The sequence below is a fragment of the Choloepus didactylus genome, chromosome 2 (genome assembly GCF_015220235.1).
Source record: "Choloepus didactylus isolate mChoDid1 chromosome 2, mChoDid1.pri, whole genome shotgun sequence".
Taxonomy (NCBI): Eukaryota; Metazoa; Chordata; class Mammalia; order Pilosa; family Megalonychidae; genus Choloepus; species Choloepus didactylus.
In genome coordinates this window covers 116,648,492-116,792,670 of record NC_051308.1, presented here as the reverse complement: position 1 = coordinate 116,792,670, position 144,179 = coordinate 116,648,492, and the positions used below count along the sequence as shown (strand labels likewise).

General features: G+C 41.3%; 8 protein-coding genes across 16 annotated transcripts; 2 read left to right on the top strand and 6 right to left on the bottom strand.

The window, feature by feature from the left end:
• Positions 1-9,688: 9,688 nt before the first annotated feature.
• On the bottom strand, positions 9,689-11,901 carry LOC119526746 (histone H2B type 2-E). Its single transcript, XM_037826137.1, has one exon. It carries the CDS (start codon positions 11,885-11,887, stop codon positions 11,507-11,509), a length of 381 nt encoding a protein of 126 aa, XP_037682065.1. The 5' UTR covers positions 11,888-11,901; the 3' UTR covers positions 9,689-11,506.
• A 271-nt stretch (positions 11,902-12,172) lies between these two features.
• On the top strand, positions 12,173-15,566 carry LOC119526745 (histone H2A type 2-C). The gene has a single exon (XM_037826136.1). It carries the CDS (start codon positions 12,212-12,214, stop codon positions 12,599-12,601), a length of 390 nt encoding a protein of 129 aa, XP_037682064.1. The 5' UTR covers positions 12,173-12,211; the 3' UTR covers positions 12,602-15,566.
• LOC119526744 (histone H2A type 2-B) lies at positions 12,225-13,176 on the bottom strand. The gene has a single exon (XM_037826135.1). The coding sequence runs from the start codon at positions 13,149-13,151 to the stop codon at positions 12,759-12,761; it is 393 nt and encodes a 130-aa protein (XP_037682063.1). The 5' UTR covers positions 13,152-13,176; the 3' UTR covers positions 12,225-12,758.
• Positions 15,567-20,136: 4,570 nt separating the features above from the next.
• Positions 20,137-21,638, top strand: BOLA1 (bolA family member 1). Of its 2 annotated transcripts, none has more exons than XM_037814797.1 (2): positions 20,137-20,217; positions 20,550-21,638. In XM_037814797.1, exon 2 carries the CDS (start codon positions 20,553-20,555, stop codon positions 20,964-20,966), a length of 414 nt encoding a protein of 137 aa, XP_037670725.1. In that variant the 5' UTR covers positions 20,137-20,217; positions 20,550-20,552; the 3' UTR covers positions 20,967-21,638. The 2 variants fall into 2 exon arrangements, with proteins under 2 accessions (XP_037670725.1, XP_037670735.1); XM_037814807.1 differs by lacking the exon at positions 20,137-20,217 and adding an exon at positions 20,224-20,415.
• Positions 21,639-22,558: 920 nt separating this feature from the next.
• SV2A (synaptic vesicle glycoprotein 2A) lies at positions 22,559-36,543 on the bottom strand. 3 transcript variants are annotated; one of them, XM_037826132.1, is made up of 13 exons: positions 36,411-36,543; positions 31,850-32,819; positions 30,433-30,613; positions 29,470-29,621; positions 29,215-29,348; positions 28,535-28,624; positions 28,182-28,292; positions 27,903-27,991; positions 27,053-27,217; positions 26,716-26,849; positions 25,680-25,886; positions 24,885-25,044; positions 22,559-24,445 (listed from the first exon to the last, which is right to left on the bottom strand). In XM_037826132.1, exons 2-13 carry the CDS (start codon positions 32,469-32,471, stop codon positions 24,262-24,264), a joined length of 2,229 nt encoding a protein of 742 aa, XP_037682060.1. In that variant the 5' UTR covers positions 32,472-32,819; positions 36,411-36,543; the 3' UTR covers positions 22,559-24,261. The 3 variants fall into 3 exon arrangements, with proteins under 3 accessions (XP_037682060.1, XP_037682061.1, XP_037682062.1); XM_037826133.1 differs by having other exon boundaries at positions 31,850-32,599; positions 36,411-36,541; XM_037826134.1 differs by lacking the exon at positions 24,885-25,044 and having other exon boundaries at positions 24,279-24,445.
• A 9,611-nt stretch (positions 36,544-46,154) lies between these two features.
• On the bottom strand, positions 46,155-50,526 carry SF3B4 (splicing factor 3b subunit 4). Its single transcript, XM_037826131.1, has 6 exons — positions 50,438-50,526; positions 49,844-49,972; positions 49,062-49,604; positions 48,338-48,544; positions 46,741-46,914; positions 46,155-46,547 (listed from the first exon to the last, which is right to left on the bottom strand). The coding sequence occupies exons 1-6, from the start codon at positions 50,469-50,471 to the stop codon at positions 46,360-46,362; spliced, it is 1,275 nt and encodes a 424-aa protein (XP_037682059.1). The 5' UTR covers positions 50,472-50,526; the 3' UTR covers positions 46,155-46,359.
• A 1,058-nt stretch (positions 50,527-51,584) lies between these two features.
• On the bottom strand, positions 51,585-58,962 carry MTMR11 (myotubularin related protein 11). The gene is given in 19 exon segments (XM_037826130.1): positions 51,585-51,875; positions 51,877-52,008; positions 52,317-52,414; positions 52,417-52,621; positions 53,075-53,257; positions 53,536-53,709; positions 54,010-54,176; positions 54,738-54,808; positions 55,041-55,107; positions 55,538-55,662; positions 55,748-55,836; positions 55,996-56,083; positions 56,335-56,470; positions 56,602-56,680; positions 57,156-57,298; positions 57,465-57,525; positions 57,718-57,841; positions 58,264-58,403; positions 58,686-58,962. Coding segments are annotated over 17 exon segments (1,896 nt in total). The 5' UTR covers positions 57,736-57,841; positions 58,264-58,403; positions 58,686-58,962; the 3' UTR covers positions 51,585-51,815.
• A 976-nt stretch (positions 58,963-59,938) lies between these two features.
• On the bottom strand, positions 59,939-119,316 carry OTUD7B (OTU deubiquitinase 7B). Of its 6 annotated transcripts, none has more exons than XM_037826124.1 (12): positions 118,994-119,316; positions 84,458-84,608; positions 80,083-80,271; positions 78,011-78,238; positions 76,457-76,558; positions 75,536-75,663; positions 71,200-71,312; positions 69,634-69,761; positions 69,178-69,327; positions 68,489-68,603; positions 67,433-67,517; positions 59,939-66,432 (listed from the first exon to the last, which is right to left on the bottom strand). In XM_037826124.1, the coding sequence occupies exons 2-12, from the start codon at positions 84,540-84,542 to the stop codon at positions 65,239-65,241; spliced, it is 2,517 nt and encodes an 838-aa protein (XP_037682052.1). In that variant the 5' UTR covers positions 84,543-84,608; positions 118,994-119,316; the 3' UTR covers positions 59,939-65,238. The 6 variants fall into 6 exon arrangements, with proteins under 6 accessions (XP_037682052.1, XP_037682055.1, XP_037682053.1 ...); XM_037826127.1 differs by having other exon boundaries at positions 80,083-80,266; XM_037826125.1 differs by lacking the exon at positions 118,994-119,316 and adding an exon at positions 118,499-118,843.
• Positions 119,317-144,179: the final 24,863 nt, after the last annotated feature.

Sequence of the window (144,179 nt, the reverse complement as noted above, 5' to 3'; positions counted from 1 at the left end):
AGGGAGGGCCAGGGACTCGGACCAAAGTGCCGGGACTCCGAGGTTCACACTGCAGCAAAAACCACAAAGTGAAGAGCCTGACTTGCAAGCTCAGAGAGGGGAAGTGATGGAGGTACAGGGTCGAGGGCCCCACTGCTTCAACAGAGTCTTCTCTACCTCCTTACCCACTCCCCTCCTGTCCCCACCTTCATCAAGAGGGGAAAAACCTCCACCCTGTGCCAGCGCCGAGCTTGTCACGCGTTTGATGTGAAAATCTCTCCGTGCCCTCCACCCCATCACCTTCAGACTGAGATCCACGCCCACACACAGCAGTCAGAACAGAGGAGCGGAGGCTGAGTGCTCGGCCACAGACTTGAGGCAAAGTCCCGGCTCTGCCTCTCACGACCCGCGTGACTTTGGCAAGATGCTTAATCTCACCAGGCCTCAGTTCCTCATCTGTAAAACGGGGGTGATGCTACCTACCCGGTGGTGGTGGCCTTGGAAGACATTTGAAGAAGTAATTCCCCCAGAATGATGAGCGCACTGGCTGACCCAACATAAACACAACAGAAACATGTTAATACTTGTTATTAGCCAGTCAGAAACATTAAAACGAAACTGAGAAGGTCACCTTCCTGGCCTTTGACCGGATGTTCGCCAGCTGCTCCCCTACCTGCACGGGTGTTATTCTGGCCGTGCCCAATATCTGCAATCCCCAACCACACTCATGACTTGGCCAAATCCTTTCTTCTGTCCAGACCCCTTCCCCTCCTCCGCAGGCCTACTGTCTAGTCTTCGGGAGTCAACCCTCTGAAGCTCTCCCTGGGGGTCCCCCAGCACCACCGCCCGCCACCACGGTCAAAATACTTGGGTTCCCGAGTGCCGTGATTATAACTCACAAAGGCCTTTCCCTTACGTCCTCTCACTTGACTGCACGACAACTCGGGGAAGCAGGAAGAGCTTTCTTTCCCGTCTCACAGATAAGGAAATTTGGGGTGTAGATGAGACACCTGGGAAGGTGGGCCACCTGGCTGTAGAGCGTCCACAGCGGAATTTGAGCCTAGGTTTTGCGTTTCGCTTTTCTTTTGTATTAGACTCATTGTTGCAGGGGGAGGCGATACGTGCGGTAGATACAAAAATGGCATCGAGAAGATATGTACAGTAGAGCAAACTTCTGACCTCAGGCCACAGTAAGAAATACATTTTATATTGCCTCTCGGCCACACTCACACAAACACAGAAATGGCAACAAGTGTCACACAATGATATGTACCGTTTGTGATATATTCTGATACTGTTTCCTCTCCTCTGCTGCTTAAATAAGGGGCTACTGAAAAAGAAAAGGAGAGCTCTACCCAGTAAATTGAATTCAGAATCCACTAATGGGTTGCAGCCCACAGTTTGAAATACACTGGCTAGGGAAAACTACAAAGAAAGAAAAAAATCATCTCAGCGGTGGTAAGTCTTAGTGTTCCGTTGAGTGTGCCTCTGTCATTGCTCTGTGCTTGCACACACAACCTGAGGCCTGTTTTTGTGGGGTGGTGACCCTGACATCACAGCTACGGCGGAAAGTGTCCTGTGATAGACGGCAAGAGGGATGCAAGCAGAGTTCTGTGAACGTTGGGCGGGAAGTTGCGTGTTGGCCTAGATGTGGGCTCGGGGCAGTCCTGCTGCCTCGGTGGTAGAAGCCTGTCCCTCCTTAGTGCAACTGAGGAGACATGGACCCTAGAAAACAGCAATTCTGTTCCTGGGTTTTCATCCAAAAGAAATTCTTACATGGGACCATAAGGGAATACGTGCAACAATGTTGGTTGCAGCATTTTTGGTGACGATGGGTGTTTTAGTTTCCTAGGTGGCTCCGAGCAGCTGCAATGAAATGGTTCGGCTTATGACAATGGGAATTTATTAGTTTACAAGCTTACGGCTTTGAGGCCGTGAACATGTCCAAACCGAGGCATCATCCAGGCCATGCTTTCTTCCCGAACTCCGGCTGCTGGTGATCCTTGGTGCCTTTGCCTGTAGGGACGTCTCTTGGTCTCTCCGTTTTCTTCCGGGTTTCGTTGCTTTCAGCTTCCTGCTTCCGTGGCTTTATTCTCTCTCTGTGTTCGTTCTGTGTATCGAGGACTCCAGGAGTGGGCTTAAGACCCATCCTGAATGAGGTGGGTCACACGGTAACTGAAGTAGCCTCATCAAAAGGTTCTACTTAAGATGGGTTCACACCAATCTTAAAGCCAAAAATATACATATATATTACCAGCTGTATTACATAGTTTGCAATAGGTACATTTTTCCCTATATACCCCTTGTTCTAATTTGCTAATGCTGCCAGAATGCAAAACACCAGAAATGGACTGGCTTTTATAAAAGGGGGTTTATTTGATTACACAGTTACAGTCTTAAGGCCATAAAGTGTCCATCAGCAAAGGGTACCTTCACTGGAGAAAGGCCATTGGCATCCGGAAAACCTCCGTTAGCTTGCTCCCAGTTGGCGTTTCAAAATGGCATTCTCCAAAATGTCTGCATCAGTTTCCCACGGCTGTCTTCAAAATGTCTGTCTCAGCTCCAGCTAGTTATGAGCTCCTTCTCTTTGAGCTTATATAGTGCTCCAGTAAACTAAACAAGGCCCACAGTGAATGGGTGTGGCCATGCCTCCATGGAAATTATCCAATCAGAGTTATCACCTACAGTTGGATGGGTCATATCTCCATGTACCCTGAACCAATAGGTTCCAACCCAATCCACACTAATACGTCTGCCCCCACAAGAATGCATTAATGAATATGGCTTTTTCTGGGGCACACAATACATACAAACCAGCACACCCCTCTATTATTAACTTCTAGTTATAGTGTCACACATTTGTTCTAGTTCATGAAAGAAATTTCTAATATTTGTACAGTTAATCACGGACATTGTCCACCACAAGATTCACTGTTTTATACATTCCTATCTTTTAATCTCTAACTTTCCTTCTGGTGACATACGAGACTCAGCTTTCCCTTTCTACCACATTCACACACCATTTGGGGCTGTTAGTTATTCTCACAATAACATGCTACTGTCACCTCTGTCCATTTCCAAATGCATAAGTTCACCCTAGTTGAACTTTATGCTCATAATAAGCAACAGCTCCCCATTCTTTAGCCTCATTCTATATCTTGGTAACCTATATTTCATGTCTATGGGTTTACATATTATAATTAATTCCTATCAGTGAGATCATACAATGTTTGTCTTTTTGTGTCTGACTTATTTCACTCAATATAATGTCCTCAAGATTCCTCCATCAACTCGTTTTTTTTTCAAAGACAGTTTTGTTCACACACCATATATTCCATCCTATGTAAACAATCAATGGTTCCCTGTTTAATCATGTAGTTATGCATTCACCACCACCACCACTATTCTATATAAGGTCATTTCCATTTCTTCCACAAAGAAAGAGGAAGAGTCAAAAAAGGTAGAGAGACAAAAAGAAAAAGAAAAAGGAAGAAAAAAAAAATGACAGCTAAAGTGCAACAAAAGAAAAGATAAAATTAAAATAAAGTACAATAAAAGACTCAGACAACATCATCAATGCCAAGAATCCCATACCCCTCCCTTATATCCCCCTCTCTTATAGGCATTTAGCTTTTGTATATTGCCTTTGTTATATTAAAGGAAGCATAATACAATGTTTCTGTTAATTATAGACTCTAGTTTGCATTGATTGCATTTTTTCCCCAATGCCACCCCATTTTTAACACCTTGCAAGGTTGTTATTCATTTGTGGGACTTATTTTTAATGGCCAATAATTCCACTATCCAAAAAAAAAAAAATTGCTGACAATCTTTTTAAGTGCACAGGACTTAAACAGTACCGAAAGGTATAAAGGAAAAAGTAAAAGCCTCACTTTGGCCCAACCAAATTCTTCTCCTTAAGGGTAGCCACAGCTATTAGTTTTGTTATGTGAAATTCCAGAAAAGATGTTTTATTTATATACAACACATACACATCAACAGACAACATGCTTTTTTTTATTTTCACTAAAAGGGATCCCATCACTTTACTGCCACCTGCTAATAGATATTTAAGTAGTTTCTAAGTATTTTCTACTAGAAATAATACTCCTTTCTCTATTGAAGTATTCCAACTAATAATGGAGGAGATATGTTGGAATATAATAATTTTGCAATGCCTAATAAATTAATGGACCTATGCATTGAGAATCAATAGCCGCGATTATCACAAAAAGAGAAGCAACTGGACAGTGCATATCTCCTGATAGAAGAAAAATAGCACCACCTATGAAACAGACCTGCGAAGCGGGGAAAAGTGGACCTAAATCTAATCAAGCTTATGATCTAACTACCAATTTATAGGAAATGCAGAGGGCAGAAGGTCATGATAAACTACATCACAGGGAGGCAATCAGCAAAATTTGGATTGGGAAACTACAGGAAAAACCAACCCAGTTTCTTCAACAAATTCACATAAGAAAAAGAGATTGTCAGGGAACACATTAAAGGAGAGTTAAAGATATATCAACCAATCACAAAGTGTGGAACTTCTTTGGATTCATATTCAAACAAACAAGTTTTTCAAAAGATGACATGTAGATTAAACTGGAAATTTGAACATTAACTGGATACTTGATAAATTAAGAAATTATTGTTAATTGTCTTATACATGTTTGATATTGTGATCCTTTTACAAATAAATAGGAAATATTTATGGATAAAATAATATGGTGTCTAGGATTTGCTTCAAAATGTTATAGTCTGTCCTTCAGTTGAAAATTGGACTTGGGTTGATAATTGGTGAAGCTGAATAATGAGTACATTTGCATCTGTTTGTGTATGTTCTAATTTCCCAATTATCAAGGATTAAAAATACACTTTTTGAAAAGCTGCTATTTAACATCGTACAAATATCTTGGAGTTTTTTTGTTTAGGAGTTTTTGTTTTATATTTGTACATGAAAAGAGAATTTTGGTAGTTATTGCTAAATTTACCCACCAAAAGATTGCACCAAATTCTTCTCCCACTAACAGTATATCAAAGTGCCTATCTATTTCCCCAATGCTAACCAGCACTGGCTATTAGCAAACCTTTAAATTTGGCCAATTTATATTTGATTATGAATCTCACAGTCCCCCTTAGAACTGCACAGTCCCATTCAGAATATCATAGACCACTCAAAGCAAAAAGTTAGGTGTCTCCTGCTATTTCAGCATACTTCCCCATACCAGACATTGGCAATCCTTCAGCCCCTCAGAATCCCTGCCTTACTTTGGCACCGGCAAGCTCAAGGCTAAGCTTTGAGCCCATGACCAAACTTCCTGCAGCCAAACTTTGATTTTTGTTCCTGTTTCTTTAACAGATATGTTCCCCTCCTCTCTTCCTTTACCACTAGGATTTTGTCTCAAATATTGGGGAGGTGTCTGTACTTGTATTTATTCCCTGTGAAGAGGTAGGAAAAGAGACTGAAGGCCAGTGGCCACTCAGCCAGGTCCTCAGGATGACCATCCAGCTTGTAGTCACCCCATTCCAGCCTCTGGTCCTTGGCTCATAGGCTCAGAAATTCTATTTTGTTTGTACACCAGTGACAAAAGGCTCTGAGGGGCTGGAACTGACTGACCAGACTCTAAAGGGACAGATGCATAAACCCTGGTAATAATCATTATTATCCATAGTATTTAGATTTATTGCATACTTACTACATGCCAGGCCCAGTACTAAGTGCTTGGCCACACTTATCCTCATAAGAAACTGGTACATTAGGTATTCTTATTATCCCCAAGGTACAGATAAGGAAACTGAGGCACAAAAATGTTACAGAAATTGTCCAAGATCACAAAGCTAGCAAGTGAAAAAGTTAAAAAGTTGAGATTCAATCCCAGGGAGTCTGAATTCCAGAGCCCTTGCTCTTAATTCCTAATTAGAAATTATAACTATCCAACGAGCACATATTCAGGTTCACTGATCTGTCCACTAGCTCAGTGGAAGCAGCTGTGCATGGGAAGCCAAACTATAATGAGAAGGCTACTCCTAGTACTTGGAGGCAGATGATGGCCTGATGCAGCCCTTTCCACTTTAAAGGCAGCCCCATTGCAGTGACTGACACTCATTCGAGGGTCGGGGTGCCATCTGCCCCCAGTGGGTGCTTGGGCACAGGCCGTGTGACCTCAGAGTCGGAGTTTTCTAAGTTTTCAGTACCATTTATCTTCCTTCTGTTTAAACAGACAGGTCAGCCTAGGATCTAATCAGGTTCTTTAAAGTCAGTCTACATATGTCTGATCTAATCCTGCAAGATCTGGCTCAGCCTACTTGTGTCACCTCAAGTTGCTACACTCTCCTCCTTGCCCTCCATTGGACTACTTTCCATTCCTCCCATCTCCCTTTAGTCCTACTCTGTTCTGCTTTGCTAATGCTGCCAGAATGCAAAACACCAGAAATGGACTGGCTTTTATAACGGGGATTTATTTCGTTACAAAGTTACAGTCTCAAGGTCATAAAGTGTCCAAGGTAAGGCATCAACAACAGGTACCTTCACTGGAGAAAGACCACTGGCATTAGAAAAGCTCTGCTAGCTGGGAAGGCACGTGGCTGGCATCTGCTTGCTCCCAGGTTGCGTTTCAAAATGGCATTCTCCAAATTTTGCTCTTGGGGTGTTTTGTCCTCTCTTAGCTGCAGCTCTTCCAAAATGTCACTCTCAGTTGCTCTGAGGTCCTTCTGTTGGTGAATTCCTTTATATCACTCCAGTGATCCAATTAACAGCCACCCTGAATGGGCGAGGTAACACCTCCATGGAAATTATCCAATCAGACATTTCACTCACAGTTGATTGAGTCACATTGCTATGGAAACACTCAATCAAAGAATTCCAATCTAAACTACACTAATACATTTGCCCCCACAAGATTGCATCAAAGAACATGGCGTTTTGGGAGACATAATACATCCAAACTGGCACACCCCATCTTAACACTTGTCACACTTTATTATTGTTACTGGTTTAAAATCGCTAAAAATCCAAGAAGGCAGAAACCACTCTGTTCTATTTAACCTTGTATCCTTACTACACAACAGATTGCCTGACATCCAATAGACACAATAAATTATGGAATGACAGAGTGAATTAATGATACATACCTAACAATGCTGAGGAATTAAAGAAGAGGAAACGCTCCCAGAGTGCCTTTCGCACAGAACTTAACATTAGTAGGTACTTAATAAATATTTATAAAAGTAGTTGATACAGATTTCCAATCACCCATATAAATGAATTAGTAAACCTAAGCTCAGAGAGGCAACTTAGAGACAGTATCACAGTAAGGGTCAGCTTCTGAAACCCCAACAGGGCTGCCCCTCAGACCTATTCCCTGTGCCAGATATTCTTATCAGCCATGTCCTCCCTCTTAAAGGCGCAGGATGCCCCAGATACGCTGTAAATCTAAATATGGAATAAGAATAACTCATAAAGTTTTACACTTTTTACTTTTAATTTTTCTTTTGATGGCCAAGCTGAGGTAGTAAGGCAACCCACTAGTGGTTTGTGAACAGTAAGTGATGAAGTCGGATCTGTCCTTTAGAAAGATTACTGTGGTAGCAGGTCACAGTATGGATTAGAGAGGTATTGAGCCTAGAATTGGAGTGAAACCCTGGCATCTTCTCCCATTTAAGTAGAATACATATTTGTGTACATGTCTCATTGAGTTCCTTCCCACTTGAGAAAAGAAAGTTTATCTTGTTCATCTCTGAAGCCACCATGACATAACATCAAAATTAAAACATGGAGGAAGAGGAACAACCCAATTGTCCATCAACCAGATGAATGGATTAACAATTGTAGCATAGCCACGCAATGGGATGCTACACAACAATAAAAAGGAATGAACTACTGATACATGCAACAATATGAATTAATCTCAAAATAATTATGCTGAGCAAAAGAAGCCAAACACAAAGATACACAGTGTATGACTGATTCCACTTAAGCAAAATTCTAGAATATGCAAACTATCTATAATGACATAAAGCTAATCAGTGGTTGCCTCCAGACAAGGATGAGGGAAAGAAGCCATTGGTGGAGAGGGAGGGAGGAAGGACTACGAAGGGGCACTAGAAAACTCTAGGGGGTGATGGATGTGTTTATATTTTAATTGTGGTAATATTCTCACAAGTGTATATATATATGTCAAAACTTAGCAACTTTTACTTTAAATATATGTTTATTGTATGCCAATTATACCTCAGTAAAGTCATTTTTAAAAATTGGGCTGGGGGATGGCAGAGAAATGAGCTAAGGGGTGGTATTTGAGTGGGACTCTGGAAGACATAGCCTTGACTTGAAAGAAAGGTCTGGCCAAGACAGAAAAAAGAAGCAGTCCAATCCAGACTCAGAAAAGAGCAAGCAGGAGTAGGAAAAGGTGAATAGACCACTTTGACTAGAGCAGAAAACCTGGATAGGGATGGAAAAAAAGATGCAAATTATGGAAAGCCTTAAATATCAGGGTTTTAACAAGTGTGCACTGGACTGCTGAACAATCCTTTACAAGTTACTTAACCTCTCAGAAACTCAATTTCCTTTATCTGTAAAATAAGGATAATAATGGTACCTATCAAGTGAGAATTAGAGATAATTCAAATAAGTCTCTTAGCAGAGGACCAGGTAGATATTAAGTGCTCAATAAGTGATAACAATTATTGTTTTAATAATAATAATTATTATTAACCCCAAAATAAGCAAAGAGAGGGGAGAGGGCAGTTAAAGATATTTGAGTGGGAGAAAGAAATACTTAAAGAAGTTCTTTAGGATTAATCTTACCATCACTGATTACCTCCCTTTCCAGTTAAAACACCAAACCCTATCTATCTCCTCTTTCCCTCTTCCTTACTCTGTAGCTTCGTTCCTAATGAGCAACATGCCCAGGAAGGGCCTGCAACCAGCAACTAGGGTTCTCTTATGTTAATGAAAAGACTCCAGCTGGTGAGCCCCACCATGGTGGGAACAAGCTAACTGAGTTGGGCTATGGCCTCTAAAACCTCCCAGTCCCACCCTCAAAGTTTCAGAGCAGCAAATAAGACCTTAGCCACCTCCTCCTTCCCTCCGTCCACCTGGATTTACATCCAGGGTGCATTTTGAATAGAATAAAGCAGGTGGTGTTTCATTTCAGTTTTAAATCATAGATATTTCCCACCAAAATCCAGCAGGGGTGGGTCCAGGTTTTCAGAGAGTGAGCCTACTTTCTCAAGTCTCTTAAGCACTCAACCAGGAGCTTATTCTCTGAAGAGAGTTTCTAAGGAGAGGCATCTCTATGCCTCATCTGTAAAATGGGGGACAACAATAGTATTGACTTCATAAGATTCTTGTGAGGATTTAATTAGTAAGTGTAAAGGGTTCAGAACACTACCTAGCACATAGTAAGTGCTCTGTAAGTGTTAGCTGTTGAAGCTATCTATTGAGCCTAAACGTTCTTGAGGCCTTCAACTTATAATTTTTCTTCTCTGTAGTCATATATTTTCCAATTACTAGGCATTAAAAGTGGTCTCTTAGCAGGCTATTTCAGCCCCAGTGAACCTCTGGAGGAGAAGTGAGTTTGGGCTAAAGGCTTATATTCTTCCTTAAGTTCAGAAGTACCCAGCTTTCTCACAACCACGGTGGTGGTCCTCTCTCTTAATTTCGTTTGAGGGAGTATATTGCAGATAAAAAAAAAATCCGGCAAGCTTTGTTAATTGGTAACTTTATTAATAACAATCGCATCTACACACATTTGAAAACACACATGAATGAAATTCAAGATTTATTGTTTGTGATAATGTCTGGGCCCATTTGGATTCATGCAGCCTATGCTATCAACTCAAGAACCCTTAGCCCAAAGCAGAATTAAGTAACTGTTCAGACCATTAGTGTCTTCAACAGTAAAATCATGACTTCAACAGAAAAATTCAACATTCTGCAATTCCACAAAGTAAAACTAAAATGCAATTGTCCTCACATCTGAGGATACAAAAGCAGACAAAACAGTAGCTTCATGGCCATGGACCAATCACTTAATTTCTCTCAACGTCATTAACAAAAGGGATATTTATTTGTGGTACTGCCTGTCAGAAATAAGTCTTCTGAGAAACAAATGAGATAGTGTAAATTAACAGCTATCTCAGTGAGGAACAGAAAATCAGGATGAAGGCAGAAAAGAAGGTGGGAAAGGCTATTTTCACTTTCCAGTGACCAACGCTCTGAATTTAATAAAAATTCGTTAAGAGGTTACTCTCAACTGGGAAGGGTAAAGAGAGGTCCTACCATTGCGCCACATCCCCTCTGGCACAAAGAATCGTACCACGGCCCCCTCCCGGCTGCCGCAGAGTAGAGGCAGAGTCTTGGGGAAGGAGCTCCAAAAACACGTCCATTCTCTCCTTGGTTTCAGATACAGCTAATGGAAAAAAATACATCCATTCATCCAAAAAGACGATTAAGAAGGTGGGATGGGGAAATTAATTCAACAAATATTCACTCCCCAAGTCTTCACCATGTGCCTGGCCCTGACTGACGTTGAAGATTCCGCTGAGAAACAGACCAGCAAGGTCTCTGGTCCTCAAGAGCCTGCAAACTAGAGGATAAAGACCATAAAGACAACAAACGAACTACACAATTTTCGACAACTGCTACGAGAAAGTTTAATCACGAGTGAAAGGAAACCCGGGCAAGAGAGGCGAGGATTCCTGAGTAGCTAATCTGTGGAGGTCTCTGCGACGTGACTTTTAAGCCCAGAACTGAATGAACAGTGCCAGGTTTGCAGTGACCTAAGGACCTAGCGTTGCAAGCAGAACACTAAATGCAAAATGATCCACAGAAGCCGGTGGAAAAAAAAAAAAAAAACAGTTTTATAATCCTTAAGTGAGCAGAGAAAATAGAATTCTACAAATTAGGGGATGGCGCGGGATTTTGAATAGTCATGAGGTCCAATCAGGGTAATGCTGGGACGCGGCCGCACGGGCTCTATGGGAGGTGTACAGACCCGCTGGTATTCCACGGCGGCCACTGGTGACCCCACGTGTAAGCCGCTCTCAAAGTGGCTGGAAAATTCTTGTGTAGAGCTGGTGCGCAGTGTTCCCGGGGCCCGGAATCTTAATGTGTCCTGGATCTTTTTTATGGGATCAGCACAAATCACTCCGTTTTGCAACGTGGATAAAGCACATCCCCAACAAAGCGTCGCCTACGCTCTATAGATCAGGGTAAGGGTGGCGAACAGAGAACAAATCCCCAGCATCCTAACAGGTCTTTCTTTTGGAAAGAACAAGCACAGTAATAAAGGCGAGTCCTAGATCCAAAAGCAGTCAGCTACGGGCCGAAAACCTCAACTCATAAAGATCTTGTAGATTACGGATGCTAATTTTCTTAAACTTATTTTAACAAATCGATCTTTAAAGGGAAAGTTAAGTGAACAAAGCCCTTTACTTGTGATTAAGTGGGTGGCTCTGAAAAGAGCCTTTGGAGTAAAAAGACCGGTGAACTCGTGTGAGCGCCGCCGCGACCCGGCAAGACTCACTTGGAGCTGGTGTACTTGGTAACTGCCTTGGTGCCCTCGGACACGGCGTGCTTGGCCAGCTCGCCCGGCAGCAACAAGCGCACGGCGGTCTGAATCTCCCGAGATGTAATGGTCGAGCGCTTGTTGTAATGAGCCAGGCGAGATGCTTCCCCAGCGATGCGTTCGAAAATGTCGTTGACAAACGAGTTCATGATGCCCATAGCCTTCGAAGAAATACCGGTGTCAGGGTGAACCTGTTTCAATACCTTGTACACGTAGATGGAATAGCTCTCCTTCCGGCTGCGCTTACGCTTCTTGCCATCCTTTTTCTGAGCCTTGGTAACGGCTTTCTTCGAGCCCTTCTTGGGAGCAGGAGCAGACTTCGCTGGCTCAGGCATTGTAACACAATACTCAGCTCAGCAAAAAAAAAAAATGAGAATGGGCGGACCAGATCCTTTTATAACCATCTTATGCAAATTAGGGCTCCAAAAGTCTTTCCTTTCCATTGGGCCATGTAGGGACCTTGCCTTTCAGTAACAGCTACGTAACAGCACCGACTCTTGACCTTATTGGTCATTTCTGGAGCCAATTTAGGACCAATGAAAGACTCGTTCCTTACCCCACCCCTAGGAAAGCTTATAAAGGCTTTCCTCTTGCGATTCTGAATTCTATTTTGCAGCTGCATCTTTTCTATTTTTGTGTGTTTAGTTTTAGCAGTTGTGATGTCGGGCCGTGGAAAACAGGGAGGCAAGGCTCGCGCCAAGGCTAAGTCGCGGTCTTCCCGAGCTGGTCTTCAGTTCCCGGTAGGCCGAGTGCACCGCTTGCTCCGCAAAGGCAACTACGCCGAGCGGGTGGGGGCCGGCGCGCCCGTCTACATGGCGGCCGTCCTCGAGTATCTGACCGCGGAAATCTTGGAATTGGCGGGTAATGCGGCCCGAGACAACAAGAAGACGCGCATCATTCCTCGTCATCTTCAGCTAGCCATCCGTAACGACGAGGAGCTGAACAAATTGCTGGGCAAGGTCACCATCGCCCAGGGCGGTGTCTTGCCTAACATCCAGGCCGTTCTATTACCAAAGAAAACCGAAAGCCACAAAGCCAAAAGTAAATAAGTCTTGATGCAACGTAAGATCAAAGGCTCTTTTTAGAGCCACCCACATTATCAAAAAAGGAGCTAATACGCTATGTCGTGGTCAGCCCTTTATTTGCGACTTTTGTTGGCTCTTAAAAGAGCCTTTGGGTAGGCGGGGATCGTGTCACGCCTCTGAATCACTTGTTCTTGCCGGGCTTGTGACTCTCCGTTTTCTTGGGCAACAAGACGGCCTGGATATTGGGCAAGACGCCGCCCTGGGCAATGGTGACACCACCAAGTAATTTGTTGAGCTCTTCGTCATTTCTAACGGCTAGCTGCAAATGGCGAGGAATAATGCGCGTCTTCTTATTGTCGCGGGCCGCGTTACCCGCCAATTCCAGGATTTCCGCGGTCAAGTACTCCAGCACTGCAGCCAGATAAACCGGCGCGCCGGCCCCCACCCGCTCGGCGTAGTTGCCTTTGCGGAGCAAGCGGTGCACTCGGCCCACCGGGAATTGAAGGCCGGCGCGGGATGAGCGGGACTTGGCCTTGGCGCGGGACTTGCCTCCCTGCTTTCCGCGTCCAGACATTACAGCTAAAAATACAGTTACTGCTCCTATTTCAAGGGAAAGGATGCAGAAAGGATAAGCAATTTGATGTATTTATAAGAGCTACCGGGAGGGGTGAAGGGAAGTAGTTTGATTGGCTAAAAGGGTACTGCGCAAGCAGCCAATGGGAAAGCAGAAAGCAGACTCGTTCGCGTTTTGCGCTACGAGGAAATGACGGATTTCACTAGCACCTACCAATCGCTGGAAGACATATTAAAGCCCCTTATTTGCATGCCCGCATTTTTAAGAAAAGGAGGCTTTCAAACAAAACGTTTCTTTTTTAGTGAGTGCCAGTTTGGAGTTTCTATCCTAGCTTAAACGGGGAAATCCCAAGTAGGATCCAAGCAGAGCGGCACGCAAGCAGAGCAGAAAAGTCACACCCACCATTAGGTGCGGAATCATGAAGCCGGTTATCCCCTTGAGCAGTTACCTCCTCAGGCCTGCTCCTTCTGTTTTGTCACAACTAGGGTCCATTAAAGAACTATGAAGATCGCTTCTTTCTCTTTCATTTTAGTCGCTAATTACGATGTGGCTTTGCCCCACCCACACCCGCCAGTTTCTTGGAATCCGTTTTGACCATGGCTGGAATACATGTGTCATCCTCCTTTTGACCTCTAGGAGGCATCAGATACCGTTTGAAACGCTCCAGTAGCTTTCAAAATGTCACCCTTCTGATTTTTCTTTTCAACCTTCAACCTTCTTATCCTGCTTCTAATTCTTTGTGCCTCTCAGTGCGTTGTCCAGCTGGACTCTGCGGATGCGGCCCCTTCCCCATTTTTTTCAGTCTTCGTAAGGAATTTTCCCGTTTCCGTGCTTTTAACTGACATCCATATTTGTTTCAGAAGCGCAGACCCTTATACCTAACTACTTACTGAATACTTCAACCCGTTTGACCCAACAGGAACCTCAAACTTGGCCTATCCAAATGAAAACTGAACCAATCCACACCCTCCTCCCTTTGCCGTCTCTCCATGAATTGGGCCAACAACCTTCCAGGTAGCTAAACCAGAGTCTTAGTCTACTCTTCCCATCATCTCAACAGCATATCCAGTCAGTTACTTCCTTAACATCTCTTAAAACCTTCCCCCCACCCCCATCATTTCTCCCCTAGAGTTCAGCAACAGCCCCTGACAGTTTTACCGCCGTCTTCCACCTTCCATAGCAGTGTTTCCTGAAAGCTCTTCTTTTTCTTCCTTCCCTGCTTCCTGTCTCTGGGAGTTCTGCATCTGCCACTCCATTTTCACCCTTTCCTGAGTATCCCACTGGGACAGGAGGCAGAATGCTATCAGGAAAACATAGACTTAAGTTCTTGTTCCTGAGTCCTTTTCTGATGTTCTCTTTTTTATCCTCACCTTTATTCAGCTGACATTTATTGAGGACATGCCTTCTGTCAGCACTGGGTATACAGATAATTGAGACCAGTACAAAGAGATGAGATGCCTCCAGAAAATGGAGGAAATCTGGTGAACTTGAGGAGTTAAATTAGTTAATATCAGCTATCTGTAGAGGCAAATTACTGTAAAAATGCTGCTGTAGATGTGGGAAACACCCAAAGCCAAGTTGATGGGCATGTTTCCTCACTAGCAGAATGTAACTGAAGGTACTTTTAACCCAATCAATTGCATTATATCGTTTCAGAAGAAGAATGTGTTACTGAAAGGTATGGTCTACTTAGTTTTAAAAGGAGAAATTACAGTAAGAATTTGTCTGGGTCTCTCCAACACTAAGTGTATATTTCTGGTAGACACAAAGATTTGGGCTACTATAGGGGGTCCTTGGTTGGGAAAGCATCAGTCTTCTCTCATAGCCTAGATTAAACATTTCCGAAGACCGTCCAACTCTCTTAGCTCAGATTCTGCTTGGGCCCCTCCCCAATAAGTCTGCCAATCCTGGATGTTCTGAAAGAATCAGCTTTTCAGACCTCCAGGGCTGAGAACCAAACCCAGATCCTTCTACCTGGCTCTTAAGAGAGTAATTAAATGTTTGTGCCATGAACAAATGAAACCATACTCTTAGAGAAATAATGACTTTCAAAAATGCTTTCTTTAGTCAAAAACCACTCTTCAAGTGTTGACTATAAACAGTAGACTGTGGTAGACAGTGATGAAACATAATAGAAGCTCATCAATCAAATAAACGTAATATATCTTACCACGATGGAATTATTGTTAGAGTAAATGAAAAGAGCCCAGTTCAGTGCCTGGAAACTGAGAGGGCCCAGGGCTGGATTAGGAAATAGACTAGCTTAATGGTTAAGAGTCCAAACTCTGCAGCCTGACTTTTTGGGTTTGCTTACCAGTTCTGTGAGCATAGGCAAGTTACTAACCTCTGAGGGTCTCTGCTTCTTCATTGGTAAAGCGAGAGTAATAATTCTAACTACCTGTGTCCGTTTGAATATATTGTGTCCCCCAAACGCCATTATCTTTGATGTAATCTTGTGTGGGCAGACGTTATCAGTGTTGATTAGATTGTAATTCTTTGAGTGTTTCTTTGGATTGCACTCCACCCAGCTCTGGGTGATGACTCTGATTGGATAATTTCGGTGTTGCTCCGCCCATTCAAGGTGGGTCTAAATCGATCAGTGGAGCCATATAAATGAGCTGATATAAAAGAAGGAACTCAGTGCAGTGCAGCTGTGAATGATGTTTTGAAGAGGAGCCACAGCCAAGAGGGACACTTTGAAGAAAGCACAGGAGCTGCAGATAAGAGATAGTTTGAAGACAGCCATTGAAAGCAGACTCTTGCTCCAGAGAAGCTGAGAGGACAAATATCCGAAGTGCAGCTAAGAGTGACATATTTGAGGAACTGCAGCCTAAAGAGGAACGTCCTGGGAGAAAGTTTGAAACCAGAACTTTGGAGCAGACACCAGCCACATGCCTTCCCAGCTAACAGAGGTTTTCCAGACACCATTGGCCATCCTGCAGTGAAGGTACCTGACTGCTGATGTGTTACCTTGGACACTTTATGGTGTTAAGACTGTAACTCTGTAACCAAATAAACCCGCTTTTATAAAAGCCAATCCATCTCTGGTGTTTTGCATTCTAGCAGTATTAGCAAACTAGAACACTACCTCAAAGGATTGTTTTAAGTATTAAAAGGGTTCATAAATGTAAAACATTTAGAAGAGTACCTGATACCAACAAAGCTAGGGTATCCCAAAAATTCTGTGAATGAATTTATTTCAAAAATAAGTGCTGGGTTTATCCTGTGACCCAATAATTTTACCCCCAGATATAATTCCCACCAAAATAAATGTTTATGTCCAACCAAAAACCCATGTCCCAGAATGTAATATATTCATACAATGCAATGCCACATAGCAATGAAAATGAACAAATTGCTACATACATGGATGAATCTCACACATGTAATGCTGAGCAAAAGAAAACACAAATGAATTCATACTGTCTGATTCCATTTATATGAAGTTCAAAAACAGGCAAAATTGATATATGGTAATAAAGTGGTTACCTTGGTAGGGTGATACTGACTTCACTGGGCACAAGGGAGCCTTCTGGGATTGCTGGAAATTTTCTGGATGTATTCATATGTAAAATTAAGCTGTATGCTTAAAATTTATTCAGTTTTCTATAGGTGAATTATACAACAATTTAATTCACCTCAAATTAATTTAAAATTCATTTTTAAAAATGAATAAATATTGAAGGAACATCATGGGTTAAAAAAAAAGATCAATACCTCATTGGATGTCTCAACCTCATGTTATAGATTAGTTTTTATTGTTGTTTGTTTTCTTTTGTTTAATTACACATGAGATAATCACCATAATCTCTCAGTGCTGAAGCCTCTAAAAGTCAATCTGACCATGACAGACCTTTCCTAAACAGCAGTGCCCGGAGATAGTCAAACTGCAAACTTCAGAGCCAACTAACAAGTTTAGAGGGTACATAGTCCTCCGCAAGACACACTAGCCAGAGGGATCTTTCTAATAAAGCTGATCCTCTTCTCTTCATATATTCTCTCCCCAGGTGATTTCACACACACCCACCCCACCCCCACACACATACCTCACTGATCTTATCTTCTATAACTCTGAACCAAGAGATGCCTCAAAAATACACCTCTCAGATGTTAAAGTTAGTGAACAATAGTTTGATGAGAAACAAGATATTACATTGACTCTGACTTTATCGCTGACGATATACTCATTACAAGAAAAGAATGAAATGAAAACAATTTTATAGTGGAGAAACCTGACAGACACTACCTTAATGAAGTGATCAGAATCAACATTACTAGTAACAGGACATCTTGTGATCTTTGGTATGAGAAGGACTCAACATCACTTCCGTAGTATTCCTGCCAAAAATGCATATCCAAAATCTAATCATAGAGAAACATTAGACAAACTGAATTTGAGGGACATTCCTCTAAATAAGTGGTTCTACTGTCCAAAAATGTCAAAGTCGTGAAAGACAAAGAAAACCTGAGGAACTATCCCAGATGAATAGAGACCAAAAAAAAACAAGACAACTAAATGCAACATGTGATCCTGGATTGGATCCTGGATCAGAACATTTTTTTTTTCTTTTTATATAAAGGACATTAGTGAGGCAAGTGGCAATATTTGAATAAAGTCTGTAGATTAGATAATAATACTGTATCAGTGTTAATTTCCCAAATTTGATAATTATACTGTGGTCATATGAGAAAATGTTTTTATTTAGGGATAAATGAGCTTTAACTCTGAAATTTACTCTCAAACTGTTCAGAAAAAAATTATATATACATGATAGAGAAATTAAGAAACTTGGTAAAATGTTAACAGTTGGGTGATCTGGGTATCTGAGTGAGGGATATACGGGAATTCTTTGTATTGATTTTATAACTTATGTAAGTCTGAAATTATTTTAGAAAAAAAAGTTAAAAATAAAACACACACATACATATTTTCTCCTGACTTCCCACCACCCACCCCATCTCACCAGGCCCAGAACTCTCCTCTAGGATCTAGAGCCATATATCCAACTTGACATCTCTTATTGAATATCAAAGACACTTCAGCTTCAAGTCCAAAACTGAACTGGACACCTGATCTTACCCTTCCCCACCTCTCAAAGCCTGGTATTTCTAGTATTTTATATCTTAGGGAAAGAACATCCATCCAGATGCACAAACCTGGTACTCAGCCTTGACATGCCCCCTCCCATAACTAACCAATTTTACTCTCCTGATATATATATATCTTGTAACCACAATTTCTCTCCATTTCCACTGCTACCACCATTACCACTTTGGGCTAAATCATCATCATCTCTCACCTAGACTACTGCAATAAACTCCTAACTGGTCTCCCTGCTTCCACTGTTACCTCCCCTTCAATCCATTCTCCACACTGCAGCCAGTGAGCTTTGCAAAATATCACAGATTTAAGGACAGCTAAATGCAATGCATGGTCTTTGATTCAATTTTTAAAAATAAAAAGTTATAAAGGACATTAATGGGACATTTTGGGAAATCTGAATATCAACTGCATATTAAATAATATGAATTTTAAATATCTTGGGTGTAATGCTATTGAGGTTATGTAGGAAAATGTCCTTGTTCTTGGGATATACATGCTAAAGCATATAGCAATGAAGTGTAAAGATTTTTGCACATAAATGATTCAGCAAAAATGATGATTATTATTATAGATACATGTTCTAAGAGATATATAAAGCAAATCTGACAAAATGTTAGTGAATTTAGGTAAAGGGTAAATGGGATGCTCATTGTATTAATCTTGCACTTTTCTGAAAGTTTAAATTTTTTAAAAAAGGCTGGGGATAATGTTATATATCATTATACGTTAAAATTCTTGAGTGTGATAAGAGTATTGTGGTTATGTAGAAGATATTCTTGCTCTTAGGAGATATGTGTTATAGTACTTATGGGTGAAATATCATGCTATTTAACTCATTTTCATGCTACAAACTCATTTTCAAATGGTTCAGCAAAAAAAGTATATAAATATTTATAAGCATATATAAAGAACATAAATATATAAATGTAAAAAATGGTAAATCGAGTGAAGGATAGAAGGTGTTGCTTTGTAGGCTAGAAATTTTTCAAAATTAGAAGTTGGGGAAAATACTTACGAATATATGAAGAAATCTATAAAATAGTATTTAACAACATAAATAAATCTGAATAAATTAAAAAGCTATATATCATTTTAGAAAAATCTAATCCTGTTACATTCCTGCTTGAAACCAGCTTCCCACTGCTCCCAGGATAAAGACAAAACTCCCTAACAAGGACTACAAGGCCAGTGTGGTCTGAACCCTGCCTCTTCTCGAGCACTTCTGACCACTGACTCAGCTTCTCAACACCTCTGGGTCTGTTCTCCCGGCTCTAACCTTACATTAAACACACACTACACGGTAACTACACCTGAGGAAACCACTCCATCAAGTTTTGCCGTCCTCCTGATCTTTGCACATGGCAGCTGTCTCAGCCTGGAGAACAGGTAATGAGAAAAGGATTTTCATGCTATCCCTTTTGAGATGTTTCTCTAAACTTAGAACTTTTCTCTATCCCCCCAAGTGTGCGTGACACTCCTCCTTAGCATCCTGTGCTTATGTCCATCATAGTATTAGCATACGGTATTGCAACTGGGCGCTAACTTGTCCGTCCTCTCCGGTGTCCCAGAGACAGTGCTCGAGGCACTGGACTGACACACAATAATTATATTTTCAATAAATGGAATAGACTTCTATTTTCTTATATGTAAAATAAAGGAGTTGGGTTAGATGATCTACAGAATCCATTAGTAGTAAAATGGATCGAATAATCCCAACTCCAGTTACCCAGAAAGTCCCCTTTTCTTTGCATTCCTTTGGTTCTGAACCTCAGATGACCTAGAGCCGGGAGAAGTAGAGACTGCAGGTGGGTGAAGCCGCCAGGCATCACGTGGTGCCTGACGGGTCTCCCTCAGGAGGACTCCATTTCCCAGCGTGCTTCAGAACGCAAGGCCTGCATTTCCCCAGAACATCCGGAGTCCTGACCCTGAACCGGAACTGCGGTAGCCAAGGCCGAGCAGCAGGTAGAAAGGGTCCAACTTGGGTTTGAGGGGACAAAGAGGTTCCGACTCAACCAAAGCCCAGAGATGCACACACCCTACTTTTCCAATTTCCAGCCCATTCCTTGCAAGTCCTCTTAGTTACGGACGCGCCTTGCGCGCTAGCCACGCCACTGACGGCGGCTGGAGGCCAAATTCTTCCACGTCACACAGAGGAAGGAGGTGGGGTCTCAGGCGAGCACCCTGCAGGAGTGGACATCAGCTCTTCCGGCCTGCGACAAGAATGGGGGAGGGCGAGGGGAATAGGTAAGCAGGCGGGAGACCCCAACCCTAGTGCTCGTGTCTTTCTGCCGTAGCCGATGCTGAGTGGGCGATTGGTGCGGTGCCTGGTCTCCATGGCCGGTCGCGTCTATCTGTCCCAGGGCAGCGCGGGATCTGGGACCGTTGGTCCGGTGGAGGCTGCCATTCGCGCGAAGCTGGAGCAAGCGTTGAACCCAGAGTTACTGGAGCTGCGCAACGAGAGCGGCGGCCACGCTGTCCCACCGGGCAGCGAGACGCATTTCCGCGTGGCGGTGGTGAGCTCGCGCTTCGAGGGACTGAGCCCCCTGCAACGGCACCGATTGGTCCACGCCGCTCTGTCGGAGGAGCTAGCCGGTCCGGTCCACGCGCTGGCTATCCAGGCGCGGACCCCTGCCCAGTGGAGGGAAAACCCTCAACTGGACACGAGCCCCCCTTGCCTGGGTGGGAGCAAGAAAACTAGAGGAACCTCCTGAACCCCAGCGGAGGGGGAAGACCAGGATTTGAATGGGTTGGGTGAGAATAAATTACTGGAGCCTTCTTCCCTTTAGTATAGTCCCGGACTTCTTAAGAGGTGACTTCTAGGTTCCATTCTACTGGCACATATTCTCCGGAGGTAGCAGCTCATTTCAGGCCAAAGCTAACCTAAGGAAAGGGCAGAATCACTTACTACTGCTGTTGACCTGGACTTTTAAGGAAAGGCTGCCCAGTTGTTCCGTGTTTGTGACTAAGGGACCTGATGAGTTGGAAACAATCCTGTACATTAAAATAGCATCTATTATATAAGGTGCATTTGCTGTGTCCTTAATGGCCTGTTGAATCAGTGCCAGACATGTTCTTGGGAGAAAAGGATGTAGGTAGACTAGGCACTCAGGAAGGGTTTCATGAGGCCAGTGACCTTTCTTAACTCTTGACAAGAAAGCTCAGAACTAAACCAGAAAGGAGGGGAAATGGTGTTGCAGGCAAGGGGAAGAGCCCAAGCTGAGCAAAGGCATAGAAGCTGGACTGGGCATTGAGTCATTTGGACAAGGCAGGGGTTATAGATACTTTTAGACTCTATACTGGGGGGATTTTTGACTTTTTAACAGCCTGTCCATTTCCAAAAAGGATTTGCATTTGTTTACAATAAACACCTTAAAAAAACAACACTAAAGCAGTGAGAAGAGGATAAGAACTTAGAAATAGTTAAAGAAGATGGAAAAACCTTTTTGTAGCGCTTTTCTTATCAGCCTTCCAAATGTTAAATCATATTTCTAAGGGGTGCTCAAGTAATGTCTAGATAGGCAACTTTCTGTTAATCTCATGTGGAAATAGAATTTAAGATACCAGAGAAAAACATTAACATGTATCTTCACCATTTGTTGCTAAAGAGTTTAGACTTCATCTGGCCTGGGGAGCAAGGAGTCTGACAATTTTTGAGGATGCCAAATTGCTTTTGGGGACAAATTAATCTGGGAGGGATGTGTAAAGTGGGTTGGTGTGGGAAGGATTGGAGGCACAGAGATCAACCAAGAGTGAAAGTGTGGAGTCCTGACTCAAGGATCAGCTTTGTGAATGGAAAGGAAGTTGATCTGCAGCTACCATAAAGAAATGGAAAGGAAGTTGATTAGAACAGAAATGGAGTAGAGCAAGAGGAGAGTGGCTTTCACATTTCCTCACAGGGATTGTTTAAAATGTTGATTCTAGGTCCCCCACCCTTAAAAAAAAAAAAAAAAGTAGGATTCTGATTCCACAAGTCTAGCATGGGGTCTGGAATCCATTTTTAAAAGGTACACCAGAGGATTTGGAAGAAAGTGGTTCTATTCTTAAGAAACATTACCACAAGTTTTCAAGACTTAAGAGGACCTTCCTCTGTAGAAGTTGAAAAGTTAGGGTAAAAAGGATAATTTAGGAAGTAAATATGATGTATCATGCTATTATGCACTACAGTTTGGAGAGAGAGGGGACTTGTTTTTCCATCTCGCCATCTTACCCTTGCAGGTAAGGAGGCTGCTTAGCAGGTTCAGGATGCTGAACTGAGTTAGATGTGGGTGGAGAGGCAAAGAAGCAGACGTAGCCATTTTGGATTTTAAGGATTTGTTTCCTTTTATGTTTCATCATTTTTCATTTCATTTTTCACAACAACAGAGTTGGGTTTAGGGCTCCCCAGGAGAGTAAGGAAGATGGATGAGTCCCTCCCAGGGATGCAGGGGAGAGGGCTGCATCCAGCAAGTGAAGGGTGAGGGAAGAGGGCACACACTCGTACGCTGGGCACTGGAGGCGAAGGCAGTCCTTTGAGCACAGACACCAAAGAGTTAAACAGTCACCACCTGGTTCAGTGTTACCAAATGGGGGCCTGACCGTAGGGTGGGGGCACTAGACGCAGCAAAAGGAGGGTGGATTTGGATTTTCCTTTTTTGTTGTTTTCACTTTTTTCCTTTTTCAAACATTTTACAAACAGCTGAAAACTACAACACGTCACAGCTACGGTGGGGGCGGGGGGTACCAGAGAAAGCAGCCACACAGAGTAGGGTGGAATGGGGGCAGCTTAACCTACAGGGGCTGTTGTGTGGAAGGGTAAGAGAAACTGAGGCTTCTGGTCCCTGCGTTGGGGGTCCCTCACTGCCCCCACTTTTAGAGGAATTGCTGAGGTCCCCTGCTTCCTGCCCCTGCCCCCAGCTCCTTGTGCTTTTTGATCTGCTGGTTTGACCATATGCCTGGTTTCTTTGCCTCCCTGGTTCCCCTGACTGACGGAACAGGTTAGGGGAGTGAAAGGGCAGCTGTGCTGTGCCTCTCTGTGCTATAGTGAGTGGAGACTCTCACTCGAGAGGCCTGTGCTTCTTGAGAGGAAGGGAAAAAATGGACCTAGTCTGGTGCCCTCAGATCTCCCTAGACTGTGGGACTCTTACCCCAGCCTGGCCTAGGACTCATCCCTCCCAGGCCCGAAAAAGAAACGAGTAAGGGAGAGACTATGGGAGGCAGGGTTGTGTGTGTGTCCATTAAATTATCCTTGGCTTATATTTTAGGACAGTATAAGTGACACCCCCCCCCCATGGCACATACATCCACACACATAAGTGTACATACGCATTCACACACACACACACACACACAGTCCTGCTGAGCTGCCTTAGAACTTAATATATAAATAAGCATCAGAATGCTAACTTCATAAAATTCAAGCTTTAAAAACAAACAAACAAACAAAAAAAGCCTCAGGCTACAAAGCCCAGAATGAGGGGAAAATGGAGGCCAGAGGCTGAGGTTTATTGCTACTCCCCCAGCATCAAATGGGAGGTGTGAGAAGGCACCCGAGGCCCTTCTGACTCTAAGCAGTTCTTTTGGTCCAAGGTCTGCACCCAAGCCCCAGCCCCCAGCATAACCTCATACCCTGTAGTTTCACCAGGGCCTAGGCAGAGGGAATGAGGGAGAAGGCAGGAAAGCCTTTTCTGGAGACCCTGGAACAGGAAAGAGCAAGGTCCCCTCACTAACACTGGGAGACAAGGGTGGGATGAGTCTTCTGTTGTGCAACATCAAGGTCGTTAGGAGGTGGAGAATAGATTTTCATCCCAAACGTGGGATGATGGAGCCTTCCCTGCAGTCCCTGCCCACGGGGGTCACACACATGCACACACGCACGCACACACAGCTAAGACACCAAACACGGGACTAGGAAGTGGGTGGGTAAAGGTGGGTGGGTGAAGGCTCTGGGGGCTAAGAGGGCAGGGCAGGGGAAGAAGGAGCTGTTGGTCTCACAGTGTACCTGCCACCTCCGAAGCCCCAGAGACCCCCTCATTGCAGCACCTGCCCCCGGGTCTCAGGCAGCTTCAAAGCCAGAGAACTGCCAAGGGCAAGAGCAGCTGAGGCAAAGAGGATGGGGGCAGCCTTGGTGATTCCAACAAAGGATGTGAAGATGCTGATCCCCAGCACAGCTGCCAGCTTGCACAGGGCGTTCAGGAAGCCGAAGGCCGTGGTCCTGCTCAGAAATCCCCCAGTGCAGTACAGAGAGGTCCAGCCCAGGATAGAGGTCAGAGCCAAAGGGACACAGGAAGAGGCATGGGAGAGTTTGTGGTGGGAAGGGTAAGTGGGCGGCAGGGAAGTGAAGGGGAGGTGGCAGGTAATGACCAAGAGGGGAGAGGGAAGGATGGAGAGATCAGAGAGGTGAGGGATGTACACCAGGGAATATAGATAAATTGGGGGACAGGGAGACAGGAGAACAAAAATGAAGGATAATAGTTAAGACTTCAAGGAGTGAATACAAAAACTACTAGCTTTTAGAGAGGGAATTCAATGGAAATAGGTATCCTCTTGCCCTCCAAAGATGCATTTCCCATTAGGCCTCCCTTCCTCACCCCTCTTCTCCCCAATCTCTAGGCCCTAAAACTTGCTGCCCTGCCCTGCCACACTCCAGCTACCTCTTGTCCGAGGGGTAGAGTTCGACAGTCAACACATCCAGTGCGTTCCAGGATGCAATGCTGACCCCCCCAAAAAGGCAGAGCAGAGCGATCATGGCTGACTCGCTGTTCCCAAAAGACAGGAAGAAGCAGGAGACGCAGGACATCACACTAGAGCCAGCTGGAGCCAGAGGGGAAAGAGCAGCATGAGCCTGGCCACATTGAGGCCCATCCACAACCTGCCCTGTCCTATTAGCTAGCTTTGAGAGCAGCACAGCATTAGACTCTGTTCCCCAAGGCACCCAAAAGGAAAGCTTTCCACTCATCCCCACCTCCCTTATAATTGTACTTTTATTAATAACATCAGTAACAGCCATTTATTCAATGCCAACTAAGGGCCAAGCAACTTGATGCTTTCCATGCACTGATTTAATATAGCAACCCTATGAAGCAGGTAGTGTTATCCCCATTTTGCAAATAAAACAACTGAGGCTTATAGAGGTTAAGTAACCTGCCCGTGGTCAACTGGTAAGTGGTGGAGCTGAGATTCAAAACCCAGGACATCAAAGCCTGTGCCCTTAACCACTTGCTATTCTGCCTACCTCCTTTACCCCCACCCCGAGGACCCCGAGGAGCTTCTGAGCCAGGCCCCTCCCTACCCTGCAGCCGCTTGCCAAAGACAAGACATGAGAGAGAGAACCATCTCCAGCCAAGCTTCTCCACAGCCCAAGGTGAGAAGCCTGCTGAGAGCCTTCCCCCATCTTCCAGCCCCCCCAATCAGTTTTGTCCCACCATTACCCGACCTCTTGCACTTACCGAGCATGCGGAGCCTGCCAATCTTGTCCATGAGCAGGGCAGACACGATATTCCCAGGAAGTACAGCCAGTGTCCCCAAGAAGCTGACGAAATACACCATGTAGGCACCTTCACCCGTCCCTGTCACATCCAGTGGGCAGCCCTCCTTGTTGTGCAGGAATGTGCTGTTCACAAGACGGCTGTTCACAAACTTGTACTCAAACAGATCTGGGGGTGGAGGCCAAGCCAGGCAGGTAGTTATAGCAAAAGGAGAGAAGGAGGCTGCTTCTCCCTATGGCTTGGGGCTCTGCCTTAGGAGGCTCTCGGAATCTTTTAGGATATTCATTGCAATACGTTGAATAATATCACTAAGGAAGCTAGGAATCTTTACAGCAGAAAATGACCATAGTCTATCAAATGAAGCAGTGTGACTGGTTGTTTCCAAGTTTTCCTATTTGCTTCTTATTCATTCCTTTTGTCCACCCTAGCAGACTATAAGCAGTAGCAGGTGCCATGAGTTTAGGAAAAAAAATTGTGAGAAAACATTAAAAATAAAAAGTCCTATCCTCAATTTTTTTTTCCTGCAATGTAGGAAAAACTCACCCAGAACTCCATTTAGAGGTGGGAAACCTCGATCTAGCTCACAAAACCAACATTTTATGTACATATATAGATTGAGAATCACTGTTTGAAAGATGAATTAATGCAGTGATTCTCAACCATTTTCCACCAACTATCCCTTAGTTTTTCTTTTCTCCCAAGGACCCTGTTTTGAGTGATATTGTCCTCCTCAAAAGTTAATTTTAGCATACTGAGTTGTTATAATTCTAGCCAAAAGGCAAAGAAACTTGATGTTTTTGTCAGACGTTCTATCACAGGAAAATGTTCAATTACCTTAGGTTTTCAGAATTATTGGTGGTAGCTAATAGGCCCCCATACACCTTCACCCAGAGGTCTCAAGTTGAGAGCTCTGAGCCAATGAATGAGGAAGATTGCTTTTCCTCCTCAAGATCCACCCAGCCCTTTCACCTGACACCCACCAGCCACCCCACCTTACCAGTGTTATAGAACACAGTGTTGATGAACGTGCAGTTCCGGAAAAACGTGTTGCTTGATGTGACATCCTCAAAATAACACTCCTCAAATAGGGAATCCTCAAAGGACACTGACTTCAGGCGCAACCCAATGAACCTATAAAGCCAGGATGAGAGACACTTCTCCCTCATCCTCATACCCTCCTTCACCACCCACTCTCTTAGTGAAGTAATGAAGCTGCAGCATTGAGGAGAAACCCCAAGTATGCCCAAAAAAGCCTTATCTCAGACCCCCAGACTCAAAAGCAACAAGGGGTCGAAGAGACAGGGGAGGGGTGGAGTTTAAAGGTCCCCACATACTTGTCATTGAAGTACTGCCCTCCTCGGTGGATCTGATTCTCCAGTGTAAAGTTAAAAGTCACATGCTCTACATGCTCCCCAGGGAACACTTTGGTGCGGGCTGCATAGTCCACCGCCTGGAGATGGCGGATCATGTCAGGAAACCAGACGGTCAGGCCATAGTAGCTGAGGAGTCAAGGGCAGTGGAATCAGACAGGGTTCAGGGCAGTCCAGAATGAGGGGGAAATGGAGGAGTCAGCTCATATCAGGGTCTTGCTCAGTTCTCCAGCCTCATCTCTCACCATTCCTCCCTTCACCAATTGCTGTGGTTCTAGTGAACTTTAGAGTCTTCTAACCCATCCACCATACTCTTCCTTATCTCCCAGATATTTGTTTTTTCCTCTCTTCCTGAAACACTCTTTCCACCCACCACTGGGTCTAACTCCCATCTGTCCTTTTGGACTTCAATTCTCACTCCCCAAAGTTTGGGCTGGGAATCCCTCCTGAGTGCTCCCATAGCACTTAATACTTTCCCCATCATGGCACTCATCTCACTGCTTTATAGCTAGTTTTGTCTAGCTCCTTGGCCAGAATATAAGCTCCATAGGGATTGGGGCCATGTTTATGTCATCCAAGCACAGTACCTGGCGCAGAATAGAAACTTAATACAGATTTCAGGCCTTAATACAAGTTTGTTGAATGGATGAAGGAATGAATTAGAGGAGCAGGATGGAGGATCAGAGGAGATATGAATAGCACCTCCCCTCATTTCATGGACAGCCTGTCCTTTTCATTTCCTTTGTCTCCATCTCTCTCCCAGCCCACACATCACCACAATCACCACATATCACCCACCCCACCTACCCCTCACCTGAATGACATGGTGAACCACACACCCATCATCATCAGGGTGATGCGTCGATATTCTGGACCAAAACAGGAGAGGAAATTCCCCCAAACCTTGGTGGGACAGAACAAAGTTAGATGGTGGCTGTATTTCCTTCTAGCACCCACAGATCTCCATTTTTCTGCCCTATCACCTTTTTTCAATTCAACCATAACCCCCTCCCACCGCACCCTGCCAGCTCAAACCTTGCCCTTTTCTCTATTTCTCCCACTCCATTCTGTCCACCATCCCATCATCCATTACCTGCCCCCCCAGGCTCAAGGCCCGGACCCCCCAGCGCTGGTACCAGGTCCCTGTGTCTGACTGGATCTCAATCAACTCATCCTCCTGATGAATCGTCTTTATGTGGGTTACCTGAGGTCAAGTGAAAAGGGCTATCAGTCACACAGTCTGTGTTTCCCAGCCCTTCCAGGTGCCTCAGTTTCCCCTGAAGTTTCAAAAGGGGAAGCAGTAGCTGGGTATGCTGCCCTGAGAGTGTGGTCTGAAATGTGAAATGTCTATTGAGATGAGGGGCGGGGGGGCAGATATCAAAGAGGGGCAGGGTGGGGGCTGGAGCTGTGGGCTTGGAGATTTGAGTGGGGAGGGCTATGACTTACGGAGAACACTCGCTCAGGATGCCCCTTGGCTCGCATGTTGGTGTCATGAACCTGCTTCAGCACCATCCAGGCTTCATCATGCTTCCCATTCTAGAGCCACAGACACAACCCCACATTCAGGTTAGTCCCTTTCCAACCCAGCATTATAGACATGCCTGACCTCTTGAGTCACCCACATAAAGGCCTCCACCCCCAACCCTACCCAACCCTTGACCTATGGTCACATGCATCACACACTCTGAAGGAGCCCCAAGCTAGGGTACAGCAAAATATCAGACTTGAACAAGAGATGGGTGAATCCAGGGAACAAATACAAGCACAGGTCCTAGGGTCCCCTTGTGCATTGTAGAAATAAAACAATGGTCAAATATGAAGTCAGAAGGGAAGGGCAGCATCCTAACCCTGCTGGACTAAGATATAGTTAGATGGGAAAGGAGGAGGTGGTGGGACCTTCTCTTGAACTATAAAGTCAGGGCCAAGACCTCTACCTACAAAATCTTAAGCCACCTATGGTTGAGCAGGTCTCCTAGTTTCTCCACTCCCAGAAAAGTCCCTGGAATAAGGAGCCCATGAGAAAGGAGGACAGCCACATAGAATCAAACCAAACCCATAGTAGGTGTTTGAAAATAGGAGACCCTGCTACCCACCCCCCGGCCTATCCCTAGTTCCGTGTAATTCACCTCCAGGAAGAAGCGAGGGCTCTCAGGCTGCGTGGTCAGAGCTCCAATGGCAAACACAGAAGGAAAGGCGCAGACGAGGACAAAGACCCTCCAGCTGTGGAACTGGTAAGCGGAACCCATCTGAAAACTCCATCCTGGTAGAGACAGAGTCACAATGTTGGCAGAGACCACAGACTAGGGGCTCACACCACACCTAACGCAGGAGAGGAGGGAGGAGGGAGAGAGACTGAGGTGGAGTCCCCAGGGGCTGCTCACCATAGTGGGGGATGATGGCCCAGGCCATAGCAGCTGCGTACACTCCACCAATCATCCAAAACATGCAGAGCCAGCTCAAATGCTCCCCACGTTTCTCCTGGGCCAGAAACTCCGAGAAATAGGAGAAGACAATGGGGATGGACCCTCCAATCCTGGAGGGCAATGCAAGAACTCAGGATTAGAGAGTGGCCATATTCCTGATCCCCAGCCCCAGTGCTCTGGATCTCCAAGCCCCTTCCATCTTCCAGACCTTTTTAAAATGTCCTTCTCACATATTGTGCCTTGCAAGCTCCCCTCTGTCCTCACCACCACCTATCAAGCACCCATCCTTGGGACCATGAGAAACAGGCAACAGGTCTCAGGGAAAAGGAAGGAACAAACATTAATCTTGAAGATGACTCAGAGTTGGAAGGGAGGAAAGAAAATTATAGAAAAGAGAGGGAAAACCCAGAGGAAAAAGAGGGCCAAGAGGTAAGTTATGTGGGAGCAGGCCCAGAAAAGAGCCTGGAGACAAGGCAAAATGGGAGTACATGCAGGTTGAGGAGATGTAGGGGTGAGGGTGGGGGTTAAAGCTTCAGAGTTCTGGCAGGTGGGGTATTAGGAAGATTTGTTGTCGAATGTAAACAATATGTAGACTATGGCAAGGGGACAACTCTAGGATCCACTGTAGGCCAGGGATGTGGCTGAGTCGCAGTAGGCCTTTGCATGGTCATAGGCTCAGAAATGGGACCAGAGGGTGGAGTGGTGGACTCGGGAAGGGACCAGAGATGGAATGACATTCAAGAGAGGTCCTGGACAGGGGGAAGCTGACCCAAAGATGATGGGTAGGGATGGAATTCATTCATTCAATTCACACATATTTAAAGTGCCTCTGGTGTGCCTGGCCCTGTGCTGGGTCCTGGAGATACAGCAGTGACCAAGACACGGTCCTGCCCTTGAGAGGCTTAGGAGGTGGACACTTACCCAACCCCGGAAAGAAGGCGGCAGAAGAGGAAAGTGCCATAACCCTGGACGAAAGATGAGAAAAAGGCGAAGACACTGTTGACTGAGAGCGAGATGAGCAGACACTGTCTCCGACCCAGCCGGTCAGCCAGACCCCCCCAGAGGAAGGCTCCCACCATCATGCCCAGGTACACAATGAGACCTGAAAGGAGGAAGAGTCAAAAGGGCTATGAGCAGACACACTTCAGTTCTCCCACCTGCTGAGCATTGAGCTGAAACTGCAGCAGAGTGGATCAGAAATCTGAAGGACCATCCAGAAGCTAAATCTATCCAGAGATGAGAGCAAGTGACAGTGGTTGGAGTTGTGTAATCAAAGATGGAAGGCCATCTCTGTGAGTCAAGGGTTCAAAGGCAGGAATGCAGAAATAACAGAACCCCAAAACCCAAACACCTCCTCTTTCTGTGGGCCTCTCTATCTCTGTCACGTGTGTGTACGTACAAACATACAACACCTCCATCCCTCATTCACCTGGAATGATTGGCTCTACCTAAAGTCTCAGACCTTCCTAGGGTCCTCTGCTGATGCCCCAAAGGAGCAGGGGTTCTCTTATATTCTTTGGGGAAAGGGCTTCAATCCCCTCAATCCTCACATAGCCTGTCAATAAATGCCCCACAAATCCATCCTTTATTCCTTCTAGTCCCAATACTTCTGATCTTCAAATTCCATTTATTACTTCCGTCATAAAATCAGAGTTGGAATTGATCTTAGAGATCATCTACTCCAAACTCTGTATTTTACCGAAGCTCAAGCCAAGTCCCAGGAAGAAGGGAACTGTCCAAGATTCCATGGCAACATGGTGGCAGAACAAGGCCTAGATCCTTTCTCAATGAGTCTAGGGGGTTCCCTCCTTCAGAGTCCTCAGCAGAAAGAGCTATCAGAAACCATTCATTGGCCCTTGAGCCCTTCCAGGGGTAGTGTGAGAGCAAGTATCTCCAGCTTCCCTGGCTGAAAGCCCAGGATTCATCCCCTAGTCCCACCACCCCATAATGACCCTCCCCATTTAAGCAGGGCATTGAGATATTGCCTTCTTATTTGCCCAACTAAGGAAAGGGAACAGAATAACAAGAGGGAAGACTAGGAAGAAACAATAAATGGTGGCCCATCCACTGCCTGCAGAACTAAACAGACCACCTCCCAACAACTAGCCTAAGCCCCAGCCCAGCTGCCCTCCCCATTCTTTCACAACATCACTACGCCCCAACCCCAATAGGAGAGAGTGTGTGAGGGGAGAATGTTGAGGGAAACCCTGAGCCTTCTGAAGACATCTTAGGAGAAGAGTTCTAAGGCATCCTTTAGTGAGGACAGAGGCACTTCTCAGGAAGGGGTATTTCCAGAGTTTGGGCCAGAACAGGGCTTGAGCTCCCTGATGTGTCTCACCCAGCATGCCCTTGTTGGAGTCAGACAGGCACATGTCCTTCTCAGCACTGGGCAGCACGAAGCCTACCACGAAGATCTCAACACCATCGGCCATCAGCGCCAAACCAAGCACAAAATAGAGTGTCCACTGGAAGCGGCCATGGCCACACTCCCGAAGGATGGCCTCATACTGCTGGGCCAGTTCTTCTCTCTCTTTCCGCCGCTCTGCCTCCCCCCTGCCTCCAGGAGGACCCTCCACATCGCCCAAGCCCCCTCTCACTCCAGCCAGGGGGGCCCCATCTGCCATCCGCTCGCCTTTGCCCCCAGACTCTGCCCGGGGGATGCCCTGATATTCCCCCTCGTAGATCTCATCATCCTCATCATGACCCTCGGTGGCATCACTGGATGCACCACCTTCCTCTTCATCCTGGGCCCCTTCCCCACGGTAATAGCCATCAGCGGGGGCAGGGAAATCATCGTCATCATCATCCTCTTCAAAACGAGAGTAGGATCTGCGGGAATACTCGTCCTGGACTCTGTCCAGGCCCTTCACCACCTTCTTGGCTGCATGCTTCTTGACTTCCTTGGCAATATCTTTGGCCCCACGGATGAAAGCTGCCCGGTCTCGGAAGCCTTCTTCCATGATGGCGCTTTAGGGACACGTCACCAGATCTCCCCTGCTTCTTATTTGGTGTTTTGCTCAAGGACTCAAGGACTCGTGGGGTCAGGACCCTGCTCCCTGGCTACGTAGATCAAGCGTGCTGATGTATCCTTGGGCACAGAAAAGAGGAAATAGGACCTGGTCAGTGAGTGTCTACAAGAAGAAAGGAGGAACTTTGGCCTAAACCCAGTTCACCTGGGTGGACAGGGAAAGGAGAGGGGTTATGGGGGAATGGGAAAGGGAGGAGGAGCCAGGTTGGTGAGGCTAAGCTGGAGAGCCAGGATAACTCAGGAAGGGCTGTCCACGTCTCTTCCAGGAGCCTCTGGAGACCTAGAAAAGAATAAGAGGGAGAAAAAAAGTTGTGAAGCCTAAGATGATGATGATAGCTAGTCTAGAGCCCCTCTCAACCTAGAGCCCCATCTGGATCATGTGGTGTGGATATGGCCTCCTTACTTAAGGTCTGCCCTCAGTGAAAAGGGATAACTATCTGGGCTAGCTGTATTACTCAAGGTTTAAGTCCCCTTACTTTGACCTTGGACCCCAGGACCATGGGATTGGCTCAGAAGTGGTGGTCCATTTACCCAAAGCCCTTGTCCTGATCTCCCACCCCACATCAAGTTCAGACCCCTTGCTTTATCCCAACTTGCAAAGAACAAAACAGGAAATGTAAGACATCAGAATTCTCTACTCTATTCTAGTAGGGTTCCTTATTTGGGGTAGAACTTGGGGAGAATGTATATAAGGGGGAGCAAATCCTCTAACCTGTTGCCTTCAGCCCACTGATGGGCCTCCCATCTTTCATCAGGTTCCATGTTGATGGGCCCCACAAGAAGGGTTTTTTTTTTCCTAGCATACCCCAGTGGATAAAAGCTCAGCTTCCAGGGTCAGATATAGTACTTACTAACTGAGTGACTAAGGGCATGTTTCTGAACCTCCAAATTTCAATTTCCCCTTATTTAAAAAGGAGAAAGTAAAGATTAAATGAGACAGTGTGTATCATAGTGTCTGGCACATAAAACATGATCAATAAATATTAGCACTTACTCTTTGTAGTGATAGTAATATAATTAGATGCCCTATATTCCATCACAAGGCCCAAAACCAAAAGCCATCTCTGAATGCTCTTTGGAAGTAGCAGCACAAATGTGTACTACCAAGGAGAAAGCTAAGTTGAAATCCCAGCTCTGCCACTTACTAACTGATCTTGGAAAAGTTACTTAACCTCCTTAAGCCTTATGTCCTTATATTTAAATTAGGGATAATAATCCCTATTTCTCCAAATCAATTTAAGAATTTAATATCACAGTAGATAAGTCTGTAAATGCTAGTTTCCTCCCTATTAGACTGAAAGATGTAAAAGAAGCAGGAAGCAGCAAGACACAAGCAAGGGGTCATACTTGAATGCTGTTGCCCAGTATCCTCCCAAAACAGATTCTCAAGACCCCTCTGTTCAAACTAATTCCAGCAGCTGGGCCTGCATTATCTCCCTCCAGACAAACAAGGGAAGGCCTGAGAAAAGGAGACCTGGCACCTGATTAGAATGGAGAAGAGAGCAAATCAAAAACTAAAAACAAAGTGATACTGACTGCTGCCACCTTCCTTCAGTACACCACACATGGGCTCCCTTTCCCTGGAACGGTGGGAATGAAAACGACTAATGAAACCCATATGTTTCCAATATAAGTATAAGGTCTGGAGTGGCACCTCATTCCTCCAAGGCTTCCTTCTTAATCCCCCTTAATCCTTTCTACTCCTCCTCTAAAAGCCAAGGAAAAAGGAGTCCACAAATAGCGCACTGCGTAGGAAGCTGATGTAGAATGAAGGGGACCTTGGGCCTCCCCACAAAGAAAGACATCCTCGGGGAGGGGGGGCATAAGAGAAGCCCCCTCTTCCTTCATAGAGGCAGAGGGAGCAGGACTAGATTCTAAACAGAGATCATCCCCATAAAAATATCCTTCCTCCTTCTGCTCCCACCCATGCAGGGCCTACATTTAATGTGTCACGCACGTACACACACATAGCCCTGGTAGAGGGGGGTAAGTAATGAATGCTGTATGGTTCAGAGAGGCACTGGCAAGCAGGGGAGATATGGGCAGTGGACCACGGTAACCAGAAGCAATGGCCCCTATGTTACCATCTTTTCTTCATGGTTCAGGGTTCAAACCAACACCCCCACCCCCCTCCGTGAAACAGAGGAAACTGTGGAATCCCCTCAGCACATGGTGATTTGCTTTCCTCGCCTTTCTTCTTCCCTTCTTTCCCAACCAGATCTCCCCCCAAATCTTGAAGGAGGTAGATGAACCCCACCAGGAGCCATACCCTATGAACGTTTAACACTGTTTACACCTGAGAGATACATCCAGGGGAGAGACAGCAGGATATAATGGCTCAACAGCCAGCTTCCCCAGGGCCAACAGGCCCAGGAGGTCAGGAGGGAGAGAAAGAAGACAAATGCCTTGAGCTGGTGAGGAAGTGGTGCTATTTTTAGCCCCAAAAGCAGCACAGGGTGGCTAAGCCTGTGGGAAAGAGACAAGACTTGGAGAGGTGGAGGTTAAAGGAGACAAGATTCAGGGTTACACGGCCCTTTAAGCCTGGCTGGCTTCACCTGAGCGGAAAAATGTGCCCAGGAGGGATTCTGCAGAGGTTGAAGAGGGGCGGGGAACTCCTGAGCAAACGCTTCCTTTCAGTCCTTAATGAATCCAGGAGACACCCCCCACCCCCCAAATCAAAACCCCTGATTTTGGTGGCTGCCCAGATCCCCACCCCACCCTAGCCCAGGTGACAAGGTCATTAGGAAGCTATCACTTAAAGCCTCTGGGGGGGGGGGCAGAATTGGGGAAGAGGTGCTAGAGCACCCTTCCTTATTTTAGCTGGGTGGTGGAGCCTCAGCCCTCAGCCCAGGACCACCAAGGCTGCACCTCTGTCCCTCCCCACATCCTGCCCCAGGGTTAGGGAGATGGGAACATCCATAGTTCTGAGGGGAAAAAATGAAGGTGTCAGCTGAGAATGCACATAGAGGAATACGGAGAGACAAGATAGGCAGGGACACGCAGAGAGAGACACCTCCTCACGCACAGCATAGGGGCAGCGCCTGCCAGCATTCGCAGAGACCCCCTCCCCATCTCACCACTGCTCTGGCATAAGAGAAGAGCCCTTAGAATTGACTAAATAGCTTCTCTGAGCATTTCCCCCTGACCTGTGGTCCTGCTGCTGGACAAGTGCCCATCATCACTCAATACCCCCTACCCCCACCTCAGAGCAACTGCCTCCAGCCCCTGTCATCATGCCCCCAATCCATATCTTTGACCATTGCTACCCACCCAGTATAGCCATTCTTCATTCCCCTTCCCTCCCTTCTTCACCTACCCCTCCTCCCTGCCCTTCCCTACCCCCACCCCCCAATCCAAGCTAGCCAACTGGGGCAGCATCCATTCCTGGCCCCAGTCAAGGTCATTTATCATTCATCTTGGCGGGGGTAGGGGTTGGGGAGGGGGGAGGGGATGTCAAGGTGAAGGGGGACTGGAGTTTGAGGGAACCCTATTCCACCTAACACCCCCCACCCAGTTAATCAGAAAACGGTAGTGGGGGCTTGGCTGTGGTCGAGAAAAACATCTCTCCTTCCCCCTTCACCAAAAAAAAAAAAAATGTGTATACATATATATGTATATATATATATATAAAATTATATATATATATAATTTTGTCATAATTTTGTGTTTATATATATATATATATCCATCCTAAATACCACAGCAACGGAAAAATATGTCCATACCCAAACCACTACCAACCCCCCTCACCCCTAGAACGGATACGGTCACCCTCCCCACAAGCAAAGCATCGGAGGATAAAAAAATGGCTGCAAGGCAAGGATGCTTCTGCCAGGGGTGGGGAGGTGAGAGATTGAGCAAAAGTTCTCACCTGGGCTGGGGCCCCCGTGTAAGGGAGTCCCGGGTGAGGGCGGGGGTCCCGGCCGCCGGGCTCAGGCGGCGGCGGCGACTGCTCCGGGTACCAGGGGAAGCGGCAATGCAGACCTGCCCCCACCAACTCACACTCCGGCCCCGCCTCCCCCCTCCCCCGCGACTGAGCATCGGGAGAGACCATTGTTCCGGGGTGGGGGGAAGTACTCTGGATACAGGGAGAAATGATGAAGGGGCTTGGAGGGGTTTGTCACAGGTATGGTAGGACCCACGAATTTCAGCGGGGCTTTGGTGGCCTTCAAAACACCTGTCTTCCCCTTCTCCAGTGCTCCCCAGCCAAACTCTTTTCCTACAACCCTCTCCCAAATTCAGAGAGCTGAGACTCCAAGTTCACCTGGCTATTTTAAAGACAGCAGAGATAACAAGGTGTGGTTTTTATCCGGAGCTGCAAGAGGCAGACTTCTGGGTCCCTGCCATCTCTTTCCTCAAGAAACACACCACATTATTTATTTAGACTGCAGACCTCCCCTTCCTGTTCCAGTCAGTTGGTGGCAGCAGAGGTGAGTACTGAAGCTGAGGGGGTTTCACTGGCCTAACCAACCGGACATCTCCCCTTTCGTGAATTTGCTCCAACACACAAAAAGAGGTTCCCTCAAAACCCATTCCCCCTTTTCTTTTTCTACAACCCTCCCCCCTCCCCCATATACACACACGTATGCACACACGGTTGCATTTCCAGGGCAAAAAGAAATTGTGTCAGTTCTTTCCTTACATCTTTGCTTTGCTTTGCATGGGCTCAGAGATTCAAGACATAACACTTGTGACACTTGGTGACCATCCCCACCTGAAGGATGAGGGATATGTGGTGATTTGGGAATGGACGTATTGAATGTGTCCACCAATTCCAGGCAAGGACTTAGGATATTCTAGACGGAGCACTGACCTGGGGTTCTGCCTTGGGTCCTCATTCCTGCCAAACCTAGTCTTGGTCAGGTTCTCTGTGGGCTCTTGGTCGAGTTCTCTGTCTTTCTGAACCTCAGTTTCCTCATCACAAAATGAGGCACTTGACTAGATGCTGCGTGAGGACCCTTTCAGATCTAATAGAGTATGTGGAAATTTCAGAATGCTGGGATATGTTACCTGGAGAAGGCTGGCAGGCTCTGGCCCAAGAGACTTCACAGGTGGCATTTTCAGTGTTGAATTTACCGTGGATAGGTATGGGCTTGGGCTTTGTAGGCTCCAAAGCTGGACCTTGAGAATACTCATTTATGCTAGCAAAGTTCACAAATTTTTGAAATATAAAGTCAGTATATACTTAATGCATAAGTATTAATTTACCATGAGAAATCTATCCTTCAGACTGAAAATTCATGTCTGCAGGTCCAGCGCATTCTCTCCCTGAAGCCAAATCAGAATCATAATATCAATGTATAAATGCACAATGATATAATCAAACAGGAGAATTTGTATCTTTAATGGCATCTGGCCATCCCCAATAAGGAGTCATGCCAATGGGTCCAAAAAACTCTTCTTGGCTACAATTATCTACTCCCATCTCTATGCAATGAGCCTCCTTGCCAATGCTCCTCAATTACTCTAGATCTGTTGGCTAAAAGCACTCTTTCCAGGATGGCACTTGGAATGGTTCTGCCCATATGGACCTCAGGGACTCTCCCTTTATTAGACTTTCATTGCTGACCCCTCTTTAGGTTGACACATCCTTTATTAAATATATTAATATTTTCAATTAGGTTATAGCCAAGTCCTGCTGGCAGCGAGCCATTTCTTCTCTTGAGGGTGACTGCAAACTCTACACCGATCCATTACTTGCTAAAATAGAAATCTTGTACTTTGAGAAGGCAAGCTTATATATTTATTCTTTATAAGTTATGAGGGAAGATTTCATTGTTTTTGCCAGGTGCCACTGCTCCATCTACCTCACCAATCACTCTTGCATAGTCTCCTTTACTGGGTCCATTAATTAACATTAGAGTTCCTAGGGGCTCATTCCTGGGCCCTTCTCCCCATCTGTCTTCCACTCTCCTTGGTCACCTGAGACAGTTCCACAGATTTTTATCTGTGGATTCCCACTTTATATCTCCAGTCCAAACCTTTACTCTGAGCCCCAAACCCAAAATCTCCCTCTGTCCATTCAACATCACCGACTGGATATGTAATAAGCATCTCAAACTTAACAGGTCCCAAAGAAAATTTCTGCCCCAGCTTTTCCTCATTTCTTCACCAAAGTGTTCAGGCCCCAAACCATGGAGTAATCCTTGATTTTCTCATCCCAATATCATCAAGACTTGTCAGTCCTATCTTCAAAATATATTCTGAATATACCACTTCTCACCATCTCCATCACTGCCACCTGGGCCAAACCACCATCATCTCCCTACTTAGCTACTGCAACAGCCTCTTAACTGATTTTCCCACTTCCCATCTTGCTCACCTACTACCTTTTATTCTCAGCAGTCAAGGTGATATTCTAAAAACAAATCAGTTCTGATACAGCAAATCCTCTCCCAGCCATATACTCAATAGAAGTGAGTGCAAATGTCTTACAGAAAAGGAAAAAAAAAGTATGTTTAAAGCAACTTTATTCATAATAGTAAAAAACTTCAAATGTACATCAGCCAGATATTGGTTAAACATATCGCAATTTTTAAGAAAATAGCAATTTTTAAGAAAATGGACTATCACTCATGCAACTACATAAAAAAGATCTGACAAAATATTGAACAAAAGAAGCCAGACCAAAAAGAGTACATGCTGTTTAATTCCATTTATATGAAGTTGAAGAAAAAGCAAAGTAATCTATGATGCTAGAGAAAATAGTGGTTACCTCTGGGAGATGGACACTGACTGTGAAGGGGAACAAGGGAGCCTTCTGGATGCTGGAAATGTGCTATGTCTTGCTCTGGTTGATGGTTGCAGAGCTGTTTACATACGTAAAAATCCTCTTAAGAGCTGTGTATTTTTATTTATTTTTTTTTTTATGTTTTATCTGATCTTATCACTCACCTTACCTCAAATCCTCCAGTGGCTACCCATTATATTAAGAATTAAATCCAAACTTCTTGCCAAGGCCTAAAAGGCCCCAAGTAATCTCCCCTGCCTACTTCTTCAACTCTTCCCGGCAATTCTCAGTGCCTTCAACTCTGCTTCAGCCTCACTGGTCTCCCTGCTGAGCCTCCTACATGCCAAGCACAGACCCTTCAGAGGACCTTGACACTGCGGGCCTGCTGCCAGGAACTCCTTTCTCCTGAATCTTTGCTTTATCATTCAGGTTTCTACTCAAAAGTCACCTCCTTAGACCTCCCTGTCTAAAAAGGCCTCATCACACGCATATACCATGTACTATCCTAATACTCTGCCTTCCTTTTTTCCTTTCAACATATCCCCATCTAAAGTATTTTTAAATTTTATTTGTTTATTTTTTTGCCTTCTCCTACTAGATTGTTAGTTCTAAGGGAGCATCTGTCATAGTTACTACTGTGTCCCCAGTGCCCATGCTCTTAAATGCTAATGAAGGATTATTCCAAATAAATTAAAATATTACCTTCAGTGCATATAATAAATTTCTCCTTCCCTAACTAAATATGTGTTGAACTAATAGTTAAGGAAACCTGCTTGAAAGAATATAAATTAATTGCTGGCTGAGGGTTGCCCTTTTTTGGTCTAGCTTTATTCCTATCCCGCAGACTCAGCTCCTCTCCACAAATGGTTTGTAATGGGTTAGGGTGGGGGTAAGACCATATAGCTAAGGAGCTGACAAATGAGTATATGGGAATGATGGCTTCTGTCTTTAGAGTTTTACCATATCCTAGGCACTTTGACCACTTTAACTCATATAATCTCCTTGTTAACCCTGTAAAATGTAAAACCCATTTTACAGATGATGAAACTGAAGCACAGAATGGTTAAGTAACTATATATAATCATACAGCTTGGAAGTGGCAAAACTATGATTTGAACCCAGACAGTATAGATCCAGAGCCCTGAGTTCTGACAAAATTATATATCCATGTACCCACCCTCTCTAAAGAACATTTCCATGACTCCAAAAGTTTCCTTGTACTCTCTGCAGTCAATCCCCCACATCCCTGGCAATCACTGATCCTCTTTCTGTCATCATAGATTAGGTTTGTGTTTTCTGTGTTTGTCTATATACTGTATATTTGTCTTTTCATGTAAGTAGAATGATACATATAAGTAGAATCTGGCTTCTTTCCAGAGCTTTGCAAGGTTCTTAACCACTCTTACACTGCTTCCTAGTTTAGCTTCTTTCTCCACTTATCCATCAAACTGGCCATTCCTCAACATCAGCCACTCCCCTATTATCCATCACTGCCTCTACCCACCCCCACTCCAAGCATATGAGATTCTCAGGATGGAGGGAGGGGAGAGTAAAGAGGGACAAATCAGGGTCAATGACAGCACCTCTAAGAGATCACTAAGTTCTAGTGAGAGATGCTAACAGGGGAAGCACTAAAATTCCTATCCTTTGGAGGTTATAATCCATTTAAGGAGAGGAGACATCTTATACAGAAAGACAGTAAGTAGCAAAACAAGACATCAATTCATTCAACAAGAATTTATTCAGTAAATACAATATAGTGTAATGTGACTATGTAATACACTCTGTTCAGACAGGTCTTGTTCAATTACTGCATCTACCACTTATTAGCATATAAACTTGGCCAAGTAACTTAACATCAGTTTCTTGTTCATAAAATGGGGGTAATAATAGAACCTACTTCAGAGGGTTGTTACGAGGATTAACTGAGATAATGCATATAAAACATTTAGGACAGTACCTAAGTACTAAATAGTCAATGAATATTATCTGTTTCAATTATTGTATATGCCAGGCACCTTTCAACACTCTCAAGAGATACAGATTAATAGAATGAGATCCTTTAAGCATTCTTAAGGGATTCAGTCTAGTGCAGGTATACTTAGATTGTGATTCATGAATCTTCTGGAATTTTTGCTTATAGGATATTGGATATATGTGCCTGTATGTATATTTCTTGGTTAGGAGCCATAGTGTTTATCATATTCTCAAAGGACTCTCTATGGCCCACAAAGTCTTGAGAACCCATGGTCTAATACATGCATTCTCAGCTGGGCGTGATACCCCCAAGGGAGGCAAAACTTGGTTCTTGGGGAAGGGTAAAAAAAACTCTTAGACATTACAATGGTTTGTGGCCCTCCAAAGGACCACAGTACATAGACAGATATACGGCATATCTGTGGTATTAAAATTTCATGGGTTGAGGGAAGGCAATTAGGAAAAAATGTCTACTTAGGGGGGTGATAATGAAAAATGGTTGAGAAAAATTCAGGTTTAGTCAATAACAAACAGAAATGTAAACTGAAGTACCTAAGTGTACAAGCAATACTATCTCTGTTCAGAGAACTGCTGAGCACCGGAGTCTGAGCAAGCTAGAGGGTGATGAGGAAAGGGAGAGTTTGGAGGAATCAAACTTAATAACTAGAGGAGGGCTTCAAAATATACTGTTGAGGGAATGAAGACTCAGAGATTCTCAGAGTGCATGCCTGAGAAAGTAGTGGTTTCAGTGAGAGAAGTAGGGAATTCATAAAAGGCGTCAGTTTATTTTGTAATAATGTGAATTCATCAACGTATCAGATAACAGCTGAAGATACCAAACAGAAACTTATGTGAGCAAACAAGCTAGAGATTTGAGAATCATCAGCATAAAGGTAAGAACCACTGAAGTCTCGATCAAGGATCAGTTTGAAGATTCAGTTCGATTGCTAACATGGCAGCAAACAGGACACAAAAGACAAGACAGCCAGTCTCCCACCAGCTGGGGTTGCTCCTGTACTGGCTTCCAGCATCTGGGGCCAGGAGCTAGCTATGCCCAGCCTTTCAACTGTTCAGCTTATGACCGCATGAAAGTAATTTCATAGCAGGGTTTTGTTTGAAATTAAGAGGCAGTTAATCTCATGACATAGAAACTCGCATCCTTAGTCACTCCTAATGTAAATTATCATGTCTAATCTTCCGCAAACTTCAGATGTATACAATCAGCGACCCATTAGGTACCCCAACCTGTGTGTTTAACAGCTCAAATAAACTTCAACATATCCAGAACTGTATTTCCATTCCACCCCAGAAATTCTTCCTGCTGCATACTCTTATACTTGATTTCACTCTACCCTTACAATGTCCAACCTAAATCCAACTAACTTGCCCTTTAATACTTCCCAACTGCATCTCTTCCTTTCATCCCTCCTCCTACCATGGCCCTCATTTAGGACTTCCTCTCTCACCTGAATTATGGCTAGATACATAGCTTGTACCCTGCTCCCAGTCGTCATCTCCCTGAGATCTACTCTACACTGTTACCATGTGCTAAAATGCAAATCTCGACTCCGTTGCCTCCCTGGCTCCCCGTCATGGCTGACAGAGCTTCCCAAACAGTGTCCCTTGACAATATGCTCAGGTATTAATTCCCTCAGCACTTTGGGCTGCTGGGCAGAGCCTGAAGCAGCCACCCCTCTTTACCTCAGTGTGCACTTACAAATGCTTCCCTGCCATGATGTGAAATAGGGCTTCCTAACTGGCTCTGGCCTCATCCTACCTCCAACACCAAACAGATTTAGCACATTACACACCATGCTATTTATCCACTCTCTGCTTCTGCTCTGAAGTATCCCATCCAACTGGAATGAGTTTCCCCTTCATCTTTGTCTGGGCAACGTCTACACTTCCTTTAAGATTGAATTATCACTTTTTTTCCCCAAGATATTTTCGTGGACTTCTCATGGTAGATACCCTTCCTCATGCTGTCAAAATATTTTGTTTCTTAACAGTTTCTTATGTATCAGTCAGCCCCTTTAGTAATGACTTCCTTGACATAACTGCCTTGCTTTGTATCCTCAGCCACCACCAGCACAGAGCCTATGTAGGTACCAGGAAAATGTCATATGAATAAGAATGATGCACAAGAACCACAGGAGGCTAAGGCTCACTTATAACTAGTTTAGGGAAGTTCATGGTTACATACTTCAAGAGTAAATTAACAGGCATATAATAATGCAGCAAAGAAAAGAATAAAGGCCACTGGATTTGGTCAAGTTACTCAATCACTGACCATAGATTTAAATGTGATAGGAATCAGGTTTGGAAGGACTGAGAATGAGAACAAAATAGGAATATGATACAAACCCCTTATCCAAGATGACAGTTAACAAACAGAAGAAAATTAACATTTGAGTTCCTATAAGGTCCCAATTAATTCATTTTAACATTGTTTTGCCATTACATAAAACATTACAAAAGAAAAGATAAAATTAAAATAAAGTACAATAAAGGAGTCAGACAACATCATCAATGCTGGTTCCAAATGAAAACCACATAAAACAGTATAGAGAATTCTAACTTCCATCCATATCCCCTCTCTCCCCACAGTAGTATCAAGTTTCATTAGTTTTTTAATTCAAATTTTTATTGAGATTATTCACATACCATGCAATCATCCAAATTATACAGTCAGTTGTTCATGGTATCATCATATAGTTGTACATCCATCACCACAATTTTTTTTTTCAATTTTAGAACATTTTCCTCACTCCAGAAAAGAAATAAAAAGAAAAAAGAAAAAAGAAAACTCAAATCTTCCCATAACCCTAACCACCCCCTCCATTACTGACTCATAGTATTGGTATAGTACATTTGTTACTGTTGATGAAAGAATGTTATTACTAACTGTAGTACATAGTTTGCAACAGGTATATTCTATCCCTATACATCCCTCTATTATTGACTTGTAGTTATAGTGTCTTACATTTGTTCTAGTTCATGAAAGAAATTTCTAATATGTGTACAGTTAATCACAGACATTGTCCACAAAATTCACTGTGTTATACATTCCCAGGTTTTAACCCCCAACTTTCCTTCTGGTGGCACATGTGACTCTAAGCTTCCCCTTTCCACCACATACACCATTCAACACTGCTAGTTATTCTCACAATAACGCACCACCGTCACCTCCATCCATTTCCAAATGTTTAAAGTTCAACCTAGTTTAACATTCTGCTCATAACAAGCAACCGCTCCCCATTCTTTAGCCTCAGTCTATATCCTGGTAACCTTTATTTCATGTCTATGAGTTTACATATTATATAATTAGTTCCTATCAGTGAGATCATACATTTGTCCTCCTGTCTGACTTACTTCACTCAGTATAATGGTTCACTCAATATAAGGTTCATCCATCAACCCGTTTTTTTGTTTGTTTGTTTTTTTTTGAGACAGTTTTGTTCACGCACCATACATTCCATCCTAAGTGAACAATTGATGGTTCCCTGTATAATCCTGTAGTTATGCATGTACCACCACCACCACCACTATCTGTATAAGGACCTTTCCATTTCTTCCACAAAGAAAGAGGAAGTCAAAAAAGGTAGAGAGACAAAAGAAAGAAAATAAAGTGACAGCTTAAAAGCTACAAAAGATAAAATTAAAATAAAGTACAATAAAAGAGTCAGACATCATCATCAATGCTGAGAATCCCATACCCCTCCCTTCTATCCCCCTCTTATAGGCATTTAGCTTTGGTATATTGCCTGTTACATTAACAGAAGCATAACACGATGTTTTTGTTAATTAGGCTGTAATTTGCATTGGTTTTATTTTTCCCCAATACCACCCCTCCCCCCATTTTTAACACCTTGCAAGGTTGACATTCATTTATTCTCCCTCATGTAAAAACATATTTCTACATTTCATCACAATCGTTGCCCACTCTAGGTTTCACTGTTTATAGTCCCAGTTTTTATCTTCCCCCTTTCCTTCTGGTGTCCCACATGCCCCTAACTTTCCTCTTTCAACCATACTCATACTCTTTGTTCAGTGTACTTACATTATTGTGCTACCATCACCCAAAATTGTGCTCCAAATCTCTCACTCCTGTCTTTTCCTATCTGTCTGTAGTGCCCCTTTAGTATTTCCTGTAGAGCAGGTATCTTGTTTACCAACTCTGTCATTGTCTGTTTGTCAGAGAATATTTTAAACTCTCCCTCATATTTGAAGGACAGTTTTGCCAGATGTAAGATTCTTGGTTGGCAGTTTTTCAGTATCTTAAATATATCACACCACTGCCCAAGTTTCATTAGTTTTTGGTATGCCCTTCCATTTTTTTAATATAAGCATATACATATATATGTGCCACCCCTTATGTAACACACTGTATATTCTGTTCTGCACATTGATCTCCAACTTAACAATATATCTTGATTTCTCCACAACGGTATACAGAGATCTTCCTCATTCCTTTTTATAGCGGCACAATATTGTGTAGATTTACCAGTTTATTCAACCAATCTTTTACTGATGGAAGTGAGTTGTTTTCCAATCTACTATTGCACAGTGCTGCAATGAATAGCTTTGTGCATATGTCACTTCATATTTTACCAGCATATATCCAGACATTTACTTCTGCTTTCATTTAGTTCTCACAATAATCCTATACCTATGGATATTGGATCTTCATCTTACAAACCAGAAATACAAGCTCAATGTAAGGAAACAATTGCTCTAGTACACAATGGAATCTAGCAATTGCAACAGCACATCATACAGTAAGCCTTTAAAACGTGGAGTAAATATCCTCACCCCTACCTTACAATTCCTCTCCCAACACTCTGACATTTCTTCTTAGAACAAAAAGAGAGATAAGTCTCTTTGCCAAGGAAAACACCACAAAGAATAAACAAGGAATTTAGTTTTATTTTCTCTTTGCATTTTGCAAAACAGTTGGGACCAATATAGAAAAAAAAAAAAGCACCTCCTATGGAAAAAATTACACTTTAAAAAAAAGGCCTGAGGGGCATTAGTGCCTTAGCCCCAGGGAGCAATGGCAACTCTGGTCCAAGGAACTGAAAACATATCAGGAGGACGTAACAGGAAGGAGAATTTACTGAGGGAGAGGGCCCCGAAGTGGGCCACGAGGGGGAACTGGAGGCCGGGGAGTGGGTCTGGGTGGAGGGAGGGGACCCCGCTGGTAACCATAGGGTGGAGGCCGTGGAGGGCCAGTGTATCCATGAGGGGGCATCAGTGGAGGAGGTCCACGCATACCATGTGGGGGCATGGGACCTGGGTGACCTGCAGGGAAACAAAGAAAAGTTAGTAAAATAAGAAATAGGAGACAAGTGATGTTGGGAGACATGTTAGGAGAAGACAGAGAAGGAGACAGTATGGAGAAAAGTGAGAAGAAATAAAGAAAGAGCAGGGAACCAAGGGGTGCAACAAAGGAAGCTCCAAGAATATGTGAGGAAGATGGCTAGAACCTACTCACCCATGGGAGATCCGAATGGAGGCCCTCGGGGGGGCATGCCCATTGGAGGGGGTCCAGGATGAGGCATTCCAGGTGGTGGTCGGGGTGGTGGTTGCCCCCCAGAGCCTGGAGGCCCAGCATGGGGGTGTCCTAAGCCATGAGGGCCATGGTGGGCGAGCTGCATCTGAGACATCCCTATGAGAATAAAACAGACATAAGGAGAAAGGAAACAAGAGAAAGACAGAGAAAAGGGCAAAGAAAAATGAGAAAGGAAGAGAGCAAAATGGAGGAAGAAAGTGGCAATAGGAAGAGAAGTGTATGGAAATAGAACCCTTATCTTTCACCCCATTCCAAAGATACAAACAAACCAACTGGGAACCCAATCAACTCCTCACCCACTTCATTTACGCCTTCCATGACTTAGTCATTGCAATGGTGATGCAAAGATATATAACAAATGGAAACTCTGTTGATGGGGTTTGGGGAAGTGACAGAGATACTGTCTGAATAAAGTTTTAATTCTACAAGAGGAATAATAATTTTTCAGTTGGATAGGAGAGTGGAAAAATACTATTCCAGGTAGAAAGATTAGCATGTGTAAAGCACAGATGTGTTGAACAGCAAAGCATGTTCCAGGAAAGACCAGTAATTCAGTAATCAGGAGCAATGTGCAGTTATGAGAACAACAGACAGGGCCAGATCATGAAAAGCCTTGAATGCTGTGCTATGGTAACAAGTCTAGGCTTTACTTTGTAGGTTAAAGGGAGCAACAGACAAGTTTTGAACAAGGGCGTGTGAACATCTAAGATGAACTGATGGCTGAGAAAACTGGAGTCAAAATGACGTTAGGAGATTTACTCTGGTAAACTGGTATGAAATAGAGAATGAGGGCCTGAACTACAGTACTGGCAGTGGGGGTAGATGCCAGAGATATTAACAAGACTTAATATTAAGAGTGGGGTGATAGGGAATAGTCAAACATGGCTCCCAGTTTTCTGAATTAAATATCTGAAAACAAATACCAGAGGAAGAGTAGGTTTGAAGGGGAGGAGGAGAAAATAAGTTCAGTTTTTATCATGTTTCGTTGGAAGAGACTAGGGAATAGCAAAATAGAGCTGTTCAGTAAGCAGCAGGAGGATTATGAGGCTGGAATGTTAACAACCTAGATACAGATCAAGGAGGCATCAGTGAATAAGTAATTAAAACTATGGAAATACACAGAAAAGAAAACCAAGCACAAAAATCTAGGCACATGCAGAGAAGAAAGAGCTTATTAAGGTGGCTGAGATTGAGGAGTCAGAGAGACACGTAGAAAATCCAGAAAAAGAGAAGGCAAAAGAAACAAGAATTTCAAACAGGAAGACATGGCCAGTTTCAAATACAGCAGAGGTCAAGCAGATAAGGAGCATAAGAGTCCCTGAGATTTGGCAATTAGGTCACTCTTTTAGGGTAGTAGTTGTTAAGGCAAGCAGAGTGAAGAGTTTTATTTTTGTTGTAATAAAAGAATGTCTGAAGAACAGGAGCGCTTTGAGGGACAAAAGGCAACTGCAGGATGGTGACAGAGCAATAAGCACCACTACCAAGCTCATCCCTCCTTTTCCCAGCAAAGAACACATACCTGGATGAGGCATCCCACCTGGTGGGAATGGATGGGGATGTGAGTGTCCATGTCCAGGATGTCCAGCCCCTGGGGTTCCTGCTGATGGGGGGCCATGTCCTCCAGCTCCAGGAGGCATAGGTGGTGGGGGCATGGCTGGGGGTATCCCAGGTGGAAGGGCTCCAGGAGGCGGTACTGGGGGTGGGAAGGAGCCAGGGGGAGGCATGCCTACAAAGGAAAATAAAGGAAAAAAAAAAAAAGAGTTAATGGCAGTAGGGAGACAGTGTCCCAATCTGGCCTCTCCAGGTAAAATGACTGCTTTTCCTCTCTTCCCAGCTCTCTAAGAAGCAGCATTGGACAACTCCTAAACAACTTCAACCTCCTGGAGAAGCCCAGCAACTTTCTTCCTCACCACACCTATCACTCTCAATTCCCCTCTATTCGCCCACTGACTCACTGTCTCCCCTTTTTCAATTCTTTTTCCTTCCTCCTGCCCTCCACCTCACCAAACATATTTTGAATCAAGAACTTAACCTGGTGAACTACACAACGCAGTGAACCCTAAATTAAACTATGAGCTACAGTAAATAGTACAATATAAAAATGTGTATTCATCAACTGTAACAAATGTACCATACCTATGCAAGATATTAATAATAGAATGGAATATGGAAATCCTGTATTTAATACATGATTGCTTTGTAAATCTGTAACTTTCCTAATTAAACAAGAGCCAAAACTTTACCTGGTGGAGGAAGCCCAGACCCCAGTGATGATACCACAGGATTGGGGGCAGAGGGTGGAGGGGGTGCATCTGCAAACAGCTGGTGAGGGCGGTCAGCCTGGGAAAGTGGGTTCTGCGCTGCCAGAAGTCGTTCAGCTGCTGAGCCATGGCGCTCACCCTTAGAGTCCTTCTTGAAGGCATAGGACACAGTGATAGGGCGGTTACAGAGGTACTGCCCATTCATGGCCTCAATCGCTGCATCCGATGCATCAAACGAAGCAAAATTAATAAAGGCATAACCCTTGGAGTTGCCTGTGTCAGGGTCCCTCATAATCTTGGGGGTTTGTAAGATAACCCCAAAGGCGCTGAACGTATCATAAAGCAGCTTCTCATCAATCTCTGGGTCCAAGTTCCCAATGAAAATGTTGGCCCCTACATCCAGATTTTTGTTGTGAGCTGATGCCTTATTCACCCGTATTGGCTTCCCATAGAGTTTGATCATGTTCATGATCTTAATGGCATAGTCAGCATCTTCCTCACTCAAGAATTCCACAAAACCATAGCCTGGGGAGGTGAAAGAGGGAAGGTTAACAACTGAAGAGAAGATTCAAAATGAGATATAACTCACCCACCCCAAGGCACAAAGAACAAGAAATAAAAACCTCACTTCAATGAGAATGGTTCTAGAAATGAACTCAGAATGAGGCTTAAGAGAAAAGAATCTTTAGGCTGCTCATTCCAAAACAGTGTGAATAGTGTTGCCAGGAACAGTTTGTTCCCAGCACCTCTTGACTTGTACTCACCTTGATGCTGGCCAGTGACTCTATCCTTTGGCATATGGGTATTGACCACTGGCCCCGCCTGGAGAAACAGCTCCCACAGCAGTGGTTCACTAACCTTCTCATCCAGGCCCCCCACGTACACGGTAGCATCTGAAGGGAGAGTATAGAAGGTCAGGGTAGGGGTAAGAGCACGACAAAAAAGAAGGTAACAGGAACATTAGTTGGGATCCAGGCATAGGGACTGGTAATGGGGTTAAAGGGCAGGAGCTAAAGGGAAAAGAAAGAAAAAGAAAAATTGTTAGATTAAGCCCTTAAATGTCCCTCTTCCCAGGACCTAGAGAATCTTCTGAAGTCTAACTTTGTGTTCTGCTGCAAATTCTACTTTTGTGTAATTTTTGTCTGTGTGTGTGGGCAGTCAGCGTGGGATTGGATGGACACACAAGGCTTCATCTATCGGCCTCAGACTGTACCCGGCCACCCCGCCCCAGCAGGCACGGCGGCCAGCCCCGCATCCTCCGGGGATACCCAATCATCCGCCCGGCGGAACCCCTGTTGGCCCTAGTCGGCACTATCCAGTCCCTCTGGGTCCATTCCGAAATCGTCCCCTTCAGTCACCCTGGTTCCGCTCAGATATCGGCCCGGCAGCCATGGCGAAGGAGATCCCGCCGTCTCCAAGCAGCAGCTCCGCCCACTGACCTCAGTCACTACATCCACTTCCGGGGCGGAGGCAGACGCGGGGAAGAGGACGTGTAGTAGCGGGCGGGGCCGCGGCTGAGGCGGGGCCGGAAGCGGCCGCGGCCATCTTAGGAATCGCTGAGACTTGTAGCTTTGTTGCCTAAATTCTCGGGTCCTCGGTTGTGTACCGAGGTGCTACTGCAAGCGGCCATGTTGGGACGGGTGTTGAAACGGAGACGCTTAGACCCACTGAAGGCAGTGCCAGGTGTTAAAGGGTTAAACTGCTCCCGGAACATGTAAATTCGAAGGCTAAAAGAACAAATCTTTTCATATTTTCGGAGACTGATGATCTTTTCTTTGTTCCCCAGAGAAGGGTGTGCCGAGGACCACCCCCATCTCCCACCCCCCACCCAAGGACTGAAGGCTGCCTTCCTTCTCGGCCCGCAGTCTTCGCGCAGATTCGGCCTCGTAGCCCCGACCTGGGCTTGGGGTATTTCGTCTTCCCTCAGAGGAGGGCATTGCGAAATGTCTTAGCTGGGAGTGATGTTGGACTTCGCCAACCCGAGGCTCAGAGATGGGGTCCCAGTAACAACGTCTTTGTGTGCTCCAAGCTCTTGTCCCATCTGCCCCGAAAATGGGAGGCATTGAGAAGAAAACCCTTTTCCCCAATTGCCTGTGAATTCTGCAGAGCCTCGCCTGATCCCATTCTCCTATTTCCTAAGCAATAATATGGTGGGTGCTTTCTCTGAGTCACACCCACCCTCCACCCACCCCCTCTTTGCTACCTACGATCCCCTATTCCAACAAAAACAGTGCCAGCAACGTGTATAAATATTGTGCTTTAATGAATTCCCCAAATAGAAATGTCACTACAAATAGACACAGTTGGAGGAGGCAGGGTGTCTCTCATATCCACCCCATTCCCATGGAAAACTATAAGAGAAGAAATAGATAGAATTAAAGAGCAGCAAGAGGGGTTAGGAATGAGATCTCTAGGCCATCTTGTTGGGACTGATGAATAGCATCTCTGATCTCTCAGTTTAATAGATGGCTATCCCAAAGGGGTTGAATGGCCCTGAAAGAAGAAGAAATCACATTCTGTATTGTTTTGATTGTTTTTGCTTTTTAATTCCTCAAATCACAAGAAATAAAAAAATAAGTCTTTAGGAATCAAACAGAGCAGGATAAGAGTCAAGAAGGTTAGCACCACCCATCTGCAATAACAACTTGATACTATTGGCTTGTTTAAGGGCCAGAGTGTGGAAGCTGAAGCCCAAAACCAGATAAGAAAAATTGAAGGATTAGGCAGAACCCTCCCTCACCCTAGACCATTTTCTGTCCTACCTGTGAGAATACCAGCAATTTCAATGGGATTGGGAGAGAATGGAATTTGGTTCTTTTTTCTTGGAATGGTCCTCAGGAGATATTCTTGGTGTCCACTTCTTTAATAGCTCCTGAAGATGGGCTAGCTCATCCTGGAGGCCACAGATTGTGGAAGCTGAGAGGCCCATCTGGGGAGAGGATGAAGAGGAACGGAGAGGAATATTGTTGCAACTCTACGCACTCTATTTCTAAAATCTGTCCACTTCTGGTGTCTTTAATTCTCTTTTCTCTGCCAACTGTGTTCTAGGCTCCACTTGATCTAAGCCAAAAGCGGTTTTCCCATCCTCTACACTCCCAAACCTACCCAGTTTGATACTAGCAGGAATGGTACTTTGCTTTCCACTCCACCCCAGCTCTTTGCCGTTCCAGTTCCGATTAATCTATTTCAGCGGTCAGGCCCCATCTTCCACTCTTAATCTCTGTCCTCTTTTCTCACCTGGATCTCAGGCCTTCCCCTCAGGTAGCAGCGTCTCCAGAGCCTGATCTGGGGTCCCAGATATCCAGGGAGCAGCAGCCCAGGGGGCAAAGGACAAGCCCCCAATGTGAGGGGAGCCCCCACTCTTGGCGGCCAGCGGTCATCAGCAGGATTTCAGAGGAGATAGCAGGTCGAGGGAACCAACGAGAAGAGACTGCCAGCAAGGAAGGACTGTCCCGCCAAGGACACAGCTGATTCAGGGGGGTCAGGGCCCCTCTGGAGAAGAGCCATACAGAACTGGGAGGTCCAGGAACCATGAACCTTGACTACAGGGAAAAGGGAAATCAATTGGTAACCTAGAAACCAAATGGTCCAGTTTCTAAGGCCCTTCTTGACCCAGTTTCTCCAAGCTGGGTCAGGAAGGGGTGTTCAGCTGCCACTCACTCTCACTGTACTAGTGATTGAAACTGCAAGTCTTCCCCTGAGAACTTTATCTACTCTCCTCATTAAGCTTCAAACTAGGCCTCAGAGCTCACTGAAGTTGATTTTTAGGGAGACTTGCAAAATTTGTGTATAAGACAGGAAGATTAAACCAAAGATGATGCTGTTTTAGCGTTTATATCTTCCTGGGGACAGTCAAGGGCCATAAATGACAGCTGCAGAAGAGGAGTGGGGTAAACCCTTGGGGAACTCAGACATTGCATCTTCTCACTTCTCCCCAGTTATTAAGATGAAGCTGTGAGAAAGTCAAGGGAATTCAGGAAGTTTAGACAACTCACCTGCTGCCTAGGGAGCCAGGAATCTGGGCAGTGCTCTGGGTCATAACAAGGATTATGGAACTGCAGTATCTGTTTATTGCTGTAGCGTAAATCCCAGTCCCAGACAGACAGCTGTGAGTTAACAGAATTCCCAGCTGGGGGCTGGGAGTACTCTGGAGTGTAAACTTGTGAATAGGAGTTGAACTGGAAAGAAGTTTTTTTTAAAGGGGAGGAAAAAAAAAAAAAGGATGATTAAGCAAACAAAAAATATAATCCTCCCAAATCTAGAGAGAAATCATGAAACTCCTCTTACTCCAGAAATCAGATGTATGGCATAACTCCAGTTTGGTGAGTGAGCACCACCCTCCCCCTCCCCCACTCACACACTTCACTTCCCCACTTCTTATAAAACAAATCAAGGCTCAACTTCAGAGAGTACTTCTCAGTGGGGAAAGAAAAGAAAAGTCAAATGTATAAGTCACCTGTCCACTCTGCTTTCCACGCTCCCAGGGAGTATCTCTCAGGAAAGTCAAGGTGTCAGGAACCCTGACGCTGTCATGAAGAGCAAGAAGGAAAAATTCAGAGAATTCAAACTCAGCTGGAAACTGGAGGAGGAGCTGCCAGACACAATCAAGGAAGAGGAGAAATACTGGGGCCTGAGAAGAGAGAAATTAAGAAGTTGGAAGGAATAATGGGGACTGAAAGGGCAGGATCACAAAATGATGGCGAATGAGGGGCACAGGGAACAAGGGGCACTAAGGAGGTCAGGGAATGGAAATCGGAACTGAGGGTAATAGGGGATTGTGAGGCCTCACTCATCTTGGTCTCCCTCCCATCTCAGCCCAACCTCAGAACCTTTGTGATCTGATTCTCTTCCAGTGGATTATACCGTATAGTTTTCTTATCCCCTTACTTCTTTAGAAGTACCCCCTGATACCCTCCCAAATCCTTCTCACCTCCTCACTGGCCCCAGTTCCCCCAAGCCGAGTCAGGAAGGGGTGTCCAGCTGCCACCCATTCTTGCTGCACTAGTGACTGGAAGCCAAGCAGTGTTCGAGCTTCAGGGGCTGAAAGCAGCTGGACGAGTGAAGAGAGGAGGCCATTGAGATCACGATCACCGCTCTCTGGGTGATAAATGGGGAGAAAGGGCAAAGAAGCAGGGCCAAGAAACTAGGGCAGGAGAGAATGGGAAGAGGAAACATGGCAAGGAGAAGTGAGAGGCACAGAAGTTAAAAGTTGTGAGTAGGTAGGATTGAGACGGCACATAGAAGAAGTGAAAAGAAAACAAAGACCTTGAATAACTCACTTCATAGACTCCACCCAGATTGAAAAATCCAGCTTCACACATGGGACGCAGAATCACAATTCTTAAACCAGCTTCCATATTGCCCTTCCCACCCCAACCCCAGCCCCCATCCACCACCAGCCCCCATCCACCAATGGAAGGAGGAAGCAGAGGGGTCAAAAATCCTAGTGTTAGAGACCACAGCTATAGTGGGGAGGTAGAGGTAGCACTGAAGGGTGATAGTCGGAGCTAATGGGTACTTCCCAGTAACTGAAGAGGGGGAAGCTTGCACTAGAAGGAGACAAGTGAGCCTTATGGGTCTCCTTCCCTGGGTAGAATCCTATTAGATGGACATGGGAAAAAAGGGAAGGAGAAGAATGGGATGACCCAAGGAACTCACCTTGAAGTACTACAGAGCGAACCCTGGAGGTCACTAAGACTGAGATGTCACTGGCCTTTCGGAGACAAGTTCTGGAGGGTTAGGGGATGAAAGGGAGGAAGAATGAAAATCCTGAGGGAAGGGAGTGATAGATCATGGGATGGGATAGAGGCAGACTCCAAAATCCTGCCCCTTCTTCTAAGGAGCAGCAAATAGTCTGAGGAAACTGAGGAGGGGAGTTAATGGAAGACTATTTAGGAGTCCAAGTTAGCAGAAGGTTGGGAGGGTTAAATTATAAATTATGGCTCAAAGAAAGCAGAATACCTGACATAGTCCAACCATCGTGTTCCTTCCAGAGCTGAGAGCCATTTATCCTCAGCTACAGATGCATCTGCAGAGCACAGAGAGGTTAAAAGGGGACAGAGATCAGGATTTAGTCCATAGCCTGATGGGTTAAGAATAAGTTGGATAGTGATTGCCTAGGGCTGGGGTAGGAATGAGGAGTGAATGTAAATGGCCATGACGTTTTGAAAATTAGATTGTGGTAAGGGTTGTACAATACTGTACATATAATAAAATTCATTGAATTGTATACTTAAATGGTTGGAGGATGAATTTTATGGCATGTAAATTATATCTCAATAAAGCTGTTAAAAAAATAAGGTCAGGAAGATAGAAAATCAGTGAATCTGTGGGAGATGGGACTTAAATTAGAAAACTAAAGATCATTGGGCTGAAGGGTTACTCATGTATAGCAAGCAAAAGGGTAAACCAGGTTAGGATGAGACCTAAGGAAGCGGGTGAGAGGATCATAGTCTCACCAGGCATGCAGAGGGTCCTCAGCCTCAAGTGGGCAAGCTGGACATCTGCAAGACTGGGCAGCTCATCCATAGCGTCTACCAGAACAACATCTGAATGCCCAGCCTGAAGCATCAGTTCCACTGCTCTGGAGGGGAAGGAGTCAGAACGTAAGGAAAGAAGTCTGCCCTGAACCTCTAACCCTTGGGTCCTCTCATCAAACCTCCTCTCACCTGATATCCTCCTTATTAGGGTCACTGGCTGTATAGAAGCCACCACACCGGAGAAGATCACTGCCCCCAGGGTGATGCCAGGACAGCCGCTTCAAAACAGGGATGAAAGGAGGATCATTGTGGGAGAAACTCCTAGCCCTATTCTACCCTTGCCCCCACACTGGGCTCACAGGGACCCCTCCCTCCACATTGACCCCTGATCTCTCATGACCCTCATCCCCAGCTATGACTCTGACCCTTATACTGACCGGTCCACGGCCCTGATGGAAGTGGCCAAATGCTCTCCGGACCTCACTGTCCAAAGTTCGGTTAGGGACCCAGAAGTAACGGGGGAGGCTGTGAGAGTGAGAGTTATGTCACTGCTCGGCTCAGTGACTTCATTATAATGTAAAACTCTTATTACAAAGGAGGTGCTTTGGAGGGGACCATTCCAAGGGATCTTGGATTTATAGGTCTAGGAAGTAAGGGAGATAGCTTTGTGACTGTCCTAGAAGGCTGGAGTTTCTGGGAGGTTCTAGCTTTACTGGATCAGGGAACTGTGGGGAGATTGGGAGGGTAGCAGGGATTGGAGTAAACTAGGGGATCACCTGGTGGCTACGTCGAATCTCTCATTGACAGTGCTGACCCTCCAACCCCTTGCCCCTTGCTTCTTCCTCTCAGCCTCCCAGTCTTCTGATGTCTCCAAGAGGGGAACAGGTGGTTTTCTGGGGCCAGAACCCTGGTCTGGGGCAGGAGTGAGACACAAAGGAGGAAGAAGATGAACCAGAGACAGCATCTCAGCAATTCTGTCTTCAACCAGCTTCTGCTTTTTCAGACTTCTTACCCTTTTCTTAGCCTAATTCACCCTTACTCACCAGCCTTGCTCAGGGTTATCCCCAAATACTGTTGGGTTTGACTGCTCTGAGTTCTGGCTTGGACAATGGCCATGGTCACCTGTGGAGGAAAGGACAGCCCATCCTTTTGGCTTATACTGAAGAAGTGAAAATAAGGAAATGAGGCTCTTGTGTTGCTTCATTGTCTTTGCTATTAATAAGGAAGAACAGTGAAGGCAGTCCCTAGAGACCAGGATTTCCACAGATCATGGGGACTGGAGTTAGAACAAATCCAGAACCACAGAATGTTAATCCTGGAAGCAATCTTCAGAATAATATCCAACCCTCCCATTTTTTCCAGGAGGAAACTTGCCCACCATCACATTGTTGGTCACTGGCAGAGCCAGGCTAGAGTTCAGGCTCGTTGCTCACATTATGCTGTCATATTTCCCAGCCTTTTAGCCTCTCCTTGAGAAGACAAGCAGGGGAAATGGTAAGAGGAATCCAGGGGAGTGGAGGAGTATTATTGGAAATTGTCAGGAAGAGGTGCTCAAGGGCATAAGGGAAGGGGGGCCCTTAGGTTGGGGGCCTCTTACCTGAAAGGCCTGGGGCTCTAGTCCTCCAGCCTCAAAATCAACTTTGAGCAGCCGAAAGTCTCGGCCATGAATCAGAATCTCCTCAGGGATAAATTTAAGCAAGGACCCTGGACGGAGGAGCTGGACTCGGGACAGGCCACTCACTGAAGTCAAGAGTTAGAGAGCAGTGTAACCATGGATCAGGGTCCTTCTAGGAGAAACTCTTCCAGCCCATTCTACCCCATCCCTGCTGTCTTTTGAAAATAGAGGAAGAATGAGGAAGGGTTCCAACACCTCCCATGAGCCCTTTTACCAAACCCCTACACTTACCAGCCTCTAATCGCTCAATGTTGACCAGGGAAAAATCATACTCGCTGCTCAGGGGAGTGTCCTAGAGAAAGCAAAGACTTTTGCTAAAGACATATGTCCCAGTCTCCCTGGAGATAGTTCTCATTGACTATCCCTGATACATTCAAAAGACAGTTCTTAACCCATAACTCTGTCTCACTAGTCTAAGTCCTTTAGACACACGCTCCCCACCACTCCATTTCCCACTTCCTTTCCATTGCCCTGGCCAGCTCACCTGACTTCCGTTTGCCATCCACAGGGTTGGAAGATGACCCTCAAGTTAGTGCAAATCAGGGTTCCAGGCAATTCAGGTTCCAGCCCCTTCCTTACCCCTGGGGCCCATGCTAGGATCTGCTCCCCTAATGAGGAAGAAGGGAAGCCACATTATGAGTATTGTCAGTGTTGCCCACTCCTCTGAGGCAGGAGGATCTAAAGAGAGAAGATTAAAATCCTCCCCTAATCCCACTAAAATGTAAGCTTATGAAAAAAGAGAATTCGTATACTTTTTTACCTCTATAATTCTAACCTAGAATAGTGCCTGGAACATAGTAGGCACTCAAATATTTAGTGACTAAGTGAATGAGAAAAGCAGTAACAGGGTCCAGAACACGGAGGAAATATCAGAGTCCAAGCTCCTAGCCAAATCTGACAAAAGCAGAGAGCAAGCCTCATGCAAAAGCAGTTTGAATGAGGAGAGGAATACAGAGGTATCTTTGGTGAGGACATGACAAAAGGTTTAGGAGGATGAAATTTGGAGAAGTCTCCAGAGGCCAGGACTTACCTGGGAGGCATCCAGAAGCCAGACAACGGCCAAGCTGACGACTCCTGGGCTCTGGCATCCTGCTCCTCTGGACAGACTTTGGTCGGGATTGCTGAGAAGGGCATAGGATTAATCCTCCGCACAGTTACCTCAGCAGCTGCCTGTGGAGGCCTATACTCAGACTCTCAGGGGAAACTGAGATCTGTGGCTGTGGGGAGCTCAGGACCAGGGTTGGCAGACAGTAAAGGGAGGGGCTGGTTAATGGATAATGAGACAATGAACTTGAGACTATGAAAAAGGCAGACCAAGCTCCATCAACCAAAGTCAGTATGAAGGACACACCCTCCTTCCCCACTAAATCCTTCTCTTCTCCCCTCCTCTATCTCCATCTTATCCCTGTTCACAGTCCTGCCGACACCCCCACCCAAGTTCCCTCTCCTTACCCCCATCTCTGGCTCCTCCTTCTGGGGGGCGATGTTGAAACTCTGGCCCCGGCCCCCCCACCACATTTCTCTGGCTCCATCCAGGGACGGAGCAGTTAAGAGTGGGAAACCTCAAGGATGCTTAACCCCCTTAGGGAGAGGCTGGATATTGGAGTTGAGAATTGGGAAGTCAGGGCAGTGGGCAGAAGGGAGGTCACAAGAGAAAGGAGCATTTGAGATAGACCGAGCACAATTTAGGGGTCTTTCGAAAGGTGTATCCAGCCGGAGTAGGTTCCACGGAAACTTTAGTCGACTCTGGAGAGGGCGGGAGAGCTGCCCAGCCCCTTAAAGGGGAATACACACAATTTTGGAAAAGTGGGGAGGAGGTAGAGGAGCTTGAGAAAGATGGGGGAAAAATGGAGGAACTGGCAGAAAAATACTCAGACTCCCTTCTTTATCCCAATCCCTGATTCCATTTTCTTCCTGTTCAAGACTCTTTGAGGGGAGCAGTAATACCATTATTAAACTGAATAATTAAGGCCACCTCTCTGGACTATAGCTGTGACGGTTTCTCCAGGCAGCTCAGTTCTTTATTGTGTATTTTTAAAGGAGGGAAGGAATGCAGAAATGATTCAGACCCCTGTAATGCATCTCCCCACAAACACAACAAAGGTGGTTGAGAAGGGGAAATAAACGGAAATTGAACCTCAGAGATATCTGTCAAGAGAGGCCCAAGAATTGGGGAGGGGGTAGAAATTAAAGTGATTATATACATCCTTCTCTAGAGAGCATGAAACATACCTCACTCATGTGAAGGGTGCTATTGAAAAGTAGGCAGAAAGCTGAAATATCTCCAGAATGCAGACACAAGTACGGGTGAGTATGTGTGCAAGTGTTGGGGTGGGGGTGGGAGGCCTGAAAAGATCTTACCACATAACCCTGCCCCTCATCCACATACACATACACACATACCATCCAACCAATTGGAAATGAGGGACACTTGCAGGTACATGAGCCTTACCCCACCCCCCATCCCAGACACCAGATCTCCTAATTCATGATTCATGTTCAGGACTTTGAAAGCAGTGGGCTAGAAACCTCTGTTGAGCTGAACACTCCCATCCCTCCTCCCTTCCCCTGCAACCCAAGAAGCAAAGATGAGTACAGAGGGGCCCTAGGAGGGAAGTAAAGGAACTGCAGCTGAGGGTGATAGGGTAGCAATACAAAACTTCTATATTTAGACATAAAAAGGCCAGGAAATAAAATACAAAATAAGAGTTAAATCAGCTACTGTTTTATTGTTTTTTTTTTAGTTCATACAGAGACAGCAATCCTTAGGTGGGGGCCTCAGTTTTCCAAAGTGACATTCAATTCTCTCTTCCCCCAAGAACACACACCCTTCCGGCCTCAGCTTTTAAAAGTTCCCCGTCTTGGCTGCAATTGTGGAAATAGTGAAGATATTGTGAGGCAGGGAGTCAGTCGGGGACAGAGGCATTCACCTGCTAGGAAGAGTCCTGATTCTAGAGGTCCTAAAACCTCCCCAGCACCACCACCCCATCTCACCTCTTTGCTTTCTGTGGCCTCAACTTCTGAGGGAAGGGAATAGTTCGCAAGGTTTGTTGCAATGAGTACAAATAAGAGCATAGGAAGAGGGTGTACCACTATTTTAAAATCCCATTATCCACTTTCTTTCTCCCACCACCTTTCATTCTATACTTTAACACTTGGAAGTGTGGGAGCAGTAGAGGAAGAGAGAGGAAAAACAACAGAAGAAAGGAGGAAAGTCAAAGAGAGAGAAATAAATTGGGTGACATGGATTAGTACCCAACCAGGAATGAAAAGGGGGGCAGCAGCTGAGGGTTAAGTGATAGGAGGATTGCCTCTCACCCCCCAAGTAGAGGCTTAGTGGCTGAAAGCAAGGGTGGAGAGAGGCAAGGGACTCTATCAGATTTTTCCATTTTCAGAATCCTAGTCTGGTTGCAGGTTTGTGCCAGGAGTGAAGGCTGCTGGGAGGGACAGCTGGAGGAGGGAGGTGGAGCTCGGTGACTCACAGGATGAATCATAGATGCAGTTATAAGCAAAGAAAGACGCCCATGTCCACCCCACCCCCACTCCTCTCAGCCAGTCTCAGCTAGCTCCTATTCCTCTTTGCTGCTACCTCCTACCCATGTGGCCAATGAAAGGAGGTAGCACAGAGACTGTCTACATATGGACAGCAAAATAAATACTTTATTAATCAACTTAAGTGTGTGTGGGGGGCAAAAATACCGTGATTTGCAGACTGGGTATCTGCAAAGTAAAAGAGACCAAGTGTCTGTATGACTCACTGAATCTGCAGTTGAAATGCCTAAGCGGAAAGTAGAAAATTAGAAAATTTGGGTTACAGGTGATTCCAGGCCAGGCAGCGGCATCTAATACTGTCTTCTCACGTGTGGCCATATGTCTGGAGCATCGACTCCTTGGAAAAGGAAAGGACATAGCCTAGAGGTGTCTGAATAACTCAGGGACAATCATCTCTGAAGTGCTTCTCTTCTGGGAAAGAAAAAAATGTGACTGGAACATTGGATATGTGGCTATTTAGAAAGGAGTGAGAAGAATGCCAAAAGCTAGGTTATAAGTCATTCAAAATCAGTTCCATTCTTTTGGACTCAAGAAACTTCCCAAATATATAGTAAGTCATTGCTAATTTTTGTTTGATTAGTCTGTGAGCTTTAATTTCACTTGAAGAAGAAATTGAGCCAATAGGAGGGAGGGTACTTCCCTTCCAGACCCTGCATAGCACTGAGTTTAACACCCTTCCCACTCCATTAAGAGACTGAATCTTTAAAAATATTTTTTATGTAATCTTTTTATTTTGTTGATAAAAACCAGTATGAGGGGAAAACTTCCGGTTAAATCTTGTTACTCTCAATAAAATCAGCATGGAAAGCCCATCCTATGGTATCCTTAGTCCACTGAGGATGGGGTAGATGATGTTGTAGGGTAGATGGGGTAGCACTATCTTAAGTCAAAAGAACACTGAAAATCTTCTTCTCCAATAAAAACCTCACTAGATACCCCAAATGCCCTGGATTAAAGAAACTAAGTGCACTTACTTAAGCCTGAGAGATGGTCTAAACCCTCATCTACGGTTACAGGGTCTACCTTCCCCCTTCACCCACACACCCCGCCCCAACTAAGGAAATCTTGCTATGTTGAGTGCATGCCATGTACCCCTGCCTCCCTTATCCCCAAAACGGTAATTTCATGGGCTGGCCTCTTCCACCCCCTCATTCTCCCAAAATAGCTCAAACCAACCAGAGTCCACCTTAATTTCCCAGGCAATATTCTTTCACCTTTCCCACCCCAATCCACCTTCTCAAAAAATAAAGCAAAACAAACTTCATTCATCCCCTATAGAAAAATATCCATTGTCCCAGCATCCCTCATCCTTAGAAAAGAGAGGTTTTTCAATGCCTCAATAGTTACCTTCCCAAATTTAACAACAACAAATAATAGTAATTTATTTCTTAACAAAAAGCTACAGGGTCTAAAGCCCTATCTTATACTCACCCCTAGGCCACCCCCTAGAATTTCTAACATTTTACTTTAAAGAGAGGGCAAAAGGAATTGGGATTGGTTAATTTATAAATAAAAACAAAACAAAAAAAAGCATCATACAAGGTTTCTATTTTGTTCATTTGTCCTCAGTTTTTAAAAACAAAAGTATAAACTAGAATCTAATAACAGATCAATCCAAACACAGCAGTCCAGAGGAAAATCAAAACCTTTGCGGTTTTATTTGCCAGGAAAACCCCTGATCTGTTTCCATTCCTATTGGTCCAGGCTGGAATCCTATGCTATAGGTAAGAGGCCAAAGGGAAAGCCAGGTAAGCTGTGCAAATTCAAAGTGTGAGCTAGAACAACCTATTGTTTGGGTTTGAGTAGGGTGTGAGCCTTGTCACAGGTGGTGGTCTTACCAGTATTGTTCTAACTCCAGTAACTGAGCTGGGAGTAGGGTAATATGAGCAAGGCACTCACCCTGGGCACAAAATTTAAGGAGTGCCAAAAAATTTAGTAACCAAAATAAATAGTTTTTTAATGCAATATTTCTTAAAAATAAAAATTAATGCAAAAAATCCATGATGAACAAAATATCACAATTTTAAATTTTGACAGGATTCAATTCCATACCTACTTGATTCGGCCTCACTTCCCTCAAACCTAATCCCGGTCCAGTCAATTTTGCCTTTGTTTAAAATTTTGGTATTTTATTCATCATGGATACTTTTGCATTAATTTTTTAACATACTGCATTAAAATAGCATTCCTCCAGGAGGAAGAATTTAGCCAAGTTCCACTAAGTTTTTTGTACCCCCTTAAATTTTGCACTTGAGTCTGGTGCTTGTCTTACCCTAGACCCAGTCCTGCTCAGAAATATATTACTTCCCCTCCTTTGTTACCTTCTTCGTTGATCTCGCTGCTTCCTTAAAACCAATCTATTTCCAAATAAAAGCCTAAGATTTAATAGCCATAGGAAACGATTAATCTATAGATTATCAGATCTGGAAAATAAGTGACTTTCAAATATGTTGAGGAGAAAGAACCTTTCCAACTGATGATCAGTCCCAATGAAGACAACAGTCTTGGCTGGTTTTGTCACTAAGGGGGAAAGAGGATGAAAACTCTCCGGATTGGGCAAAAGGAATATATGCAAATAAGACACCCCATCCCACCTGCACCCTCAGCCCCATGTCTGCTTTAGATCAAATGTGGAGATTACATTTATGGGATGGTTTATAAGCATATACCTCAAAAGAAAAATCCAAATACAGAAAAATTATCCCAAGAAAAATCACCCCAATTAACACTTCAGACACTTAAGTACACTTATTTCCCTTCTCTGCACTCAGGAGTGTATACAATTGCATAGTTGATTTTTTTTTTTTCCAGAAAATATAAAGAAAAAGGAAACTTGTCCCAGGATAGGTCACCCAGTTTAAAGCTCTTAAAAAGGCTCTGGCCAGAGCATAGGCTGTCCAGACTTGTGCTTTGTGCAAAATGCAAAGGAGCTCCCCCTACTGTGTCATATCCCCCTCCCACCCCTGGAAAAAAGGGTTGGGTCAAGGAAAGGGAGAAATCCAAAAACAGATTAGCTCATTGGGTGTAATCTGTGATCTGTGGTTATAGTTCACTCAAATACATAGTTCTACCTACCTTTTTATAAATTTCCCCTAGCCCCTACCCCAAGTTTCACCATCAGTCCTAATATCAAAAATATCTCTTCTTACAAAGTATTTATTATTATTATTATTTTAATAAACTAACCACAGATTAAGGTCAGCTATGGCTTAACAAAAGAAGCCGGGATGTTAAATTCACTCTCTGAAAGTAGAGAAGAAAGAGAAACAATCACTTAAATAGGAAAAAAAAAAAAAAAAAGATTTTTTTTTAAACGTCTTTGCTTGTTGGGGTCTTTTTGGGTTTTTTTTCCCCCTTAAAAATAAAGTCCATAAAATAAATTGCTTTCTACAGAAAAACAGCAGCAGAGGATGGTAGTGCTCTATTTAGATTTTTGGTTTTGTTTGAAACAGTCTGGCCAAATGTCTGTCATTCCTTTACCCTCCCAAGGAGCAATTAAACCCCAATATATGGTTATTGCTAAGTAGTTTTAGAAAGATCACCTCTGCACCAATTCTCCTGGAGAAAATTCACCACACACAGCTGCTCTTTTCCTCACTCTCTTCCCTTCCCCAGAAGGAACTTTTTTTAAAAATAAAATTAAAATCTTTTTAAAAAATCATAACCTTCCTGAGCTTGGACCTCAAAAAAGATGAGGAAAAGATAGGGGACAATCAGCAATCTCTTCTCAAACCAGAACAGATGACAGATTGCTTTTTAGAAGGAAATAAAACTTAAAAGGAAAAGGATTCTCCTTTTAAGTTCCTCCCCCTACCATCTTAATAAACTGATTTAAACTACTCCCCTTTCCTTATAAGCACCAATGAGCAGACATTACTGAACTTCCTAGATCCTCCAGGAGGAAGAATTTAGGCAACCCTAATTTCTACCTTAATTCAAATTAATAGCAAATTTGTCTAATTTCCCAGTTTCCCTTTATAGTCCCAATTCCACCACCATGCACTTTTTTCCAACCTAAAAGAACTTTGGTCTATTTTTTTCCTTTATTGACTGAGAAGCTCCTTTGCTTGATCCTCCCCCCAGACTTCTGCCCACTTCCCACCCCTACACACCAAAGTTTCCCCTATTTCTTTCTCTTAGATCCTGAAATGGGACCCAAGGGCTTATGAGACAGAGCCACAGTCTTTCCCATTGTGCCTCCTGGGTCCCTTCAAGTCAAGCTTTGTGAAGGAATAGCACTGTTTTTGAGGCACTGTCCAGCCCTGACCTGCTCTCGCCAGCCTGGCAGCACTCCAGCGCACGCACACTTTAAGTTTTCAGCCAGGCTCCCAAAAACATTACTGCATTTGCCCCATCAACATGGGGTCTGGGTCCTGATGAGCCAATTAGTTGAGCTTAACTTTCTTTGTTTAGCCCCCTTGCCCGCCAAGGTTCCACCCATTTAGAACCTCTGCTACAGGAGCTCCCCACCCAGTTCGCGTTCCCTCCTCCTCAGTTCTTCCCTGTAACAGCAGGAGCAGAAGTTGTTTGTCTCAGGGTGTCCATAGAAGCTGCAGTTCGGTTGTTTGCATTTGGTCTGGGTTGGGGGAAGTCCCTGGGGACCTCCAGCCCATCCATCTGGCTCAGGGGGCTCTCTGTAGCCATTGCTATAGGAATCAGCCACGCAGAAGGAAGATGGTAACAATGCACCCCTGTGAATATCCTTGGAGTGACCGCTTGGCTCCAGAGGAGGGATTTTGTCCTGATGGAGGTTGAGTCGCCCAGGAGGACATTGTCTGGGGAAAGTGGCATATGGTGGTAGGCCCCCCCAACATGGACCCCCTGCCAACTGCCTCCGGGGTTCCTGGCAGTGGACTCCACCCCCAGAAGGCCGAGGAATAGTAAAGCCCCCGGGATAGCCAGTAGAGAACACCACTGCCTTGGATTCTGCTGGAGGGGCAGTTGGCAGCTCCTCTCCACCATCTGGCTCTGGTTTTTTGGCTGGAGGAGGCCCACTCCCTACTCCTCCATTCATGATCTTCCTCTCTGCCTCCTTCTGCTTCTGCTCCGCCAGAAATCTCTCCTCAGCATCGGAAAGGTAGCGTTGGATCATCTCCTCCTGATACTGGTGGCGGTGACCCATCTTCAAAGTTCCAACAAAAATAAACTTCCCCTCTCCTTGCATTGCAATCCTCATAATGCTCAGGCTTTGCATCACCTCCTGGCTATACTTGCTCCCTCCATTACCAACAGACTCAGCTGTGGGCTTCTCAGATACAGGCCCATCCCCAGCTGCCTCCTCCTTGCCACCCTTCCAACTCTTCATTGAGTTTTTCTTCTTCTTCTCCAGTGTCTCAGTGCCACTGCTCACCCCTGACCCCATTCCCATCCCTCCAGGCTTAGAACCCTTGCTGTGCATCAAGCCTCCCATGTTCTTCTTGAGCTTGCTGCCCAAGGTTTTGCCAAAGCTGCCCAGTTTGTTAGCCACAGAATCTGCTCTCTTCTTGTCCTTCTCCCGATCTCGCTTTGACTTCTCCTTCCGCCTGCTGCCCTCATTACTGGTAGAACTGCTGCCAACTGACTCCTTGTCTGATTCCCCAGATTCAGGAGTGGACCGGGGCTCATCTCCAGCTGAGGCTGTGGGGGACTCAGGTTGGGCCAGGGGAGCCTGGAAAGACAAGAACAGTGGTGACCATTATCCCATTGGTCTAGGTTGGGGGAAGCCCCCAGGGACCGCTAGTCCATCCATCTGGCTCTGGGAGTTCTCTGCAGCTGATGCTATAGGAATTTGCCATGTGAAAGAAGGGTGGTTAACACCCCTGTGAACTCCATCCTTCAAGTGACTGCCTAGCTCCAGAGAAGGCCTGCTGTCATAATGGAATGAGGATCACCCAGAAGGGCACTGCCCTTTCCCATCTCCAGTCAGCTCTCTGTCCATGGGCCAAGTTTCCAACCAGGATAGTATCTAATCTTTATCTCACCTATTGCAATTTGACTCTCTTCTCTATTAGGGTTATATAAAGATAAAGCCTGACTATTCTTCTAGAACAATGAGCAATTACACAGTATATACGGCTTCTAGGTGAGGAGGGAAAACATTTCACAAACACTAGAATTCCATTTATTATAAATTTCTCTAGGCAAAACTCTCAAAATTAATCTTAAGGAAGTCTTAATTAACGACAACCAACTAAATCTGGTCATTCTTTACCCTCTAAGCTCTTACTCATTCTAGCTCTGGAATCCATCAATTTCTTTTTGCTCCTGTGTTCTTGCACTACGTAAAAAATGGTGTCCTGAGAACCCCCTGGATCAGGATCCAAGCTGTTTTTTTTCCCTCTGGTGCCCAATACAGAGGTCTATCTATAAAGGACCTAAGACAAAGTAATGACAACCTCAAATTCACCAGATAATTATTCTTAAAGAATGTGTTTTAGTATTAGAAGGCAGAGCCTGGCTTGAGAGATATGGAAAATGGAGAAGTCTAAAGGGTAGAAACGCAGAAAAACATGTCCTTTGGAACTTAGTTGATATCTTCCAGCCTTCCTAACCTTGAATCACAAACCACTACTCAGAACAGATTCAGAAAAACACCACCAGATCTCCTTGTTCTCCTTTGTCCTTGAAAATCAGGACATACAAGGGGCGGGGGTAGATGAAGTTTTTACCTGTGCATCAGATGACAGTGGGATCCATTTCACATTCATGTAGCTATGCAGCAGATGCAGTTTGACCTCTAGGGACAGAATTACGCTGTGAAAAGGAGAAAAAATAATAATTAAAAACTCACCATAACATTAAAAAAAACAAAGCTATGTGATGCTTTACAGAAGTAGGTGGGAAAGGGCTTACATGGCTTGGGACTCAGATGGGGCTGGGTTTGAATTATAGCTCCACCAATTGTATAGTTTTATGACCTTGAACACATCCCTGAAACTTCCCTAAAACTCAACTGGGTTGGTTATGCGGATAGATAATACTACTATCGATCCTTCAGGGTTGTTGTGAAGATTAAAATGATGTTTGGAAAGCACCCAGTACAATGTCTGGGAAATAGGAAATACTAAACAGAAGCCATTATTATTATTGTTGTTGTTTATAAGTATTATTTAGAAGGGGATTTTGATAATCAGGTGATAAGTTAAAAAGCAACAAGCTCTGGATTTCAAATTAAACCCTCTCAGCTGGGTCTCAGTTGCAGGAGCCCAAAGAAGAAAGCACTGGGTAAGAGGCAAAGGAGGAGCTTTGATATCCATTCACTCTCCATGGGGAAGGTGGGAGGAAGGCAGGAGGAAAGCTCAACAAGCTCAGCGGGGGAGGGGAATATTTTTCTTGAAATTCCAGAAAGGCAAAAACCCAGAGTGAACTATTTCAGTCAACGATTTAAAACCCCTCTCACTTGGGCTATGAAAAGAAGTATGTTTTAATGATCTTTTTTAGTTTTCTGATCACTGTTTTGGGGAATCTGAGATGTATCAGGGCAGAACACTTAAAAACAAGTTGAGAATCCAGGATTCCCATCTTTCACAGGGGCAAAAGCAGCTGCACAACCCAAGAGTCCTGGTGCCCAATCTCTGTCTCCCACCTCTCCATCTTCCCAAAGAAACTGGAGCTAGAATGTGACTCTCACGCCTTTGAGCTGGGGAAAGTTCCCTGAAAGATAGATGCTGTATGTGGAAGAGATCCCAGCTATTAAGGAGATGGAAAGGCTAGGCCTGCCTTACCTGGCCAATCGGACATTGTCACTGTCATCTTTGCCCCACTCCCAGCCCTTTCCAGGGTCCACAGCAAAGTGCAAGGGAAGCAGCTTATGCTCTGAATCTGTAAGTGGGATCACAGCTGAGGAGGAAAAAACATGTCATCAGGAATCTCCTCAAGGAGAGAAGAAGACAACTGAACAAAGACTTCACTAAAAAAGAGGCAAAATCATACCATGGGTCTCAACTGAAGTCACTTCTTAATTTTACATTTGGATTACCACTGGCATTAGAAACCAGATTGGGTTTCTTCTAATGCCCAGAATACAATTTAGACCACTAATCTCCATGACACCCCACCAATCAGTCAGTTAACACTCATGATATCCTTGCCAGTTAATGTCTGTTCAGAGAATTCAAGGTCATTCTTAAGACAAAACATCATTTGGAAGGGCCTATGACCTTAATACACAAGCCCTTTGCTCTAAAACAGGGAGCAAGAAAGAAAGGCTACCATGTTTTTCCTTAAACTTTTTTTTTTTTTATTTTGAAACCATGGTATATCTTATAGCTTAATAAGACATTTACAACATACACTGTCTGGGCTTGCATGTTCCTTAGTTCTTTCCTCCTATATTATCTCTCATTTCAATTTTTCCAAGTAAAAATAAAGCAGACCAACAGATTCCAGAGACAAAAGACACTGCACTCAGTACCTTGTTCCTTGGCATTCTCCTTTGGCTCCATGGACACAAGTGCAGAAAAGTGAGCCTGATCATAGGCAAGCACCAGAGGGGAGCGGTGACACTGGCTGGCTGGGACCTCCAAGGGTAGGTAGATTCCTCCAAATGGAATAGGAGCAAATGCTGCAGGAAACCAAAAGAAAATTACTATTAACGCTATGTTCCCTGCCTAGTGGAAATATTCCCCTAAACCACTCTGCCAATTGAGTCCTCTCTTTCACTCTAATGCCTGTTCAATAATTCCTTCCTAAGAAGCCTTGTCAATTAACCTCACTTGCTGGTACTCTAAATCACTTGGAAATTTTGCATTCTTTTAATTTATGCCTTGTCTTCCCCCAAGGGTCTATATATCCCCTTTCCTGTGCTTAGCCCAAAGACATGCAAATAGGTGGTGCTGAGGGAGGAGTGAGAACTGACCAACTGACTCACCTTCCCCTCCGGAGTCCCTCAGCATGGTGTCCGCCACGACGACGATAGGCCGCCTAAGCACATGAGCAAGGACAAAGACATGGAACTCCTCTAGGCTCTCATATACAGGCTCCTCTGAACTTTCCACCCTAGAGTTGCAGGAGTGGACAGAGTAAAAGGGGTGCAATGGAAGGGAAAGAGAAGAAAATAAAACAAGAGACCCCTGAAGACCAGTGCTGCAGAGAGGGAAAAGAGGACTGTCTTTTCCTGGTTTTCCAGGCTTAAAACTGCCACTAATATAGCTGATATATTGTAACCATGGCCATTTCAACTTCCCTTTCACAGATGGGGAAATCCAAGAAAAGAGATTTGAAGCCTCTGGGGGTTATACTAGTGTTAGGAATCTGGAGGTAATCGTTATCTTTTAATACTCCTCCTGCTCAACAGCCTCCCCCAGTTCTCTTTTTTCATAGTTCAATACACAATTGCAGACCTTCATCCTGCTTACTTTACCCACCACAAACACATTACACTCATCATGTCTTAAAATAAAACAAAAAAAATTCCTCCTCTGATGTTTCCTTACTTGAAGAACAGCTTCACCACCTACCCAGTAGCCTAATCAGAAATTTGTGAAATATTTACTCTTTTCCCTCACCTTCAATTAATTGCCTAGCTTGACCAATTCCATCTCCTAAGTGTCTCCTGCATCTCTCTCCTCCAGCCTATCTTCAATCCACCACCCCTTTTCATGCCCATGGCCCTTCCTCCTGGATTACTATAACTGCCTCCAATCTTATTCCCCTTCAATTATACTTTCTTGGAGTAGAAGTCCAGAAATCTGCATTTTAAAACATCTTCCCTCTTATGTACAATAAAGTTTGGATAGGTTATAATTTTTAACTTTTTATTAGAAAGAATATTATATTAACTCTCATGTAACCATCACCCAGCTTCAAAACTTACAAACTTATGGTCAGTCTTGTTTCATCTGTACATCCATCTACTTCCCACAACTCCCATCTACCCCTCCAGATTATTTTGAAACAAATCCTAGACATCATATCATTTCACCCATAAATATGTCAGTTTCTATCTTTTTAAAAAGTAAGTCCCTTTTTAAATAATACTGTTAATATCTTACTTAAAAGTTTAACAATAATCAAACATATAGAAATTGTTCAGATTTCCCCAATAGTCTTATAAATGTCCAAACATTACAATTGGTTGTATATCTCTTGAGTGTCTTTAAACCTATAGGTTCCCTCTTCCTTTTCATTTTCCTTGCAAGTTATTTGTTGAAGAAATTGGGTCATTTGTCCTGCACAGCTTCTTTAATTCCTTAGCATAGTACAAGAGAAACCGTAGCATAGGACATGAAAATCTGGATTGCCCTGCCTCATCTATCACTTTTCACCATGTACAGCAATATTGAACTACACCTCTGTGCCTTTGCCATGTCTCCTCTTTTTCCTTGTAACATCTTCTTAGCACAGAGCTCACTGGACACTGGGTTGTGGGAGCCCTCACACCTCAGTGAGGACTCAGTGAAGATTATTTCCTGCTCCCCCATTTAGCCACACTTACCCACCATAGTTGGCTCCATTAGTACCTAGATGCATGCGGGGTTCACTTGAGGCAAGCTTGATCAGCTCATTCCATTCCTTTTGCCATTCATCCTCTGTGTATACCAACCCTGACTGTGTGAAGATAGGTAGGAGACATTCAGAAATTAGAGGCTAGGTTCTAACAGGAAACACCCCATTCCAACTCACTCAGGTTACCCCCACTCCCTATTCTATTAGCACTTGGTTTACAATTTGCAATCCAAAGTCAAATCTCTTTTCCTTTTTTACAGTTAAAGTCCAAAAAAGAATAGTCTGTATTCCCTGGGAGGAATCTAGACCTGGCATCATGGGATAGAGAACATCTTCTTGACGAAAAGGGAGATGGAAATGAAGTAAGTTTCAGTGGCTGAGAGATTCCAAAAGGAGCCGAGGGGTCACTCTGGTGGGCACTCTTACGCACAACATAGACAACCTTTTTCAGGTTCTAATGAATTGGAATAGCTAGCAGTAAATACCTGAAACTATCAAACAACAACCCAGAACCCATGAATCTTGAAGACGATTGTATAAAAATGTAGCTTATGAGAGGTGACAATGTGACTGGGAAGCCATATGGACCATACTCCCCTTTGCCCAGTGTATGGATGAATGAATAGGAAACTGGGGGCAAAAAAATAAAAAGGCACCCAGCGTTCTTTTTTACTTTAATTGTTCTTTTTCACTTTAATTTTTATTCTTGTTATTTGTGTGTGTGTGGTAATGAAAATATTCAAAAATTAATTTTGGTGATGAACAAACAATTATATAATGGTACTATGAACAATTGAATGTATGCTTTGTAATGACTGCATGGTATGTGAATATATCTCAATAAAAATGAATTAAAAAGAACAGTCTATGATTCCTCTCACATTTCTTCTGTTTCTACCCTCCACCTCCCAGCATCACTTTACCTGACTGACTCTGGCAGAGGACACCAAAGACGTTCTAATTGCCAAATTCAGCAGACTCTCAGGTCTCATCTTTCTTCGCCTTCGTGGGGCATTTTAAACTCTCTTCTCCTTTAGCTTCCACAATACTACTTTCTCCTACCTCTCTAACTCTGTCTACTTCATAAATATTGGTTCTGTGTCAGTGATTTTTAGCCTTGGGTCCCTCTTGGTGGTGTTCTTTCCTACTGCCACGATCTTGTCCACTACTACTATACGCTTTGTGACTCTAAAATCTTTCTCTTCAGCCTTGACTTCCTCTTAATTTCTATATTCACATATCCAGCTGCCGACAAAAGACTGCCACCTGCCATAGCTACCTTGAGCTCTGTTACAGAGTCAAAATATAACTCTTATCTCTTCTAAAATCTAGTTTTCTTCCTGTCTTAGTGAATAGCACCAACTGTCTACCCACACACCCAAGCTAGAAAACAGGGAGTGGTCTAAGACTCTGCTCGTTCTTTCATCCACCCACACGTATATTCCTTCAGTCAACAAATATTAAACATGAACAACTGCAATGGACTCTTAACTGGTTTTACTACCTTCAGGCATGCACTCTTCTGATCCATTGTCTATATGGCTACGAGAAATATTTTTTTAAAATTAAAACCTGATTTTTCTTCCTTGCTAAAAATTCTTCTAAAACTCCTCAATGCCTAGTAGTTATAGTTCAAATTCCTTAAGAATAGCATACAAAGGCTACTTCCTGGCACGTACTCACCTTTCTAGTCTGATATCTTAGTGATTTAGCTATAGTTCCTTGAATGCACCATGCTGCTTTATACCTCTGAGCATCTGTCTAGGTTCTACTTCTGCCTGGAGCAGCCCACTCCCTATCCACCTGATGAATAATTTCTCATCTTTCATGACAGAACACAAGTATCACCTCTCCTAAGAAGCATTTCCTAAATCTCCCAAGTAGATCAACCACTCCTTCCTTTGTGCCCTCCTTTCCTGTTAGACTTCTATCAGAGAAGTCATACCTATTATCCTTGTAGCAATTATGTATTTACATATTCATCTCCTACCACTAAATTGAAAACTCATTAAGAGCTGAAATCATGTTTTATGCAATATTCCCAGTGCCTACTGTGTTATCAGTAATTAATAAATATATACTGAATGAAACTATAATTTTTATCAAAGGAGAGAAAGCAGCGGCACAAACAATTTAAAAATACCATATTAGCTTTAGGATGTATATGAAGATTTGGAAGACAACTTTACCTTACTAATTATAGTTGGCTTACATTAGTATTAAAATGAGTTTACAATGCTTAAACACACACTGATAGAGTAGAAGGAATCATACTGGAAACACAAGGGGCATCCAGCACAAATTTGACTGGGATTGAAGCGCTATTGTGAGCACATCTTATTTTAATAATAAAAAATGACAAGGCTATTTATCATTGCTATCATAAGTTTTACTATGTTTTTTTGTTGTTGTTGTGGTTGTTTTTTCAATTAAAAATAAGAACAACAACATACAGGTTTTACACAGGGTGCTGGCCACTCTGATACACACATTCAAGAGGATCTTTCTCCCTCTTCCTCTTATCAGTCTCTGTTTCCTGTTTTTATACGCACAGCCACTAGGTGGTGCACCCTTTTAGCCTGAAAATGTTTCTTACTGGGCTTTACTACCAATTTCCACACAAAGTAAAGAAGGAAGTCTGGGAAATCAGAACTAATTTAGTTTGGTATTTGGTACTGGCTAAAAGAAGCTCCCAGTCTATCACCCTGCCCTGCCCCCATGTCCACTCCCAAGGTGAAGTATAATGCTATGGAGTATAATTGGTCTGAACTGGGACAATTATCTAGGCCACATTTCCAGTATGGAACTTTCATCGTACTGAGCAAAAGGGTCAAAAGGATTAAAAAGACTAACTGCTCCTTTACTAGCCAATATTTATTTTCTGAGCATATATTTCTCCGGGGACTTTGAGAGGGAAAAAGGGTGGCTAAACAAGCAGAGAACTTGGGTATTTTACCATCATAATCTAAACCCAGCCTTAAAATAATAACTACTAGAAGTTTAAAGCTGTAATCGAGCACATCTATTCTCCTACTGTTACTATCACTTCTACTTAATAGTTCATATGCTATGGTTTGATCCTTTTTGCTTCTACAGTGGTCAAATCTAAGATTCTGGTGTAGTGTGAGCTCAACAGTGAAGAAGGCAAAGCTGACTACTGATTTGCTTTGGGTTCTAAACTCTGGGCTGGCTTGCTCAGGCAAAAGAAGCTCTCCACAAGATCCAGCCACACTCACCAGGCAGCCACACTAGGATTTGGTGGTAAGAAAGAATGCAATGTACTTGGCCTTGCCTCTGTGGATTTATGTCCCTCAGGAATCTTCTAGGGTAGACTGGCTGATCAAGGACAATATTCACTTAATATCATCCCACTTTTAAAAGCTGGGTTCTTTGTTTATAGAGAAAGAACCATAACACCTTCTACTTACTAAATTTAAATCTTCAGGACATTAAATTCTAATAACTAAAACAAAAAAATCACTTAGTTCTCTATAACGGCCAGTTATGATAGAACAATAAAAGGATAAAAGAAAAAACAAGATGGAGAGAAAAAGGAAAACTTCTGAAGAGATATTCCAAGATTCGATGACAGAAGCACCCAGACATATACATGGGATATACACACACACACGCACACACACACGCACACACACACAAAGAACAATAGAAATAAACAGAAGAGATAGCAAGAACCAGGGGAAAAGAAAATAGGGAGGCCCATTATCTTTATGTAAATGTATTAATATCATTATCAAAGGAGTCTGCAAACTCTTCCTGTAAAGGGCAAGATAGTAAATATTTCAGTATTTGCAGGTCATATGCAACAATTCTACTCTGCAGTTGAAGCAGGAAAACAGTTACATACATAAAAACATATGTATGTGAATGGGTGGAGCTGTGTTCCAATAAAACTTTTTTTTCCAAAAAATGGCAGGCCAAATTTGGTCCACAGGTCATAGTATGCCCATCCTCTGTTATAGAGGATGGAAAGTGCACACAATCCATTGTTACTTTCTTTTACAAAAGCAGTCTCAACACTTGCTAAACACCTGAGGAGTACCATTCAAACTCAATTAACCTATCAGGTGAAAAGCACAATGTTAAAACAATGTTAGATAACTCTACAGGTCTCATCAGCTTTCCCACACCAGTTCTCATAACTGTATCAGAAGACATTTTTACCCTATGGCATTATATACATTTTCTACAATTTCCAGGATTACAAGGGAACTACACTGGCTTGGAGACATTTCCTGCTAGTCTGTCCTGGGCATTTCTCCTAGGCTACTTTGGGAAACCAAGTGCTCCCGCCCAAGCTCCCCCACCTCTTTATTCTGCTGTGTCTGCTGCCACCTCCAGCGCCGTTTCAATGCTTCCTTCTCGGCTCCCTTCTCCATCAGTGCATACAAAGCTTTCCGCAGCATCAAGTCTCGATCATGGAAACCCCACATTCCTGTGGCAAAAAAGCATGATGGTTACCCAGAAAGCAAAGACACCTTGCCTTGACTCAACTTTATCTGTAAATTATTATACACAGATCCTGGCATGAATGAAAACAGGCTGAAAACCAGGTTCAAAGAAACCCTTGTTGTGATTTAGAGTAGTTAATCACAAGAGAAAAGATATTCCTACTCTGTAAGTTCAGAGACCTTAAAAACTTGAAAGTGGAGAATATACTACATCCCACAAACACCTGACTAGAAAACCTTACTCCTGAAGTAAAACTAATACACTAAAATTGAGTGTAGCAGCAGATAAGACCAGTCTATCACACAGCAACTGGTGTCAGAGCTGATTGGAAAATGGGGGCTCTTTTTTTATTTTAGCTATGGCAAATAACACACTGAGCTGTAAACAGGGTTATAATTTAAAGTATATAAGGCCTACAAAGGACTACTGAAAATATCTTTTTTATGCATCAAAGGAATAAATACTACATAAATTATAGATACAGATACAGATAGCAGTATACTATTGCATAGTATACTGCTTCTGAGGGTCAGCCACCTGAGTAGAGCCCATGCTAAAGCCTGTGTTCTCCTCATTGTCTCTAAACAAGACTGAAACATCAGGGAAGGGTGTGTTCCCTCTCCCCTCGTGTTAATACACACACACACGCACCCTGACCTTGCTCTGTACCATCATCACTTCTGCCTAAGATCAAGGTTGGATCGAGCCCTGCACATGAGGTTTGACTTTATGGCTTCCTTTCCACAGGGGAATGGAGGACAGCTTTCAAGACTCACCAAGAGAGGCAGCGTGCAAAAGGCAATTCCCATCTCCAGTAGTTGCCAAAGGAAGCAGCCTCTGACAGGTGGGGTCCACACTCACCCACCAGTTCAAACGCCCTGCAGAAACATAATGGTGGAGGAAAAGGAGAAGAAATTATTCATGAAGTCCTTCCCACTTCCTTATTTCTAAAACAAACTCCAAATTTGCCTCCTCCAGGAAGACTTCCTGGAATAAACTCATCTAGTTCTGATCACTCAATTATTCTTTATACCTTTTATCTGATGGGTCAGAATCTAGTAAGCATGACTGTTTCAATCAATGGTTCTTAAGCAGGATGATTTTGTTCCCCAGAGGACATTTGGCAATGTCTGAAAATATTTTTGTTGCCACAAATGGGGAGGATTGCTACTGGCATCTCATGGGTAGAGGCCAAGGATGCTGTTAAACACAACATAATGCACAAGACAGCCTCCACAATGAAGAATTATCCAATCCAAAATGTCAATAGTGCTGAAGTTGAGAAATCCTGGGTTAGATGATGAGGCCAAGGTCATAGGTTCAAATCCTGTGTTGGCTACTTGGTCTGGTTCCGCATCCTTCACTCCAATTAGGAGACCAGTAACTACTGCAGTTACCGGGTTTGTGTGTCAGAACAAATCCATTGTCAGTAACAGAATAACTCAAAGCATGTATTCAAAATATCATCTGCATATATGACAGTCAGCATACACATGGTATGACTTTAAAGACATGAGCAATAAAAAGACAAAGTACATAAAACACCCAAAAAAATTTGCCTCAAAATTCGGTATGGCTTTCCCACAACTGCCAACCCATTATGTACCCAAAGAAAATATTTTATGAAAGACACTTAAAAATAACCTCAGTTTTCTTTAACTACCAAAAAGTCTACAAAAAGAAAATCTGGCTTACAATCTTACTAGCTACATAATTTGCTAATTTTTTTAAAAATTAGAAATATATGTACATAGTTTAAAAAACTGCTAAAGTATAGAGGGGTACAAAATAAAAAACCAAAGCGTCCCTTCTATGCCCCCACCTTCTCCCATGGAAGTTTAATCTGACTAGCTTTCCCAGAACTCCCAGCTGCCTCATCCCATTATATTAACTAATTTTAACAATAATTTAAGATAAACACAATTGTAAAGGTAAATAAATCTTTTGGGAAAGGTTTCTATAAATAAATGTGACTTCTAGATAATCACTACTATGCATCATCTACAGCACTGGTCCTTTGTGTTCACAAGAGTGTTCCAGAGCCAATTATAATTAGTTTGTAATTTTTTGTGTTTACTGATTTTTAAGTATTCCTAGGCTTTTCACATGTATATCTGGTTTCCCCTTCATTAAACAGAAAACTTCCAGAGGAAAGTGTTTAATCTGTATCCTTTTTCTAGCTCTGTACACAATTAATCAGATTGACTGCTGACACCGACAATAATCAGACCACTACAATCAGAAGCTACTGATCAAGCCCAGCCCCTCCAAAACTCCTCGGCATGACTGCCTATAGGAGAGTAGAGGGAAGAACATGGGATAACACTGACCTGCCTGTTCCAAGGCAACGAGCATGGACTGTTCAATGAGGTCTCTCTCTATGAAGCTGCGGAAGTCTTCATTGTACACAGTGAGATCTGGGAGCTGGAAGGCACAGATGGGCATTTCCAGGGGGTGCTCGCTGCTCCCCCCACCCCCACCATTGGAGGAGACATGGGATCGGGCCAGGGAAACAATGCTGGAGCTGGCGTGGGAGATGCCTCTAGACAGGCGTTTTTCTGCAACAAGAAATGGAGTCACCTTAGAATATAAACTCAGTGAATTCTCCACTGATGTAGTGATGGTTATCTCTCTATATGGTTTCCAGTCAGGTAAAAACTGTACGTCTAACTGGCTAGTAAATTTCATAATCCTTTTTCTCAAGCCAAATACAACTGGAAAAATATATAAAGTGGTATTTTTGTAGCTACTCACATTAATAGCAAATATTCATTCCTCTTTCTAACCTTGTTTGGAATTTATCTGACCTCCCCTCTTCCTATGACTATGGCTTCCACTTCCATTTCCCAACATGACAGCAACCCACACATTTAGCAACTTGGTAATTGTTTGGTAGGAGGAAAGAGAGTAAGGGATTTGGGATTTCTTCTGGTTAGATTTAATTAAAGAATCTCTCTGTTAATTTTCAGGGTATTAGAGAATGTAGAAAAGGATTTCCATTATAGAAAAGAAAACAAATGACAAATCTTCCACATTCAGGAACTTTCTTACTTACTATCAATAATATCTATTTATATTATTTACTACAACTTTTCTTGATACCTATCATTATCAGAAATTTATAAGGTATACTTGATTCTTGTTTAACATGCTAACAGAGGAATACAGTAAATAGATAGTACCCAAATCATTTCATTTGCCTTTTGAATATACAGCACTTACAATTCCCCAGGAGATATTCCATTCTGATCATAAATTGCTCAGTGTTATATTACAATGCATTTGATGGCTTGAGTTATGTAATGATTATCAGAAGGGGGCAGGAGCTAAAAACCATTTTGGGGAGCAGTTCTCAATCAAATGTATGCCAGAGATGATGCACAAATTTAATCAAGAGTTGCCTAAAGTTATTTCTAGTGATGTTATATTTTAAACTATTTTTTTAGGTATTTAACAAGTACCACATATCCATGATAAAAACTCAAAATACTATCAAAAGGTATAAAATGCTTTTTAAAAAGAAGCCTCTCTCTCATTCAAGACTCCTGATCCCTTCCCCAGAGGCAAACCTTTGTCTCCTTCTAGAAATTTTTATACAGAGAAGCATATATATCCTTTAAAATCATTTTTTAAAACACAAATGGGAGCATATTGCATACACTATACTGCATCTTACCTTTCTGAATAGATTTTAGAGACTTTTTCAATCAGTACATAAAGCTCTATCTAATTCTTTCCAATGGCTGCAACGTACTCCACAATATGGATTACACTTTATTTAACCACTTCTCTACTGATGGACATTAAAAAGTTGTTTCTGGCCTTTTATTACTATAAAAGAATGCTGCAGTGAATATCCCTACACACCGTACAAGTTTACTTTCTTATTATTTTTTTTTTACTTATTCTTTTACCTTATTCTTTACTAATTTTTAAAGGATCTATCTCTATATACACACACACACACACACACACACATATATACACACATATATACGATAAATTGTTAGAAATGAAATTGCTGAATCCGAGTTTATGTGCATTTTTCAATTTTGATAGATACTGGTAAATATTAACAAACTGTCCTCAAAAGAGATGACAGATGGTAGTGATCCTCTCAATTCTACCCTTACCGTATCTCAACAATTAGATTGTTATTCTTTCTCTATTTCTTTCATAGTATTTGAAGAAGGCCTTCATAAAGGATAACACTCAAGATGAAGACAGACAGTGAGGGGATCTAGCACTTGAATGGACTGAGGCTACCTTTGATCACTTCAGCTGGGGAAGAAGAGAGGAGGTGGAATGAAATATCCAAAGGGTGACAAGACTTTCTGACTGTATTAGCAGTCCCCTCCCTTCTTATTTTATAAACAGAAACATCCCTCAGTTACCCCAGTACCTTGAACGATGTCATCCTGCCGCTGTAGGGTGGGTCGGGGAGGGCGAGTGGATTCTCTATCAGAAACCCCTTTCTCAGGGGTCCTGGGGCTACCACTCCCTTCACTAAAGGGTGGAGGCAGATTCCCTGCATGAACTTGACGTAACTGTTCAAAATCACTGAGGGCAGCACTCACGTCCCAATTCTTTCCTGGTCAGGATATAAAGCAAAAAGTGAGTCAAGCAAAAAGTGAGTCAAGCACTGCAGAGTATAAGGAAACTGGGGAAAGACAGAAAGATTCCAACCACTTTAAAATAACAAGCACATACTCGTGCACACTTCATTCATTCCCCTTTCCCAGCTTTGATTTTCTTCATAACACTTCAATCTAAAATATTGCTAACTTCTTTATTTACTTATTTGTTGTCTATCTCCTAAATAAGCTCCATGAAGTTCAAAACTGTCTCTCGTGGGTCTGCCTCCACAAGACTGGATTGAAAAAACATGATCTTTTATGGGGTACAAAACAGATTCAATCTGGCACAGTGATCAACTCTAGGGAATACACCCAGTACTAAGGAAATCATTGCTTGTCACCCCCCCTCCACTTTTGAGGTGTGTTCCATCCCTGATACTAAGTTTCCATGCCCAGCTGGGAGGTGAGAGGGAGGGCTGACAATGGCAGGTAGCCTCACATTCACTGAGCCAAGAGGCCCAGGAGGTACGTTTACTTCTGGTTTTTCATTGGAAAGAGACTTTTCCTGCTACCACTGGCTATAGCAGTTGCAGACTGGGTATAAAGTAATCTCGAGTTCTAATCTGAATGAAAAGCCAGATTAAATGGCTGCTATGCCTGGCAAATCTTCAGTGCTTGGAATATAGTGAGAGCTCTGTGCATTCCAGAAGATAATAACAGCAATGAAAATAATAAGCAAGCCTGTGTAAATGGCTGAATTTGCCCAAAGCAGTGCCTACAGGCCAACAGCTCCAAGGAGAAAAAGGATAGGCATGGGTCCAATGGGGGTTTCAAGGTCAAAACCACTTTAAGACAGTCAGATACAAAGTCATGTACAATCTTAAAACTACACAGTATTGTATACATGCATGCGTCAAAAAAGATGGGGAAGTAAATACGGTAAAATTGTGTTATCCTAGAATGTGACTTTCTGTATAACTTTCATTTTCTTTTGCTTATACTCTGTGAATATTAAATAACGTGCATTAAATTTTTATTCAGGAAAGAAAAAGTCAATAAACATTTGAAAAACAAAAACATTTGTATATCCCTGGTACCTAGAACACTGCCTAGTAAATAAAAGGCACTCAATAAATATTTGGTGGTTTTAATGAATAAAGGAAACACCACAGAAAGGAATAATAAAACATTTTTTGTATTATAGGTTCATTTGGCACTTCAAATGCCCTGGTGGTACTATTTTAAATTTGCAATCTACTGAGAAAAGGCTTTTTTCAAAGATCCGGAAAATATTCCCTATCTAATATGTGCATATGTTCTGAGGACAGATATGTGATTCCCCATGCTCAATTCCCCAAGAGTGTGACCCTCCCACAGAGGCTAAACAGAGCTAGTTGTCATTAAAACAATTCAAAGGTTACAACTAAATGCAATCAATTGCTTTACCGTGTGGAATGAAATGTAGTTTGCTTTTACCACCATAATGTATCTTTCCCTAATCCCTCAGGGCCCAAAGTGGCAAAAATCTGGGCAATAAACCAGTCACAGTTTAGGGAAAGAACATGAGAAAACTGGTTTGAGGAAAATAATCTACAAACCAAATAACAAACCAAGTAACAGTAAATTCAGATGGCTTAACACAACAGACAGCACTGGAAACACTCCAGATATATGGTAAGTACTGAATAAAACCCTAAATAAAGCAAGAAAGAATTACTATGAAATTCTTAAAACAAGGTCCTCTTTACTTCCAAAGAAAAATACATTTGAACCAAAATTTAAACATTTTAATACTTTAATCATTGTCTTAATTTCATCTGTCATTATTTAAAAATATCAATTCACTAACAAATACTTGTGAAATTCAGGTACACTGCTCACTGGAAAACAATACTGAAGCCAATACTTAAATTAAAACAAATTGATCACATAATATCAGAACTGAAAGGGCCCTTAGAGAGCTACTAACCTAAAACCTCATCTTACAGATAAAGGAAATGAAACCTAGAAAAGTAAGCGACCTGCCCAAAGTCATAGCAAATTTGCATTAGGGCCCAGCAGGACTCAAGTCCAGATCTCCTAATTCTGAGATCTAGAGAGTTCCTTAGCCTACAGGGGCTTCAGGGTATCCTAAACCACCTGCAATTGCATACAAAGTTATCTGGCATGTGCATTTTTCCAATGAAAGGGTTGATAACGGCTGATAGCGGGCAACCAAATTATCAAAGGGAATTGTGATACCCTTCCCCCACCCCATGTAAGAATCACTACCTAATGAAGAAAAGATCTAAATGATGGATTTGTCATAATGGATTTTCCCTTTGCTTTCTTCAATTAAATTATTCAATAAATGCATATTGTATAATTGTTTACACTTCTGTTTTATCTGCCATCAGCATAATTCAATCCTTATCACCTAATGTTCCACTTCCAATCCTCTCTCAAGAATCCCATGAAATTAATCTTTCTAAAGCACATTTCTGATCATTTCAGATCCATGATCAAAATCTTTAAGGGCTAGGTGCCTTTGCCTGGCATTCAAGGCTTGCCATGATCTGACCCCAACCTACTTTTCCAGACTTTTGTCTGTGCCTCAATGTTCTTGTCTGTGAAAATGGAGATAATAATAATACCTACCTTTTTTGAGGTACCTCATTATTGCTATTGCAGTTTTTTCCTTATTATAATTTTCCAGTTAAGCTGTACTATCATCCATGCCTGATGAATTTGCTTCTGAACTGTCACCTTCACCATTTGTTCTAACTCCCTTTGCTCATTCTACTCTGGACACACTGGCCTCCTTGCTTTTTCTAAAACATGCTGAGATTACTCCCACCTTAGAGCCTTTTCAATATATCTACTACACAACTCTCCATCTCCTTCAGGTATTTGCTCAAATGTTATATTCTTAATGAGGCCTACCCTGACTATACCATATAAAAATTACAACCTGCCTCATCATTCTCCTTACTGTTTTCCATAGCACTTAACATGTTATAATTTATAATTTACTTAGTTATGTTTATTGCCTATTGTCTGTTCCATTAGAACATAAAGGTAGGAATTTTTGTTTGTTTTGTTCAAGCATTTAGAACAGTACCTGGCACACACTAGGTACTCAATAAATATTTGCTGAATGAAAGATTTTTGTCCTGAAACAATGAATGAGTAACATTTGTCCTGAGAATTGGATCAGTATCTTCAATTGTCTGCTAAACACCTAGAAATTAGGTCCTCCTAACAATCGAATGTCCAAAATTCAATGTCCATCATGTTCCCTCCCAAAACTTGCTGGCTCTCCTCCTATATTCTCTAAATCAGTAATGGTACCACATTCCTTCCAAGTCAGAAACTTTAGTCATTTTCAGATCCTCGCCATTTCTCAGTTCCCACTCTTCCTTTACCCTCATCATCCAGTCAATCATTAGGGTTGATCGTACCCCTGAAACAACTCTCAAATCCATTCTTTCTTGTCCATTTTTATTGTAACTGTCCCACTTCAGGCCCTCATAATCTATCACCTACTCTTTGGTCTTTCAGGAGGGGGGGGCTCTCTAACTGTTCACTCCTAATCTCTCCCCTCCAGTTTGTTCTTTATACTACATCTAGAGTTACTTTTAAAGGAAAAAAATAAGATATAAAGATGAAGACAGGGAATGAGGATCAGGTATTATTGTTTCCAATTCTAAATTATATCTTAAATTCATTTACACCTCTCTATTGCTACCATTGTAAGTTAAGAGCAAGGTGGTACTGAATTAGTAAACTGGAATATAAACTCTGATCTTCTGTTTCCAAACTCATGCCCTTCTCACAGGTAACTAAGCATATGTCAAATCGTCACACCTTGCTAAGGGCTGACAATTTAAAAAGTTACCAACATATGCTCAGAATTTGCTCCTCCCCCACAGGTTTTCCTGTTTTGTCATTATACATCTTCATCATCAAAAAATATCTGTTAATTATGGTTGTAAACAAAGACTCCTACAGATATGATTCTGATCCTCCAGAAGCCTAAAATCTAGAACATTCATACTTATGTATATCATGGTGGGTCATACACAAATTAGATCATTAACTGAAATTTAAGTCCTACCATACACAAAGTGGATTCCTGATCACCTTAGATGTTCCAAGTCATCCAACAATAAATATCACATTTACCTTCCCTCTTCCCTTTCTCCCCCAATGACTCCTTACCTTCCAGGAGATCTCGAGCCAGACCTGGTTCTGCTCCTGTAGAACGGACAAAATCCGAAAGGACAGCATCCATGTCCAGGGTCATGTGATCATTAAGTACTTTCAGACAGATGGATGTAGGTAGGGCATAGATCAAAATTCAGGCCTCCACCTGAGAAGGAAATAAATGCTTAAGGCTCAAATTATGCTGCAACAGGATAATCACAGCCCAATTTCAGCAACTTCCAAACCAAATGGAGGAAACTATCCTAGCTCATTCATTTCAGGTGAATCTAAAAATAAACCAGTTAAAAATTTATTATGGAGAATAACATTTAATTTCCTAATTCCTCATTAATTTTTTAATTCCTACATGAACTGTAAAACCCTTCCAAATAATGCTTTTCCTCTACCTTTCTAGAGTATTGTTCATCCAAACTAATAGAAGGAAGCAGCCAGCTACCATCCTAAAGAACTCTCTACCAGCATAATTACAAAACATGGTGCCTTCTTTATTTCCTTCCTTATGCTTGATATACTCTGAAATTATTTTAATTAGTTGCTGCCTGAGTTCTTCATCTAGGATTTAAGTTTCTTGAAAGCAGTGACTCTGTGTTCTTGTTCACTGATGTATGCCCAGCATGAATCACTTGGCACTTATTTACTATAGTGTTTGGCATACAGGCCCTCAATAATACTTGTTGAAAGAATGAATGAATAATATACACTGGATAACTTCAGAGTTGACTTGTGTTGTGTTGCTAGCAGAGGAAACGGGAGAAGTAAATTGGTAGCTAATATTCCAGAACTACTCAAAATAAAACAACAAGCTATTCTGCAAAGTAGGAGTATGGATCCCAAAGGTTTATAACAAAAAAGTCAATCTTCATCCACTAATTTCATGAACCCAGGAAATATGTCTACTTCAAACATGCCCATCCCCAACCAAGATAATTGACTACCAAATAAGTTCACCTGAAAAAGATCTCTTCTTTCAGACTTGACTTTGGCAGAAACCATGTGTCTGACCTGACAGTCTGCCACAAGTTTACATTCCTCTAAGGCTAGCAGTCTCAACTGAGGAGGCAATAACAGAGAGAAAAACTCTCTCTAACCAAATTCAGTTACCTCACACAGTTCTCTGTAGAAGACTTGTTCACAGTCACCAGGTACACACTGGCCCTCCTGCACCCACTAACCTGCTGCCCTTTTGGGGAAGGCCAAAAGTAGAATTCTTGAAGGCAACAGGTGACTCAGGTAACTATCACTTCAGAAACATCTCTTAGACAACCAAAAGTCTAAGGGTGATTCTCAGATACCGTTTCTTCACACCTCCCCCTATCCCGGGACACAGCTTAATTAGTGGTGTGATCAGATCCTGATTTTCTTTCTTAATATTTCACTCCTTAGAAATATTAAGGTAAATAAACACCAAAGATTTGTGGGTTGTAAAACCAACAGGTTGAGAGGTGGGGCAAGATGGCAGCATAGGGAGTGTGGAATTGAGTTAGTCTTCTGGAATAACTAGCATACAGCCAGGAACAACTAGTAAATAGTCTGGAACAACTGTTAGGGGACATCTGTGACTGGACACTGTACACCAGTCTGGAATGGGTGGAATGGCTGAGAACACAGCATAAGAACTGTAAGCTCCCCAAACTGTGGAGCTTGCGCCCCTCCCCCACTGGCATGGCAGGCTCAGTTGGAACACTTCCATGTGGGAAAAAGAAGCAGTCTACTAGGAGGAAGGGAAGGTAGCTCAACCAAGCTCCAATCATAGTTTTAATTAATGAATATGGACTACTGAATACAAGCTATGAGCACAGATAAACCCAGAGCAAGCAGGAAAGGAACCTGGAGGTTTCTCCCGGTAGAGATGAGGCACGGGTGATGGAAAAAAAACTACATAAATAAATAAAAACAGAGGCTTTTGGAATCAGCTGAGCTCAAAATATTGGAAAAGGACTGTGTCCCAAGACAAGGGGCACAAAGAACTGGGCACCAACTCTGGTTCTTGACTGGTAACTGGGGGGCTGGGGAATGGCTCTGAAAAGGTGATTTCTTTCTTTTTTCCTTTTTTTTTTTCTCTCATTCTATGTGGCTCATTAGAGAAAGCCTTAGGCATTTTCAATTGTCAGTGCTGACCCAGGCATGGGTGGAGTTAAGATAGTCAAAAGAGTCAAAGGAACAAGTCAAGTGTATGAAATAAAACTCTAAAGGGGTTATCTTCCCTAAGAAAAGGGGAAGGCAGGGCCCAGTTCAAGTGGCTGCCCTCCCTCAGAGAACTCAGACCCTAGGGCCTGGGATGAAAAAAAAAAAAGGGCAGAAAGAGCTTAAGCTTGGCTTCTGACACTCTCAGCCCCTGGCAGGGTTTACTAAGAATTAAAGGCAATGTACTTCTTTACAGAGCGGAGAGCTGTGGGCTGACAAGCACCACCTGCTTCACAGGATAGGAAAAGCAGTGTCTAGAGGCCTCACAGGAAAACCTGACAACTTGCTGGGTCTCATCCTCAGGGAAACCTGACACTGATTACACCCTCTTCCTGAGACCTGGGCCCGTCTGGTCTGGGAAAATTTGGGGTAATCAAGGAAACCAGATGCCTAGACAACAAAAAACTAATCACACTAGAAAAAATGAAGATATGGCCCAAAGGAACAAACTCATACTTCAGATAAGATACAGGAATTGAAACAACTAATTAAAGATCTTCAAACAAATATGCTAAATCATTCAAAAATCAAATCAGCAAGATGAAAGGAGGTATGGCAAAAGAGATGAAGGATATAAAGACATTGGGCAAACATAAGGAAGAACTTGAAAGTCTGAAGCAACAATTGGCAGAACTTATGGGAATGAAAGGCACAAAAGAAGAGATGAAAAACACAACAGAGACATACAAGAGCAGATCTGAAGAGGGAGAAGAAAGGATTCAGGAACTAAAGGACAGAACCTCTGAGAATGCACACATAAAAGAACACATGCGGAAAAAAGAATGGAAAAATATGAGCAGAGTCTCAGGGAACTAAATGACAACATGAAGCACATGAATATACATGTCATGGGTGTCCCAGAAGGAGAAGGGAAATGGGACAGAAAGAATAATAGAGGAAATAATTACTGAAAATTTCCCATTTCTTATGAAAGACATAAAATTGCAGATCCAAGAAGCACAGCGTACCCCAAACAGAACAGATCTGAATAGACCTCGTCCAAGACACATAATAATCAGACTATCGAATGTCAAAGACAGAGAATTCTGAAAGCAGCAAGAGAAAAGCGATCCATCACATACAAAGGAAACTCAGTAAGACTGTGTGCGGATTTCTCAGTAAAAACCATGGAGGCAAGAAGGCATGATGTATTTAAGACACTGAAAGAGAAAAACTACCAACCAAGAATTCTACATCCAACAAAACTGTCCTTCAAAAATGAAGGAGAGTTTAAAGTATTTCCAGACAAACAGACACCGAGAGAGTTTGTGAACAAGAGACCTGCTCTCCAAGAAATACTAAAGGGAGAACTACAGGCAGATATGAAAAGACAGCAGAGAGAGGTTTAGAGAATAGAAATGAAGACTATCAGTAAGAACAAAAAGAGAGAGAGAAAAAAATAAAAATAAGATATGATATAAAATCCAAAAGACAAAATGGTAGACAGTAGACATTACATTGAGTGAAATTAATCCAAAACAAAAGGACAGATACTCTATGGACTCACTAATATGAACTAACATTGATGAGTGAAATTTGAGAGTTAAAATTGAGAACACAGATTGTCAGGAGATAGAAAGAGGTTAGAAAATGGGCATTTGATGCTGACGGAGTACATAAGGTTCAAAAGGATTGATTGCATAGATCCAGAAATGGATAGCATAATACTGTGTGAAGGTTAGCACTATATTGTAAGTACTCTGATGACAAAGACGAGTGTGAGTATGGTTGAAAGTGGAAGGCTAGGGGCATGCATGACACCATAAGGAAAGACAGAAGATAAAGACTGGGATTGTATAACTTAGCGAAACCTAGAGTGGTCAATGAAGGTGATTAAATGTACAAATATAAGAATGTTTCTAAAAGAGCGAGAACAAACGAATGTCAACATTGCAAGGTGTTGAAAATTGGATGATACAGGGGAAAAATACAATCAATGCAAACTAGAGGCTACAATTAATGGCAACATTGTAAGATGCTTCCATTAATTGTAATTAACAAATGCAATACACCAAAGCTAAATGTCGATAAGAGAGGGATATAAGGGAGTGATATGGATTCTTGGTGGCATTGTGGTTGTCTGACCTTTTCATTGTAATTTTTTATTAAGATTTATTCACATACCATACAGTCATACAAGGTATATAATCCATTGATCACATTACCGTCATATAGTTGTTCATTCATCACCCCGATCTATTTTTTTTAACATTTTCCTTTTACCAGAAAAAGTGAAAACAAGAATAAAAAAAACAAGAGTAAAAACAGAACACCCATATTGTCCCCTCCCATTCTTCCTTTAGTTTTTTTTTTTTGGCCCCGTTTTTCTACTCATCCATCCATCCACTGAACAAAGGGGAGTGTGATCCACATGGCTTTCCCAATCACATTGTCACTCCTCGTAAGCTACATTGTTATACAATCATCTTTAAGATTCAAGGGTTCCGGGTGGTAGTTTGATAGTTTCAGGTATTTACTGCTAGCTATTCCAATTCATTAGAACCTAAAAAGGGTTATCTATATTGTACGTAAGAATGCCCACCAGAGTGACCTCTTGGCTCCTTTTGGAGTCTCTCAGCCACTGAAACTTATTTCATTTCATTTCACAACCCCCTTTTGGTCAAGACGATGTTCTCTATTCCACAGTGCCGGTCTAGATTCCTCCCCGGGAGTCATATTCCACATTGCCAGGGAGATTTACACCCCTGGGTGTCAGATCCCACGTAGGAGGGAGGGCAGTGATTTCACCTGCCAAGCTGGCTTAGCTAGAGAGAGAGGGCCACATCTAAACAACAAAGAGGCATTCAGGAGGAGACACTTAGGTACAATTATAAGCAGGCCTATCCTCTCCTTTGCAGTAACAGTCCTCCCAAGGGCAAGTCCCGTGACAGATGGCTCAGCCTATCAAACCACCAGTCCCCAGTGTCTGTGAGCACACCAGCAACCATCAAGGTGGGGAAGCCCAACACCCCTGCATTCTGCCCCAGCTCCTCAGGGGGGCTCTGCATATTTTTTTCATTGTTTGCTTTTTTTTTTTTAATTAACTATAAAAAAACACACACACACACACAAAAAAAACATTTCAAACAACCAAAACAAGGGAATAAGAAAAAAACAACTAATCTAAAATTACTTTACTTACAACATGTTCCTACTCTACCCCAAGAAAATAACCTAACATAGCAACATTTCTGTGAACTTGTTCCTACCATACACACCAGCAATTAACAAACCATAGTCATTCCTGGGCATTCCCAGAATGTTAAATTTACCCACAATAATTTATCTGTTAATTTATCTGTTCTTATTAGGTTATTAGGTTATCATTCCCCCATCACTCTAATGTTAGGCCCCTACATTCTACAATACAAAACATTTATTTTACATTTTTTCACAGAGTTCACATTAGTGGTAACATACAATATCTCTTTTTTTGTGCTTGGCTTATTTCTCTCAGCATTATGTCTTCAAGGTTCATCCATGTTGTCATATGTTTTATTTTTATTTTTCTTCTTTTATATTTTTATTCTTCATTTTTTTCTCCTTTTTCTTGTGGAAGAAAAGGAAATGTCCTCATATAGATTGTGGTGGTGAATGCATAATTATGTGATTATACTGGGAATCATTGATTATTTACTTAAAATGGATTGTAGGGTATATGAATAAAATTGTTTAGAAAATAAACATAGAGAAACAAGTGCTGGAGAAAATGTGGAGAGAGGGATATACCTATTCACTGTTGGTAGGGAAGTAGAATGGGGCAGCCCATCTGGAAGGCAGTTTGGTGGTTCCACAGAGGGCTAACTATGGGTTTGCCATATGGTCCTGCAACTCTGTTACTGGGTATATACTTGGAAAAACTGAGAGCAGGGACATACATGGACATCGTACACTGGTGTTTATGGGGTACTATTCACGATTCGCAATGGATGGAGGTGACCTAAGGGTACATCAACCGATAAATGGAATGGTGAACTATGGTGTATACATACAATGGACTATTCAGTGGCAGCAAGAAGAAATGAAGTTGTGAGGTATGCAACTAAATGAATGGACCTTGAGGACAGTATGTTGAGTGAAATAAGCCAGAATCAAAAAGACACACATTGTAATGCCTCATTAATATGGACTAACTATAATGTGCAAACTCTGAGAACACAGGTAATCAGGGGAAGGCTTATGGTAAAGGTTCCTAGATTGTAAGCTCTTACAGCAGTCACATCTATTCATGAGCTGTAACGGTTATTTCTAAAATCTGAGATGATGAGCTGTTTGTGTATAACCTGGTCATTATACATGAAGTATATATTGGATATCTGAGTGAAACCTGAGACTCTGAGCCAGAGTTCAGCAGCTATGAGTGCCAGCATTACTCCATAAAGCAAATGCTAAAGAAGGTGAAAAAGAGATCAGTCTTTAATTAGAGAAATGAACAAAACAGACTTGGTTAGGAATAAGGTAAACCAGACTAAAGGGAAAAGGATGATATTGACTGTGTTTTAAAATGACTTCTGTGTGAGACCAAAAGAAGTGATGCTTATTTGGTGGAAAATCTGTATTTTCTGTAGCCTGCTATATAATATAATTTGTATGGTCAGTTTACTCAAACACCATAATTACATGGAACCTTGAATAGGTGGTGAGATCTGGTTGGTTTGTACAGGTTAACATGAAACCCCAATACATCCCAGAGTAATTTGGGCAGAAAATAAAAAGCATTTGCAAAACCCCCTTGAAGGACTGGGGAAAAACTGTAAGTATAAAACTTCTCCACCTGGGGAATTTCTGATATTTTCACAAGCATTGGGGACTACCATTACAATAAGCCAATCCCTCGATCTTGGAGCTTGCCCTTAAGAAGATTATTACTGCAAAGGAAAGGCTAAGCCTACTTACAATTGTGCCTAAGAGTCACCCCCCAGAGAACCTCTTTCATTGCTCAGATGTGGCTTCTCTCTCTAAGCCAACACTGCAAGTAAACTCACTGCTCTCCCCTCTATGTGGGACATGACTCCCAGGTGTGTAAATCTCCCAGTAACGTGGGACATGACTCCCAGGGATGAGCCTGGACCTAGCATTGTGGGATTGAAAAATACTTCTTGACCAAAAGGGGGAAGAGAAATGAAACTAAATAAAGTTTCAGTGGCTGAGCGATTTCAAATAGAGTTGAGAGGTCATTCTGGAAGTTATTCTTATGCATTATATAGATATCCCTTTTTAGTTTTTAGTGTATTGGAATAGCTAGAAGGAAATTCCTGAAACTGTTGAACTGCAATCCAGTATCCTTGATTCTTAAAGACAATCGTATAACTATATCGCTTATACGGGATGACCATGTGATTGTGAAAACTTTGTGGCCCATACTCCCTTTATTCAATGTATGGAGAGATGAATAGAAAAAAGGGGGACAAAAACTAAATGAATAATGGGGGGGATGTATGAGATGTTTTGGGTGCTCTTTTTTACTTTATTTTTATTTTTATTCTTATTTTTATTTCTTGGAGTAATGAAAATGTTCAAAAATTGATTGTGGTATGAATGCACAACTATACGATGATACTGTGAACAACTGATTGTATACTTTGGATGACTTCGTGGTATATGAATATATCTCAATTAAATTGCATAAAAAAAACAATATGTCACTAACTTGATTACTAAGCACTGTATGTTTTATTTGAGAGAGAGGACAAACTACAAAGCCTTCTCTTGTACATTCCACTAGTACAAGAGATCCATGAGTGCAGGGACATGTTTCTTTCACATTTGTAGCCCCCAAATCTAGCATAGTATCTACAACATGGTAGGCAGTCAATAAATGCCTGATGAATAAATGATTAAATGACTGGTGAACCTACATATCAGCCACCACCACACCAATCAATGTGAGGCTTAACTTAGCAGATCAGGAATTCTAGGGAACTTCATATCACCCCTATGTATGTAAGAGTCTGCCTTGTCCCAATCCATCTCTGAGTTTTACATCTTTCCAAAGATAGCTCAATAATACTGTCACGACTCCCTCCACCCTCATTTCATATGATTTTTACCTAGACCAGAAACTCACAACTAGTTTGGTGATTTTGGTCAAATTACTTACACTTACAGGGTTTCAGTTGTCTTCTCTACAACCATGACTTCTAAGATCCTTTCCAGGTTTCAAAAATGAACTTGTTCAGTTCAACACGTAACCATTAGCTATGATCCTTACATTCTCTTTCTGTCTAGGTATTATCAAAGTCTAATTTAGTTCAGTTTCAGTAACACAATTGCCAGAAAATGCTACTAATACATGAAGGATTTTTGGCCTAAGATACCTCAAATTCAAAATGCCAAGTTGAAAAATAAATTCGTTCTTATTATTTAATACTTAAAAACTAATTCCTTCAGAATTCATAAATGAATGAACAGCTTTTCCCTCACCTAATACAGGCAAGAATTCCTTCTCTAGCTTCATTTTAAATCATAGTTGGTGGTAGCAACTCAAAAACTTAAATGCATGAATAATCCAAAACCAAGAGCAGATGCAAAACAATTTTCTCTCTAAAAAAAAAAACAAAAACAACATGCATGCAAAGAAACAGAAAAATCACTTTAATAATTGCTGGAACAATGTGGGAAATATATAGTAAGCAAACAGCAATCAGCAAAAAAGTGCTCAGCAGGAGAGAAGAGTTGTCTAAGCCATAGGCATGTAGTCAATTTCCCCATCAGACACCGGCCGATGAGAACCATCAATATCCAAGGCATCATAGATCTCATGTGTCAACATAATAGATCACTTTTTTCAAAAAACATAAAAAGAAATAATTTAGAAGTCTGGTATTATCTATAATAACTGGCTCTTTAGCAAAAATTTGAACTACGAACCCAAAGTTCTTGGCAGCACATTCTTATATTTGATGTCTCCAAGGGCATGCCGTGGACTCTGCCCTAAACCCACCCAACAGGTGAGGACAGCAGCTTTTGTTACATCACTACCAACACCTGGCTTGAGTTTCTCAAATTCCAAATAGGGATATACAAGACAATTTACTAAGACTCACAGTTCTTGGTTTACTAAGACTCACAATTCCTGGCTCTGTCCCAGTACAGGGAAGAAAATAAACAAAACAAAACATTGGCTATCAACCTTTCAAATAAAACAGAGAAAGCACTCAAATATCTGTTGATTGAATTTTGTATAAACAAATCTTAACTGGAGTCAAAATTCCCCAATATTCCAACTGGAAGGGACTTTTACAATTATTTAATTCAATGTCTGCCTCATGCAAGAATCCTTTATTACATCTCTGACAGATAAATCATCTAGTCTCCACTTGAATACATGCTCTGATGGGGAACTCATTACTTTACCATGATGTCCATTTTATTGTTGGACAGCTCTAATTGTTAAAAAACTCTTTTCTAAATTAAATCGAAAGCTAGAATTTTCAAATACTGGTCCTTGTTCTGGTCTCTAGAACAATAAAATCTACTCCCAGGCATGATAGAATTTTCATGAAAAAATTAGCTAAAGCATTTCTTTACATAAAAATTTGTTGTGGATCAACATAGCAATGTTATCACGACTTAGCCAGTCGCCTTTATCTTACAAAATCCTTCCTTATATCAGTACTTTCTTGTACCTATATTCATTCATAAAGTTTGTACACACATCTTCCATGTGCTGACCATCCAATATAAACTCAACATGCTGAATAAATGAAGTCTTGTACCTTGTTCAAAATTCACTTCTGCCGCTATCTTTGCTTCTCACCCTACTTCCACTTTTCTTGCCATGACAGCAACCCAGAATAAAAACTGACAAATTAACATTAATTAAGCACTTTCAAAACACTATCTTATTCATTAATGGCAAAACTACAGCAAGTCTTATTATTCCAATTTTACAAATAGAGAAACAAAATAGGCTTGAAAAGTTTGGTAGGTTGCTCAAAGTCTGAACCCAGATATTCTAAATCCAAGCTCTTTTTACATTACCATACTGTCTCCCAAGGGAACAGAGCATTATCGATTCCCAAAGACTACTGATTCTTACCTACTTAATTGTTTTAATACAGGAAAGAGCTGTATCTATCTCTAATATTTATTAAAGACATAGACATCTGCCTTATATTTTTCTCACTTCAAATTCTACCATATTCCTGAGCAATTCAACATTACCTGGACAGTCCATCCAACATTTCCGTCTCAGGATTTTGCAATCTCATCAAATGCAAAGACCTCCATCTCCACTTCATTTCAACAGCTCAGTCCTGGACCCTCCCATCTCTTAATCTTAAACTCTAACATCTTACTCTGGTCACAATCTTATTTCCTTCCAGCTTTCCCTCTCTATCATTAAATCTGCTTTCTCACTTCATTAAGTCATCCAGTCCTTTAACCACCTTAACTTATTAATTCAACAAAAATTCACAGAGTGCCTAATACGTGTCAGGCATCGAGCTCAGGATTAAGAATACAACAGTGAATTAAACACAACCCTATCTTCAGCTTCCAGTATGGGGGGAAAACCCACAAAATTTCACAATTACAATAAGAAGATGTTGCGGTGGGGGAGGCTATTTCCTATATGGAGTCAGGGAAAGCTTCCCCAAGGAAGTGATGATAACCTAAGAACTGAAAAATGAATAGGAATTGGCTAGACAAAGTGGGAAAAAATGACTTTTCTGGGCAAAAAAAAAAAAAAAAATAAGGAACACAGAGTGAGTATGGTGCAAAATGAAGCTGAAGAAAGGGCTTAGTGGACCCCATGTAAGATTTGAGACTTTATCCTAAAAGCAAGGGGAAGCCACTGAAAGATTGTAAGCAGGGATAGGACATAATCAGATTTTAATTGTTAAAAGATTACCCTGGTTGCTGTGAGATTAATTTGGAGGGAGCACAAGTGGATTTAGGGAGAATTGAATAGAAAACTATTGCAACAGAGGTGATGGTGAGCTACACTAGGGTAGCAGTGGAGACTGAGAAAAATGGATGGATTCCACTTTGTCTTTTCCTGTCTAACTGAAAGTGAACACAATGATTGATCATTTCATTTAATTTCCTCTGAGAACCTAGTTCCCTCATCCTTCTACTTCATCTGCCCAACCTAGACAGATCCCACACTCGACTCCTCTGCCACTAATTGGAGCTGTTGAGTAAGACAAGATCACATAACCTTACAGAGAAATACCTACAAATATATGGTATTCAGTCTCACTCCATTTATTGAAGTACTGCAGCCTTTTGTTTCTCTTTGGTCAACACCTCAACAAATCCTCTTCAGCAACTATGCCATACCTTCCCTATTCTTTTACAGCCTCCTGTCCAACCCCCACCTTTCTTACTCCTGGCAGATGAACTCTACTTCACAGAAGAATTATGAAATAAAGCAAAAGAAGCTCCTTCAGGTTTCCTCCTCCTACCCTCTACCTGCTAGCTGCTGTTCTCTTCCCTACAAAACTCCTTAGAATAGTTAACATTCACTGATGCTACTTTCTCACCTTTCCTTCAGTCCCCAACCTAACAAAATGGGCCTCTATAGAAAGAAAATGGAACTGACTTATAGATCAGATCACCACATGCTTCTCACCACTTACCTAAACTGATCGCTTTGTAACATCCGATACTTCCTGACCACTCTTCTGGCCTCTCTGACCTGCATCTTGGTCACCTTTCTAGACTCCTCATTCAGTACTTGCACCAAAAGTTAGTGTATGCACAGTTCTAACTTCAGGCCTTCCATCTTCTCATTTTATATTATCCCCAAGAGGAACTTCATTTATGCCCTTGAGGACCCAAATGCTAATGACTCCAAAACTGGAATCCTTAGCACCAAACTCTTTCTACCTTACTTGATGGAACTGCACAGGCACTTCAAATTCAACATATGGACTCATTCTCTCAACTTTCTCCTATTCCTCTTCCGATATTGCCTGTTCTAGTAAATGGTATCAACATCTTCCCAATTACCCAAGCTACAAGCCTAGGAGACACCCTGGATTTCTCTTTTGCCTTATCCCACAAATAACCCTCTAAGTCTTACTGATTTTAGCCTAAAGTCCTCTCAAATCCATCAAACAGCTTCCACAGCTATATGTCTTATTGTTCTATCTCAGGTTTTCATATCCTGGAGCTCAGGAAATAGCTTCCTAACTTCTCCCTAACTTCATTCTCCAGCCCTAATCAGCCTCCATAAGCATCCACTGTGATCAATCCAAAATGCTTTAAAAACCTTCAATGGATCCTTAATGACTAAAACATAAGATCCAAATTGCTGACAAGCCCCTTCAAGATCTGGTTCTACCTAACTCTCCAGCCTTCAATACCTCCCACTATTCTCCTTTTTGTACTGATAGTTCCCAAGTATACTAAAGGTTCCAAATTTCAGTCCCTTTGCAAATATTGCTCCCTCCACCTGGAGTGACTCCTGCTCTAGCAGGTGAATTCTCACCTCTTCTATAAGACTAATTTGAGTACTACCTCATTTGCAAAACCTTCGCTGGGCTCCCATGTTAAATTGTGACCACTTCCTCCTCTGTGCCCCCCACTGCATCATACATCCTACTTCTATTATACAGAAGTGCACAGTATTTGTGTTTATTTAAATGTTTATCTCCCCCCTAAACCACAAACTATTTGAAAGTAGAAATCTGGTCTTGTTCATCACTATCCCTAGCATACAAGCACCAAGTAGGGGCTCAAATTTTTGTTCAGATGAACTGAGTTGTAATTCTACAACTCCCCACTACACACATTGAGTACTATTCTTGGTAGTAATCACAGTTGTATGTAGGCAAGTCTAAAGCAATAACCCATTGCAAAGACATTTTCTTACAACTGTTATATGATATTATTTGCAACAGCTTGCTCTTCCTAAACATGCTTACCTGAGACTAATATTAAAATCCTGAAAAAAGTCTAAAAAACAAATATCAGCCTGCATGCTCTACATACCCAACTACTTAATAAATAGGAAAAAAAAAAAAAAAGACCCCAAATTAAATGCTGATTGTTGTAAAAGAGCTGTACTAAAACACATGAGAAACTACTGGCCCTTTATTTTCTCATCTACAACATCCCCCAAAGCTTCCATACGCTCCATCAAACCCACTCTACTGGTTCCACTGATGTGTTAGAGCTGCATCTGGGTCCTCTCTAATTCTTCCCAAAAGTCACTGGAAAACCACAACATTCAAGACTGTCAGGAATTTTCAAATATCAGAGACTTCTCCATGTCTGTGATGTCAGTCCCAAAGAATCCAGACAAGGAGAAAGAGGAAGGACAGAGGCCTTTAGAAATTTCACACAATTCTTGATGAAGTGGGAGGAAGGGATGAATAATTGTTTTGGTAGACTGCTTTTAGTTAATTTGTGGCCTTTCAAGTCAAAGAAACAAAATAAAATCATCTTAGATAGAAAGCGGATATAATCAAATCCCACACCAAAGCGACTCATGGAAATGTTACAACACAGAGACAATAAGATGGGTCTGAAAGGAAGAAAAGAAGAGAAAGGAAGTAATATGTGTCAAAACTTTACAAATTATTTCATTTAAACTTCCAAACAACTCTAAAAGGTTTGTATTGTTAACCCCACTTCCGTGTTGTTTTCTACCTCCATTACAGTGTGTGCTCACAGAATCTTACTTCACCCCCCCACCCCACCCCCCCAATCAAACTTAGAGAAAAAAACCTCGATCTAATCATATAATTAACCATTCCCAAAACAATTCACTTGTTTACTGTATGCTATTGTGTATACCCAACAGTAAAAACTTCAGAACTGGTCCCATGACTATATCACTACTACTGGGACACATGTATGTGCATGTGGAGGGGTGTGTGTGTGTGTGTGTACACATTTAACTTTTTTTTTTATTCAGGAGTTTCTAGGTTTATATCAGGCCTAGAAACAGTGAAACAAATCTCCAAGAGACAAATCCTAATTCTCCATGTGATCTACTTTGTGGATTTATTCATAGAAACTGCCTTTTCCCCTGCCACCCAGCTAAACCGCTTACTTCTGCAGATATGTGCCAAAGGAAAAGATGGGTTACTTAGGAAATTTTATCACTTAAGCAAGCCATATTTAAAGAAACCATCTATAAAGAAAATCATGAAGGCATCCTAAAATCAAATCATCATTTTGGTTTTGATCATCACCACTAAAAGTAAAGTTGATCCTCATTATTCAGGGAATCCTGAATAATTTGCAAATTCATCTACTCACTAAAACTTATTTGTAACCCCAAAATCAATACTTGCAGCACTTTCATGGTCACTCATGATGTGCAGAGTGGAGAAAAATGTGAGTCACCCAATACACATGTTCCTAGCTAAGGTCAAACAAGGCAACACTCTGCCTACTTGTTTCAGCTCTCATGCTGGAAACAAGTATCCTTTTCATGACATATTCACTGTCATGTTTTCACATTTTTGTGCTTCTTTTGGTGATTTTGCTGTTTAAAACAGCCTCCAACCACGGTGGTGACGTGCTGTCTAGTGTTCCTAAGTTCAAGAAGGCCTTATGGAGAAATATGTATTAAATATGGAGAAAATACATGTGTTTGATAAGCTTTGTTGAGGTGTGAGTTATAATGCTGTTGGCCATGAGTTCAATGTTAAGGCATCAATAATATATTTTAAATAAGGTATCTTTAAACAGAAACACAATACAAGGTTATGCACTGATCAGTTGATGGAAACGTCTGAACCTAATCCTTTATTTCCCCTAGGAGCAATGGTTCAGTATTCGCTAATTCAGTATATGAAGTGACTTTATGAACATAACTACTGTGAATAACAAGAATTGACCACATTCTTCTAGCACTATATCCATAAGGTCTGAAATTTTGTAGCAAGAAGACAGGACAAAATTATATGTGGCATAGGGATATATTTTTATTTTCTATTGATAGTGTGAAGCTATAATATCCTTCTCATACACTATCAAGAAATCACAGCTATAGTTACCTTTTGAACAGGACAAAATATCAAATAAAAAACAAGAGAAAAAAAAAGCATCAATTTTTAACATATTACTTCTCCTTGCCCCAAAGTACAAAGCCTGAAAGCATCAAAGCATTATTAATTTTCCCCACACTGATATTTATTGGGGTTTATTTGTGGGAGAGCTAGATTTCTTCTTTCTCTTAGGAAGGGCCACCATCAGCACAGGATCCACTTCACTGCAATCCTCTCCTGATGAAAACCTTAACCTCCTAACTCAATCATTCAATAAACACTTACTAAAGACTCACTCTGTGCAGGCAGTCTGCTAGGTAAAGGGTAAGAATTAACCAAGACCTGCTTTCTAGAAGTTCCTTTAATGGGCTGATTCCAGAGAAAACTGCAAGATAGGTATCAGCTAACTTCCTATACTCAGCAAAGATTTCCTGAGTGCCAGACACCAGAGACAGAAAAAGATGATGAGGAAATTTTTAAAAGTGAGAGGTCTTTTCAAAAGCTACTAAGAAACCTGCTATTTTGGATTAGCCAAATCATACTCTCGAAGAATGCCGAACAAAAACAGTTGACCATAAAGGCTTTTGATGATAATACTTAACCAAGTATTTTGGTATAAGGCACTGTTTCCTTATCCTACTACTTTGAGAGGACTGTATTGATATATTCTTTGCTATTCTAAGATTCATATTATAGGAATATGATAGATCTTACCAACCAACTGGGAAGAGTTGTTTTCCAGGTGGACAGGGGCTAACACTAGATTTACTATAAGTCTCTAAGATCAAACATGTGGCAAATTCTGTTAAACTTTCTTGCTACCATACAGAGTGGGTCAAAGTAGTATAGGCAACCCTTCACGATGACGGAGCACCAGGCCAAGTTTTCAGGGTGGCAGGTCTCGGCTTTTCCTTCTCCCTTCCAAGAAAAGTATAAAAGGTATCAATTAGTACACAAGGCATGTGGCAAATGTCCCACTGCCTTCTGAGTCATTCTCCCTAAAATTAATCCAGAAAACCAACCCTTCTAAGAAAAGTCCTATCCCATTATTATTATTATTATCATTAGTAGTGGTGGTAGTGATAGCAATCACTGCCAGCTTTACAGTTCATAAGATACTTTCAAATATATTATCACTGAAAAAATGGAGAAGGGATAAAAGGAGTTATCATGGGTAACTATCTCAAACATTAAAAAAAAAAATCAAACCCATTAACTGGAACTGAAAGGCAAGCATTTTCAATATAACCAAGGGTCAAGAAAGTAAAAAGCACAGGACTGACAAGCAAAGTAAATCACAAATTTCTCCTTAAATTATGCCTTTAAATGTTAGGCCTGCCTACAACTCAACAACAAAAAGACAAACAATCCAATTAAAAAACAGGAAAGGAAAGTGAAAGTATGAAAAAGATACTCCACACAATCAGTAACCAAGAGAAAGCTGAGGTAGCTAGACTAATATCAGACAAAATAGACTTTAAATGCAAAAATGTTATAAGAGACAAAGAAGGACACTATATATTAATAAAAGAGGCAATTCACCAAGAAGAAATAACAATCATAAATATTTATGCATCTAATCGAGGCACCCCAAAGTACAGGAGGCAAACACCGGCAAAACTGAAGGGAGCAACAGACGTCTCTACACTAGTGGGAGACCAACACACACCACTCTCTTCAACAGATAGAACATCTAAACAGGGGATCAACAAGGAAACAAAGAACCTAAATAATATTATATATAAACTAGATCTAACACACATGTATAGAATATTGCACCCCAAAACAGCAAGATATACATTCTTCTCAACTGCTCATGGAACATTCTTCAGGACAGACAATATGTTGGTGCTCAAAAGAGGTCTTAATAACTTTTAGACTGAAATTTTACAAAGCACTTTTCCTGATCATAATGGAACGAAACTGGAAATCAGTTATAATCAGAGAACCAAAAATTTCACAAATACGTGGAGGTTAAACAACACACTCTTAAACGAGCAGTGGGTCAAAGATGAAATTGCCAGAGAAATCAGTAAATATCTCAAGATGAATGAAAATGAGAAACAACATATCAAAACTTATGGGATGCAGCAAAGGCAGTGCTGAGGGGGAAATTTCTAGCCCTAAATACCATATAAGGAAGGAAGAGAGACCTAAAATCAAAGACCTAACTGTACACCTGGAGGAATTAGAAAAAGAAAAGCAAACTAATCCCAAAGTAAGCAGAAGGTAAGATTAGAGCAGAAATAAATGAAATTGAGAACAAAAAATAATAGAGAGAATCAACAAAACCAAAAGTTGGTTCTTTGAGAAGATCAATAAAATCAACAAACCCTTAGCTAGACTGATAAAGTAAAAAATAGAGAAGATGCAAATAAATAAAATCAGAAATGAGAGTGCAGTCATTACCATGGACCCCAAAGAAATAAAAAAAGATCATAAGGGGATACTGTACACAACTGTATACCAACAAACTAGACAACTTATATGAAACGGACAATTTCTAGAAACACACAAACAACCTACACTGACTTGAGAAAAAAACAGAAGACCTCAACAAACCAATCACAAGTAGAGACTAAATCAGTCATCAAACACCTCCCAACAAAGAAAAGCCCAGGGCCAGGAGAATTTTACCAAGCACTCCAAGAAGAATTAAACCATTTCTGCTCAAACTTTTCCAAAAAATGGAAGAAGAGGGAACACTACCTAATTCATGCTATGAAGCCAACATTGCCCTAATACCAAAGCCTGATGAAGATACAAGAAAACTACAGACCTATCTCTCTAATGAACATAGATACAAAAATCCTCAAGCAAATACTTGTAAATCAAATCCAACAGCACATTAAAAGATTATACACCATGACCAAGTGGGTTTTATTCAAGGTATGCAAGGGTGGTTCAACACAAGAAAATCAGTTAATGCAATACATCACATTAATAAATCAAAAGAGAAAAACCACATGAACATCTCGATTGACAAAGAAAAGGCATTTGACAAAATCCAGCATCCTTTCTTGATAAAAAAACTGAAAGATAGGAGCAGAAGGAAACTTCCTTAACAAGATAACGGGAGTATATGAAAACCCCACAACTAGCATCATACTCAACAGTGAGAGACTGAAAGCTTTACCTCTTAGATTGGGAACAAGACAAGGATGCCCATTGTCACCACTTGTTATTCAACATTGTATTAGAAGTACTAACTAGAGCAATAGGCAAGAAAAAGAGAAAAAAGGCATCCAAATCGGAAAGGAAGAAACAAAATTTGCACTATTTGCAGATGATATGATCCTATATTTAGGAAAAAAAAAAACATGACATAGCTACTTGAGCTAATAAACAAGTTCATCAAAATGGTGGGATACAAGATCAATGCACAAAAATCAGTGGTGTTCCTATACACTAAAAGTGAGCTAGCTGAGGAGGTAATCAAGAAAATAATTCCATTAACAAATAGAAACTAAAAGAATCAAAGATCTTGGAATAAACTTAACAAAGGATGTGAAGGACTTGTACACAGAAAACAACAAAACTGCTAAAAGAAATCAAAGAAGACCTAAATAAATGGAAAGACATACGTTTCCATGGACTGGAAGGCTAAATGTCACTAAGATGTCAATTCTACTCAAACTGAACAAATATACCACACCAATACTAGGACTTAATAAGGGGGGGATAAGGGGTATGGGATGTTTTGGGTTTTCTTTTTTATTTTTATTTCCTTTTCTGGAGTAATGAAAGTGTTCTAAAATTGACTATAGTGATGAATGCACAACTATGTGATGATACCGTGAACCAATGCTTATATACTTCAGATGGATGGTATGGTATGTTAATGTATCTCAATAAAATTGCATTTAAAAATACAGGGAAGGGATTTGAATAGACATTTCTCCAAAGAAGATAAAAAAAATGGCTAATAAGTACATGAAAACATCATTAGCCATTAAGTATATACAAATCAAAACCACAGTGAGATACTACTTCATATCCACTAGAACGGCTAGTAAAACAATCAAAGAAACAAACAACAACAAAAAAAAAACAAAATAACAAGTGTTGGAGAGGATGTGGAGAAATAGGAACCCTCATGCATTGTTGATGAGAATACAAAATGGCGCAATGGCTATGGAAAACAGTGTGGCAGTCCATCAGAAAGTAAAGTATAGAATTATCTTATGACCTGGCAATCCCACTTCTACATATGACTCAAAAGACTTGAAAGCAGGGACCTAAAAAAATATTTGTACACTGATGTTCATAGCAGCATTATTCACAACTGCCAAAAGATGGAAGCAACCCGAGTGTCCATCAGCAGATGAACGGATAAACAAAATGCAGTGTTTACATACAATGGAGTGTTATTCAGTCATGAAAAGGAATGAAGTTCTAATACATGCCACTATATGGATGAACCCTGAAGACATCATGTTGAGTGAAATAAGTCAGACACAAAAAGGACAGATATTGTATGATTCCTCTTCTACGAAACAATTAGAATGTGCAAATTCATAGAGACAGAAGGTAGAGCACAGGTTATGGAAGGGAGAGGATAGGAAGTTAATGCTTAATGGGTGCAGGGTTTCTGTTTGGGGTGACGGAAAAGTTTTAGCTATGGATGGTGGTGATGGTGGCAAAACATTGTGAATGTGATTAATGTCACTGAATTGTATGCCTGAGAGTGGCTGAGGTAGGAATTCTATGTTGTACATATGCTACAACAATTTTAAAAAAGAGAGAGAGAGACTAAAGAGACATTGACAATTACATACAATACATTCTAGACCGGCTCTAAAAAGGGAAATCATTTCCAAAAAGACATTACTGAGACAACTTAAAAAAACTGGAATATAGACTGCAAGCTTTATATCAATGTTAAATTTCTTAACTTGACAACTATACTTAATCTGGGTACATAAGTGAATATCCTTATTCTTAGGAAATATATATGGAAATATTAAGCTTTAAAGTGCAGCCTACTCTCAAATGTTTAGAAAACAGAGAGATAGATACATAAAGATAGATCGATATAGAATGATGTAACAAAGGTGACAAAACGTTAAACGTTGGTAAATCTGGGTATCTGGGAAAGAGGTATATTGAAGTTCTCTGTATTGTTTCTACTATCTTTGCAACTATTCTGTAAGTTTGAAATTATTTCAAAATAAAAAGTTTTTTAAAAATGTTAGGCCTGATTGATTCAATTTGTAAATGTTAAGATAATAGTCTCAAAAAGAACTGGATTTTATAAATCTTTATTACCCCAATCCCTTTTCTAGATGCTTTACCCACAGTTAAATGTTTAATAAATATTTCGTTAAGGAAGGAATACTTAATGATAAGGAAACTGCCCTAAGAAAACCAACTGACAACACTCAGATTTCAAATACATTTTTAAGATCTAACTAACACTTGTTATGTATCAAGCATTGGGTTAGACACATCCACATAAATCATCTCATTAACCTCATGAACCATGTCCAAATATTTCTGGATCCCCAACACTAAATAGTTCTAATACTTGCAACTTTGATCCCACCTAATCCTAGAACTCAACAGGCGCTCAACTGCTACTGGAACTCAACTCCTCACTCTCACAGACTCTCAGAAAACATTTTTTAAAATGCTTTCTACTAGGTAATTCTCAAAAGACATCCTTGTGCCTATTTTTAAGATCTTGACTCCAGAATAAATATCACTCACCCCAGTTATGGCACATGATGATAAAGGACATAATCTAAAACAAGTACTCTCTTAGATCACACAAGCTAAAGAACAATCCTAGAATGCTAACAAAAACTGAATTTATGCTGGGCAGAAGACATTGGATTTTAACATTCTTTCCAACCCCAAACTATTTTCTAGTCCTCGGAATACAGAAAGTCTTTTTTATTTAAATGAACTTGGAAGGCAAGTTTGTCAGATCAAGAGTCCCCACTCACTCATCAGAGAACTAGGAAAAAAAGAAAAAAATATTCCAACTGGCATGACCAAATTACAATGTTAACAACACATTACTCACCATTGTGCAACAAGCAAGAACTTGCAAGTGGGCAAGGAACTTTCAGGAAGCCAAGGAAATAAACAAAACTCTCCCAGTCCTCAAAGCACAAATGCATCCAAATACGAAAGCATGTCACATTGTCCAGTTTATACCCAGGTATGAGTGGGTGGAGGGTTGGAGGGGGAGGGGATGGAGAAAGGGGACAGCATTATTGGGCAGGTTGCTTATCAGCTTCAAGATAGATTTCTTTCTTGGATTCATCAAGAACCTTTTTTAGCAAGAAAATACTGGGAACTCCACCTATTTTTATGACTTGATTTATCTATGTATTCCCAGAGAACATATAACATATGTAAATGGAGGCATAATATAATGGTCACAGGCAACCTTTGGCATCAGTCAGATCTACATCTAAATGCTAGCTGTCACTTTCTTGCTGTGTGACCTTGAGCAAGTTATTTAACTTCTCTGTGCCTCAGCAGGAACCTCATCTGTCTTACTCATTGTGGAATTCACAGCACCTTGAATACTGCCTAACCCACAGTAATAAATATTTGTTGGATGAATTAATCTGTAAAATAGGTTATTAGAGTATCCACCTTAAGGAATTGTTGTATTAAATGAGGTAATATAGAAAGCATTTAGTATAATGTGTGACTCGAGTAGGTTATTAAATATCAAAGTTTTCTTCTCTTTACTCACCAGCCAGATCAGAAGCTATGACAGAAGAGCTATACCACAGACTAAGATGAGATAAGGGTATAGAAGCCAGACACTGGAAGATGTTTACTATTCAGGACCTAGTCATAAAATCCAGAAATATTTAGTCTTGGCAGATGAAATTAAATAACAGTGCCAGGCCCTTATAGTAGATGCACAATAAATGCTAGATGATTCAGAAAGTACTATCTTGAATTCGTCGGTATCTATTAGCAGATAGATAAAAGCATGCCCCCCAAAAAAGGGAGGGGGTGAAAGAGTCATGTCTTAAATATGACTGTCTACATATTTAAAAACCAAATACACAGGATTTTTAGAATTCTAGTCAATACTCTAAAAAACCTCCCATTAGTAAAAACACTTTTTTTTTGATTACTACAAGAAAAATTGCTTTTTTTTTAGCAATAAGAAAAAAATGATAAAAAGAAAAATAGCATGTCATACAATACAATATACTAGTAAGGACAGCAAATAACACATTATTTACTCTCCTTTTTAGTTAATAAGATCTGTGGAGGTAAACTGTTCTTAACTCCTGGCAGAGTAAATAAGCCTAAAAGATCTCAGTACCAAACTCTCCTCCTCCTTTTACTTCAAAAAGATTAATGGGACCTTTGAGGCTACTTCAACTACTGCTCACAACCAAAGCCACTGATCTACATGCTAGAAGCAACTTTTTCATTTTCAAAATTGGGAGTCAGAATATACAATTAAATCCAAAATCTGAAGGAATCTTATTCCTTGAATATGAAGAGTTGAATCACAGAAGACAGCTCTAAGGAACCCAGACCACTGCTACATTATAAACTTGTTAGACAGAAGTATACAAATGAAGTGTCTAAGTGTAAGGAAAAACTATGCAGAACTGAAACAGTTTGTGGTTAAACCTCATCATAATGTGGTCTCCAACTTCCCATTTCACTTCCCAGGCATCAGCTCTGTGTTTTTAACCACTTGACAATATGATATAGAAAGAGCACTGAAAAGCAGTCAAAATAATGGGCTCTATATCACATTCTAGTATGTACTACATATAAAAAATTAACCAGTCACTTAAACCCTCTAGACTTGGTGTTTTTCAAACCTTTCCACCAAGGTACCCCATTTGGACAGTAGAGTATCAGAAATCCAAATTCAGCTTACCTACTGCTATAACCAGACTGAAAATGAGCGCATTGTTCTTATCTATCCCTACCCCACAGCAACCAGTTACCAAACTGTTTATTTTTCCTCAAAAACTCAAATCTCTCTCTTTCTCCATTACCATCAACTTTATAGGCTCCTTTCCCTGGATTATTAAAATAAACATCTAACTGGTCTCCCTTTCTCCATTTTACACCACACTGCTGAATCAATTTTCCTAAAATACTAATTTATACATACAATTCTCTGCTTGAAGATTTTTCACTGTCAGGATATAAACCAAACTCCTTAGCCTGAGATTTAAAGCCCTCTCCAATTTATCCAACTCTCCAACTTTATTAATCTCATTGCTCTCCTAGGTGAAACACTCGGCTATAAACTGCAGCAGAATAACTTGGGCTCAGCTCACCGTTATCCTGCTTTGAATACTTCCCTAGTCTTCTCACTTTTCCAAGGCCTAGATTACCCTAAAGATGCCATTAAGTTTTCCCTTCATACTCCCTCTAAACAACTGACCTGACACTTAGTACCCATTATTTGGTATAACTATTTATCTTTTTATGTAAATATTTGGTCTCCACAACTAATTGTTAAGTGTCTTGATGACTTAGATAACTCTTTATATACCTGGGGCCTAACTTTCACAACAGATGTCCAATAAAATGTTTGCTGTTGATAGTAAATACTACTTTGGACATGTCATTTAAATTTTCTGGACTTTATTTTCCTTACCTAGAAAACAATGACAATATGCAAATTTCCTTCTAGATCTAAAATGTTATATGATAGGATACATACTGCCACATAGCCTGCATTTTTTTTTTTACATTTCTTTTTTTCTATAAATGTATTTATAGATAAGTAAATTCCCAAGGGACCAATTCTTCTATCGTTCAGTTATTGGGTAACATTCCCTTGGCATCTTAGAGCATCTTGCCCAAATTCCAGTATACAGCAGGTGCTCAGAAGAAAGGAATTTATAGTCTCAACAAGGCAACGAACATCTGGGGAAATCTGCATATAGGACTTTTTAAATCTTAATTTTCATGATGAACTAGTATATTACAAAAAATTACAAAGATGAGGTGAGAAAGAATCTAATATGGTTAAACTGAGAGGTTGCCTTGTGCCAAATCCCCAGAAATTTATTTAAAGCAACCAAAGAAGCTAGGATGAAGCAAATCTTAAGTCGAATTCTCAAATTCTATTTTCAGAGTTCTGAGACAGGGTATGCAAAGTTTCTAGCCCTGGTCAGTAAACAGGATGGTACAAGGATTCTCATGTCAGAGAATCTTGTTCTTAGTACTGACAGAAAATTTCAGGAAATGAATGGTCTAATAGTCAGGGAGCTCCAGTTCAAAGGAGACGAAAGAAAATGCTCACAAAGGAACACGTAAGAGCAGACACATTTTTAAAACAGATGAAAACTTGCCATCCAAAATAAATTTTATTAGTTGCTCTGTATTTTCCCATTGTCTTGCCTCAATTACTCACATGGGACTATCTTCATGTAAATATCAATTAGGATTTACTAATACTAAAACTGCAGAGGAATTCTCCTCCCTTTCCTTTGATGTCAGTTGTTAATGATTAAAAAAAAAAAAGGCACTAATAGACCAACTCATTTAAAACGACCCTGACTTTTCAAAGAAGAACTATTTTAGAACACAAAGCTGATAAGAGTCAAAGCTACATTCTATATATGATCTTCTACAAGTAGGCATCTGTAGCATGTGCCCTGGACATAACTGACATGTTTAAGGTTCAAGTTTTACAAAGAATTCTGAGTCAGGTTTTGAAGAACAAGAAGAAATATAATCTCTTTAAATGTTCATACCCATCTCCTTTTTTTCCCCACTCTTGTTCCTCAATTCTATCCTATAATATCTGTTAACTCCAGCTATCTACTATGTTATTGTTCTTTCCCCTGACTTCTGCTGCATGTACACATGCAAGCGCACACACAGACAACCACGAAGTAACAGTCTGACGCAAGGAGCTAGGGCTCTTGTCCTCTTCCCTGTCATGTCCCCAAATAAAGTCATGGATCACAGGCAAATTTCTCTTCCATGTTTCCCCACCACCAGATCTCCTTTATCAAGAATGGAAAGGAGACATGGGGGTGGCAGGAAAATTGGGGGGTGGGAGGGAGTCATTTACTCATAGGAACTGTAAGCTCGTTAAAGCCAACTTGATCAATTATATGTAGATATTTATAGCAGAAGTTTTCATTTCAGGCTTATTTCCCAGAGCCTACTCTGGCCTACAACACTTACACATTCCCCCACAACTTTCCCAAGTATACTAAATACATGCTCAGAAATAAAACACTTTATCATAAATTTGAGCTAAAGATAACTGCAAAAGAAAATCTGTTGCAAATTAAAGTTCAGAAATGCATTTTAGAAGTATAAAGGAACTTTGGATTATTCACCTTAAAAAGATCCATGATATTGCTCCTCAGAACCCCAAGAGGAAATCAAGACCTGATATATTATGTTAAACCATATGAAACTGCCAATATTAGACTGCTTTTTTTTTTACCTGCAAAATGACAATTTCATATAGTTCAACTGAATATTTAATTTCTTCCTTAGCTTCTGTGAGACCAAAATGATGCTAGACTGGAGTTAAATAATCCAGAATTCAAAGTTTCAAAATATTATGGTGAGATACAACCTGGCCTCGTCAATAAAAAAAACGAAACTGTGGTTAAAAGTTATGTTGTGTGTATGAGGTTTTCTTCTTTAGGGGCTAAGGAATTCCTGGTCCTTAGCAGTGTTTATTAAGTGAACAGATGGCTGCTTTCTCTCAACACCAATATCCTGTCTCCAGTGAAGGTGTCAAGACTTTGATGACAACAGCAGAATTTGATAGCTAATGGAATGAGTCTGGGCCCAGGAGCAGACTGCCTCAAAAATCACCAGGATGAATTCCCAGGAGTTTCCCTACTGGGATGATATCACCTGTCAGCTCCCCATTTCATTTCCCAGCAAATGTTTGCTCTCACCTCCGGCAGGAAGTTAGTCCTAATAGCTCTCACCATTTAGATGCATTTTTATATAATTTCAGTGCTGAGTATTTCTTTATTTCTTATAAGTTTTATTTTTCATGAGGCTACACCAGTATTCATAATTAAACTGATAGTTCACCAATGCAAAGACTGTCCTCTTTATTTTTTATTCATTTATCTAATATTAGTCTCTTAATAGTTACTAAATGCCTATTAAGTATAAGTTATCATAGCAAGCCCCACGAGAGATACAAAGATTAAAGAAATGACATTATCTGTTTTCAAGGAGCTTACAGTGTAGGAGAAAGGCATGCAAAGGGCACAAATAAAGAAATATATAATATACAGCTACCATATGACAAGTACCACATCACAAGGAGGATTCAGAAGTGGGAAAGACGCTAGCCTATTGGGTAAAGAAATAAAAAATCAGGAAAGTTTTCATAAAAGAGATAGTTTAAACTGGGATTTTAAGGATGGGTAGGATTTTTAAACAGGGCAAGTGGGGAGGGCAATGGAGGAAACAGATTTAAAGATTAGGTGACTGAGTGAATTAGATTCACACGTGAGCAAAGCTGAAGAATAATGCTGAGAGAAAAAGATGCAAAAAGATAGGTACAGTATGATACTTGCGTAAAATTTCAGAACAAAACTTGAAAATATGCTGCTTGTGTAAATATAATTTTTAAAAAAAAAAATAGGATAAAATATGAAATGGAATGTTAAACATACCAATTTAGACTGGTAGTCACCTTGCAGAAAAGAGGAATGGGGAAGAATTGCAGAGCAGGACCTTAGTTATCTATAACATTTTAAAAATTCTTTTATTTTTTATTTTATCTGTAACATTTTATATCTTAGAAAGATGGAGAACAAACATGACAAAATGTAAATACCCATTAAATTTGGGTTGTGGACTCAAAGTTATCTATGCTAAATTTTTTTCCCTATACTTTTCTAAATCTTAGAAATAGCTCATTATTAAAAAAAATTTTAATTAAGAAATCAATTAAACTCTCCACTGGAAGAACAGTGGTGTCATTAACACAAAAGGAATAGTCAGGAGCACAATGGTTCCCTAAACTTGAGGGAAATACTTGAGTTCAGTTTTAAATTGAAGAGGATCCTTCGCATCCCTCACAGTGTGCACAAAAGACACTTAGAAGAGGGTGGGATGGGGGCTGACAAAAACGGACAAGGAGAAAATTTTTATTGGCATCCCAAATCACATATCCGAGGAGAGTGAGAACCACCTTCCCACATAATATTTAAGCTGGTGTAAACAAATTAACTCTCCCAAAACAAAGCCAAGAAAATTTCCAGCTACGCAGGAATTCAGATAAGTACTCACTGTGAGTAGCTATTCTGTACCTCTTGTTTCCCCTTCCATCCTCCAAATACTCAAAAACCAAAACAAAATGTACCCTTGCCCACTTGAGAAAGAATTAAGAATTGGCAGCTCTGCTAAAGTAGACAGCCTCCAAACCAAGTCCCTTCTCTAATGATGATGTTGATAGGGCCCAGAGAATCAAGTAAAGAAAGCACAATTCAGTGAAAAATCTTCCACATCCCCTGTGTCCCAACTCTCCCCAGGGGAATCTAAAGACTTCTAAATACTCTATCCTATCCATAGGGGTCTGTTCTTCTCCAGCAAATGACTAAAACACAAAATGCAAACTCGCACTTAGCTCTTCAAAATCAATTTCCCTTCACAAAAAAAGTCAATGAAATTAAAAACATAGAGAAGAAAGATTTACAAGCCAAGCATAATGACAAACATTGTTTTGTGTATGTTTTTTGTCAGTGCCCAGTTTATCACAGTCATTGCTTTTAACAAAAGTTTTCTCTATACAACTTAAAACTAAGTCTAAAAGAAAAGAGCTTGAAGGGACCTTAGCAGGAGCTAGAAATACATCTACACACTGGATAAAACAAATACCTTGACATTCTACATCTGAATCATCACAGCTGGAGAATCTTAACACTCTATTCACCCCACTCCAGGGCACCCAACTGCCCCAAGCCAAAAAGAGGTCCCCTCCCCTTTATACTCTCAGGGCAGGCCTTCTTCAGTCAGACCTGAGAAAATACAATTGTTTATTCTGACTGGTATAAAGGAAAAATGGAATGGAATGACAGAAGTGCCTCTATCTTCTAGCACAATATAAAGTGGTGGAATTGAACAAACACTGGAATAGGCCATGGGAGGGAATAAAGAGGTCAGCATTTATTAATTACCTACCACATACTAGCAAATGAAGACTGAATTCCAGACAAAGTTTTCATTAAAACACTTATGTGATCCTGAATAAACCTCAGGCATTCTGTCTGAAAGTGTATGAGGGGGACTAAGAAACCATAAGTCCCTCCAATTTCTAATTCCATGGATCTTCACAAGAGACCACTCTCAACAACAAATACTTTAAGCTTAAGCATAACGAAGTTAATAAAAAGTTTTTTGCTTTGTCCCTCTCCAATCTACCCTATATACATCACTGACAGTAATATTTCTACAATGTGAAAGATTTTATCACTCAATGCTTAAACCCCTTCAATGGCTCATCATTTACTGCAGTACAAGTTCTCCATGATCTGGTCCTGCCTACTTCTCCAGCCTCATCTGTGCCTCTCCAATCCTGTCCCTCAGCCATAATAATTACTTAAAAGTTACCTGAAGAAGTCTGGCTGTTTCATTCCTTTAAGCTTTTGTTCATGCTGTTTCCTCAGCCTGGAGTGTACTTCTCCTCCTCATCTATATGGTACACCCTTAACTCATCTTTCAAGACTCAGCTCAAATGTCATTTCTCCTCTGGGAGGCACTTTCTAACTTCTGCATGCCCAAGGCAGAATTGACCTTTGGGCCCCCACTTTCCTCCCTACATACTTCTATCACAGCATCTGTCACAGTTCATTTCATCTATTTATTTACACATCTGCCTCCTCCCACTAGATCTATAAGCTCCTGTGGGTAGAGACCTTCTATGCCTATGAGCTGCAAAAGTGCACTTCCAAACTCATTAATTCCCATCCCCACCCTAGCTTTAGGCACATATCCCCAACAACCAGAACAGCTTTCACTTGGACATTTCATTGCCACTTTAAATCCAACACATCCCAAACTGAACTTGTCATATTCCCCCTAAAAAACCCCTTCTTAATTTCTTTGTCTTGGCCAATGTCTAAGACACTGGGGCTAGAAATGTCATAGTCATACTAGATTTATCACTCTCCTTCATCTTCCACATCTAGTCCTTACCAAATTCTGCTTTTCCTTTGCAATATCTTTCACTTTTTCCTCTCCTTATCCCAATCTCCACAATTCTAGTTCAGGCCTCATCACCTCACACAAATTGGTGCCAATCTCCCTTCCCTCCAAGAACACCTGTGTCCTGCTGCCATCATATTACTATCTGAATAAAAACTCTTCAGTGGTTCCCAATTTTCTGTCACTTAAAACCTAAACTTACAAACCTGGCTTTTAAGACTCAAAACATAGCTCCAAACCTACCTACCCACTCTTGTTTTACCACTATTCATTGCTACTCAGGTCAGTCTTATCACTGCCCCAAGAACATCCCAGGTACATTCCTATTTCTAGGCTTTTGTTTGATCCTTTTCAGCTTCAAAATGAAGCAATTTTTTTTATGATTATTCTCTTCATCTCATGTGCCAGCCCATTTCCTTTATACCTAATAAAACTATATTTTTAAGATCTGGAATAAATTACAATTCCTCTGTGACATCATTCATAACTACTTGAGTACTCTTCTCCCCAAACTTCTAAGGTATGTAGTCTCTACTACGCAACAGACAATGTACTTTCCTATTTTAAATTTTATTTGAAAATAAATAGTGTTCATTCATTCCTATTCCTCTCACTCCAAACTGGGCTGTAAGGTTGTGTAAGCCCAAAGCTGTCATTTTTCTTAATCTTCCATCACACCTAGCATAGACCTAAACTCATAGTACATCACTAAATATAATAGTTTAGTGACTTCTCCTATCTAAAACAATTTCTTAAAGGAAAAAAAGGGATAAGACATAATCCTAAAAAACACAGTTGAAAATAATCCTGAACTAAGCTGTATAAAATAAAATTCTTGACTTTTCTATCTCTGATTTCCAGTTCAGAAACATTGCAATCTCCAGACTCAAGAGGTAAATAATAATACTGTGCTGACATCACAAGCACAAAGCTTTGGTAATGATTATGAGGAGATGGGGCATGGGGGTGGGGGCAGGGATGAAGGAAAGCAAGAGCTCCAGTATGACATAAAAAGAAAAAGGTTGAAAGAAGAGCTATGTGATTTTGTTTACTTTTCAAATGTGGACACTTCTCCCCATGTCTGTCCCCTCCACCCCCCGCCACACACACACACACTCCCGCCACACACACATACACCCCCTTTTTTTTAAGTTGGCCATATTTTAAAACAAGTCTCCTTCAGGAGGAAAAAATCTGAGAGATTTTCAGTGGAGCTGGTATCTGGAAAAGCCTCTACAAAGCCCAAGTCCTTCGAGAAAGCCAGCTGAATCTTCAACAATGCAATATAAGGCAGTGGGATTCCTATTGATATTGTGAGTGAAAACTCATTCTGGCTCTATTAATGACTCTTATGCGTAAGGTAGACAGCCTGTCATGCCACATTGGACTCAAAAAGATTTTGAAAGAAACTGGCCTTCATTAACATATTTGTTATAGTCCAGTCTTTGTCACACTGGAATATTCATTTTTTGGATTGCTAGGGCAAAATTTTTCATCCAAGATTGACTGTTCTGTGCCATTCAGTATACTCTTCTCATCATCAGGTAATACAAGCTTAGAAAGGCAAATTCATTTCAGCATCAGCATAATCAAAAAAAAAAAAAAACCTAAAATAAATTTGGTAAAGAAAATAATACATTTTCAAAACAAAAAATTTCTATATTAAGTTCTGAATTATCTATATCAGTGCATTAAACATAGATAACTGAGAGTTAAATGCACTTGAGACACGATGCTGACCTTACCATAAGCACTTGAGGAGAATCCAGCCATAGTCTTAAGACAGGCACAAGCAGAATTCAGCATGAGTAAGGCTGCTTGAATATAAAAACTTCTACCAGAAATCTTATGCTCCTGACTGCATCTCTTTATGCCACGATGGTTGAGAAAAGCAGCAGAAAAGTCACAATGTACTGGTGCCTGCCTAACAACTCCTTGCCCTGAGTTCCCGGACCAGAGAGCTCAGTACATCTCATTAAATCCATCCTTTGTTCAAGGACCTACAATGACTCTATTGACCTTTCCATCAACATCCAACAAGTCTGGCCCCCAAGACCTCTCCACCAACCATAACTCTTGGCCACTCTACCCATGACTTGATCAACCCACATTTTCTCCTTTCACTCTCATTTATTTCCCCACAAACACAACTTAGTCATTCATACCATCATTGTACACTGTACATTCTCTACTTTCTGCCTGGAAGATCCTTTCTTTTATTTCCAACACAATGATTATTATGTGCCCTACACCACGTCATTTACTGGAATGTGTACACTTATTTTATAGATAAGGATAAAGAAGTAAATTGTCCAAGATTACATCATAAAAGATAGAACCAAGATTTAAAGCAAGGTTCATCTAACTCCACAGCCCATGCTTCTTAACTCTAATCCATAGCCTCCCAAATCTATTTCAAAATTTACTGATGCAGAAATCTTCCCTAACTTATCTCACTGATTCTTAACTTGGTTACTTCAAGTTTTCTCAGCCTTACATACCCCATTCGTAGCACATTAAACTTGGTTTTGTTTATATGTTGTTTCCTAAATGTTAAAGCATAATAGTCTGCCTTCCCATTTATATCATACTATTCCCCAACCCCCAAGGACAAGGACACCTGTCTTTACATCTTTTATATCTAAGGTCTATCATTGGGGCCTGGAGGCTGCTTTATCCACTGGAGTGTTCAATATTATTCAGCAAGGATTTCATATTTAAAAAAAAAATCAAATCCTTTCTTGTATCATATTAAAACTCTACTGAAATCAGACATTCTGACAATAAAACTGCCCCACATCTACATTGTAGTTATACAAATTTTTAATTATGCAAATTTATCAGGGGCTGTTGAGAAGATTGCAGTCTGCTATTCTACAGCTCCTAGATACTCACAGGAAAGCTACTATTGAGGTCACATTGCAAAGCACTGTTTCAGGATTTTCTCCTTGGTGGCACTGAGTGTTTGGGGTAAGGAAAAAAGTTCCCTTAGAATGACTTCTACCAGCTTCCTTAGCAAGCTTAAAATATCCAGGGGCTCCCAAACTTAACAACTGGCACTCAGTGCCCCCACAACAATCAGCAATTTTATTTGTAATACTCAGTTATTTCATCTTAACTCATTTGGTTAATGAAATATATACTGAATCTCAAAATTCCAACAAAGCCTTCTGAGCTGGGGATAGTGGTAGGCTATTGGACTACCTTACACTTATTCCTGGGTTTATTCAACACCTCTAATCCCCACCCCCTGAGATATCATACGTGGTTCAACTAGGGAAGTTGCTAGATACAGCTAGAAATAGAATGATAATCTTGGCACCAACCAACTCAGACAAATTTAAAGCAATGATTTGACGGTCATCAGACTCTGGGGATACGTACGGGATTTTTAAAAATTATATTTTCTCTCTAAATTAAATCTCTTTTTCAAAGGAGTCTCAAAGGAAAAAGATTAAGGAATTAAAGCTTCAGGGAAATTTCCAAGTTTTGGTGAAATAACTCTACCCAAAGTCCAGTTAAAAATTAGCATTTGTTACTGGTCATCCTGCCTCATACAAGTCAGCAGACAGCCCTTTCTTTGGCAAAGGTTTACATCTTTTTCCAAGGGAGTCTTTGGCATTTAATGAAAAGAATAAGTCAAATCAGGCAATAATAATAATAATAACAAAATAAAAACATTTTAAAAGAATAAAAAATTTAGTAATAGTTTGGGAATTATCTTTCTTCTATCTTTCCTTCCTGCCTGAATGCGTAATGTCCCAAGTGAGTATCTGTTCAATTGTAAATTATTCACGTTAATGCACAATTATTGGCAGAAAGGTGCTGATAATCCAACATGGGGTGGGGGCAGGGGGGTTCGAAAAATAACCTTTTTTGGTTTTGGAATATATGTTTTCAGCATATTTACCTTCTCAATTATTCCTAGCATGAGCTAATATTTGTATTCCTTGGCAATCTCTAAGTACATAGTAACTACCCTGCAGTCTTCTTCCCTCCACCTCTTCAGGAAGGCAATCTTATTTACCAGGAAGGAAAATTTTCTAAATGTTTTTAAAAGTTATGTAGTATAGAAAATATTTTTGAAAGACTTAGAAATTAGCTAGCCTTACCACCACCTCTCCTTCTACTTTGTTCTTTCCCACCTTCGGACTAGGTTGTGAAAGACAAAGGGATACAGCCTCCTCACAGATCTTCAAAATAAACAGTATGAGAAAGGCTGAAAAGTAACCAGATTTGACTTTCTAAATAAATCATCTTATATACTACTTACAAAAACATAAGGAAAATGAAAGTCCTGTTAATTCTTGGCTTTGCGTTCATGAAAAGGAAACCCCCTGGAAGAGCTTGAGGGGAACCTCTTACATAAAATTAATCACTGGCCAGCTTCTTTCAACTTAATTTTTATATCTATATTGTGCCCAGTAGAGCCAGCGATATTAGACAGACAGACTAGCGGGAGAAGGTGACAGGGGAAGGAGGGAGGGAGACAGTGAGGGAAACAAGAGATATCCTCAGAGTGCTGGTCCTCGCGAGCCGACAAGCTAAAAATACGACGGCCCAGTAAACAAATCCCATCCCATCCCGACCAGAGCCACACCGTTAACCTAGTAATTACGAGAAGAGGAGTGAGATCACGCAGCCCCCGGCTTACTCATCATCTGCTTCTCAAGTTTCCATCAGCTCATGGCAACTTTTTTTTTTCTAAAGTTCATAAGCCTGCTCTAGAATCACCAACACAGGCACACACCTTTTTTTTTCGCTCCCTTCCTCCACACTGGACGCACATCAGTTTGCTATCAAGAGGGGAGAACAAACTTGTTTTCCTTCATTTCACTTGTACATTGAGCCTTTAAAATGAACTTTATCCTACGATGAGCGAAGTAGCCTGAACTCTTAACAAGAAAAAAAGCCTTCCACCCTAAACCTCTACCATCCGTCCCCGAAAGTATAGCAGAGAAGGGAGGACGTTTCAAACCGCCCAGCAGAGTTTGGAGAGGGAGGCCAGGAATGCGGGAGGGGGCTAGGAACGCGGGACGCCCGTGAAAGGGAGTACTAAAGGGTAAAAGGTTGGGTCAAAGCAAGGAGGAGCCAGGGCTAGAAGGGAGGAGGGAGTGCCGAAAGGAGATGGCTCCAGGTGAAATATAATTGGAAAGAAGGCAGACAGTGGAGATAGAGGGTCAGAGTCTGGGAAACTGAAGAGGCGGGAACAGACAAGGGGATGTCAGGGCGGGGGCTCCGTTACCCTCGCGGCTCCCGGGGCAAGGCCCTAGGCCGGGGCGGAGCGCGGTGCCCGGCCGCCTCTCCTCATTCCTCAGCAGTGACCCCCGGGGTCCGGCCGGCCCCTCCCCCGACGTCGGCGGAGGCGGAGGCGGAGGCGGTGGCGGATACCACGACCGCGGCTGTTGCTCCGCACAGGATCAGAAGCCGGAGCCAGACGGGACTGATCGGCAGTGGCCTCCCCCGGTGCCTTTTTGCTTGCTCCACTTGGGTTCCCACTCCGACTCCGGCAGCTGGTTCAGGATCGGTGAATTTCAGCCGTCCGGCCGGAAACAAGCGCCAGTTTCCGGCCGGAACGGGTTGGTGGTGACACCCAAGTCGCCCCCGGGCCTCCTCCAGCCCCGCCCCGCCCCATAGCAGCCCCGCCTTCAGTGCCACTCCCCCGGCTGCGGTCAGTTTGGCGCCAGCCCTGCGCGTGACCCGGTGTTTTCATGGCCCGCGTTCCTAAAGCCCCTATTCTAGAGGGTTCTTGAAACGTAGCTCGAAGGGTACGGGGTGGACTCTTGAGACTTTGAGGTAGAGTCGGTAGGTTACAGCCCTTTGGAAAGAAGTAGAAAGGGGGTGGGGTAGTTCTAGAAAGGTGAGAGGGATGAAAATACTTTAGAACGAGAAGACTGAAATGCTAATTCTTTTAACGCAGTCGTTCTGGACTGACCAGAGGAAAATTAACAGCGCTTCTTCCAGACCAATCTCCACCGGGTTCTACACTTCCCTTGTTCCTTCACTCTTGAAGTGCGCATACCCTTCTGTATAAACACCTTATATTTGTTTACTTGCAAGATGATATCATTGACACATCTGCCTTAGACTGTTAGCACAATCAAAAAAAAAAAAAAAAGTTACGTAGTTTTTCTTCTGTAATGCCTTTACAGCATTACAGTGAAATTCAATTGAACTCATTGAGTCCCTACTATCTGCAAGGCACTGCATTCAGTGGTATCTGGGATATGAAAATGAACAAGACATAGTCCCAGACATCAAGGATCTTACAATTTAGTAAAATACGTAAAACTATATCATTTAAGGTAGAACTCACACATACGCTATGTGAATTACAATGAACTACGACTATGAAAGCATAAATAGGAATGCCTGGCACATAGTAGGCCTTCCATATTTGTTGAATTAATGAATGAATATTAGGAGAATGTGGAATGTTTGGAGTAGGAAGAGCATTTAATAAATACTACTTTAAGACAAATATAAAATGGGGCCTGCTCCTGTTAAAATTTGACCAAAGGAACCCTAAATCTTAATTCAGATTCCTAATATTGCAACATCTGTTCTGCATATTCAAAATAATGTTTTTGAATTGTGCCCATTAGGCCTATGTAAAAACAAATATTGCAGTCAACTTTGCTGTCCTCTCACAACTTCATGAATCCTCAATTTCTAAAAGGACATTAGAAATAACCACCTCAGATAAGAAACTGACACTTGAAACAGATAACTTCTTAGACAGCTGTATCTCTTGGGGATACACTAAGGTTTCAAATTGAGGATTTGGAGCTGGGCCTGGGGCCATACAAAGGCCAAGCAGGTCAGAGTGCCTTGCATGAAGCATGCCTGGACCTCCAATACAGGTTGGCGAGCAGAGCCATTTGGCCTGGACTTCAAGCACATGGGGACCATAAATTTTGGCCACTGCTCAATGGCAAATTTGAATAGAAGAGTAGGATAAGATTTGGTCTCCTAAATTGATACTAAGCGAACTCCATTGATCAAACCCACCTTTTGCTAGCTATATCTAAGGTAGGTGTACAGTTCCACAGATGAGAAGCTTCAAAAATCTGAAAGTCTTGTTTCACCAAGTCTCTCCCAGAGCCAAGTTATGCCCAGCTGCTAACTATGTCTTTCTAGTTTTAAACTCCATGACCACAAACTTATTAGCACCAAGTATGTAGTTCAAAGGCACGCTCCACACTCAGTACAAGGCAGGCTTTTTCTTTTGGCATTGACCACAAAATGTTTCCAAATTTGAAAGCTGGGCCAAATTGCTGGTCAAATTCATTTAAGTGACTATACTTTACAGGCTTGCCTGGAAATTTAGGGACCAGGAAGGGATGGGGTTGCAGTTGCTTTATGGCTGTTTCTTGCTCTGAACACCCGTCACTCATTGTTGTTTGTGTGACTGCTCAATGGGTTGCTTGTTTTTGGTCAGCCCAGGCTGTGTGGGTAGCAGCGTGGTCAGCCAGGCTGGGAGCCAGGCCATCTGGGTTCTGGTCCCAACTCAGCAAACCCCCAAAACATTAAGTGACTCCCTTCCTATTCCCATGTGTCAGTTTCTCTGACTAGAAACTGGCGGCCTTTTCTCTAGTGATATGTAGCCATCTGCACTGTCACCATGTTGGATGCTCAGAAGTAGCAGTGTGACGTAGAAGTCGACAGCCAGAACACAATGGATTATGTTTTGCTGCCAGGTAGAATAGTGAGGAAAGAAAGTAAAGCAGCAGAGAAAACCCTACCAGTGCACCCAGGGCTACACACTCTTCTACTGCCATTGAGTACTAAGTCCTCTTCCATCATCAAGGCCTGCTTTTGTTTATTCATCTTAGCAATTTTAAGGGACTCTCCAAGGAGCTCACTGAACTTTCACATCAACTTAAGCAGGAGCAGAAAATCCAGAGCTTTGCATTTCACCAGAGAAACTAAAAGGAGAGACTATTCCAACATTGGGGCTAAAGAATAGAGGGTGGGAAAATGTTCAGAGAAACCAATTTTGCAGGTAGCCAGCAACAACAAAAAATATTTATTGACATTTATATGCTTTTGTGGTGGAAAAGAGAACCACAATAAAATAACTTCCTTTCCACCACCACCACTATAATTTAGTCCCGTGGTTCTGTGGAATTTTAGAAACTATGTATATGCCTAGAAACCTCAGACAGACTGATTCAGAATTTTTAGGAGTGAGGTCCACGAATATATACATTTTTAAATATCCAGAATTGCTATAAAGTTAAATACACTCCTACTTTTTGACCCAGCAATTCTACTCATAAGTATTTGCCCAATAGAAATGAAAATGTATGTCCACAAAAAGACTTATAAATGAATGTTCCTAACAGCTTTATTCATAATAGCCCCAAACCAGAAACATCTCAAACGTCTACCTACAGAAAAATGGACTAACAAATTGTGGTATATTCATTCCTAACAGAATATAATTTTAAAAAGTGAATTAGCTTTAAACACAACAGTATGGATGAATCTCAAAAACATTTTTTGAGCAAAGGAAGCCATTTATATGAAATTCAAAAACAAGCAAACATAATCTTTGTTTATAGAAATCAGAACCATGGTTGCATATGGTGGGTGGTGGAGATTGAGTGGAATAGGGCGTGAGAGAACTTAATGGGTGAATGTTCTATCTCTTAATTAGGGTGGTGATTATACACTTAAGGCCTGTGCATTTCACTGTTGTGATTTTACCTCAGTTGAAAAAATAGAAAAAGAAAATCCAGAGTTTTCCTTCATAACACTTAACTAGATTATAAATTTACATTTACTTGTGGGATTCTTTGATTAATATCTGCTTCACACATTAGATTGTGAAGCTCCATGGGGTAAATTCATCATTTTATCTATAGTACCTAGCATAATGCCTGGACAATGGTAGTCATTCCTTCAATATGAATGAATGAATAAATGGATTGGCGGCCAAGGCTGAGAACCAAAGCTTTGGTAGCTTATCATTTCACATCCAGACTTTTATAATAGTATTGCTGGGTCTCTCTATTCTCAGGCCCTCTATTGCTTGCACACCATTGCTAGATTATGTCTTCTAAAATAATGCATTGATCGCACCTCTCCCTTTTCAAAAGCTGTAGCAGACGGTGCTGATCGCTAAACCAATGCCCACCCCCTTCTTCCTCCTTGCTTATAGAATCCTGATTATGCTCAGTAGCCATCCTTCTCCAATGGCTATGGCTTAGTGGGGTTATGAGGTGGGGGAAATGGGTGAAATACTAATTGATCTAAGCCAGTCACAGGGTTCCATTCCCCTTGCCAGTGATTAGTTAAACCATGTACATGTGATACAGTTCTGGCCAATGAGATGCAAGGAAATCTGTTGGTGGCTTCTTCTGTTGGGTTTGGAACTACAGTGCTGGTCTGAGGACAAGCTGATATACTAAAGATGGCAGAGCAGAAATACTAAAAGCATGTGGGTCTTTGGTGAACCGTTGAATTAGCCAACCCTGGTGTGGTCCTACTTGAAATTCTTGTTATATGAGATATACATCTTCCTTATTGTTTAAGCCATTTTTCTCTTACTTGTAACCAAAGTATCATAACTAATAAAAAGCCATCAATGACTCCTCATTATCTCTAAGGTCAAAATTCCTTAGTCTGCTTTGTAAACCCCCAGGCTATTCCTAATTCCAAAATCTGGCATGCTAATTTCCAACTCTACATTTTGTTCTACTTCCTTTACCACTGTTGATGTGCAGTATCACATATTAACAACCAGCTCTCCAGGAGAAAAAGTCTTGATTTGTTTGTAGCATTTGCCAATTTCCGTGGTATAAATATTCCTGCCACTGACGGTTTCATGCTACCGATGTAATGTATTGAACATTGGGAAGAGATGTGCAAACAGCTCTAAAGCCAGTAAAGAACTGCTGGAGCTGGCTACATCACACCACACCACTGTTACCACCCAACTTTCTCTCCTCTGCCTATAAATTCTCAAGGACCAATTTGTATCATCTCCTTTTAGAGTCTTCCTGTAAATTCCTAATTTATAAATGTCTTTACCACTCAAATAGAATCTAACAATTTCCAAGAATTGTCCATTTTCACATGTATTTGCTCGTAAGTCAACTACTTAACCAATTAATGGAAAAACCTAGGAATAATAAAAACAGCAAAAGAGAGAAGTGTTCAATGACACTATACCTTCCTACACCTCTTAAAGGGTTTCTAGATTAGGCATTAGAGAAACTCTTGGGGAAAAAAATCCCTTGCTTTCAGGCTTTATGAACACTAAAGATCACTGGCAGTAACTTGTAAATAGGACTTATCAGCTCTCAATTATTACAAGTGCCTGTCCCCAGGAGAGCTATGTCAGGACTTCAACTAAAGGGTTCTTAGCAAGTTTGTGTATGTTCCTATTCTGGTCCTGACAAATCCCTGAGGATATAAGAATGGGCTTCTAAGGCCATCAGAGGTCTCTCAATAGGTAGGTAAGGAAGAGAAGCCAGTTCCTGAGGCTGTGAAGAGAGCAAAGTGCTACCTTACCTGACTGGAATGCCAGCCAGGTGGGTCAGCTTCATCTCCACCTCACAGTTGACACACCCCTAGGCTTGGAGGAATTAGTAATTAAAACTGCCAACACATTGGCTGAGGCATTGAGGAGAAGGCCTGAAAACGGAATGACAAGGTCACTCTGCTTGCTGAGTAGGTAAGCACTGGGAGGCAGGCCAAGCTCAAGCTACCGAAAACTGTGCATTCAGTGGATAGAAGATGTACGACTGAACCAAGCTCTGGATATTGCTTTGAGGCATTCACTTGAACTCACTTCTCAGCTCCCCACTATGTGACTGATGGCCCAACTTTGACCCATATGGCCACTGTGCACTAAGAATGTTTTCCCAAATTATAAATATATGCTTCTTTTCCTGCATCAGAGATCCTGAGGTTTGGTGACTATATCTAACTGATATTCACTAGAATCTCTTTTCGTGATGTGCCCTCTGACTATTGCTTTCCTGATTATTGAACTCATCAGCATTTTTGCTGTTCCTATGTTGCTTAAGGCCATTGGGCAAGACAAGCCTGCAAATCGCAGCAACTCCTCATAGAGAAATAAACTGAAGTTATAGTTTTTTCAGCTAGAAAAAAAATCTGGAATTGAAAAGTGTTACCATTACTTAGGTAACCTTCCTAGTTTGAGGTGAAATCCTGAGGTTAGAAGAAATTAGTGGGATGAAATCAAACACTAGGGAGAGATCCATTGGTAAGTAAGGCACCCAAGGGAAAAGTGTAAGCACTGAGTGGCATTTAAAAAGAAAACATTGACTGTAGGAAGAGAGAAAAAAGAAAACTGAGGGACTAAATAAAGAGAAATGATAGAAGGAGGTCACAAGTGCTCATCAACTGCCTGGCCCTACCAGTTTTTAAGTGAGCTAGCTTCCCTTACAGTCTGTCTCTGGACCACAGATCACATACCAGTAACAGCTCCACTCTTACTTGCCAGTAAACATTGCCAGATATATCACTAGACTGCTTACTCCTTATCTATATACTATGCATGAGCAACAAAGTCTCAAAATGGGAATTAGTACAATTAATTAAATTCAGTTGGTATCTTAAGCACCCACCATGTGTAAGGCATGCAAAAGATACGGTCTTTGCCCTCAAGGAGCTTCCATGAGTAAGACTAGGCATTAGAAGTCCAAATCCTTCTCTGCTTGACACATACCCTTCATCTGATCCAGGATAAAAGATGAAAGGTAAAGAAGACCGTAAAGGGACAATTCAACCACTGATTACCTGAAAGAACCTGAAAGCTCTGATTCTTACTGCCCATACAGTACATTCTGTCGTTGACTTCATGTTTCCTACAACACTTTCCTTTTGATCTTTAGTTTCCTCCTCTTCTCCTTCTCTAGATGAATAGTATTTACAAGTCTTTACACAGCAAACAACTTCTATTTTTTTATTTTTTTACTTTATCAAAAAAGTTAAAAACAAACAATAAAAAACATTTCGAACAAAACCAAAATAAAGGAATAAGAGAAAACAAACAACCTAAAATAACTACATTGCTTCCAACATGTTCCTACCCTACCCCCAAAAAATAAACAAACTAACCAAAGGAATAAGAAAAACAAATAACCTAAAATAACTACATTTCTGCCAACTTGTTCCTACCATACCCCCCAAAAATTAACAAACCATAGTTGTTCCTGAGCATTCCCATAACATTAAGTTTACCCTCCATAACTTATCTGTTCTTATTAGATTATCATTCCCCCTTCACTCAGTAGGAGAGCATGGGGGTTACTTCTTAAAAACTGAAGCACAGGGAGTGACTTGGGGTTGCTCTAGCCTGTATGCCTGTGGGATCCCCCTAGCATGGGCACACATGCACATACACAATTAGGTAACCCCACAGGTGCAGTTTGTTACTGGAGACACTGCTTAAAGTGGGTTAATTTTTTTGTAATGTCTGAAAATAATCAGTCAATACCTCTACATTGAATCATTATTTCTCTTCCTTTATCCTAATTCCCACTACCACAATTCTAGTTCATTACTTCTGGCCTTAACTACTATAAAATAACTCCACAACTGGTCTCTTGCTCTAATCTCTCCTTTCTCCTGCCATCCCTTCATGCCTTGCCAAAAACTAAGATCTGGTCACATCATTCCCTACTCAAAAGTCTTCAATAGCCCTTGAAGAGAATACTGCCAATAATAATAATAATAACAATAATGTGATTAGCGCTATACATCCCTGGGAACTAAAAGAATTTGAAAGTCATAGATTGCTTTGGAATCATCATGTAACTGAGAAAGAAAATATTATTTAATACCAAAACTGACAATAGCTGCTGATTCCCAAGGGAGGTGACGTAACTCACATAGTAAGGAAATCATTCTTCATATTGCCTCCTTCCCTTCTCAGAATTGGAGGAAGGAGAGATGGGAGGCATTACGAGCCACTGCTAGTTTTCTGGGCCTCAGGGTGGGACTAGAACAGATGATCCATTATTTAGCAGGACCCATTAATGAGTCCTTGGCTAAAATAAAATGAGGGAAATCAGAGTATAAAAGGGGAGTCCCATGGAAGGAGCCCAAGAAAATGGGGAGTCTTTTAAAGAAGAGAAAGAACCAAGCAATATAAGACCTCTCCGTTGCCCCCAAATCTTTAGCAAACTTAACACATGCACAGATATCTTGTGTGAGAGGTACAATGTGGTACAAAACAGCAAAACACACTAGAGACAGTGAAATGATTCTTCAATTGAACTAACCAATAGAAGCAGAAATAACAAGGGAAAGCATAAGGCACACTCCTGCCTCCAGAATCCCTGGAGAAACTGGGAGGCTTGTACTGCACAGGGTAATGGGCTGAAAAGTTTTATTTGAGTCTTAAAACACTGGGTACCTTCACAGAAACTTGGGTTTCAAATAGATGAGAGGTGCATGCTCCCCTTTTCATTCCCTGTCCCTGTGAGTACTAAGGGGGCCCTGTGTGGCACCCAGTGCCCACCATATGAATACTAATTCAATATTTATGCGATGATGTGACATTCATTTTTCACTTTCTTTCATTTAAACTTGTCTACACAGAAGCCTCGTCCATCACATGTTTTCTTTGTTCCTCTCCAGCAAGTAGTGTCCCCTCCTTCCCAGTGTGAACACTACTGGGGACATTCCCCCTCCATCCAAGGGGTGGAATCCACCACAAACCCTGAGAACAGTCATACTCTGAAGGCCTTCTCCTTAGCAGAAAAAAAAAACGCCACCATGTCTCTTCTCCAGACTATTGCCACCACGCTCTTTTATTTTTCCCCTTGACAGGCCTCCCATAGATAAACTTTGCTAATAAAAAAGGTCCCAGATAATTAGTAGAGGGAGTTGGAACCAAAGAGAAAAATAATGGAAGACACTATTTTAGTGCACTATTTAGTAAAACTAGTATCTGAGCAAAACAATAAGTAGCCTCTTTCTGGTCAGAGGAGAAACAGTAGACAAGAAAAGAGGCAAAGGACAAGGGGTTAGTAGTGGAGTAGAAATAATAAAGACTGATTCCCAGATGACACATCAGTACTGCCCATGGGCCCACACAAGGAGCCTCCCTGCTCTGATCCCTGAACATGGAAAGGCCCCATTCTGGCCTTCTTCTGGTCACATCCCTCCCCACGGGATGAAAAGTCCACAGGATCAGGAGACATGCAATCTGGAGACTGGGACCCCCATCGAGACCACTCCCTGAGTGCCCCAGGCCTTCTCCCAGGGCCAGTATGGTCCTCCTCCCTGGGTCTAGATTCCCAAGGATGAATACCACCATACCACACTGCCACATTCCAGGCCACAATCCCAAAGAGTTCCATAATTCTAAATTTGAACCTGGCCTTCCAAGTTGCTATGATGATATATCTGTCAAGGTAGGAGGACAGAATATATTTTATTTAAAAACTTATTAGCTTTATATCTTTTTAATTTGGGGGCATATGGTTGTTCCAGTTTGCTAAAACTGCCATTATGCAAGATACCAGAAATGGATTGGTGTTTATAAAGGGGGTTTACTAGGTTACAAATTTACATTTCTAAGGCCCTAAAAGCATCCAAACTAAGGCATCAACAAGAGGATACCTTCACTGAGGAAAGGCCAATGGCTTCCAGAACACCTCTGTCAGCTGGGAAGGCACGTGGCTGGTGTCTGCTGGTCCTTTGTTCCTGGGTTGCATTGCTTTCAGCTTCTGATTCCAGTGGCCTTCTCTTTAAGCATCTGTGGGTTCTCACTTAGCTTTTCTGGGGCAAACTCTAGGCTTCATCTCTTAGCTTAGCATCTGCAAATGTTTTTCTGTCTGCATCTCCAAGCATCTGGGTCTGTGTCAGCTCTTAGCTCTCTTACGGATTTCAGTCAAGTAGTCAAGACCCACCCTGAATGGGTGGGGTCACATCTCCAAGCAAATAATCTAATCAAAAGATCTCACCCTCAATTGGGTGGGTCACATCTCCATAGAAACAACCTAATCAAAAGGTTCCACCCACAATAGGTCTGCCCCCCAAAAGACTGCATTAAAGAATATTGCTTTTTATGGGGTACATAACAGAGTCAAACCAGCACATGGCATAGGGACCTCTATTTGTACTCTTACTGCAAACCCCACAAATGTTAGGAGTGGGACTGTTTAAAATAAAAAGTGTTTGGGAGTAGAGAATTATATATTTAAGGGAAAATATGTTTCCCTGTTATTGATTTAAAAACCTTTATTGTGAACCTAGATTTTTTTATTTAAAGACACTGATTTTGCCTTGAAAAAATCTTTTAAAAGCCAAATAGGCCCCATCATAGAATTATCTGTGTCTAAAATCACACTTTCCTCCAAAATATTTGGGGTAACTAAATACTTATTGGGACTTGTTTATTTCTGAACTTTCAAACAAGGTCTCAAGAATGCTGTCCCGCCCACCTCTTGTCCTCTGTGTGGCCGTGCCCTGAGTCTCCCTCCCCCCACGCCCATATACTTTTTAGGTACATAACTATAAAGATTTTGTATTCTTTGTTTGTTTCTTTTTTTTTTTTCAATAGCAAATGAAAGGACCTTTTATATTCTTTTTTCCTCAAAATAAAAAAAAAACACAAAACTTTTTAATATGACTGTCAAATCTTATCCTCTTTGGTTCATAAGCTTTTAGTAGGAAACATGTTCCTTTTGCTATACAAGGCCAGGTTCAAATTTAGATATATAGTGTGGTGTTAAGGCTTTCCATGTCTGAGCTTTCTGTAATAGATGGGAGGAGGGAGGCAGGCCAGTCTTGAGTGGGTCCTAAGGCTGGGAGGAATTGAGAAAGGTCATTACCCACGGTAGTTGGGAGGGAACAAAACTAGAGGGTGAATACAAAAACTACATATTTGGGGAGGTATGGCAGGGATTAAGTAATAATCGGGAGAAGCAAAATTTTGTCCTCAAGTCCAAGGGGCAAATTCAGAGCCAAAAATAGGAGATGAAGTCAGAGATCAGGAACTTAGTACACTCAAGTACAATGATTAAGGCAGGTAGGTATGAGGTGAAAGGATCCAGGGCTACAGGGTGAAACAGAGTGAATCTGAACTATGCCCAGTTCAGCTCTGATGAAAGACAGAACAGCCCAGTGTAATCCAAACTCTAGTGCTCAATGAATAGTTTTTCGATGATGAAATCAGTTTATTAATCAGTCAACAATATTTATGGAGAATATATAAGATTTATTAAAATATGTATATTGCCAGTTAATTCAACAGCTTTCTTGGAAAGAAGCAGAAGGGAGGAAAAGGTATAAATGTGGACATTTAAAATTCACTTACATTACAGATAGAGTAGTTATCCTAGACTCTTCTCTGCCAAATAATATCTAACCCAGTCATTTAGAAACAAAACTTTCTTATTCCAAAATGAAGACAAATCTCCATCATTCTTCTTGCTTCCTAGCCCCACAGTCTGGAACTCAGAATGGAGGTAATGAGTCAGGGTTAGTTCCACAGTCTTCATCTGTGACAAATACTGTAAAATCTCATGCCCCGGAGTATGAGACAGTCACAAGCAGTAGACTTGTGGACATATAGACAACACAGGTCATATAATGACATCTTATCATGATGTCTCTAAAGCAGGCTTCTGCAAACCACTAACAACAGATGTCTATCTTCCAGGTGAATTGGGTAGGAGTCACTCTGTTTACCCACACAGTTTTCTTGAACTCTCTAGTATCTCACCTGATTCATCTAGTGTCCAATGGTATATATTTTCAAAAAAAAAAAAAAAAACAATCATCTCAAAGTGCCCTGTTACTAAAAGAGTCCAAGGATTCTCTTTACTGAAAGACCAGGACATTATCATCATCACTAACAGCAATAGTAACCAACTGCAGCAGCATCAGCTAAGAACATTGGCATCCAATAAGATTTTATTGTTGCTATCATTGTGGCAAGCGGTTTATTACAGTCAAATGATAGGCTGGCAGTGGGGAACTGGGTACCAGAAAAGACAGGGAAGCTCCTGTTACCGAGTATATGCTCTGAAAGCAGAATTGGTAAGTGCAGAGGCATAGAAACCTGACAGTGACATCAACACTTCCTGCTTCCTCCTATGCATATTAGTGAGTGATTACAGAATTTAACTACCTTAGCTGATAGCAATACTATTTCCTTCATCGTTTGGACACATCAGATAGTGGTCAATGTTAGGGACATGAAAGGCAATTTTTTCTCAGTGAAGCACTTAACATAGTAAAAAAAGTCCGTTTCACTTCGCTTACCTGCAGATGACAATGGAATAAATACTCCCTCTCCACAAGTTAAATCAAGTCCCTGCTTACCTTTTCTAAGAACCTATAATCTATTTTAGATCACAAAGTATAAGCCCCTTCAAATAGATCGATTTTCATTTTTGTTCTTAGGGATGAGACCAGGGCAAATAAGAATATCTGGGGTAACTGTTTTTCTGGAAGGAGGTAGTTCCTGATTATTGCCTCCGCCTTCTGGGAAATAAAGGATCACAAAGGCTTGTGTAGGGACATTAGCTTAAATAGGAAGAGAATAATAAAGAGGATAAGGGATTTGAGTACAAAAGGATAAAATCTAGGGACAGATAGCTTGATGAAGAATGCTAAAAAGGGCAAAAGATATTGATTTGTATGCTATTTCAATGTTCTTCACAAAAGCTAGACAAATTATTCCTGATCTATTAGGAATTTCATCTAAGAAATATGACAAGAGTTGTAAAGATATTGTTGTAAACATGAGAACAAATCCCTCAATAAACAGTGATAATAGCAGCACCATTTTAGAATGTGTAGTATATGCCAGGTGCATATAAAGCTAAAGGGTTGACAATAGTTTTCTCACTTAATACTCTCAACAACTCTTCTTTTAACCCTAAGTCTTCAGTGAAGTTTAGTTAAACACCACAACTTGATCTGAACTGAGTCAAGGAAAGTAAAATGTGTGGTAATCTTGAGGAAAGACTGAAACCAAGGACTCAAATATTTCCAGGATTCTCTACAGACTTCCTCTCTACTTTTCTGCATGTAAGCTTTATTTTCTCCCACTACAGAATGACTACAGATTGACTTCTTCTACACAAGAGAGAATGACCCTACGTCTGACCCTACCAGAGAGGATCAGACACCAGATCCTCTACCAGAGAGGACCTGACACCAGCTTTCACTGCCCTAGTTCAATAACCTGGAAGAGGGACTCTGATTGGATATATTGATTCAGGTGCCCATCCTCAGACCAATAAATTATGCCCAGTCTGGGGGATGGTGAAATATTATGTTTGGGTCAAGTGTCCAGCCCTAGACCAATAATCGTGGCCAGAGAAAGAGTCATAAAGAAGATGGAAGCCCCTACATGAATTATGTGATTGGAAAGGGAGATGTGGTCAGGTATTTGTGTTCATGCTTGGGACAGAACAGCATGGGGCAAGCAGAGCTGGGAGAATCTGGTTATCAGGTAGCAAGAGAGATCTGCAGAGCTCTGGAACAATAATGGCCTTAAGTGAGAACAAGTGACCACCAACATGAATTTTAGAAGTTATAGGTATTCCTCACAGATTCCTAGAATCTTATGGAAGAATAGATCTTTCAAGGTTCTCCAAAGGAAGGAGGAAGGAATGAGGAAGTACATGCCTCCTTCCTTTAAGAAAACTTCCTAGAAGTTGCACACATTTCTGTGTACATCCCTTGGCCAAAACTTGGTCACATGACCACATCTAGCTGCAAAGGAAGCTGATAAATATTTATTCTGGGTGGTCATTTGTCAAGGTAAAATTAGAGATACTTTTACTAAGGAAGAAGGCCAAAAATGGATAGTAGATGAAAACTAGCAACATAGGCCACACACCTGAAATGAATTTTTATTATTTTGTCTGACCATTACAGTGTATCTCTCCTTTTAGGGAAATGTGATTTTGTAGGAACTTGCCAATAACAGTATCCCATTTTCCTGGTTTCAGAGATGAGCTCCTGACCCAGATTGTCTCAAAATGACATCCCCATCTTCCTTGATCACAGTGATTGGTCTAAAGATGGCACATAACCCAAATTTGACCTATCAGAGCCCTTCCCTGGGATTTTCTAACTGGATTTTCCCAGGGTGTGGGGTTATAAGGATATAAGAAGAAGAGGGCTACTTCATGCTGAGGTTGAAACGTGGTGACAGAAACTTAAAAGACTAAAGCCAATACAAGGAGAGAAGCAGAGATGAGAAGAGAAAGAAATGAGGTGATTCTGGATGATATTTAAGCCCTTGGAGTCAGTCATCCTTGAGAACAAATTTGGCCATATGAGCCAATACATCCTACTTTCTTGCTAGTGATCATTCTATCTGGTTTTCTGTAATTTGCAATCGAAAGTATTGTGACTAATACAGCTTATATTTAAAATTTCTAAACAAAACTATGCTATATACATAACCAGTGGATGCTATTAATCATGTGATATTCTCTTGCTTAAAAAAAATCTTTAACTTTCAGGCTTCAGGTAACATAAATCAAATTTACTGTATTGCATTGTGTTGAGGGCCTTCTGTGTGATAGGCCCCCTGTTAGCTTGGTTCTGGGGATTCAAAATTATGCCACTATCCCAACTTCAACGTACTTATCCTCTGCAGGAAAAGTAGAAAGGTAACAACTGATTACAATACCATAGATACACGTTAAAGGTCAGCAATGGCACAAAGGTAGGAACCATTAACTCGAAATTTCCAACTTTATTTACCAAAGAAGATTCCCTTTTAATAATCAATTGCCTACTCTGTTAGTACCCTCCAGTGCTAAAAGGCATTTTCTTAAAATTCCACATTGGAAATATTTATTTTCCTTATTACTTCCCTATGAAATATACACGTTCTATTCTATTCCATCATGAGAGATTGCACATAGAAAAGTAAAGAAATCCAACTAATTTGTTATGTTCAAATTACTGAAATGATTAATTAGCCAGGCCCAGAAGAATTTATTTTTATACAGAAAAAAAATACAAGACAAGAACTTTGGAAATAGTCAAAATAATATATTAATATCCAAATCACAGAACTACAATATCAAGCTGATTCCCTTAAAAAGGAAAAATTAAATTATTAGATAGTAAGTGATACTCAATGATATTCATGTTTTCACTAGACCATCTGTACATAACTGCTCTTCTCATAAGAATTATTTGTTTAAATCAAACAGGTTTGGCAAGGCTCTAGGACACAGTGGTCATGGTATCCTTAAGACAACAGACAACATGAAACAAAGAACACAGAGCCAAACAGGAATTAGCAAATTCTATAGCTCAAGCTATAGTAAACACTAGATTCAATCCTATCAAGATAATTTGGCCTACTATAAGATTTTGTAATTCCCAGGAGAACCTGGGCAAAGCAAGATTAGGAGAAAAGTCAAGGTGAAAGAAAAATTAAGGACTGTACTGTTTTCATGAATTAAAATAAAAAATTTCCCTGCTATCAACTAGGGAAAAAAAATTTGAATGGATGGTGAATCAGGAAATCCAGCTTAGTTTCCAAGTCTCATAAAGATATCAGAAGGAATGTATTTGTCTATGCAGATTATTAGATCAATCATTTTTGTCAAAAGTGTAACAAATTTAACAAGAAATTTTCAGTGGTAAAACAACAACCTCTACCATGGTACGTTGAGAGTGGGACTATTCACCCACAAACTGTTCATTGATTAAACCCATTTCCCAGAGTTCTGACACCAGAGCTGTGAAGTGCCAACAAGTGTGTCTGTATTTGAATAATGACTCGTGAGGTCATTCCCAATACTTTGAAGACTTATTTCAGCAGATAAGTAACTGCAGTACATAACCGCAGTTATGATCCGATTGCTAAAGTCTGCTTTAGATTTGTACTATCGACAGCTCAAGAATGAACTTACCAAAGAGTCCAGGAGTTTCAGCAGTTTAACACAAAGCAAGCTCTAAATACACATTTATTTGCAGCCACTTCCAGGAGAGGTTGTTCATTCTCTCAGGCTCCACAGTCCTAGGGGACAAGAAATTTGATGATAACATTCTCCTGGCTTCTCATTTTTCAGATAAAGGAACAGAGAGGATCAGAGATATTTCAGTAACTCACTCCAGGTCAAATAACCAAGAAGTTTCAGTGGGGCCAGTTCTATCTGGCTCCAAAGCCCTCAACTTGAGTAACTCACTCTTATAACAATTTCCTATCCACTCAGCTGTCTCATCCCTCACACTCTCCACACCTGTCCTTTGACATCAAGGCCAACTCAAGTTCTGGATCTCTTCATTTTCTCTGGGTCTATCTGAACTTTCCCAGCAACACTTCCTTTCAGGTGTGTTGGGTCCCGTGGATTCTTGCACTGGCACTCTCTTGTCCTCACTCTACATGTCGTCTACATACTACTAACCTTGGATCTGTCAATCCTAAAAGCTGGTGTCTCTGCTACTACATTCTAAACACAACTGAAGAAATTTATACCTGTGGATTGATGCCAATATAAAATTTTAAATATCAAATTACAGTTTAGAAACCCTAAAAATGTCTTCAATTTCCTTCTGTCATTCCCAACTGTCACCACCATCTTTCTTTCATAAGCCTTGCCTCACTCCCTCTCAAAACACAACTTAACCTCGAACTTCTTGGAGAAAATTGAGGCCTTGGTGTGGATGGGAAGGGATTTCCTAAACTTCCAGCTCCTACATTTACAAACCTATCTGCAGCTGAATCCATCCTTACTTTAAACACATTTCTGGATAAAAATCCTTCCCTCCCAGCTTAGAGGAAGTGCCGCTTCTATTCAAGGTCAATTCTCCCCCCATTAGTGTACACAGCCCATCCCCTTCTACCTCCTCAAGAAACTTGCACCATTAATATTCAGTTTCTCTTCTATTTCAACGTCTTTTTCTCTCCTGGATCCTTCCATGGAGAAGGATTACCCTCATCTTGAAATAAAACAAAACAAAACCAGCATCGTAAAACATTCACTGGAACATGCCTCTTCTTTAAACTACTGCACTCCCTCACAGCCAAGCTTCTTGAAGTTTACATCATACCTCTTGCCTCTACTTCTTCAACTCCCATGCACTCATCAATCACTCAGTTTCCATTCCCACCAGTTCACTGAAATTCCGCTAGCAAAAGGACCAGTGTCTGCAATATTGGTATTTGTCACCTCTTTAATAGTTAATGTTATTAGTTATGAATTCTTTTTTACTGAATACAATTTTATAATTTTCTCCATTTGATTATGGTTTGCACACTTTCTTAGATTGTTAAAATTACTTCATACTTTAATTTCTGATATGAAAGGAAAAGTTTTCTATTTTATTTTTGAAGTTGTTGCTACTGGTGTAGGAAAACATTTTTGTATGTCGATCTTGTCATCCTATTTTGAGTGGTTTCAATAGTTTGCCCATTTCTTTTCTTTTCTGTGTAGATCATCACAGAAAGTCTTCAAATAAAGACCATTTTCTTTTTCCAATACATGTGCCTTTTATTCTCATATCATCATATTGGTTGACATCCAGTACAATATTGAATAGTGGTGATGAAGTCCTTTGTCTGGGAATTCTTCTAAAATTGTACCATTAAGTATAATGTCAGCTTATACAGTGAGAACCTTTGATCAAAATAAGAAAATTTCTCTCTATTCTTAATTTACTAAGAATTTTCATTATTCAGGAATGGCTATTAAATTTTATCAAATCATTTTCCTCCATCTATGGAAATGATCATATAGCTTTCCCCTCCTTTAGTATATTAACCTAGTGAAATACATTTATATACTTTCTAATATCGAACCATTCCTATAAACGTAGAATAAATCCTACTTAATCATGATGGATTATTCTTTCAATACACCACTGATTTTACTTGCTCATACTTAAGATTTTGCACTTGTGTTCATAAGTAAGAAAGGCCTGTAATATTCTTTCCTTGTGCTGATTTGAAATAGTTTTGGTATACTGGCTTTGCCAAGTTATAAACTGAGCTGGGAAGTTTTCTTCCTTCCTTCCTCCCTCCCCCCCTCCCTTCCTTCCTTCCTTCCTTTTTTACATTTACACTAGGGTAAGTCCCCTCAGTCTCCAGCATTAGAATGTAAGCTCACAGAGGACAGGAACTGTGTGTTTGTCTCAAAATTTGCTCTTCGCAGCACCCAAAACAGTGCCTTATTCTTGTCAGGGGGTCAAAAATATTGAATAAAAATAAAACTCTTCCATCTTTGATCTTTCAAAGCACATAGTATCTTTTTACTGGTTAGTATCCCATTCTAGAACTCCCTTACCTCTCTTAATAAATTATAAGCTCCTTACATGATTTTTCTTTGTGTCTTTGAATTATGCCTACCAAGAAGGAATCTAATGAATATTTGTTAAATAAATTAAAGAAAATTTTAAGTGATGTGAAAGAGCACTGTGCCATTATATTTTAGATGAGAGGCAGGGCCAGGACTAAAAAAAAAGTTTCTCCAGTGACAGCCACCCATATCACACTCATTAACTTAGTCTTGTTCTTTCTGGTTCAGTACCTTTATGCTATCCCACAGAATCTGTTACTGACATGTTCTCCCCTCCGTCTCCATAAAATTTACCTGTCCTAGTTTTTATGTCCTCAGGGCTCAAAGTTTCCATCACTAAATCAGACAAACTAATTTTTATTAGTACTTACAGTAATTGGAGAAGCCAAAAGGAGCACATGCCTAGGCAAAATATGTACATTTTAAATAAAACATTGCACTTTTTCTGATTATAAAATACATGCTTATTATGGAAAAAAAATTAACTACCAAAACCCATAAAGAAAATAAAAATCACACACAAAAAAATCTCAGAGACAGTGAGTCATAATACTTTGGTGTTACAATAGCAAAGCAGTTACGAGTTCAGACTACTGCCTGAGCTTGAATCACACTTCCTTTGCTTTCTAGCTATGTGATTCTGAGCAAGTTTACTTAACCTCTCTATGCCTCAGCCTTGTCATCTGTAAAATAGGGATAGTAATAGTATCTATTGTTGCTCTAAGGTGTAAATGAGTAAATATATATGTGAAGTACTTAAAACAATCCCTGGCACTTAGTAAGGGCTATGTAAGTTTTTGCTGTTATTGTTTTGGCAAATATCCTTCCAGATAGAGAAGACAGGCAGATTAACAGATGAAAAGGGGTATATCTAAATACAGAAATATATATATTTTTAAAAGGAATCATCTTCTACCTACGTTTCTCTTACTTGCTTTTGTCACTTAAAAGTATATCATGTTTACCTAAATTTTAATATTCTCCAACACTAGGTGTTCCAAACTGGTAAGCCTGTAGGTAGAATTTGGACTGTCTCTTTTCCTGGCCTGAACAATGTTGTTTTGTAATGTGAATTTTACCTTCAGGTGGATCATGAAGGCTCCAATTGACCACAGTCCCCACTGCTTCCTAATGTCTTTAACTCAGATGTTTCACATATTTCATTTATGCTAGGCACCTAATGGCACGTGAGTTTTTTACCCTCAATCAACATGTTTTTTAATAGTTGCATATTCTTTCATTCTATGACCATGCCATACTTTACTTAATATTTTAAAAATTATTAATACATATTGTTAAATTGCCAAAAGATTTTACCCCTTTGCATTTCCACTGGCTCATTTCCTTGAACAGTCACTGACACCAGTATCACCTTTTAAACTTTTGCCAAGAAAAGATCTATTAATAAAATAATATGCATCTTCTAAATATGGACTCCAGCCTCCCAACCTCATCCTTTTCCCTGCTTCCCAGACTAAGGAAATAGTTGGGGGAAGATAAGAATCTTAGCTGTGTCCTTAAATGGCATCCAATATTACCCAAGTGTCTCTGTGCCTCAAAGAACTTGTGTAAATAAACAGAAGTAAGATATGGGACATCTCCAGTGTTTCCTAATTCTCTCATTAACGTATAAAATTGACATTAATGTAATTATTGTTGTATTTGTAAATAGCAGCAGCCATCATCTACTACACACTTTACTATGTCCAGGCACTGCAGCAAGTACTTTACCTTCATTAATTCTCACAATAACCTCATGAGATAAGTATGATTGTTATTATGATGGGCAAACAAATCTGAGGATCACAGGATAAAGAAACTTTCATAAAAGTTACATGACAATAAGTAGCAAAGCTAGAATTCTAGCAAAGCCAGAATTTGAGCCCAAGCTAGTCTAACTCCAAAGCCACTAAACTAAAATGTCTCTAAGGATAATATTACTGCTAATAAACATCTTTCATTGAGCGCTTTTAATTTGTCAAAAGGCTTTCATGTTCAGAAGTTGGTCCTTATGATAAGTCTGTGGGATATAATGAAGAGGTATTATGATCAATTCATAGATTAGGTAACTCAGGCAAAATTTGTTGCAATATACTAATAAACACAGAAAATCTCACATGAACTTTGCTACCCATTAGGGTCAGAGCCAGTACTATACTTACAGTCAGAACTTAAAAATCACTCACATAAGCACTTGGAGTTACATGTAGATAACAGCCCTGCCTTAAAGATTTCCCATACACTTGGGCGTCTCCCAGCTGCAGCAGGAATACCAATCATAGAATTTTGACAGGAGTTCTGGCCTACTCCAACTCATCCTCGATCAGCAAGTTTGCTCTTTTTCTGTTTCTGCTCTCCAGCTGACAGAGCTACTTTAAAAAAAGAAGTTAATTCTGCAAACGTTTGCAGCAGCTCATCCCTCTGGCTTTTAGCAGAATAGGACTCTGTCAGAATAACCTAGACAGATTATTGGTATAAGTAATAGTATTAGTATAAATTTGGGGGGATTGTTAAAGCATTATATTAGGCCAAAAATGTAAATGTAAATGTAAATGTAGGCTTTGACTTGTCCAAAATAGCATATTTTGAATACTGCAGTTTCATTATTTTATGTTTATTTATGAGCCTTTTAAAAAACTTCAGTATGATTTAGAGTACTAACAAGGCTCATTGCTTAATAAAATTAATTTTAACAGCTTTTTTAATAGATCTAGACACAATAAAATATCATTTTATGCCTCTGTTTCAGTACTCAAACATTTTGGTCTCAGAAGCCCTTTGTATTCTTAAAAACTGTTGACACCCCGAAGATTTTTTGATTATGTGGATTTTATCTATCAATACTTAACCCTATTAGAAATTAAAACTGAGATATTTAAAAATATTTGTTAATTCAATTTAAAGTAAACCTAGTACATGTTACATTACATGTTAACATTTTTAAAGAAAAATAATGATATTTTCCAGAACAAAAAGTAGTGAGAAAATGGCATTGTTTTATATTTTTGCAAATTTCTTTTCAATGTGACTTAATAGAAGATAACTGGATTCTCTCTCATATTTGCTTCTGCTTTCAATCTATTATGATATGTTGTTTTAAAAGGTTGAAATATTTGAAGAAAATCCAGCCTCATACAGATGTGAAATTGGAAAGGGGAAGAATATTTTAATAGCCTTTTCAGATAATTATGGATATTCTTTTTTGATACTTTATAAAACCTTGAAAAGTAGTAGTTTCTAAAAGGTTAGTGCAATGTGGAACCTAAAAGCAAGTCAATGAGCTTTTCATAGTCTATTACACTAAAATCCATGATGCACTTAAAATGGATCTTATACCCATGGCTATTTTATGATATTATGTATTGATCATTTGAAAAATATTGACTTGCTGTATCACACAGATCTTCCAAATGCTGACAAATTTCATTATACAATATCAAAAACTTATATTTGTGAATATCACCATTGATCTCATTAGAAAATCTTTTAAGTATTGGAAAGCTATTAAGTTCACAGTGGCAGATATAAGTTACAAAACTCTAATATTTGTTTGAAAGCTCAGATTTTATCACTGGCAACAAATATGGTTAGTTGTTTTCCTTGAAGTGACAGCTTAGTTCATTTTCAAGAAAACATCTGCCATATACATGTGTCTCAATAGCCAGTCAGCTGTTCTTTTAAGTAAAAATGGTATGAGATGACAAAAAAAAAAAAAATACCTCACAACTCAAATATTTGCACAAATCCTTTTCCTGAAGACAACCATTGTGCTTTGGTAGACAGCAAAAGTGCTTGTGTATACTTATTTCATCACCAGAATATAAAAAACACATGTACTGAGATGTCATCAATATAACAATGTAAACAGCTACTGAAAACTGCTCTCCAGAGATTCAACAAAAAAAAGGATGATTCTGATTTGTTTGAAACTCTGGAGGAAGATATAGACTGGAGAAGGGCCCTGCAGATGCCAAATTGAAGAAAGAGAAGAAGTATCAGCAGGAATCTTCTGTCCCAGACCAGCTGGTCTTTTTCCCTCCCCCTCACTCAGCCTCTGTACAGGAAAGGCACAGAATCAGCAGACGGGAACACTCCCACCAGGACACAGATTTTTACGTCTTACAACAGTGAGACATACCCCACTGTCTGAAGACCCAGGGGACAGTGGAGGACATTTCAAGGCCCAGGTCAGTGAGGGACAAAGAGACTGAGAAAATGTGGACAGAGACTGTGTTTCCAGCCCTGGGTCTGAAAACCCTTCACACCCTTGAAGGAAGCAGCAGTCAGTAGCTGTTTTCTCACCTTGGGAATGGCTGAAGTACTAGGTCAGCTGAGGCAGTACTCTGCCACAAGAGTAGCCCCACATTGAGCAAGATTTTGGTCAGCAAAGTGAGGGCATAGGAATCCCACAATTTCAGCTAACCTGTGTGTGTAGCAGCCTGCGTTGGAGGCAAAGCAGCCTCTAAGGACAATTAAGTTACTCAAGAGTGCCGTCTGCTGGACTGTCCAGAAAGTGCAAGGGAAACAGAGCACCACTGGAAGCCAGCAAATCTGTATTACCATACACAGGGAACCTGCTGGGTTGCCCAGTGCCTATCTCCCATCCCTGTGGCAGGCCACAGTTGGGTGCCTGATTTGGGGGGAAGTCTGGGGGGCAGAGCCAATCTAACAACTAGCTAGTGAGAGAAACAAAGAAATAAAGAGATCAAAGAAAACCTAATGCAAAAGAGAGAAAACAACCTCCAGAATAAACTAATCAAGAAAATAAATCAGATGCCTAGACAGCAAAAAATCAAACCTGGAAACACGAAGATATGGTCCAGTCAAAGGAACAAACTAATAACAACAGAAATTCAAGAGGTGAAACAACTAATTAAAGATGTTCAAACAAATCTTCAAAATCAAACCAATGAGCTGAAAGAAAATGTGACAAAAGAGATGAAGTATATAAAGAAGACACTGGGTGATCATAAGGAAGAATTTGTAAGATTGAAAAAACAAATGGCAGCACTTAAGGGAATGAAAGGCACAATAGAAGAGATGAAAAACACAATGAAGACATACAACAGCAGACTCAGAGAGGCAGAAAAAAGAATTACGGAACTGAAGGACAGGACATCTGAAATCCTACACACAAAAGAACATATAGGGAAAACAATAGAAAAATATGAGCACGGTCTCAGGGAACTGAAGGACAATATGGAGCACATGAATATACATGTTATAGGTGTCCCAGAAGGAGAAAAGGGAAAAGGGACAGAGAGAATAATAGAGGAAATAATGAAAATTTCCCAACTCTTATGAAAGAAATAAAATTACAGGTCCAAGAAGTAGTGCATGCAGTGTACCCAAACAGAGTTGATCCACATAGACCTACCCCAAGACACTTACTAATCAGATTGTCAAACGTCAAAGACAAACAATTCTGAAAGCAGAAAGAGAAAAGCAATCCATCACATACAAGAGAAGCTCAATAAAACTAAGTGCGGATTTCTCAGTATAAACCATAGAGGAAAGAAGGCAATGGTATGACATATTCAAGATACTGAAAGAGAAAAACTGCCAACCAAGAATCCTATATTCAGCAAAACTGTCCTTCAAAAATGAGAGTTTAAAATACTTACTTATAAACTGACACTGAGAGAGTTCATGAACAGAAGACCTCCTCTACAAGAAATACTAAAGGGAGTGCTACAGACAGATAGGAAAAGACAGGAGAGAGAGGTTTGGAGAAGACTGTAGAAAGGAAGATGCCAAGAGATAGAAAGAGGGTGAAGATCAGGCATTTGATGCTGAAGGAGTACAGAATGTTCAACAGGATTGATTGTATAGATTCAGAAATGGATGGCACAATACTGAGTGATGGTAGAACAATGTTGTATGTACACTGAACAAAGATGACTGTGAGTACAGTTGAAAGAGGAAGGTTAGGGGCATGTCGGACACCGGAAGGAAAGAGAAGATACATACTGGGACAGTATAACTTAGCGAAACCTAGAGTGGTCAATGATTATGCTTAAATATACAAATATTAGAATGTTTTTACCTGAGGGAGAACAAATGAACGTCAACTTTGTGAGGTGTTGAAAAATGGGATGGTATTGGGAAAAATCCAATCAATGAAAACTACAATCTATGGCTAACAGTAACATTGTAATATGCTTCCATTAATTGTTATTTGGTATAATTGGCAATATACCAAAGCGAAATGTCTAAAAGAGAGGATATAAAGGAGGGGTATGGGATTCTTGGCATTGGTATTGTTGTCTGACCTTTTTACTGTATTTTACTTTAATTTTTTCTTTTGTTGCTTTGCAGTAGTCATTTTTTTTTCTTTTTCTTTTTTCTTTTTTCTTTTTGCACTTCTTCCTCTTTCTTTGTGGAAGAACTGGAAATGTCCTTATATAGATAGTGGTGCATAACTGTAATTATACAGGAAACCATTGATTGTTTACTCAGGACAGAATATATGGTGTGTGGATAAAAACATCTTAAAAAAAAACAAAAAATACCCACACACATGTACTAAAGAATTGACATTTTATAAAATAATTCTCCTGCTTCATCAAGAACATTCTTGATGTGGACCTGAGGGCTTCGCAGCCCACTTTGAGAACCATTGCTCCATTCACTTGCTCCATTCAAAAGTGTTTTGCTTAAGAAATTACATACTTTCTGGTTATTTTATTAGAAAAGTCATTTCTAAAATCTTTCCCAGTAGCTGGAATCTTTTTTAAAAAGCTACTTTTTTTTTCTTAGTCTAGTGGGAGAATATATACACATATTTTTTTTCTTTAGTGGTGAGAGAATATATACATACATATTTTTAATGCAATTTTATTGAGATACATTCACACACCATACAAATCATCTGAAGTATACAATCAATGGCTCATAGTTTCATTATATAGTTGTGCATTCATCACCATGATCAATTTTAGAACATTTTCATTACTCAAAAAAATGAAATAAAATAAAAAAGGAAACTCAAAACATCCCATACCCCTAACCCCCCTCCTCCCATTATTGACCCAGAGTATTGGTGAGGTACATTTGCTACTGTTGATGACAGAACAGTAACGTATTACCGTTAACTATAGTCCATAGTTTTCAAAGGTACTATTTTCCCCATATACCCCTCTAATATTAAGTCCTTGTAAT

What these genes read in the sequence shown, in the direction of transcription:
- BOLA1 (XM_037814797.1), top strand. Translation starts at nt 20,553, where the DNA reads ATGCTGAGTGGGCGATTGGTGCGGTGCCTGGTCTCCATGGCCGGTCGC.
- LOC119526746 (XM_037826137.1), bottom strand. Translation starts at nt 11,887, where the DNA reads ATGCCTGAGCCAGCGAAGTCTGCTCCTGCTCCCAAGAAGGGCTCGAAG.
- LOC119526744 (XM_037826135.1), bottom strand. Translation starts at nt 13,151, where the DNA reads ATGTCTGGACGCGGAAAGCAGGGAGGCAAGTCCCGCGCCAAGGCCAAG.
- OTUD7B (XM_037826124.1), bottom strand. Translation starts at nt 84,542, where the DNA reads ATGACCCTGGACATGGATGCTGTCCTTTCGGATTTTGTCCGTTCTACA. An exon ending in GACAATGTCCGATTGGCCAG is followed by an intron (nt 67,518 to 68,488) that starts GTAAGGCAGGCC and finishes TCCTTTTCACAG; the next exon opens with CGTAATTCTGTCCCTAGAGG. An exon ending in CACTGTCATCTGATGCACAG is followed by an intron (nt 66,433 to 67,432) that starts GTAAAAACTTCA and finishes TTGTCTTTCCAG; the next exon opens with GCTCCCCTGGCCCAACCTGA.
- LOC119526745 (XM_037826136.1), top strand. Translation starts at nt 12,212, where the DNA reads ATGTCGGGCCGTGGAAAACAGGGAGGCAAGGCTCGCGCCAAGGCTAAG.
- SV2A (XM_037826132.1), bottom strand. Translation starts at nt 32,471, where the DNA reads ATGGAAGAAGGCTTCCGAGACCGGGCAGCTTTCATCCGTGGGGCCAAA. An exon ending in GGCCATCATCCCCCACTATG is followed by an intron (nt 29,349 to 29,469) that starts GTGAGCAGCCCC and finishes TGTCTCTACCAG; the next exon opens with GATGGAGTTTTCAGATGGGT. An exon ending in CTCTACCCCTCGGACAAGAG is followed by an intron (nt 24,446 to 24,884) that starts GTAGCTGGAGTG and finishes ATTTCTGAGCAG; the next exon opens with GACCACGGCCTTCGGCTTCC.
- SF3B4 (XM_037826131.1), bottom strand. Translation starts at nt 50,471, where the DNA reads ATGGCTGCCGGGCCGATATCTGAGCGGAACCAGG. An exon ending in AGTCACTGGCCAGCATCAAG is followed by an intron (nt 49,605 to 49,843) that starts GTGAGTACAAGT and finishes TCACCTCCCCAG; the next exon opens with GCTATGGTTTTGTGGAATTC. An exon ending in AGGTGGGATGCCTCATCCAG is followed by an intron (nt 46,915 to 48,337) that starts GTATGTGTTCTT and finishes TTATTCTCATAG; the next exon opens with GGATGTCTCAGATGCAGCTC.